The sequence below is a fragment of the Chanos chanos genome, chromosome 5 (genome assembly GCF_902362185.1).
Source record: "Chanos chanos chromosome 5, fChaCha1.1, whole genome shotgun sequence".
Lineage (NCBI taxonomy): Eukaryota > Metazoa > Chordata > Actinopteri > Gonorynchiformes > Chanidae > Chanos > Chanos chanos.
The window spans coordinates 45,518,432-45,662,610 of NC_044499.1; the positions used below are offsets into that span (position 1 = coordinate 45,518,432).

The window sequence follows — 144,179 nt, forward strand, 5'->3', positions numbered from 1 at the left end:
CAGTTCAGTTCTACTCAGACATGCCAACAGTCCAACATCAATATATAATGTCCTATGTATTTGACAGGTTTACAGTAAGAGGCAGGCGCAGCGCCATATTTTTTGAACAGAAATGATGTCTCACTCATGTCAGTTTAATGACTGTGTATACGGTCATGGTGGCAACGTTTTTTTTTTCTTCTGCTAAGCAGGGAAGGTCAAACTATGGTCATACATCTCGGGAATATTGCGAACACATTGGCCAGCTGTGTGTGGGGGGCAAATGAAAATGTGTCCTCATGCAGAAGAGGTCATTCCCTGGGCTTGCTCTTGGCAAGAACCTTTGATCCTCTATCCATCATCAAGGTCTCCTGTAATGATGTATGAAGCCCCTGCATCTATCCATATGCAGCATACAACAAGCTGTCTACAAGCTGTCAGGGACAAGCCCTAGAGCTGAGGAGCATTTGGAAGATGAGTTTTTTGAGCCATTAAAATGTACATTTTTTTTTGGTCTCAAAATACATTTTTTTTTACCATTAAAAATGAATGGAGGACAAACTAAATGTTCTTCATGGAGCACATCCACATACAATTCGTAGCTTTTGGTAATATAACAGCTGTGATGGGCTATGAAAGTAATCGTTGTAAAATGCTAACACTACAAATAGGGCTTCAGTGGAAGTCAGAATTCGAGGATGCTATCTTCAGTATGTATTACAAATATTTTTATTTTGGAATCCACTACATATTGTTGATATTTTTAGTGTGTGTGTGTGTGCATGCGTGCGTGTGTGTGTGTGTGTGTGAGAGAGAGAGAGAGAGGGATGTACTATCTTCCATGCGGTAAATGAATGATTTAACATTCTGCTCGTCATACCTTTGCTGTTGCTGAAGAGGGGGAGGAAGAAGAAGAAAAGGAGGGAAAAAAAGAAGAGGACGGAGAGAAAGATAAGGTTTAAGGTTAACATGCCTTTTCAATTTTTTCCTCCAGCCTTTGGAAAAGTCCCTATGCAGTTACCAGAATATGTGCACTTCTTAGCAGCTGTGACCCAGTTAATCCATTCATCCTAGTAAAGACGTCAGGAGTGAGGAAAACAGTGGCAGCTGTAGGAGTATTCCTGAGGGAGGTTTAGACATGATTCACATTAGCCTGTCACATTCAAACTCTTTATGGTATACAGTCTTTTTGAGTAACTTCACTTTCTACATATAATATGACAGGGATCATCAAGTTTACTGGTGAAATGAATGGGTTTTAATTCAGTTGGAAGGCTGTGAATTGCTGTCTGATCTAAAAATGCAAACAGTGTGTAGGTTTCACTGGGTGAGAAAAGCACTCCCATCCTCGGAAATTTAAAACTGGAAATTTGGCTTATAGCACTAACTTGGTAAGAGAGAAATGTGCTCAAGTTTCATTCAAATGCTTTTTCCCATCTGGTGTCTTACTGTGATAAATACTATAGATCAATTAGTACTACTTCTTGCAACTGTTCAAATCTTTTTATCGAGTAATTTGAATATAAATAATATTTTTAGGACAGCAATTAACCCAAGATGCTCATTTACGCTAGCATGTTGTAGAAGCAAATATTATCTTACTTGTACACAGTTGAGATTGAGTTGCCTTGACAACACCTTTGACTGAGGGAGAACTTGCTTGATTCCTTGGGAAAGGTGAGAATGTCTTCACAGTGTTACGTCCAGTCAGTGAATGTGTAGAACATGCCGACATTGTGCGTTTCTGTTCTCAAACTGCAGATGTGTGGATGAAGAACAGTTTGTTTCTATTTGTGAATTCACTGTGTGCCGTTATTCATCATTTAAAATCCCCTCGTGTTCAGAAACCTGTAAAACACAGCACAAGCCAATTCATATCCAAAACATGTTTTATTTATGTGTGTTCTTCTCTCAGACCCAGACACAGCACAAGCATTTGTAACTGATGCCACGTCTCTCATGATCACAACTTGGTTCTTGTTGTTCTCTGCGTGGTTTAGGGAGATTTAATTGAGATTACAGGGATCTACCCCATATTGAAGGTATCAGATATGATGACGTAATCTCAGTAGTGCTAGATACACTGTATTGAAATGGGTAGAGCGTCCCTATCAGACACTTTTGCAAGATGAAAAGATTCCTCTGATCTGAAATACTGCACTTTATGGAGCCTGGGATACAAATATTTCTAGTTTATGTCTTACAATGAATCTCAACACGTGCAAAGTTCATCATGACAGAAAAAAAGTAGCTGAGAATAACATATATTAGCATAATGATGTAAAAAGAGAAATAACCAGCTAGACATGGTTTGTAAATTTTCCCCTATAACCCTATGAAAAGAGGTGTGTTTATTTGAAACAAATTACAATGATTTTCCACTGAGTCATTATACAGGGTCGTCAAATCAATTCCTCGATCTATGAACCTGCTCAGCTAGTAGTACTTTCCTGCTGGTTTTAAGAAGAGAGGGCTAGTATGACTCCATAAAGGAGTGTTTGCTTGGAGGGATAGAACAGTTTTGTAGAATTAATGCAATAAACAGCTGTACACTGTGGGGCACTTAGGCATGGTTTAAATCAACATCAGCTTCCAGTACAAACTAAAATTCGATCATCTTCTTCAAGCCTGGATGCACCTCAAGCCTTCAAAAGAAAAAAAAAGGATGCCTTCTCTTGCCTAAGGGGATTTTATAAATTGTTCAACATTTCCTTCGATTTAGATATCAAGGATGTTTGATGCATGCAAATACATTCAAGGTCAAATGATTCTTAACATGACAGTGCTAGATGACTCTGTAACTCACACTATTCCACAATCAATAAACCTAGTCTTTCTAATCTGAGTGCAGAATTTAGAATTCAGAATGTGTTTGGTGGGGCAGACAAGCTATAACTTGTATTCCTTGCTTTTTCCCTATTCCCCATGAAAACAAGTGTTTGAAAATTCTTGACTAAGTTTTATCCTCACACAGACTCAGCATACACACTGAAACACAAGGGAACTCTTCACTCTAAATCTTGTTTCACCACAGGCTGTTGTTGTGATTTGGACGCATAGTTTTTGAATGTGATGTCTGATGTATTACTCCCTGCAGAGGAAGTACATATAGACAAATGCTATAGAAATGGTCTCAGAAAAAGACTTGTTTCATTGCTTTGTAACATACAGTGAAAACTGAATATTATATTTTAAAAAAGAAAAGGTTCTGCAACCTGACTGTGGTTCTTTTTACCACTGCTTGTAAGCAGTGTGAAATGTTTGATCCCTTGGATATTGCTCAAACTGAAGTTGTCTTTCTAATGATAAACAGTGAGTTGTTGACATCTGAAATCAGGAGATAAGCAGGCCGTCACAAATGTGAAGCCTGAGAAGGTACTAAAGAATGACTACCATTCATGTTATGTGTTTTAATAATATGTTACATGTTTATTCAACTCTCCGGAATACATGAAAAGGTTAAGAAGGAAGTGTTCATTTTCATTGTAAAAATAAATAGAGGACTGTATTATGCAATATGCCGCAATTATATGTTATGATATTATTTTGGAAGAATATGTACAAATTCATTGTCTTAAGCTCCTGCTTGTTAAACATTTGCATAACTGGAAGGCCAAATATTTATGAACAAGTTTTTGATGATTCTCCTAATGTTCTCCCCTGTGAGGATATTGAAAACAAATTTAACTTTACCCCTCTTTTAATTCTCGATATTATGACTGATAATGTGGTGAGACTGATTACTTTATGAAAAAATACCACTTGATGTCTCTAGAAGAGATCTCACCAAAGCTTTGAAGACTTTGTGAACTTACAAAGAGTGTCTTTTTTTCTTTTTTTTTAATGATCTCTTTTTAAAGACCTCCTGGTGTAGCAGAAGCCCTTTACTGTTTTCCTTGATTTTTCTCATCTGTTCACATGCCTCTAGACAAGCAAATACACATGCACCTTACACCTGGAGGAGTGCTCTAGCCATAAAATCTTTACTTCCAAGCTACTTTTGTACACCAGTATGCAAGCATGTCTAAAAAGTTTCCCTGCATAACATGGAATGCATGCTTTAGAATGCTAAGACCACCTTGCCACTTCTGAAGTACATACTGTATATGTCAGTGGGAGGCTTCACTGACATATATTTATATGTGCTCAGGACATGCTTCAACTGGGTTTTTTTTGTTTTGTTTTGTTTTTATCTGTTTTCCCCATGCATTAATTTTAGCATGAAGTAGGTTTTTCAAGTGTCATACACAGTATTTATAATGTAACTGTGGTCTGCTTTGAAAGTATGCATTTCTCAGAACCAAATATATCTTTTAAAGTCCAGGGGGAAACTTCACAAGAAGCATTTAAATATTTCATTACAACAAGTATGGATGGCATCGTAAAAGTGGTAACTTAGCAACAGCTTCCAGGCTTTATAATCGGAGGATTGTGTAGGCAGTTAATTCAAAGATGCACATGATTTCATGCACAAAAATATACCAGTGGACTTTCATTTTTCTTCTCTATCTTTTTTTTCTTGTAATTGAACCCAAGCAAGAATGTTTTTGTGAATTTGTGATCTATTTCTGTTGTGAACATGTTAATGTTGTAAACTGTTGTCTGTTGTGAACATACCTCTTTTTCAGTACTTTTAAGCAGCTTGCATGTTGTCTTTTTAAATTATTATTATTATGGAAAGTTCATGGGAGAGACAGCATATTTCTTAAGTTCTAATGTCAAATTCAGTCAAATTCAAGAGCATTCTCATTTACCTAATGTCAAAGCCAGTTCTGAAAATGTTAAATAAAGAAATACTAATAATAACAATAATTGTAATAAGTAATAATCATCAGCACCTTTCCACTGCAGAACAGTTACAGTTTTCATTTTCGTCGCATCTGTGTTAAGACTTCTTTTAATTCATCATCATGCTTTAGAATCTTGTACGATTAAGAATAAGCAATTCAGAGATAATGAACGATGTTTTATGCCATGTCCAATAACTGGCTAGTACACGCGACGTTATAAGATTAATCGCGTTCGTGAATGAATTCCTGGCTGATAGACTCCACTGAGAAAACTGTGGAGCTAGTGAGACCGGGTTGGTGACAGAATTCCTCCACCCTGCGGGCTATCTTTTCTGTCACCACAAGCAGTGCTTTTAACTCAGGGGTGGATTCAGGCAACCTGTCATACGTGCTGTAAAGTGAATAGCTCAGACGGTAAATACCTTTCTGGTCGTGCTAAAAGTGCTCAAAAATCCATGCAACGGGATAAGAGATAGACATAAACGAATTATTTTAACATGCATTTTTCTGTCGTTGCCATTCATATACTAAATTTTGTGTTCAAAATTATTTTGTTTCTTGAAATGAAGTAACGTTTTACAAGCCGATGTCTGTCGAACTACTCATCTATTTATTTGGTTCAGGGCTCGTCTATTAGAAAACGACCACAAGAAACAATGCTGGACCAGCCTTGCCTTCTTCTGATAAGGGTTAGTTTGACTGGCGTTGGACAGGAACAACGCGCACTTTACTGCCCAGAATAAAATGTATTCAAGTGCTACCTGAAAGAGCTGTGACGCCAGCGCTAATAATGAAGGAGAGAGCGATGGGAGGCGGACCATAGAGAGACGGTTTCTGAATAAGATTCTCAAATCAGTCTACTTTCCAAACGCCGGAGCTCTGCACGGAAAACACATTCAAACGGTGTGGTGAGTGTTTCTTTTTTATTGTTCAACACATATTCCGATTAAATGGTGCTGGTTTTTACAGAAAAGTGTCATTTTACAAATGACTATACAATTACATTACAGCTTCTAATCAATGTGGATCATGTGCGCTCGAGCAGAAGTGTCGCGTTCTGCAACAAGATGAGAATAGGATAAGAGACATAACGCTGTTTTTCCAATTTTACTTCAGTCTTTTCCCGTCACGATTGATAGTTGTTATGGGACACAACTATGTAATTTATTTTCCACGTGCTTTAATTCATTTGCCAATAGACATGGATGTGTGCTGTGGAATGTTTAAGTTGGTGATTTATCATTTTGCAAAAGTATCGATGATAACAGCATATACTAAATGAAATATTCTTTGTGCATTTATACGGGATACATACCACCCGTTCAACTAAGAATTCATGTGTCAGACACTGAGTCCTCCATCTGCAGCGCTGGCTGAGTGACGGTAGACTGATCTTTACGTTTTTTCTTTACCCTCTTCCAGCATAAATGCCTTTGAAGTCGAATATAAAATCCCTTAGTCAAGAGCTCCTTTTAAGGACGGACATTTGAAATTTCAGTCTTGGACAGAGACGTCCAGTGAATGAGCTGAATTGGAAGAAATAGGCGATGTCGTCTTGTACGTCTAAGACCATCCCCAGCAGTGCATTTAGAAGTCTTTTTCTACACTGACCGACAACTCACTCTGTCAAGTAAAACGTGATGGGTGTAAAATCTTAATTACATGAATGGCGCCTCCAGTACATTCAGATGTATTCTATGTGAAGATATTTTCTGGGATGTATGGCAAGGCAACAATAACGAACTTCACGACTGCGGCGAGTCTGTAGGATCGAGACAATTTGAACCTACCCGTCACAAGAGAGCCAGTATTGTAGAAGGCAGGGTTTGTAACGGAGGAAGTGAATAATAAGTGAGCCAAGACATGGGTATACAACACTTTCTACTTCTTCTGATTTATTTGGATCCACTGAGCGTGTTATGTACTGCGACTGGGAAACGGGTCAGAACTGAACCTAAAAGACCTCAGAAGGTGAAGGAAAAGAATAGCACGGTGTCACCTCCTGCGTCCACACAGAGGATAACGCAGGTTCAGCCTCCTGCAGCGGGCAATCATGAAACCTGCCTGGGCTACTACGACGTGAGCGGACAGTTTGATAAGGAGTTCGAGTGCAACAACACTGATCACCGCTACTGCTGTGGCTCGTGTTATTTGCGCTTTTGTTGTCAGTTCGAAGGCAACCGACTAGACCAGAGAAGGTGCAAGAATTATCATAAGCCCCCCTGGGACCCTCCTGTCCCCCCATCTCCCACTCCAACAGGTGACACTTACGATCCAAGTATGGATCAAACGAACACCGCAGTCTACATTACTTGTGGGGTAATAGCTTTCATCATTGTCCTTGGGGTTTCGACAAAAGTTGCTTATGACAAAGCAACCCAGCCTCCTCAGGAAATGAATATTCACAGGTAAGGCGGGAGCTGTACCTACACTTTTGTCATCCATCACATGAATAATTCATATGCTCATGTTTGGCTTCCCCCTTTCTATTAGCTGTAGGCTATTTGTTTAAGGTTGACATCGACACTTTGTGCAAAACACCTTTTCTGTTAAGGAATGTGCACTGGTATTAATGAAAGGTCAAAACTGAATTTATACTCTATAACAGTTTAATTGGAATGGTATGTGAAGCTTCGGCTGGCATTGAAAACCCAGTGATACTGTGATCAGTGGTACAATGATAATTTCTCTCATTACGAAATATGGCAATTTATGACATAAGGGTCTTGTACTCATTACGTGAAACATCTCATCCTTGTACTGGTGTTTTCAAGGAGATCATCATGAAAGATGGCGGTAAAATTTACTTACGTGTTAGAAGTGCGTCTTCCCGCCCCCTTTCTGGGGACACGATCTTTACGTTAGCTCCACTGCAAGAGAATGTACAATGTGCCAGGAGTGAGTCGTGATGAAATTCTCGTGCAGAGCCTTGGAATTGGCCAGTGGCATGACTTTGGAGCTCAGGATAGACTCCCTCTGTGTTTGTGTTTGGTGGGAAATCTTAACAATTTATTTACGCATGCCTAAATCATACTCACTATTTGAACATCACAATTAGAGAAGCTTTTCTAACATAACCCCCTGGGCTGGACATTAGCTAAAAAGCCACTCAGATAATTTGTGGAAGGATAGATGGGGATTTTCCTCGTTGCCCCTATGCTATTCGGTAGATGATCCCTGCGAGGCAATCCTCTGCGTTGAATGATAAACAAATTACAGCAATACTGAGAGACTCCAGGGCATTGTCAGCCCACTGCTTTCCCTTCAAGTCATGTTGTCATGACTGTGTAGTGCAGTAGTTAAGCCCAGAACAGTAAAATTAAACTTATGTCAACATTACCCTCCATATTACTGTGACTTAATGCCTAATTCAAATATTACTACACTGCCAGCTAGTGTTTATTTTAATTACACGTTCTCCATCAGTCCCGTGAGCTTACCCCTCATCCCTCTGTATGCTTGTATTGTGAATGCATTTGGAAGTCATCTAAATGCATGCGATAGAGATTCCATTTTTAGATATATCAAGGTTGTCAGTCTCTCCAGGATGTCTTGATTGTCAGCATAGTTAGCCTCTGTTATGTCATTTCATTTTGTGCATATATACTGTGACATGTTTTCAGAAATATGTTGAATATGTATTTGCTTCGTTTGTTTGGAAATTGGCATAATAAGTAGCATTGTGCCAAAAAAAAAAAAAAAGCCAACCAACCAAACAAACAAAAAAACCCCTCATCCTTTAACTGTCCCAGCTGTGCCTCTGTGAATGACTCAAGCTTTGAAAAACAATTTACTATTTTTTCTTTGTCAGAGGAAAATAGGGACAGACATAAACAAACAAACTGAAAACAGATATAATGTAAACTCATTCTTTTGGTGACTTTGCCCTGCAAAAGCTACACAGAGCAAAAGTAATTCAATTGCTTCCCATAAAAGCAAACACATGTGTTACAAGCAGCTACTCTAGTCTTTCAAAAATGATGCCCCCCCCCCCCCCCCCCCCTACCCTGCATCACATGTACACATCAAGAAAGGAGTTATTCACGGATAACTCGTTATGTATGTAATCAAATCTTAAGTCCTGGTTTTGAAAATTCCTTAAATGTGTTTAAGTTTGCACGTCAGAGTCTGTTATTGGTGAAATTCTTATGTATTTGCTTTCCTTCACAGAGCTCTAGCAGACATTCTGAGACAACAAGGACCCATTCCATTATCTCAGTATGACTGTGAGAACTTTGCGGCAATGAACAGCTCACCCAAAGACAACACTCCGGTTCGAACGGGTTCCAAAAACCATTATACTCCAGTCCACACATCCAAATCAAATCACGGTAGGAGCAATGACGTTATTTTGTCTGGCGTTTCATATCCTGTTTCTCCGATAACTTTCAAAAATATGTACATTTTAAATGTCTTTTACCTTTTACAGAATGCTGATGTCCCTGTTTTTTTTTTTTTCTTTTGAACATTTTCATAAGGAGAAAAGAACTGTATATTTGATTAGGACAGATTATGGTATTTTTAATATCTTTAGAAGTACCTCATTACTCTTACTTTAGACTGCTTCAGGTCTGTAGATGATAGTTGCAATCTTCACATGTCTTAATGCACAAATTTAATAAAAGTGTACTGTAGAGAGAGTAGTATAGCATAGAAAAACATTTTTAGTGCTATTTACATCTTAAAATGTTTAAGATTTACTCAACGTATATAGAATATTTCATATATCCATTAGTTGTAGTTCTGGGAGAAAATATTTTGAGAATATATTTGTAATATGAGTCATATTGCATTGTATTTATTTCACGGTAAATAAATTAGGTAAAATATGTTATTTTTTAATCATATCATGTGTGTACCACATTTGCACAGAACGGTCTCGTAAGTGCAGATATATTGATATATGAAAAGGATGTAATACAATGCAGAAAAAAAATACAATTCATCAACATCTATATAACTGCACAGCATTTCCTACCTACACAAAAGTACAGAAACTGGGTACTGGTTGGTCAAAGAGAGCTGCTTTTAATTCATATTTGCTAGTTATTGCTACGTTGTCTAGACCAGTGTAGCTATACATACATGGGTTTGAAGACCTGTCTTTTCTGAAATGTCACATTACCATCACCTGCGCAGTTATGATAAAACTGCAGTTCATATGTTCCGTACAGGGATGTGATATCCCAGTGACAGAGTGAGGTAACGGCTGACTGTGCTATGCTGACCTGTGACCACGCAACGGCCGGCTAGTCAGACTATCAAGTTACACCACACTCCTTTTTGCTCTGGAGAAAGCTCTTCACGTCCGCCTCTCTGAGCGATTTTTGTCCGCAGCTGTTTTTTTGTGGTACAGTTGGGGGTTTAGTTTGATTCTGTTGCGTTAATGTGAGAGTCAATGGTCCGAGCGAGGGAGTTTGGTTTTTTTTTTTTTTTTTTTTTTTTTTTTTGCTGTGAGCCAGCTCTGCGCTCTGTTGTTTGGCGTGACCTTGTGTTGTCATCTCCAGCTGAGGTCAGCCATCACAGAGACTCACTACATATCAGTTCCAGAGACGCTGGCCAATATTTCCACCGAGACCCCCAAGTCCTGTCTGAGTGGATGTGAAAAACAGTGACAGGCGCTATAGAAGCGTGTGTAATTTGTATATAAATTGGACTTCTATGCACCGAACAGAATCTGCAGTGCCAGCTCAGACAGAAAATGCATATCCATGTGGCCTTTGGTTGTTATCTTAGATGCTGTCTCATGCACTATCACTAGCATTTTTTAAGATTCTGATCCATTCTAATAATCCGCAGTCAAAAGGCATTGAGAGGTTATTATGGAAATGTGTGTCATAGAACAAGAAAAACAGTGATACATTTTTATAGATTAGTATGGGGGGCAGATTTACGGAGAATTACACTGGCTTGTGTTGTGCTTATAGTTATTATTGTTACATTATTACAGTGCTTACCAATGTTAGACAAATCGTCGGGATTGCACTGTAATATTTGCTCTTAGGCTTTATGATTTATTGTTTTTGTCAGAACTGCATGAAAACAGCCAGCTGATGCACACATCAAAGATTTTTGTAATTCAAAAGATGCAAAACTGTCATTGGTGGAGAACAAATTGATCAATTAATAAATTAATTGATGCGCTAGGAATTGTTATGTATTAATGCAAGTTAAAACAATTCATTTCAAACCACTATGTGTTTAGCTTAAGGACATATTTGAGTACATTAATGTGTGTGTGTGTGTGTGTGTGTGTGTGTGTGAATGTTGCTTCGAGAGATCAACTCTGCATGCATAAATTTTTTCCTGGGTTATTAAACTATGATTTAATTAGTTTAATTAAGATGTAGTATGCCTATGGGCAATTTCATAATGATATGAAATCCACACAATTTTTACATCGTGGCCTTTACATTTTTTTCTCCTCACCAATTAATAGTAAAAATTTCCCAGGCTAAAACATTTCAGTAATGACGATGATTCTTCCCCACTGGGCTAAAGCAACCATCACCCACATCCAAGCGTGAGGACATTGGTGCTGACTGCATCAGAATGATTCTCCTCCTAGCTCACACTTGTGTCAAAGCTCAGCAGCTTGGAGCGTCTTGCTAATGGTCTCTGGCTCCATTGTTGTTAGTGTTTAAACCTCACTGAAAATGCTTTCCCTCATGGCAAGGCTAAAAGTTGAACTCACTTGAGAGAGCACTCTGTAAGCCCAGTATAACAGCCTGTTAAATTTAAACCACAACTCAAGAAATGGACCAGTGCAAGAAAATGCTCAGTTTGTCTGCTTACCTGTCTTTGAAGTCCTGTCAACTACTGCTTGAGGTGCAGGGAAAGTGAAGGAAATTTCTGATTTGGTCTGTTTTCCCATTGTTTACCCTCTGACACGCACTCATTTATTTTTCCCCCAGAAACTCTGTCACAGACTGGGTTTTTTTTCTTCTTTTTACCAGTGAATTGCATCAGCCGCACTTACAACAGGGTTCCTTAAATTTGGTTGTGATGGTCCAGAGTCCTGCTGGTTTTGCCCTAACCTCACAATAAGGGGCTGTGTTTTTTTTCCTCCAGGGAAACAGGTGTGTGTATCCTTAACCAATCAGACACCCCAATGTTTGGTACTTGTGAAAACCAGCATGACTCTGAACCTCGAGGCAGGATTTGAAAAGCCCTGATTTATTGACACCGTTTTGGGGTTTTGGAGTCTAGACGATCTTTACCAGCAGTCAATATCAGACATTTTGTTGTTCTAGTTTATCTTTGTCTTCATCATCATCATCTTCATCTTCTTCTTCTTCTTCCTCTTCTTTTTGTATGTTTAGGATGACTTTTAACTTAACTTTAAATCAGCTGCAACAGTGCAATTTAGAATCACGTATGTGTTCATGTGCAGAATTTTGCTGCTTATCCTTGTTTGCCCTTGAGAGGTACGCAGTTTGGTGGTGTGCTGACTGACTCTTGTTTGCAGCATGTGTTTGATGTTGTACTGGCCATTTTCAGGTGGACACTACTCAAAGGACAGTATTCGAGGAGGTGGAGGGGGAGGAGGACATGACCTTCACAACTTCATCTCCTCGGGCTTTGTGACTCTAGGACGAGGCCATGTGAAAGGTATAGTGCATTTTTATGTTGCCTCATACAAAACTGAATCCAAAGATACTTGTGTTTCACTTTTCACCCTTACTCCCCATGGGTTCACACAAGTGAGTGGGGCACGCCATCACAACCTAATGAAAAAGGAATTTGAACTCTCTGACTAAGGGTGCACATACACAAACCCAGCTCTTGGTTTAAGAGCGCTTGGTTTTAAACTGTTACCTCACACCATCGAGTTCATATTAGTTTTGTTTACAAACCCCTTGTTGTACTCTTTGATAATCCTACAACTGTTCAGTTAATACAACATTTGAGCACTTAAGCCATCCCCTGGTTTCCAAAGTTTTGTCTTCCTCTTCCAGGCTGTATCTTGGAATAGGAATAGGGTTTAAAGGGTTATGGGTTTGAATCCAAAGCTTGATGGTTCCAGTGTACTTCTGAGCAATGGAATCAACCTCATCGGGTGCAGCAGAGGTTTGTAACCTCCGGCATAGAAGTTAATAATTGTATTTGTCTCTGGATAATAGTGCCAAGTAAATATTTCTTTGATAAGAACAGTTTGTTTCAAGTGAGAAATGAGATTTAAGGTTTGTAACACAGATCATCTACATAAAACACAACTGCTCCTTCATCTGATAGCGGGGGGTAGTATACTCACCCACATACACAGGATTATTGCTATGTGTGAATTCCCACTGATGACGCACTGATCATTATGTATGTTGTCTGTGCTCTGTATGCCATACTTTTAAAACTCTTCTTTGAAAAAAAAAAAACCCCACATCTTTTTATGTTGCCTGTATACTCTGTGCAGAATGAACACTTGCAGGTATAAATGCTTGAAAAGAAGGAGACGTGAGAGAAGAACAAGCTAAAAAGAGACAGCTGAAGCTACATTAAATGGGTAGCCAGACAGATGGCATGCTCTCAGTACTTTAAGATAGCATTTAATTACTCTAAGTGATAAACATGCCATCAGTAAATGTTTGTTTTTCAAGAACCTGAAACTTGGGCTTTGCCAGATGTCCGTCATTTCTCCATAAAGCATTTTTGTATGGCCGAGGTCGTCTCTGGACGTGACATAACTGTATAAATCAAGAGATTCATCCCTTAATAAAGGGCCATGGATCATGTGTCCAGCTGGATCGGAGACAGAGAGTAGCATGAAAGATGTGAGTGGCCTTTCAGACAATTTCCATTATGAACTCTCTTTCCATTTTAAATTTCATTTCTTCAAGTACACCGCATTGACCTAAAATCCATTTATTTTCATGTGTCCGTCAAACACCACCCTATTCAAGTCGCTGGGTTTTTGTTTTTGTCTCCGTGGTCCCCTTTTCACCATAGCGGATTCATTCATGTGCAGCCATGGTGGAAGGGTTAGCTATTTTTGTCACTTGTACAATGAAATATGAGTGTTGTAACTCTGTTTTTCAGGACACTTTCTCTGTCTCTGTGGACAAAAAAACATCCTTCTGTTTTACAAACTTCTCTCAATGAAAAATCATTAGTCAAATGGCATCGCAGCTTATGACATAAATGATGAATGGAAATGAATATTCATTTACCCTCTCAAAAGGTCAAAAGCTCTTCCTTTCTTAGTCACTGACTGGCAGTTATTTCATCCGAAGATTTGGCATTGATCATTTTCATCAAACTGGGGCCTGAACTCAACAATACAGCTGAAGTTGTATAACAAAATGTGGTCCTTAATGCTTTGTGATGAAACGCAGCTTTGAAAGGTCAGGAGATAAATACATTTGAGTGCATTCATACCACCAGAGAAGTGTGTTGGGCTCCACAGAAAATCAGGCTGTCAGTGTTTGTGGCCATTGGCACGACTGTCATTATGGTAGTGCTATGCCCACTGTCATTACTGCGATCTGCTTGCAGCAAGGCGCCAACTGGACCTGTTGGTAGTAAATCACTCCAATCAATCGCAAGCTGCTCACTTGCCTCTTGCCATGCTTTATGCAATTAACACAATATTATCACTACATTACAAGCTTAATTTAAAAACCTAAATAGCCTATGACACTAAACAGTCAATCTTGGGAAAGGAGAATTACCAATTAATATACCTGTCATTCATTTTAGTCAAGCCATGTTCAAAATACAGACAACAGAAACTAATTTTCTTAAACACTCATTTTTATCACTGTTGTACGTTAATATTTATCGGTATTTCTAAGCTAAACAGCGGGCAGGGAAACTGAAATAAGGAAATGTGATTTGAGGATGGGCCATTCACAGGATGTAGTTGTTTACAGTATGAATTAAATGACTGTCAAGCATTGTTTTTGCTGGAAGAATACCCTGCGACTAATGTGATTCTGTAATGGCTTATTTCCCTGACATTACTTCAAAAGACAGAAACAATGCCACACTGACAGAATCTCTCTCTCTCTCTCTCTCTCTCTCTCTTATCTCTCACTCATTCTATATAATTTCTCTTCTCTTTCTCTTCTCTCTTATTCACTCTCATGCTGTCTCTTCTTTAATTCACCATAAGCAATGTCCTGTCAGTATGTTTCTGCCTGTCGTACCTCTGATGATCTTTACCTCCATCCTCCAAGCCTTAGCCAGACACGATCAAAAACCGTGCACCCGCCAGCGACGTGAATTTGTGCAGGTTATGTTTGAAATGGTTTGCTTATATTATTCACTTCACTGTATATCCATCTGATGTAACTACCTACACAAAGATGCAATGCAAAGCTCACTCTTGCAAGTCCATTATCTTGTCTGTTGTTCTCCACACTGAGGGCATGAGATAATGAAAAAGCACTAAAAAAAAAAAAAAAAAAGAAAGAAGAGTTTTAGGCAGTTTGTCTTTTGCATCAAGATGTGATTTTTAATTTGGCTGTTAAATAACCTCTGGTGCCTAATTACGATGAGATTTTATTGTTAGTTTGTAGAATAATGGAGAGGAAGCTGGGGTGAGGTCACAGTAAACTCTGAAGGAGGTGTAAACTTCAGAGATAGCACATTTCCCCCAGCCAGGAAGAAGTTCACTCATACCTCTTTTTAATAACCTCTAAGAAAACTGATGTAGGGATACAATTTGACTATTTAGTACCTTGCGTATACAAGTTAACACATATAGTGTATGAACTGTTCAGAGGACATTAATTTTCTTTCTTTCTGTCTTTCTTTTTTTGTGGCATTGGAGTTTTAGGGCAAAACTCCCATGGTCTGACCAGGAGGACACCATATATATTGAGCTGAGAATTCAGATGTGATCTTTTGAGCATCAGGTTATTTCTCTGCTCTTAAAGGGTTAAGTTTATAAGATTAGTTTGTACTACTGTAGAGTTTTGACCTTTATCTTGTCTCTTGTGTGAATATAGAGCTGCTCCCTGAAGAAAGTCGGTGTCTTTTCACTTTGCCTTATTAGTATTCCACTGATCACATCGCTTCAACAGAGCCTTTTGTAAAAACGAACAAACAAACAACAACACAACAACAACAACAACAAAAACAACTGCCTCACTCAGATCCCATTTAGAGATGTGAATTCAGTCCCATCAGACTGTCGATTTTGTGATGTCTGTGTAGTCCTGTTGGTTCTTTAGAATCTTAATCTTAAATTACACTAAGCTTCGTGTAGATTTCAGGATTCAGTCTACATGTGATCTGACTTTACTTATTGCACTAAAAAGAAATCCCTTAAGCTGTGCACAGACTGATAAAATTTAATGGTGAGTGGCCATCTGTTATTTGTGATCTTTTATGGTCTTGGATGTTGCCTGAATAAGTTTCCCCATTTCAGATGCATATGTGAGTAATAGCTTTAGCTACTCAACTTTGCCTGAACTTCCATCCAAATCTGTTGTAATATTCTGAAAATATCTGAAAGTTGTCTTGTTGTCCTGTTTCATGAAACACACTCTTTCAAAGTTCTAAGAGTAGATGACTTGCCATTGGCCTGACAGGATGTTTTGTGAGTGTGTTTTGTGAAACAGCTGCCCTGTTATTTCCATTAACTGAATGACCAGCCTTATCCGTAGACTGAGAGTGAGCATACGTGTCTGATAAAGATATTAAAATGTAACACACTCAGTCATAACTTGATTGCTTGGGTACATTTTCATTCTCTGCTACTTACCTGTTTTATTTATGAAAAATTCACCCCGTGCTACTGATTTAGAGAAGAGATAATTGCTTCTAACATAGCTTCACTTCTGACAAAGCCAGCAGACAATCTCCTCACCATTGGAATTGATTTAATTTCAGTTGCGATGGATTCGAGTTGGTTTTCAGCAAAGATGATTATATTGGAAATACATGTTTTACTATGATTGACAGGACTCTCAGTATAGCTGGTTGGAAGAGAAATTGGAATTTAAGTGATTTAGCATGGTTGAGAAGTCATTAACACTTACTGACTGGCATACATACACAGAACAAGATGGAAACCTCATTGATGCTTGATTGCAGTTCATTATCTTATGGAAATATAGTGTGCTACTCCATTTTGGAGCCCAACTGTGCTATAATTCATTTGAACCCCATTGCGATATGGCGCCTTTTAACATAAATGTTTTCTTTTAGAGGGGCAGATTTGCAGTGGATTATCTGTCATTGTTTGGATACTGATGGGTTTTTGTAGGGCCAACAGCATACCAAGATGTAAATGACTATAGCCGAAAAGAGCGTAAGTGAAATAAACGAATGAATAAATAAATAAATAAATAAATAAATAAACCTTGGAGATAATGATAACTCCCATTTAAAACAATAAACTCGAGAGCTGGATATGTGATTATGAATGTAAGAATATACAAGTATTTATATACAGTTAAATAGCTTCTCCAAGGGGCAAACAAAATATGTAACCCCTCCCCCCCCCCGAAAAACCCAAACAAAAATAAACAAACAAAAAAAAAACCCACCAGCAACAACAACAACAACAACAACAAAAAACACCCCAACATTTCTTTCTGGTTTAAAGGGTATGAGGATGACGCCGGTGACCAGAGACTCTTCCTGCTGTTGACAGATGTGTCTTTGGGATTTGCATGATATGCGAGATAATGATTAAGATCTGTGGGCAGGTGACTTGGCCGGCCTGTCAGTGTTTTTACCGTCTAATTCATTAGTGTGGCAACAAACAGGAAATGCCTCCTACTGCGTCCACAAACAGCAAACTCTGTAAATGTCAGCCCAGGCAGGCTCCTGCTCCGCTGGCCCAGCTGTCTAACTCAATACTCCTGGCATGCTGAGGCCCTGTCTCTTAGCTGCAGGCGCCAAGCAACTGATAGCACTTTGACTCTACTCTACTCTTCTCCGCGCTCTCCTCCATTTGTGACATACTGTTATATTCTTATGCCCCCCCCCCCCCCCCCCCCCCACCCCCTCAAAAAAAAAAAAAGAAAAGGAAAGAAAACCTCGTTTGATTATGCATGATTCTACATGGGCTGTTTATAATGGATGAGATTGTGGCGAAGCAATACAATTAGCATCAGGGAATTTCATGTGCTTGTAAGATTGAAAACACAGTTTAATTTAGGACAGGAAGATATTCATTCTTCTGTGAAGCGAATTGAAAGAATTTTTTTTTTTTGTGTGTGTGCTCATTTTAAGACAAAAATAGTAATTTTTGCTGCAGGTGTGAACAAATAAATAAATAAATTAATAAATAAAAACAGATGAGGAACACAGTGCCTTTTTCTGTCTTAAAAAAGAGAGTACTGTGGAATCCTTAGTGCAGTTACCATTATTTTAATTAATCTGACACTTTTCATTTTGTGCAAAAGCTGAGTGCTAGAGTACAATTTAGAGCAGCAGAAAACAACAGCTAGTTTGTCTAAAGTAACCCAATCAGAGTGCCCACCACGCTTGATCTAACTGTCCCATCTTCAGTTACCAGGTTAGAGCTGAGACTTGTTCATGATTGTTAAATAAAGAGACATTACTGTCTGTTCAATGAATAAATTTGAAATGAAACCAGTTCATGGATGCATCTGTGCCAGTCTTTAGCTGTTAACACCACAGAGGAACAATAATTCTTCAACAAAATCCTTCCACATGAACAGCCTACTGTCAGGGTGACAGATGTCCGGACACTTGAGTTTCAGGAGGAGAACTTTACCCACTTATAGATGTAGGCTACAATGTACTGATGGTGGTGATGCAGAGATTTTCATACTGAGTATGTTTCTTCTCCTGAGCTCTAAAATATTATTCCCTCATGCACATTTGTCAAACGTAGCCAGTCACTTAAAATCGCTTCAAAGATCATTTACAAGAGATTCTTCCTAATTATGTTGTATTTAGTCTCTTGAAGTTTAGATCCTGAGGGAAATCATCATGCCTCTGGGTTCCTTCTTAAATCCCATTCAGCTGCTGAAATTTGCTCACCTGTGTGTGAAAGACACTTTAAAAATCTCATAATTCAATATTAACATGGCCCTCGAAGCAGAAGAAACTAACTGCTCATTTAATGTCAGTCTCTTAAGTTTAACTGATTGAATTCTTACACCAAAGTAGCGTTACGTTAGATGTTTCTGTATGCAATTCAGAACAGGGTGTAGAGGCAGAGAAGAACTGGTCGCCACATAGCAATAAATTACTTGACTCAGTTATCTTTTTGGACGGGCTCTTGAGTGTATTGAAAGAACTGAATGTGAGTCTCCTTTTATCGACCACTTATTACCTTGGGATGCAGAGGGCCTTTCCAAGGCCAAATAAGGAATGACCACGGTGTGAACGAAATGTCAGACAGTCTTCTTCAAGGCCCTTTGCAGAAATCTTTACATCTACTTTGCAGGCTCCCCATTCTCTTCAACTAATGGAAATTGATCGTTAAGTCTGTGAATCTTCTCCGCTTGTTTATTTCAAGAAATCATTGTCATATATTGAACCATCAAAGCAATAATGCGTTTATGCATACTTTTTAATGAACATCATTAACAGTTTGTCCACTTCATTCCTGATAAATTTCTGTGACATACTGTCAAAACATTTGTATTATATTTTAATTGTGTCACCCAATTATGTTGTTCACTTATTCATTCAGTTCACGTTTTTTTTTTTTTTTTTTTACAGATATTAAAGAAAAAAGAATGAATAAATTTGATATTATCACTCTACATAATGTAGATGAGGGCTGCCAAGGACAAAATGACCGCTGAGCAGGTGGGCAGTGTGGGTAGATTTCATCCAGAGTAGTCTGTAATGGTCTCTTAGAAACAATTGAGATTGCTAGAGCTCTTTGTCTTGCAACAAGTTGTGCCACACAGGAAAAACAACAAGGTTTTGTTTTTTTGTTTTTTTTTTCCCAGCAAGTTTGAATAGAGGACAAAGAAGAGCAAATACTTTGATGTTTAGTTGGCTAGGCCACTCGCTAATGTGTAGCATCAATCAGAGTGCTCTCTCATTGCGGGGAAGCACTTTTTTTCTTTCTTTCTTTCTTTTTTTTTTTTTTCAAATCAGTGCTCATTACAGTAAGTGCAGATATTTTATGCATCATTTGAAATGCAAGAAGTTTGTCATGCTAATTTTCTTCTCTTAGATTTGTTATTTATTATCTTTGAAGAATCTCAGGATCATGTAAAGAAGAGGCTAGTTCCATGAATCTTCATCTCAGCATTAAAAGCCTGACACATTAAACGTATAACTGTAATTGTGCCAGATAACCCTCACTTTTACCTCAGTAAATTTTGCACCCACTTAGAGATTAATATACCATTCTGGATTATTGCCACATTTCTATTCAACGAGAATATTAATATCAGGATAAATGCCTTTCATTATTCTGCTGTATGTTGCCCATTATTAAAGTAGCTGAACGTGTAGTTGATATTTTTTTAATGCAGAATTATTGTTCCCTGCTTGCTTGAGTAATAATGCTTTGTGCAGTCACCATTTAAATATCACTATATTATCTTCTAAAGAACAAATTACATTGTAATAGGCTTTTCCCTTGGTCATTTGGATAATACTGACCTAATGTGGTCTTAAAATTCAGACTGAAGTTATGCCATGCATACAAATTATTTTTGTTGTTGTTACTCTGTTTTGTTTTTTTTTATTATTATTATTATTATTATTTCTGATATCTGTCAGGTGGATGTTTTATTTTTACTTGTGTGCAGGGGGACCACACACAGACAGGTTACCAAAAATATTATTATCCCTCATATTTTGGAGGGGGGGCAAAATTCATATTTATTTTTTTTTCCAAGCCTGTTTATTTTGTGAAACGTTGTTTATTCCGTGTCTTGGCTTGAACGCGGATGAGGAGTCAGAATCTAGCACAAACTGTGCTGTATCACATCTTGTCATCACCCATCACACCTCGGTGGTGAGGAATCCTGCTCAACATCACTCTCTTTCCTATCTCAATGACCTCACCCCTCTTACTCTGAGTCAGGGCCTGATATGATTACCCAATATGCCACATTCTGTGAAATGAACTAGTGAACTCTCTACAAACATCATTCCCAGATTTGTACTCCCCACTGAATACATTAGGAGATGAAAGACAATTCATACAGCCTGAATTTTGTTCAGTTTCCAAATGTGTGTGTGTCTGTGTGTGTGTCTGTGTGTGTGAGTGTGTGATTATGTGCATGTACACACATGGTTGTGGGTGTATGTGTTTGTGTATTTTTAATGCGTTGTGCATACATTCAGCCGAGACAAAATAGATGTCTGTCTGCAGGCTGAAAAAAGTGTTCTTGATATGTTTTAAAATGCTTATTGTCTCCATTGTTGAGTCAGTACCAACAGAATGTGGTGACTAACACATTGTTGGTTTAAACTGCGGTCGATCATATTGAACTCAGCGACGGTAAAAAGCTGCCGAATTCCGTCTTAGTTTTTATTTTGGGATCCATGATGAGGCATGGCAACTGTAAGAGTTAAATGACTTTTTGAAGAATACAATATGAATAATAATGAACTATTCTCAAGGGTGCTGTCTTGACCTTACATGCATTATGCTTGCCACCTGCAAGGCAAACTCTAGTTTTCATTTCTAATCTATTATTCATATGGAAGCGGCAGGAACGAAGACTGTGGCAGGCTCTCCCTCATTTCCTTACCTCATCTCAATCCCATTTTCAGGCACTTTTGTAAGTGCGTACAAATGGAATGATTGCCTTTTGTTGTGTGAGAAATTCGCTATTCTGTCTGGAATTGAAACCAGACTCGTCATTCTGTGCACACATGCCCAAAGCCACCCATGGTTTTATGTAAGTAATGATGCATGGGAATCGAATTAGAATTGAACAGCTTCAGGTATGATTCATCCTGAAAATCTATTCCCCGAAGATTAAAAATGGAAGGAGCTGAGTTATATGAGAATTTTTTTTTTTTTTTTTTTTTTTGCTCCTTCGTCTATTATTCATTTTATAATTTGCCAGGGCATCGTGTCATTTTCGAGGGTGGATGAATTGGAGTCCTAGGTGCTTAGCCACAACAGTAATGCAGCCTCACCTGCGTACAGTCATTAACTAAGGTTAAATTTTTAATCACATCATTTAAAATGGTTTTTTCCCCCATCAAGAAATCAAGCCCAGTAGTTATCGGGTTTATCCAGCTAATGGATAATGTTAACATTTTGTGGACAAACATTTGCAGCCTTCTCACAGTTTTTGTTCCCTAAACTGGAGGGATGTATTGGTCTTAGAGGAGCTCATTTTGTCCGTTAGCCTTTACTGTGACTCACTGACTCAGTCTGTGGATAATTGCCTCATTACAGCTCTCATTGGTACCCATTTTGAAATTGCATGGAAAGTGTGAAAGACCAGGAAAGGACATTGTGCTCTCAGAAAACCACGAACAATGCCTCTTCTTTTCTCTTCTCTTCTCTTCTCTTCTCTTCTCTTCTCTTCTCTTCTCTTCTCTTCTCTTCTCTTCTCTTCTCTTCTCTTCCCTTCCCTTCCCTTCTCAGTAGTTTTCCAGTGACTCATTTTTTTTTTTAGTTCAGCATCCGTATTTGAATGAACAACACGATGCAAGTTAAAACATTTCGGTTAATGCATTTCAGGCACGCACTGTACTTGTTAGAATAATTTCCTAAATACTGACTGACATCTGCTAGAGCTAGAGGTGCATCATTTCCTGGATATCATCAATTGAATGTGAATGTAGCATTATTGATAGTCCTGCTCAGTGGTAATAAACACTGACTTCTCCCAGGAGAGCATTAGTCACAGTACAGAGGCAGCATGTGCTGTATATCCACTCAGTCAGCTGCCTAGCCCCCTACTGTGGATCATTGTGTGGATATATATGCTATAGGTTAATGGATGGGAGACCTTTATTTCGTTCTGTTGCATTCAACGTGAAGCCGTTGAATTGGTCAGAAGAATAATTCGCAGTATCAAATGCAAATGTAACCGACTTGGGCTAGAACACTCAGAGTTGTACGTATTTGGTGTTGTCAGTAGATTTATCTCACATGGTGGTTGTGGTGGCTGTGGTGGTTGCCAAGGGTAATTACGGGTAAAGAGTGAGCAAAATATCTAGCAGTTAGTCATGAAGTCACAAAAAAAGTGAATATTTAAACGAGGAATGGGACCAAAGCTTTGATAGAGGCATGTAAATATGTATCATTTACAAACTAATAAAATCCTGTTTATCAAGGGTGCCTGTCTTTTTTGAAGCCTCCTTGTGCAGTCCCTGTCTGCCTATCTGGTATTTTCATTTGAACTGAATATTTTAACAATATACATGGCTTAAGAGAAGTACAAGTTAACATAAAAGCTTCCAGCCAGTATGTCTAAGATGACAGTTGTTTCTGTGGGGGTGGAGGGGGTTGAGAGGAGGTGTGTGTGTGTGTGTGGGGGGGGGGGGGGGTAAACTCTCTAGAGGGTTTATAATGGAAGATGAAATTCCTGTGGGAGTGGCCCCACCAGCCAACAGAACATGGTTGGAAGAGCCATATGTCAAAATTACACTTCAGCTTCATTCCAAAGGCAGCATTTTACAGAACTCCAATGTCTACAGAGAGATCGCATCTGGGAAATGATTGGCTGTCACTGACTTGAATTTTGTCAACAAGACATGTCCAATGTGACATCAGAAGCCATCTGCCTTTTTGAGGTCTTGGAGAGGTAATCCTTGCTGTAGCTGTATGTAGTGTCACGTTTTCTGAACTGGGTTTACAGGAATCTGTGCTCATTGTCTCTGTAGTATGTTAAGGACTTCAGTGCAACAAAGACACAAAGAGTGGGAAGCTTAATTTACTTGTGTGTCTTCAACAATAAAAACCTGTGCAAATAATCTCAGTCATAAACCGACAGTGCACTGCTCTCATATTGCCTTAGTCAACCCCATTTTCCAGTTGTTTTGAGCCAATATTGAATTGTACAGATAAGAGCACTGATATTACCCAAGGGGTATAATTGATTTAGATCTGATTCCTCACTGAAATGCAATGACATTTTCTTGCTGTGTTTACAGCATATTATGGAAAATGACTCTTAACCCAAAGGCCATGATATCTGTATGGAAGCGGAGTGCACATTTTGAAATGTTATGAAATCGTATATTGCTTATTGGGGCTATATTTTGGGAACTTGTGGGCAGCAATCTTTTGACGAAGTATAAAATGTTTTGACAGTTTTCTTCAAAGACCAGGAACGTTTTGCTGTGTGATGGTGATCCAGTGTCAAGTTGCAAGCCAGTGGGGTTTGATTCCCTTGAGTGCTGAATTGCACTCCCAAAAGCAATGTCCTTTTGGGGCAAGTTCTATGGAGAAATGGTGGAAAGGATCTTCTCTGTCACATTGCCACTTTCATTTCAGTGTGTTCCATCTCCACAGTAATCGTTGCTGATCTCTGCATTCCAGTTTACCAAGGATCAGTATGTATACTGTATAAAGTATAGAAAAACACATTGATAAGGATAACAGAATTCAATAATTCAGCCAGACAAATTTTGATCCGAGTTAATGAATAGACCTTCTTTATGCTGCTTTTTCACAATGATGAATTATATGTCAAATGCAAAAGTGGTTTCTTATAAAAATAAATGAGGCCCACTGATTTGATATTTTAAGCGCCATAAGACCTTCATGTGGCTACTGAGCTTTCTCAGTCTTTGCAGTGTGCTATTTGGACAATATTTTTTGATGTATTAGATCTCAAAGGCGTAATATTGATTTGTCCCTAGAAGAAGCATCGCTGGCCTCACACTATTGATATCATGTCTGGTTCATTTCAATGAATTCATAACCAGAAACACATTCTATCAGTAAGATACTGTGGCATCTACAATGTGTTTCTTTTTTTTTCTGTCGTATCTTGTTTGTTTATTTAGATTCATCCTAATTTACCTAATGTGGAGAGAATACTTAAAAAGTGTTAACAGCTCTAACATTCAGTTTTATTATGCTGAAGGATAAAATGTCAAAGATCAACAGGGTTTTTAATTATGTCATCAGAACCGACCGAGTGCCGTATAAATGTCTCTTTAGCACTGTTTTTGTTTATTCTCATTTAGGTTACAAAAAAAAAGAGATAAGAAAACCAAAGCCATCAAAAGTAAGTTCATATTTGTATGAGTAGTAGATGTGAAAGAATAGCTTGCAGTTTTCTGAAAGACATGTCTTCAAGACAGAATATTACAGATGTAATTAAACTGCTTTGTCAGCCTTCGAGAAAGAAACCCTGTCTGTTGCACTGGAGGTTTCTTCAAGCCAGATTGCTACGGATACGACAGTCTAGGGAGGCATAAAAATATTTAATTAAACTTAGGCGTGTCAGTCATGCATCAGCTGCTAGGTGTCCTGGGGATTTCAAAGAGAGAAAAAAAAAGTATTGCAGTAGATGATCACCAAAGATTTTTGTACACTTCATCATCCTGTTTTCTTCATGGAAAGGTTGTCACCCTCCAGCTTAGATTCCTGCTATGGTAAGGGCTCTTTTATCCTGACCTACCTTCTTATACCATGACTTCAAAACTGTTTTACACATTAGTAATACTTGCAGATTTGCAATACTTTGGCCCCATGAATAGAGATAAAATCTAAGTAGACATCCCTGATGAACAAAATATGCAGCACGTGTTCTATGTAATACATGTATTATTACATATACTAGTTTAGACAAATTGTGGCTAGGTGCAGCATTCAAGTGCACATTGACCGTGTGCAACTTGAAGATGTTCGTCTTTTATTGATAAAAGTAAAGTTTCTGTTTATTCACGTTCTACTAATATCTGCTCTAAAATGCGTCAGCGAGTCGAGGAGTTAATGATCTTCTGAATAGCACTTAAGTGTGCTGGAGTTGGATTGTTGGATTATAGCTCTGTAACATTGCCTAAACATACTTTGTGCCATCTGTCAAATACTATAGCAAGAACCTAGAATAGCTAAGCTCATTTAAATGGTCATTTCAATTGTTTCCTTTGCCTCCCTCTTTGTCCTTGTAATTGAAATGTGTATATATGCATATATGTACACATACACATGTATGTGTATCTAAATAGAAAAGGTGTTGTTTTCCATTGATTAAGATCTTAAAGACAGAATATAAGTACACTGTTATACAACTGTTCTTTGAAGTGGCATTCACCCATTAATTTAATAGGGCATAACTAATGTAGTCTAATTCATTCTAATTGAATTTGACCATGCAGTTTAACTAAGGCAGATAAGATAATCACAGCTTAGTCTTTATGTGGGTGAATTTTAGCAAAAATCTGGGCCTGAAATAACTGTAGACCTAATCTGAAACTGACCTCCTTGAACAATGATTCTAGATGTTGGGCATCTAAGAACGGTGTCCTGATGTGATCTGAAAACCAGTTTGAACTTTACCCCGATATTAAGACATCCGTTTCCAGTAAAAAACTAAATGAGCCCATCAGTACTCTGATATGATAAGTGTTGTTTGAGTCATTTTAGCTTTTGTTGCTAGTTTTTTTGGCTGTCTGGTTTTGACTGCGGTGCAAAATGGCATCATTAGCATCTATTACTAATGCTGAAAATGTGATGTAAAGGAAAATAATGACATTAAGGACAGTGGTGTAAGAGAAGAGTAGACGCACAGTTGTTAAGGATTGACTGCTCAGAATTTGTTTGGGGAAAGCATGTGACTGACACCAGTGTAAGAGTTTATTTGGAATGATCTGAATATAAAGCATAAAACTACTTTATTACATTCTTTTTTTACCTGTAGAGCTCCAGTATGTGTGCATTTATTCAAACACAAAAGCAATTCAGTATTTATCACCTGTATCAGACAGTGTTGGAGTTGCACAGTAAATGACTCCACACCACAGTTAATTTAATGTAATGTGAAGCCTCTTCTGTCAACACTTGAGCAGCATTAATCATTATAGTTGAAAGCATTGTTTAGCATCACACTCGGAGGGCTGTCATTTATATTCTACTGTACATCAGTCAATATTGATTAATTTCCCTCAAACTGTGGTCCTTTTCCCTGCTCACAAGCTCACAGAAATACAAACACCTGTCAAAGTAACCACCAAGCCGTCTGAGTAACAGCCTTGAAAGTAATTACTGAAGAAATGCATCACTGTCGTAAAACCCACACTCATCAACACGGCCTCTTTACTCAACACATCAAATTTGTGAAATATGTAAAGTACTTATTCCGGCATAAAATGGATACAGCCTCAGAATGACTCCTATAGATGCGGATATAGTCAGTGTTAAACCACTGTATGTCATTGAGTTGACAGGCATACTGTGTTGGTAGATTATATGGTCTAATAAATCTAAAGTGTTAGGGGATGTTTAGTGGGAATAAGCTTTTTCAGCATGGTTCAACTTGATCTGTTTGACTGCATAAAATTCTTGTCACCTGATCCTGTCTGCAGCAGGAGTGGACAGGTATGCATAAAGAAATATGCAAAGCTGAGTTGCTTATGCAAAACCCTGACAGAACTCAGTTAAACATAAAAACAAAACTCCGCTCACCGATTTCACATTCTGATATTCAGTAAGGGCAAGCAGAATCTTGGAGGGCCAAAAAAAAAATGCACCAAATGACTTTTAAAGACTTTTCTGTGCCTCAGGGGCTTAGGTATCATTTTCATTTGAAAACTCATTTCGCACCTCCGTAAGACAGAGGCTTTTTTTTTTTTTTTGTCCTCATGAATAATAAGCTTCTTGTTGTTACCACCAGAAAGCCAAAACATAGCACGCAAAAGGCCATATTCACTTTCATAACTAATAAACCAACATCTATATCATTTAAAACAAAAGTTCAACTTTGTTGTTTGCTCTGTCTTTGTTTTGTAATATCAGAAACAGAAACGATTTGTTTCTTTATCTGGTAATTGATGGTTTAGGAGAAATATATTCTTTCTTTCTTTCCTGAAATGACAAGGCTCTTCTTTTCTTCCCCTCGGTAAGAGCCCAGAAGGATGGCAGGCTTTTGAGAATTTTCTCTTTTTTTCTTTCCTCCGGCTCTCTTTACCTATTCATCAGCCCTTTCAAACATGTTATCATGTCATGTGTGTACAACATCAGAGTGTTACCTATCTCTTCTAGTCCAGTAAATTAGTCATCTTTTTTATTTCAAAACAAAATTACCTTTGACCTCCTGGAAATTATACATCTCCCCTTTTCATAGCCAATTATCTTCTGTACCTTGATTTTTTTTAAAAATTTGTTTATTTATTTATTTTGCCATATTGCCATTCGGTGGAAATATGATAGTGACAGCTTTTTCGACATCATGTGGTCTGTTCATTAACCTAACACCAGCACTAACCTGGGTGCCCCTAATAGTGACTCACTTGTGTGACATTGGTTACCATGGTGCTTTTATGGATTCTTACTGGGAATATATTGATTGACATGGCCACTTTCCTGACCAGGCATAGACAGATGATGGCAGTCAGATAACTGTAATAGGAGAACTGATCAATATCTGGTATTGGTCCTTAAAATACATATGCCCACATTTTTCAGCATGGACACAACATGTTACAGTAGGAACATTATGTCATGTGTCATTGATTAGCTCATTATCAGTTAGTTAGCAGCTCAAGTCTCTACATCCCTCTATATTCCAGCTGCCTCTGCTGTCACTCTCACGAGCACGTAATTCCTTCATTCCCGACTGACAGATCCGAGTTAGCCCTTTTGCCTCGACTGATACCCAGCCTTGATGTTTAGACGTCCCTTCGGCTAAATGCACAGTGCAATTTGAGTGATCCATGTCTCTCTGTGCATAGGGGGAAAAAAAAAAAGAGTATTTTGAAATTCTGTAAAGTAACTTAGTCCCCTGTGGTGGTTCATTTATCTTTCATGTCCATTGTCACATACTCATTAATATGAGAATGGCAACGAACGCCACCAGTGGTTCTGTACTGTCTGGGACATTCTGAACCGCATTTTTAAGCAATGAGGAATCCGACGATGGCTTAAAACATGGCTCGTCAGGTTGACGACGTGGTTCACAGATGATTTCACTGATATGTGTTTTTATTTGCTATCTGTTTTGTTGCGTCCAGAAGTAAATGCCATAAGGGCCAATTGGATGTATGCTTGTCAATTAGGATTTTCTTGCTCCTTAAAGAAGCTTTAAACGTGATTCATGAATTCATGGAGATTCTATTTTCTTGTCCTCTGTCTCTCTTTATTGTTTTCATTATCTGAAATGATGACTTTGACATATCTTTCATTTGCTTTCTATTTCGTTTGTAATGATTGCCTCAGTGCAGGCCATAATTTGAAAAATCTCCTCAAGCACTTCGGGAATCTCATAGTTTAACGATTTTCTCTGACTTTGGCTGAATGGAATGGCCATTGCTCGTGTCATTACTCCCAGTCCTTATCAAATGCTCAGTGCAAAATGTGCTCATTTTTGTGTGTGTGTGTGTGTTTGTCTGTGTGTCTGTTCGTGTGTGTGTGCGTGTGCGTGTGTGTGTGTTTGTGTGTGTATCTGTGCGTGTGTGTGTGTGCGCGTGTGTGTGCGTGTGTGTGTGTGTGTGTGTTTGTGTGTGTGTTTGTGTGTGTGTGTGTGTGTGTGCATGTGTGTGTGTGTGTGTGTGTGTGTTTGTCTGTGTGTCTGTGTGTGTGCATGTGCAATGGCGCGTGTGTGCATATTTGTGTGCCTTTATGTGTATTTGCGGCTGTGCATGCATGCCTGCACACAGGTGTTAGAGAGAGAGAACACAGAGAGAAGAGAGGAAAAGAAGAGAGAAGAAAAGGATAGAACAAAGGGTACATTTGGGACTGTGTGTGAGTGTGTTTCTCCCCTGTGGTTCTTCTTAGCCCTTTGTCCTCAGTCCTAGAGCCCTCCAAAAAAAAAAAGAAAAAGAAAGAAAGAAAAAAAGAAAAGGAAAAAAAAAGAGAAAAGAAAACACAGGGAGAGCTGTTTTGAGACCGAGTACCTTTCTGCTTTTAGGGTATGAACATAAGAATAATCATACCTTCTCAGTGAAAACCATCAGATTGCAAATAAGAGACTGTTGACTGAAACAAATTGATTTAAAGGCACAATCAGGCCCTTGAATAAGAAGTTGATTTTCTCTATTAATATCACAACAATTTTCCATTTCTGTCCATTTCTACTGGTAGGCCATCTTCACTCAAAAACAACCCTGAATTCTTTAAGTATGTCAGAGCATAAAATCACATACATATGTACGATTACAGAATATGCTGTTTCTCAGAGTCCATATGTGTGCTGTAATATAGTAGAATTTGTATGATGTTGATAATGTTTCTTCACCTTATGGAATCACACATTCTTGAGAGACTTCTCCAACTGAATGAATATATATCACTTAACCCTTATCTGCCTGCCAAAATACCTTAATTAGTTACTGTTGGTCATCTGTTCAAATCTTCAAAAGCAGCTCTAAAGAGATACAGCCCACCTTTGGTGAGCCAAGCTCCCAATCAATGTCAAAGCACTAAACATTCAGATAAAATGATCCACTACACCTTGATACAAAAATGGGAGTTAATACAATAAATTCTGAGAAAAAGACAAGCCTAAGATTGTCGGAGGGTTATTTCCAATTCTATAAATCATAAAAAAAGATTGGGCATCCTGAAGCAAAAGCTACTTAGGGAAAATGTTCAACTAGCTCTTTTGTTTGGCTTCCTTTGTTCATCCCAAAGCCATCTTAGATTGAAAAATTTTTATCTCTCAAAGACTGAGTCAAGATTTTAATTTGATGTTCGCTTCTTTTGTGTGAACAAATAGTTATTCATGATCCTAGTCCTCTCAAAGCATGACATTGCATGCTTATTTTGCTTGTGTAAGCCCAGGGAAAAAGAGAATGAAACTTTGTCTACGGCTTAATGTGGTCCTCCAGAATCTCATTTTTTATTTTATGTCAGGCCACCCACTCTCATTTGTCTCTTTGTGTTATGGTGCTTCATGCCGATCATGGCGCATCCATACTAAAAACACTGAATTAATTGAACACTGTGGCACGGTGACGCCGAACAGGGGTTCGGGTGGCCCAAAGCACACCAAAAATAAACAAAAAGAATGGCTCCGCCGCAAATAGCACGTAAGTGTACGGTGTTTTATTTACAGTGCAACAACAAAAATCCAGTCCCAAGTGAAGAAAAGTGAAAAAAAAAATGTCCAAAACGGCAAATATTTACAGGAAGAAAAAATGGATATATATTTACAAGAAAAAAACAAACAAACAGGAATAGCAGCTCCTACCAGGCTTGTTTACAGAACCGCATATGAACGCTGCGTCTAAGCAAAACTAATGGGTTAAATGCTGCTTGTGCATTCACTGAAGTGTGAAAACATTTGATTATGTCAAAACATTTCTTTTTTTTTTATCTTTTATATATGTGCTCATTATATATATATATATATATATATATATATATATATATATATATATATATATATATATATATATATAAATGGTTAAATAAACAAGACCCATTTAACCCATTTTAACTCTTCCGGCACACCAGTAGACAGATAAAACAAATCAGTTCAGTATCTCACCAACTCCAAGGAAGAGTTCGAGCATCGACACAAGTCACTTAGTCAAAATGCATGTGTAGGATTGCCTTTAATCATCTGTGCTCTCATTCATAGCTGCCTCCCACTGCACTATTTCTCAGTAATGAGCTTGTCGACCACAGATGAGCTATGATTCCTGGAATGAAAACGGCATTTTTCACTTTGATCATGCAACTCCGTGAGAGGCGCTGAAATCATATCTACCATCTCACATTATGCCCGATCTTTTTCTTTTTCTTTCTTTTTTTTTTTGCTCTCCTCCTCCTTTCTATCTTTCTCCTTCTCTCTCTCTCTCTCTCTCTCTCCCCCCCACCATCAGTTTTCCTGAGAGCTTAATTCAAAACAAATAAATGGGGTTGTCCACCATTATACTCATGAAGCTGTTTGTAACCTGTTCTTCCTGATGTTGCATTAACAGTTCCCAGCTTGAAGCCGTTGATTTATCATATCTAGGTCAGTCTTCAAAACAATGCAAACATTTGCACATGCCTCTCACTTCTACGATATTGTTAAATGAAAATTCTGAGAACTTCTGAATATTTTTAGAAACGTTTCAAATACAATTCATTTCAGAAATCCTGTATAACCACTAAACAAGCAACCATACAACAAACACACACAACGACAAAAGCGCAAAGAAAGGTAGTATCCTCTGTATTACCGCCGAATCATCGAGATTCGAGAGGCTTTTGAAATTTCGAAGCGTCCGCCACGTGGAGGGCAGGTTTGTTGAATGTTGTTCGTTTAGCTCACAGTCGCTGTGTTCCTGTTTGGCCAAAGTTACTTAGAGGTACATCCTGCTGACATACACCTGCATGTGTGTGGAGGCCAGTGGATGACATTTAAAACGCCATCAGTGGCTCCCCTGTCTCACGTGGACGTTCGGCTCTGATTATGCTGACATTCTGGGTGTGCAGACAAATAGCAGCAGAACGCTCTCGGTGGGGTAGCACACAGCTCACACGTACATCACGCCAGTTTCTGCACCGCAGGTACCGCGAGACAGCGATTCTAATGCCAGTTGATTTCTTAATATGTTAATGGCATTGAGCCTTAGCGTCTTGGAACAAAAGGCCCCTTCAAAGCATGCCGTCGTTCAGGATGTTTAATTAATGTGAGTTATTACTGCTCTCAAGTGCTTATCGCAGCAAGTGTTGATTTTAGATACTTATAACGATGAAGGCAAAGAAGAAGGCAGCTAATAAATGACAGTCGGAGAGTTCTCAAAATTGTCTGTGTGTCCTTACCTAGACCCCTAACCAGCAGCACAGTTGGAAGTTGATGTAATAAGGACCCATATTATACTGTGTGTACTATGAGTAGAACTACATATAGGCCTTTTGTCTTTCATGCATGTAGCCAGGATGCTAATATTTGAAAAAAAAGAAAAAAAGCATATTAATGAGCTGTGTTAAAGGAGTGCTCATGCATCTCTCCATGTGTTGATGCGGTCTGAAATGCCTTCGTTGAAATAATATGATTATTACTGATGTTAAAAGCTGTCACTGACATTAGCAGTTGTCACTGAGCTGACAAAACATTTCAAAATATTTTCAGCATTTTTTTTCTCCAGAAGGTATCCCCTTAAAAAAAATGTTTGTACTCAGCAAAGTTCAGTTTTTATTTTTGTAGCAGTTCTTACAATAGACATTGTCGCAAAGCAGGATCTCAGTTCCTTGTGCAGTCACAAAAGAACCTAACTCAAACAACCTACCCACATAAAGAGAGAGAACATTGTGTTGTGTTTCAGTAAACATTTCTAGGTGACCTTAAGACAAGCATCACAGATGTTTCACCCACTATGAACATAGTCAAGGTTGTGGGTTGACAGCTCTTGATTTACTAAACCACTCTCAGCAAACAGGGAGGAAAAAAAAAACTGAAATGAAAATCATGTCATTGTTATTATACAGTAGAACACTAACCTGTCTAATCTGTAGCCCCCACAGATTAACTAAAAAAATATTTTCCATTGAGATTTACTCCGCTTCATTGATTTCAAGGAAGATGCACTGGTCAGGTGAAGCTGGCCCATATAAAAATCCATGAACATGCTGGAGCTCTTGTTGGACTATTTACTCCCTACCACTATCTAAATGAAAATCTCAGCAAACATTGACTGCCTTTAAAAGAAGATGAGTGTGCCATGCAATTGGAGCGAGGTCTTTTCTGTAAGCAGCTCCTGACATCTTGGTGGAGCCTTGCCTCACTGAAGATGCCCTGGAGTCTTCAGTGAGTCCTTAAGGGTCCAGACAAAGCACCATCTTTTCAGCTGCCTTCTCTTTCTCGCCCTCACTGGCTGTGCGAAACGAGATTTTTGGCTTTGCAAACACTTTCTGGGCCACTTATTTTAGGTCCTCTGTCCACGCAAGGATCACCATTTTGTGGGAGCTATGATATAGGCATAAAATTTAGTCATTAAAATCAGTTTTTAGGTACCTCTAATCAAGACATTTAATAAATACCACAATAATTACAGTGATTTGGGATTCAAATAATCATTTTCTCCCCCTGTCTCTTTAGGAACTATTATGCTCAAGCACCGGGGGTATGTGGCCGATTTCCTTGATTACTCTTATTTTTTCTGATTAGCCCGCCTTTGACAAGCACTGTTTTTCTTGTAAGCTACATGTTTTAAATGGGTGTGTCAAGTGTTATTTTGCACCTTGCTCATGACTTAAAATCATCTCATATGCAGTATTAAGTTAGGCATCTTTTTAGGCATCTCAGTCATGCAAGTTTTTAGGCGTCTATTGGTATTATTATAAATATTCTGCAAAAATGTCGAGAATATGTTATTCATGAAGTAATGTGTCCATGCTGCTTGGATTCTAGCCATTCTTTCATTCTAATATGTGATATAGACCGATGACCTGTCAGAGAATCATGAGGTCAAATTCAGTGGGCTGTTAGACTATATTGTAACTTACTAAAGAACAGAGCCTCTGCATGGTCTCAGAAGGCGAATGGAGAAGCTGATGTTTAATCAATAGTGATGGATCAAAGTGATGCACCTCGGCTAGCCTGTGGTAATAGCGCGTTAGTGTTTGCCACTTCAGAGCACTCTCTCATCTTCTCACAAGATTCTTTCATACCTCAGCAAAATGTGCACACATGCTTTGGGTGTTTCTTGTCATTTCCTCTCTCTGTCTTTTTACTCCCTCTCTCTCTTTTTTTTTTTTAATTAGTCAAGGGGACAGCTTTTGTTGAAGCTCTGACAGAAATGTATGTCGGATCTTTTTTTTTTTTTCTAATAGCCATTTACATTTCATCTACTCCAGCCAATTTGGGTACATGCAGATCTGTATATCAGATATCTTAGAACTATAAGAGAAGGGAATTCATTACGCATTTTGCTGTTTCTTCAGTTTTTATTTGTCTTAGAGTGAATACTGATGTCAACTATTATCTTGTCAAACCTAAAAGCAGATTGCACCCCTCTTAGGGCGCTGACATCTATTCTGTCTAACAGTTTGAAAGGTGTTAGTCATAGATACTCTACAAGAAGAAATTGAACAAATGCTGTCCAATATATTGGCACAAATCTGTCTTTCACACTCACAAAAACCCTTTTCAGACAGATGAAGTGAGCTTGTATTCATCACTCTTCACGGTGAAGACAATTCTCTCTCCATCTTTTTGAGGTTGTTAAATGTCAGAATAGACAATATTTGTACGAATCTTCTCTGTGTATTGCACAGATGTGCATCCAGAATGTTTCCAGAACATTCTGCCATTGTCTTATTTCTTCTATGTTTAAATTATGATTTTTGTGTGTGTGTGTGTGTGTGTTTTAAGAGGTTGATAAATGTTTCTGAATGACTCATAATTTATGCCTCTTGGTGCAGAATTTTGCATTAAGTAGCAGTTGGCTGTACGGGTGGGAGAGATAAGCAATGTAAATTTCAGACTGAATACCCTTCAGGTGGTCTGTGCTCTAAGTCAGAATAAAAATGTTGTTTCAACAACGTTTCCCCCAATAACTGAGTTTTCTAATTGCTCAGTGTGATTAAATATTTGATTCTTGACAGTATGTTTATGCTTGTTATCATAGCCTGTGCCTACACCCACTCACCTGCTTGCTCTGCCTCATTCTGTTTTCTAGGGGAAAAACATTGGCCGGTGCGGTCGCAGAGTCACCATGGTAGGAATGGCAATTCTGTGTAGTTGAGCGTTTCCTCTTGGCCTCTGCTTTCTGTCTGTGTTTGTGGTGAATCTGTAAGTCTGTGTATTCTTCGCTGTTTTCCATGTAGATCTGTGGTAATGGTTGATTAGAGTTTTTTTTTGTTGTTGTTGTTTTTGTTTTGGTTTTTTTTTGTTTTGTTTTTTTTGGGTTTGTTTCTTTCTCTCATTTAAAACCAAGCAATCCTCTCCTGCCAAACTTTCTCCCTCATAATGTATCTTTGTCCCTGGTGTCTCTCTGTGTCTGGTCTCGGCTGTCAAGAGGATTCATGCTTATGCAAGGATAAAGGCAGCTTTGAATGATGTTACTTCTTATTACTGAAAGGAGACATCAGTTAAAACTGTGCTTATCCTTGTTAGCAACTTGATGATGCTCCAAACAAGGAATGATCTTCTGCCCCGAATCCACAAGGGAGACCTGGTATGTGTAAATGCAGCTTAGAAGAAGAAAGGGAAGAAAGGGTGCCCTCATTCATTTCACTGTGATATTCCAGCATGAAAACAATTAATATGTAATGATGGTGCTTCTTCAAATTTTTATTTCCTTTGAATAGGAAGCTTTGTATGTATGAATGTATGAAGAATCACAATTTAGATAAACCTGCTGAAGCTTGAGATCAGACAAGTAGCTGCATGGTCAACCTACCAGTGTACATTTATCAGTGTAGGTCATTTTATATATATATATATATATATATGTGTGTGTGTGTGTGTGTGTGTGTGTGTATATATACATAGTTATTTTGCTTTTATTGCCTTTGGGGTGACTGTTCTTCAGCTCATGAGTGAGCTCATGAACCGCATTTTGGAACATATTCTCCCCAAAATATATCTGATTTCACCAACCAACACATTGTGGAGTTATCAAGGTTTTTATCATGCCCAAAATGTCATGTCTAGGTGTATCAGACCAGAGCCTGAACAAAAACCCTCCAGGAGGGATATGGTCTCACATTTGTTTAAACTATAAAGCTGGTTCTCACACTATCCAGTATTAACAATTATCAATTTATTTATCTATGAACCTTTGGCATTTGTCTCTTGTTACATAGTATTCCAGAAACATGGAAGCATGAAAATGATGTCATTCTCATGTTATGGGCATAATAACAAGGTGAGACGTGAGAAATATTGCCTTTTGGGATAGACCAAATGTTTATTTACGGCAAAAAAAAAATTTTTTAGCTATGATGGCATTTAACAGTTAGCAATTAAATGTTAACACTCTCTGTCAGTTGTTAAATGCCAACCTCCGGTGGCTTCTTAGCCTCTCTTTCTCCATCAGAGTTGGAGGATAAGGGCAAGGTGGACCGCTTTCTGGCTGTCAACATGCCCACTGGGGCAGGCACTGCGCTGACAGCTAGCCAGCCTCCCTCACTCCCTCTCCATACATCACACATGGCTTTTGTAATTAAATGGCACAGACATTTATTTTTCATAGTGTTGGGTGGAGTGGGAGGGAGGTTTGCAGAATGGTAAAGGTTGAGTCTGTGAAAGGATCTGTGAGGACCCCAGTCCCTACCGCTCATGGCATCCGAACAGTCGATTATGGACTCTCCCGCCAGACCTCTTATGGGTTTCTGCACCGTCACCTAGGCCGAACAGACAGACCTGTGTTTGCCCTGCCGGCCTGTCAACAATATTTTATTTCTGAGCATCTCATACAATTCTGCGCAGAATCAAAGATCCTCTTTAATCCCTTAAAATCCTGATGTATTTAAAAAGTTATTTGAGAACTATCTCGAGATTCTTCTGATGTAAAGAGTATTTGATTCATCGCACATTTACTTTAGACTTTGAATGATATTTTTCTAATAAGTTTTTTTTTTTTTTTGCATCGATTTTTTGACTCGCTGTGTGTTTAGAATTTGAGTGCTTCCTTGACTTTAGATTTTGGGATACTACTGAGGAAGCAGTTTGTGTGTTGCAGTTTATTCCTGACAAACCCCCAGGTGCCCTGGGGGTGCTGTCAGGGAACACAACACTGGAGGCTGCACAGCTGCTCATACAAGTGCTCACTGATGACCTTGTTTATTTGCATCTTACATTTTGCAAGGGATTTCGGCAATTAGCGTTCAAAGAAAGTGTAACTTTTTAATCTCGCAGCTCTGTCAAATCAGACATCATTGTGAGACAACGTCATGATTTTGCCTCAGCGCATGATTCAGTAGAACTGCCTAGAGCAACAAAACTGTGATTCACATATGACTGATCAAACCACCTTTTGGATTTTGCCATGTATTTATTCATCCATCAAGTGATTACAATATACAAGACATGTACACAGATGTAAAAATTGCATGTAATCCACAATTTATATCCTCTGCTGTATGATCTCAGGAAGGTATTTAAATGTAAAGATTACAAGTTGAAACAGTTTGTTTCAGTTGTGAATATTCAATAGAAATGTCAGAATACTGAATCACTGGTGCACCATCTGGATATTATTATGCGTACTGGCATGAGTGTTGTTGTCAGGATGAATTAGGTGTGAAATAATGCTATGTGCAATCTGTGGATTCATTTTTCATTGGTGCCAAGCTCAGCCATCAAAACTCCCTACACTGTTTCAAAAAAGGTCAGGTCCATCAATAACTTTTTTTTTTTTTCAGCAAATGATTCACAACAAAATATATAAAGAAAAAAAAGAGTAGGTATGTGGAGTGAAGAGGCAACATTGCCATCAGCAAAAAAAAAAAAAAAAAAAGTGTACCACACTGGTTTTGCTGTTTCCATGAAACAAAAAGCTCAAGGCAACAGTACAACTCCAGAAGTCTCCAGATTTACCAGCTGTGCTTGTGCTCATATTTTGTCCAAACTTATGTTGTTTTGTCTCAGCATAGTACAAGCAGCGTAAAAGGAGGATTTTATGCACTTGCCTTTGCAACTGACTAAATGTTTGAAATGTGTAAATAGGAAGAGAGGCGTATGAGGTCTTAAAATGTGCGCTTATGTTCACTTAGCACATGCTTTTATCCAGACCAACGTACAAGAAGTGCATTTGAATTGATTAGAGGAGAACTAAGAATATGCCACCAAGAAGCATAAAGACTTACCATGAAAAATGGGAACATAATGTAACATCTTGGCTCAAACAACCACAAAAAAAAAAAAAAAGATAATACTGAACCCCCGAAGGAAATATAAAACCATAAATATTATTTTTTTTCCCTTGTTTTAGTGCTTAACAACCAGAGAGGCAACACATGGTAATTGGCAGGCAGTCTTGGAGCTATTTAAGTTCATCATTAACCTCCCACCTCACCACCACGTCAGAAACATTCTGCTTCGGCCCCCTCTTGTTGACCAAATGACTTCAGAGGCTCCCAGTCTGAAGGAGCACAATTTGCAGAGTTAGCCTGTAGAGTATGACAGAAAGCCCAAGCTTTGACAGGCTGGGAAAACTAGACCTCTGGCTGTAGAGGGGATTCAGTTAACTGTCTTTTCAAAAGCGGCTAATTGGTCCCTAGATTAAAGCAAGATCATTGAACTGGACAAAGCTTTTTATTAATTAGAACTCAAGGCTGAGTTTGAATTGAACTTTTTCAGTCAGGCTCTCTCTTCTTTAGTTGGGGTGCACATGCTATACGCTTTAAAACTTTTTTTTTTTGTTAGTGTGATGGGCTCAGCTGTGCTGTTTCTTTTTTTTTATGTTTGTCTGATATAATAGTACTGAATGGAATTACAAATTTTTTGGTGATTGATACTTGTCTTTTGTTTTCTCATTTGTTTGACTGGTAGACTCTACCCTCGTTACAGCAGATATAATGTGATATACACTGTAATGTATTATAAAATCAGTGTGTGTTTTTTTTCTGATGTCATGAAGTAGTTTTTTTCTCATTTCTTGTACATGTTTTTCTTTGAGAAATGTGGACTTGATATGAGTCAGAAAGATAGGGGGGAAAATAAATAAATAAATAAAGCTCAACTCAACCAAAAGCCACATTCCTGGAGGAAAGCACTGATCATCCCCTCTGAATAAGGGCAAATATTGACTCAGGCCTATTGTAACAGGGATCTTCACTCCCCCGAACTGCAAGACAGATGTAAATGGCTTTTAAACTAGTCAGTCTAATGCATTTTTAAACAGGCACAATAGCAGATACCCCAATGAGCGTGCCACTGCGCTTGCTCCTAAAGTCATCCATTTATCACAGCCTCTTCATGATGCCATCAGTGCCAGCTCAGAATAGATGCCATTCATCATCCTTTGCCACACACTGGACTTCATATTGAAGCCCCCTGTAGTCTGTCACAAACATCTCAAAAGCCAGGCGCTGCCAGACCGCCAGCCGCTTTGTTTTTCGTTGTTGTTTTTTTTTTTTCATTGCAAACCAATGTACTTCTAACTGCACTCGCCTCCTGCAGTTTACATGTGGTTTAATAGATTAAACTTTCACACCCACCCTGCCCTATGACAGGGCCCAAACGTGGTCTCCTCAATCACGGATTTAAAAGATGGTGTCGCCTCTAATGTCTCTGAACATGTTTTTTTTTTTTTTTTTTACCCATGCCTATCAAGATCCAAAGTCGCTCAAAATTGAATCACAGAGCTAAACATTTATTGTTTTCATTTCTAAACACAACATGTTTATGGTCTTTGTTGTTAGATTTTGGCCACTGATGCACTGTTGATTCATACTGTGCCTTGCCAATTCTAACCACTCATACTTAATTTGACTGATTTTTCTCCCACTCAGGAACGTGATTTGCTTTTGGCATGCTTGTGACTTTGATGTTTTTCTTTTGTGTTGGTGCATTGAAAAATCATAATAATTATTGTTTGTTTCATTATAAATATATATATATATATATTTATATATAAAAAAAAAAACTGTCATTGCCTCCTCTTTAGGAGCCCATCAGCACAACTACAGCCACATGGCCGCCTCTAGTCCCACACGAACGCCTAAAGATGGTAAGGACAACATACATGCTAATATGTGTGGTAAAAGGCAATGCGGTCGTTTTGTATCGGCTTCACGTAAAACAAAAGAAAACATTCCCTTACACGTTACCATGCGTCCCTCTCCTCTCATTTCCTGACAGATTTGTCATTTTGTCAAAACAAACAGTTAAGCCGATGACTCCAAACATGGATCAGTAACATTGTTTGTCTTCACCTCCATCATCACAGCAAAAAAAGGGGGGGGGGGGGTGGCTTGAATTAATTTAAAGTACTTTTGAAAACATGGTTTTATCCCATCGCTGTGAGTTGGAAAGCGACAATGAATTCAGTTATCCGACGCACCACTCTGATGTCTAATTCATAACTGGTCTCCTGTGACATTCTGTCTGCGAAAATGATTTTAGGGGTTCTGCCAATCATGTCCCTCGTTTTATGTCAAATTCCGTTTGGGGGCGATCGCTGATGCCAGGATGGTGTCTCATCCACAGGCCAGCTGTCTGAGACTTTGGGCATTGCTTTGTACTGTTTGATGGGAGTTATCTTCTATTACAGTTGGACAGTACTTTCTGCTTCACCTATTACATTTGTCTGTGTCTGAGTTATATCTTATCTCTCTAAACAGTTTTTATCGCTTGTCACTGGAGTAAACAAAGAGCACATGATGTGAAAATTCAATGTCACGCCTTTTTTTTTTTTTGGTATTGACAACAATCGCGATATTCATTTTTTTGTCGATGGAAGATAAATCAACTTCTGTTCGCTTTGCTTGTTTTTGTATTTTGACCCTGTAAACAGACACCCCGTAAAACATCAAGAGTTAGTTTTGCGCCAGTTAACCAATGCTTAAAATGAAAACCACGGACCTAAATTCTGAACAAATAAACCAAAACTTGTGTGAGGGAAGCATCTTGAATTTATCTGATGCATTTTTAATTCATGAACTTGATCAAAGGATGAAAAGCCCGGCTTATATTCCCAGTGTTTTATGCGTGACTTAGATAAGGCTCTCGAGTGCTGTGGATGTTATACTATGTGAGAGAGAGAAATCACACAAGTAAGTGCTTTTCTTGTTGGCAAAATGATTAAATCACTGCCTTTGGTGAACCACTTCATTTTGACTGGAGAGAGCCAAAAAAATGCATAGCAGCCCCCCCGACAAGCACTGAAAGTTTGTCTCAGGATTGTTGGTTATATGACAAAGCAATGTGGTTTCTCAGATTTGGTATGGCATTTTGCTTCAGTAGTACCATAATCTATTACATTGTTTGCATTGTGCATCAACACTGTTTTTTTAACAATTCCGTATGTGCTTTAACCTCTAAATCTCACGTAATGTACAACAAAAAATGGCATATCAGTTCTATAACTGAACCTTATACAGGTTAACACGGTTAAATCTGAAACGTTGTAACGATTGATTTCAGCTGCACTTCATTTCGGTTTATAACATCATTAAAATACATATTTTTCATTTTGGGTTTATCAGCTCACCGATCATTAAGACGTGGTAAGTTCTGTACCCAAATTTGATTACCCCACTCCCTCTAAACTTGTCCCTCCTCACTGTATAGTTATATTTTTCTTTTCATAATTAAGGAGCACGCATGATGTCTATGCAGCATGGTGTGATGTAAAATGGGTTTATCTGGTGTAGTGTAAACACACTGTTTTGATCCCTGTTTGTCATAAGCATCTCCTCCCTTCACTGCTCTCTTAGCACTCTGGTGTGTGTGTCCTAACCCTTTTCTGCTGCAGTAGTCACTGGCCTATTTTTAAAACAGGGGCCTGAGCTATGCCCGCCCTGCCCACAGCTTCTCACCCTGCCCGGTGCAGGCTGGCATGACGGGCAAACAGCCCACAGGGACAAAAGGGCAGAGGCAGCAGCCCAGCATCCCTCACTGACATCACATCACATCACTCATTTGACCAAGGGTCCTGTATTCAATGCCTAGGAGATGGAAGACAATGCACTGGTATTAAGGGCTTGACAGAGGCACTTCTCTCATGTGAAATATTGTGTTGAGCTGAAAATGATTTCCTTTGTTAGTCGACAAACCAGGATGCACAGTGACTCCACAGACATCCTGTTAACCGTAACTCTACATTTGAAGTGACGCCAGACTTCTTGAAAGTATTTTAAGGAACTAAATTGTTAAACGAACACAAATAGTTTATTAATTTTAACATTTTGATGGTACTCACCTAAGCCCTTCAGAGGACGCTTTAGAAGCACCATGTGCACATTTTGTAAGTGTTTATATCAGTTCATTTTAAGTGAACGTATGAGTACAAAGTGAGAAATTAATGCCATGTTTCAACACAGATTACAACATACTCCCAAGCCCATGCTTGGCTTCTGATGTCAGACTTATTTAAAGCAATGTAAAAACAAATGCAGAATGCTGTTTTTCAAAATGTTCTTTTTAAGCACTTATGAAGTTAAAAGCCGTTAGATAAGAACATTCCAAGAAACAGCCACTACTTACGCATGCATACTTGATTATCGCACATTTCCAAACTTCCTGGCACAAAAGACCCCTAAAAATATCTGGTACGGTATCTCATTTACATACAACTTTAAGTGGGAGATTTTGACTTTCCCCTGATGGGGGACTGAGATGTTTTTTTTTTTCCGTCTTTTGTTCTCTCATTCTTTCTGCAGAGAACACTCGAATGAACAGTATCCTGACATCCCAGACGGAACCCTACGATCTGTCCTTCTCTCGCTCTTTCCAGAGTCTCTCTCATCTGCCCCCTTCCTACGAGTCAGCCGTCAAAGCAGACTTGAACAAATACTCCTCTCTCAAGAGGCTAAGTAAGTTGTTGTCTTGGTCAGTTACACACTCAAGTTGTTTTGAGTGCTCTTTTCGTAAGCGTATTTGAAAGAAGATTTAACCAATCGGGTCGTGCATTTATTAAACTGACGGCTCTGGAAGGGATTCTATTTCAGCAGAGCAGATATTAACTCATAAACCACAAATGGTTCATCCATTACTACATTACTAACCCCAAAAGAGATTAGGCTTTTGGTATTCCATGCCACGGTATGCTTAGCGATTAAAAGCTACCAGTATATGATTTTGCTCAGATCACTGAATTAAGCTTTCTCTTGGCCTTGCTCTGCTGTTTTATTGATTTAGCTAGTGGTAGAATTTGCTGTGTAATAGCTTCTCAGCTTGTAATATTCCCTCAGTGAAGAGTAAATAGTCTTTAAGGGCTGTGCAATTGCATAAGGATCACCCCAGCACACTGCTGGCCCTGGATTCAAGCGAAGGGTCTGAAATTGACAGCCCCTCTCATCAGCAATTTTATTTTACTCACCACTCTGACTAGCCAAACATGCGTACAGTCACAACAGTGAACTATTTTAGGCACCAGATTCTCCCCAAACTTGTCCTCTGGCAGTATCTCAGATATGCTTCTAAAGCAAATTATTTGTAGTAGAAAATAGCCAAAAGGCATAGCTGTGTCTTTTGGAGCTCCAGTGATATTTTGCATTGATGGGTCTTGTAGGATATAGCCGACAGCAAATAGATTCACAGTGCAGCAATTTTTGTCTCTGTGATGAAATGCTCTGCTTTTATTTATGTTTGTAGGAGAAGGACGCGTCCTTGTGTTTTGATTGCATTGATACTTAGCGTACTAATGTATTTCAAAATCAAATGATTTCCTAAGTATCCTGAAGACTTTAATTTCTTTAAAATGCTTTAACCATTAAACAGATTATATGTATGCACTGAAAAAGGCTGCTTTGATGATGAAAAGTTTTTTTTTTTAAATCTGTAATCTCCATAAACAGATTATATGTCATTAATCAAAAGAACCCGAATAAGCTTGGCTAATATTATTTTTCTCTCTTTTATCTTATAACAAGGCTGATCTAATCATATGAGTGTAACTAATACCACTCAAATGTGACTGGCATTACCTTTGGCTCTCATATGCGTAAATCTGTCACGTGGACGTCTTATTTGTTTGACTGTGTATTTGGATGAGCCCTCAAGAGTAATGCATGTCTCAAGGTCACTGGCTCCTCTAGATCAGATTCATATCTCTGTGGAGTTAATCTTTTAATTATTTTGTTCTCTAATCAGTTCAGTTACAGTTATAGTACAGTAACTCACAGACGTGTGTGTGTATGTGTGTGTGTGTATGTGTGTGTGTGTGAGTGAGTGATCTTATTGAACTGGGCTTCATGTTCATTTCACAGATAAACCATGAAAGTGCTTCAGCTTCTTGTTTAACATATATAACTGTGTAACTGTGGTGCATGTTTTACGAAGTTTTTTTTTTTTTTTTTTTTCCAAAAAATGCAACTTTATTGTCAGAGGAGTCGGCAATACTTGAACAACAATCACCATACATGCTCCAAGGTCCAGTAGTCATTGTCACTAAAGCAGCCTCTCTACCCCTATAGCAGATAAGGATGTGGATGACTACTACAGTCGGAAGAGGCACCTTCCAGACCTGGCTGCTCGTGGCACGCTGCCCTTACACGTGATGAAAATGAGCCAGGAGTCGCAGGCTAGCCAACAGGCCCAGCAGCAGCAGCAACAACAACAGCAGCACCAACAACAGCAGTCTCAGCGCCAGCGTCCTCGCCGTGTCCAGAGGGCCATGTCTCAGGACCGCGTGCTTTCCCCGGAAAGAAGCCACGCACACGACTACGCCATGTCTGCCTACGGCATGTCCTCTTACGGGGGACGCATCCTCTCCGACGAGCAGCTCCTTTCAGCCGAACGCCTGCGTTCCCAAGAACGCCTCATTTCTCAAGATCGCCTGCACTCCCAAGACCGCCACTACTCCCAGGACCGCATCCATTCGCAAGACCGCCTCCTGTCCCAGGAACGCCTTCACTCCCAGGATCGCCTTTACTCACAGGACCGTTTACAGTCCCAGGATCCTCTGCTGTCGCCGGAGAAGATGATGTCGATCAAACGCTCCGGTTTCCGCAGCGACAAATCCATGTCCAGAGCCATATCCCACACGGACGTGTTTGTCCCTACCACACCGGTCATGGACCGCTACAAGATGACAAAAATGCACTCCCATCCCAGTGCCTCAAACAACACGACTCATAACACTTTAACCATGAACCAGACAGCCTCCAAGCGGCAGGCCTTTGCCTCACGCCGCACCCAAACTGTGGAACAACTTCATTACATACCAGGACATCATCACCACTACCGCACAGGTAGCAAGACCGAAGTAACTGTTTAACTATAAGGAACACAACCCCAGACCGAGTCTCGTGAAGAGCCAGCAGGTCTCAGAATTATCCCAGCAAAGTCCAGTCTAGATTCAGTTGGACATTTTTGGCTAAAGTAATGTGTAAACCAACATTTAAACGAATTGGTCCCAGCACCAGCTCTGATATATTCAATATCGGGACCCTTGACTGTGTATATTTATTCATTTATACGAGCAGATCTTGGACAAAGAAGAAAACCAGAGGGTGTCGTATTAAGACCTTTCCTTCAAATTCCATAGTTCATAAGGGCTTTGCCTAGTGATTCATGAGGACTGAGTGAGACGCAGAGGAAAAACAAACAAACGTCGGAAAGAAAACGATAAGGAACAGAACTGTATAACTTTATAAATATATAAATACAGATATTGTTTGTAATTCCAGTCCTAGTCATAGCTTTAGAAGTTCTTAAATAAAACAATTGTCAGCACTTCTAATGGTGCCTCTAAGAATTGTTCCATTTCGACAATGAAGTGGTTTTGTGGGTTAAAAAGCACAATCAATTAAGAGTTGTATCTCATTCTATTTTGTACTTTTTTTTTTCTTTTTTTTTGGTTGGTGATGGCTGGCACGTATCAGTTTGTTCTTAAAGCTATGACAGTTCCTTTGCATAGATGATTGTAAATAAGCTATTTTAGCCACAGTAAATGGGCAAGTCTGTTCTGGTTGGCATTTGTATTACTGTAGTTTGTTGCTAGAGATTTGAGAATTCAAAGTTATAAACAACCCACTAACCTAGTACTGGACTGTTTAAATTGATAAAAAATGATGTGTGTGTGTGTAGTTTCAAATGTGTTTGTAGAATGAGAAATTGGATGAATGTTGTTGGAGAAAAACAATAATGACATACATATAGATCTCTATATAAATATATAAATATATATACCACTGTTGATCTGGCTGTAGACTGTGTTACAGTGACTCACAAGACAGCTGAATATATATTATGCTTGTTGTAGTAGCTTCAAATAAACCATCCTTATTTTTCTAAACCTTATATTCACCTTCAATGAATATATTTGTGCCAGACCACACAAATTTTCAAGTAGCTGTAGTGTCAAAAAGAGATATTTTGGTCCATTATAAGTTTTTTTTCCAGAGATTTCACATGAACACTAACCCAAATAATAAAGCACTTTGGAATGTTTATTAAATGATATGCAATAGAATTACCTTAACATAGGTTCATGTTTATTTCATATATCAGCGAATGCACTGATTCATATATATATATATATATATATATATATATATATATATATATTTTTTTTTTTCTAAGCATTTTTTACAGCTTAACTGCACTTGTTCACTAGTACACACATACATATGGTGTCTATAGGACACATACTGAGACCAATCTCCAACATACTTCTCTTAAAAATTTGTACCTTAGAAATAATCCACTTAGTGTTAGGAAGTAAAGAATGAATGAGCATATATGATATGTGAAATAACGTGTCTCAAAATAATTAATACCTCCTGCCTAGTGTTCCGGTGAACACAATCTGCAACCTTCTTTAAATTCATTGAACTCCCGGGGTGCAAATGCAGTTCTGACACAAAACAAAGATTTTTGCATTTACATTCCTTCATATCCAAAGGCTGGTTTAAGGATTGAGGAAATACACCTAGACTTGCAATTTACACCAGTTTCTTTCCCATCAGCATTTAGATGAAAATGTGACACTTAAAAGAAATGACATTCATGTGGCAGACCTGCTAAAGCATTTTGTTCTCCGACCAGGAGAAAAGGCTGTACGTGAGCTTTCACTTTGTGAAAAAGGGTGCTGAGTAAGACAAAGGTTCCATATAAAATAATGAAAAGCTTTCAGTGTAAGTACATCAGAAGCGGTGTCTTTCTCAACTACAATATCTCTGAGTAAAACTTTAATGGTGCCAAGGTTGAGGTTCAACACACTTTCTGTTAAAGAATTTTGAGCATTTGTGCGTCTATCTCGGAGCGTGTGGCTGCATGGCTAAAAGGTTTTCGGCTGTAAATCCGTTTAAAAGCCCTATTTAAAAGGTACCATTAGACACATACAGGTTCTCATGTTAAATTTAAAATAATCTAGAAAACAAATCGATTAAAACTGTAATGAGATAAACCATACAAACGTAATGTTATTAGTTATATAATAATAATTACGATTAATATACTATTAATTTATAGCACTTCTCTTATCACAACTTATATGAAGTGGTGTATGAAATGCACTACATATCGCTATGCTATAATCTGAGTTTATAAAGGTAACAAAATGCAATGTACGCATCATAAAGCAATTCATTGCAGGTTATACTTTTTCTCTCAGTTTTCTTCTCATTAACACCGCTTGCATATTCCACCATTAAATGTAAAATTCTTTATAAAAAACTGTATTTTTTCCTTTGTCATTACATTTTTATTTAAAGCATACATACTGTTACAAGTATTTAACATATGTATTCTTTCAGTTTGGTTCTTTGAACTGGAGGTTTCATGGGCCCTTTTACATGTGGGAAAATTATGAACAGGTTAAAATGCACAACAGTGCTGAGAAGAAACTGGGTCCATATACAGTCCTGAGGTAAGATCATGTGCTGTCACTGAGAAACCTTGCCAGTTACTAAGAGTATCCGTAAATCGATGCAAATCTAAAATAATTTTAAGATTCATCTACTTAGGAGAATCAGAGTTTTACTGAGTATTTGTAATTGGTACTTTTATTCATACTGATTTTCTCAGTCTGCTGTATTCATGATACACTATATGCAGCACAATATACAGTTACAGACAATTTTTACTACAGTGTTCCATGTACAGTCTTACAATATATGGTAGAAGACAGTGGACAATAACAATCTAATACACGAGGTAACATGCAGTTGCAGTTGGTCATATGCTGGTAATCAATATGAAGATGACAGTTATGCAAACTACAGGTGTATGAATAGTCTGTAAGTGTTTGTTAAGTTGTCCAACAATCTAGCTAGCTTTAGCAAGGCAACTAACCAAACTGTGTGCTATTTCAAAATTCTAGACAAGTAGGTAATGATAGTTGATTGGCCCATAAATGTCTGATAATGGTACGTAATCATTTTTGAGGCCTTCTCAAGGCAACGATCCTTCAGTTAATTGGTTGTTGCTAACAGGACACAGATGAGTTGTCTTGAGACATGAGCCTTCTGTCCCATTGTGGCTGCTGCTTCTAACAGTGGTTTGCACATCAACTTGGACCTTCAAGTCCTTCAATCACTGAATACATTAGCTCAAGGAAGGATTACTACTAGATTTATTTTGCTGTCATTTCCTCTCAGTCCACACCATGGCAAAATTTCACTGAGGCATCATTGTGTTGCACCAGCTTTCACTATTGGTATTTTGCAAGTGCCCATTGGAGGGCCTTCTGTTTTCAGAGTGGAACAGTCTAAGCATTAAAATGTAAAATTCTCTTTGTTCAAGAACATGTAGTACGTGTTAGGTTTTCTCTGTGATACTGGGGAAGCTTAGTAAATGAAATATATATGGACTGTAGCACACTGTTGTAGAGGTGAATGTTTCATTGCAGTGATGTGCTTGTGGTCGGCTAGTATCAAGTATACTATGAAGTCTTGTTTCAAGTATGTCAAGTTGTTTCTGATAAGTATAATAATAATAATGACATTGGCTGAGAGTGCCCTGAAACATGGAAACATGATGAAATGTGGCAGGACACCTTTGCTATATCATATGGAGGGACATTTTTGCCATGGAGAAGTGCTCAGAAATAGATTTTTTTTAATGAATAATATAACACCAGACCTTCAGGAAAGCAAGTGTGCAGTGGGAGGCCTAGATAGTACATAGAATCAGGCTGAGAATTTCAATAAACCAAATTTTTCTGCTTTCGTGAACTCATAACTTTGTGGTAATCGATTGCAATACACTTATGGCGAGCACGAAATTTTTTTTGTCATGAAAAAGATGGTGAAATGACTGTTGCTTCTTCCGATCCTTTGGAGCAGGTGAGAGGTGGCTCCAAATTAGGCCGGCACAGTTTGCAACAATTATATAGAAATGACCAATGTACATGCTTTAATATTACATATTCTGCACCAGCTCCAGTTCTCACATTAGTGATGTCTCAGGACTGACCTGTAACCTAGCAACCATCGTTTCCCATAGAAAATGATTAAAGCTACCTTCTTTACCATTCAAAGCATGAGCCTCTGATAGATTTCTCCCCAAGCCTGGCACTTTCCCCACAGCATGCACCCAGCAGTGCAAACATCTACTATGCAATATGAAATATGAATTGTCATTCTGCATTATCCTTTTTTGGAGTTATGGACGTTAAAAAAAAAAAAAAAAAAAAAAAAAAAGAAGATTGGCTTAAAAGAAAAGACATATGTACAAGGTTCCATGAAATAGATTCTAATCTTAGTGCTTTTGTTACAGATGGTCCATACATTACTGTATTCCTGAAGGTTTTTACTGTGCAAATTTCTGTTTCTTTACTCCCTATATGAGACAGGGCAGATGATTCTGACGCAGTCTCCAATGAGTGTATCTCTAATGACTGACCGTAACGGATTTTCTTTCTCCTCTGCCTCTTCATTTCACTGCTTCGTCTCCCTCCTTATAAAGTCTTCTCTTTTCTTCCCGTGGAAAAAAAATGCTCTGAACTTTAAAATAAGTTCAGACGAATAACCAAATACCTCTTCATCCTTGTTTATGAAGAAGGTTTAACATCATTGCTATGTATCTTGGGCTAGTTTTGTGATTTGTTTTTATCATTTTAATAATCAGCAAAAGGTCAAAAGATCATGATATTAAATGAGAATTCTGACATGTAAACATGACAAAAAATTACTGTAACAAACAATGATTAAGTATGTCAGGAGTGACCTGATTAACCAACCTCATTGGCCCTCCAATCATTGATTTATAGGCAGCCAATCAGTACTGAAGAGGTTTGTATCAGATCCTTATGTTGAGTGAAGCACTTCTGAATTTTCTTGATCTGTGTTTGCAGTCACATCAAAGCCATTTACCAACTGACTTAAAATTTTAAATGAATACATCAATTTAGGTGGAGATTCACAGACTAAATGCTGAATTTTGGACACTCTGGACGTGTTAAAAATGAATGAAGTCTGATCAGAGACCACACTTTAATACTAAGGGTGAGCAGGGCTTCTGACGTCATGACACTCTCAAAATAAATTTTTGTTCCCAAAGAGCGATGGACCAGTTTGACAACAGAGACTTAGAAAAAAAAGTTCATACGCATTAAAAGCGAGTGTGGCCTGGCATTCAAATATATTTCCTAAGGGAATGTCATTTCTCTTGAACTCTCTTATCACTAAGTTCTCAACACAGGAAAAACCCTGAATGTCACATAAAGCATTGCTAGGTCTTCATAATTGGATTCTACCGTTATTTATTGTTTCCTTCCCTGTGTTCTCCATCCCCTAAGATTCTCCAATTCGCCTCCCTGTCTCTTGTTACGTTTTCTCAACAACCAGGCATAAGGCACCCAGAGGGACAATTACTAGTGTGGTCTCCTCTAAAAAATACAACTCAAGTCTTGCAATTTCATCTTAAGCACACCTTACAGTTTCTCTGGACATGGTTGGAAAGTGCACTTTTTTTGAAAACTGATCTGCAGATTTGTGGGAGAGATGATGGACAGAATGAGGATCCAATCAATGTCAGGCAGCTGACAAAATGTACCAAAAATGCATTCTTTATTTATAATGTTTACTAATATCTTACATGAAGCCTTACAAAGGTAACATGAAAACTGCCTCTGTATGGGTACTATAGGTAACGTATGGTGAGGCCCTCTTCATCCCAACTATTTATATTTTTTGCATATGCTGCAGTGTCTACTCTTATATCTACTCATCAGCGTGTCAAAAAGTTGTGTATTAATATTGATTAAACAGTTCAATTGGATACGCATGAAAAATGTGCTCTATATTTGGAGGAGGAGGGCCACACCTGCAAGGGTCCATTTAGATGGGTTTTCTTTGGTTTTCAGGCTAAACGTCCATACATACGTGGGTCCTCGTTGCCTGGTCTTATAAACAGGGCATTGGTAGACATTACGCGTTTCCTGTTTGTCCACTGGGATAGCCTTTATAAAGATCACAGGGACTGCTGGCGAAAGCTCTTTCAGTCGGGCATCCACAATAATGCCTGCCTATAAAAGACAAAACACAGACACGGGACCATTACATCTGCCAAAATGATCTGAATTCAGTCTTGCAACTGTCATCATTTTTAAAGATATCTGGACAATTATAAATACGTTAATGGGTCTAAACCTTTGAACTAAGACGCGCACACAATATTAACATACATGCACAGTCATATCACTTTCCTGCCACTCTTGCCATGACGATTTCTTTTGTAGCCATTTTCATCTTTGGTCTGTTAAGCCACTTAAAATTCCATAAGAAGTTTTCCTTCTTTCTTTTTGAAAACATTTTTTTTTTGCGGTAATGCCACAGTCTCCTTGAAGAAGCGAAAGTTAATGCATTTGAAATTGAAATCGGCTTGTCTCTCGCATTCTACAGACATTCTGCAAAGGATGGCTCCTTATGGATAGCTCATTAATCCCCCAACCCCCCCCACCCCCCCACCCCCCCCCACCCCCTGCAGATGACAGACAGAAGTTAGACATCTCAAAGTATTAAGGGAGGCGTACAAACTGCAGTGACTTTGCAGCTCTCCTCAGAGGACGTTGTTTATGATTTCCCCTTGAATTACAGTCCTAATTACACTGCGGCGGCAGTAAAACTTTATTGTGCTCTTCGATACTGATAGTTTTACATCTGTTTGAATAAATGCAAATTATAAAACGCTAAGCTGTTAAACTGCGCTACATTTAGCATAAAAGTGTTGCTGCGTTTTACCTTTGATCAACTAAAATCAAATTGTCCATTGTGGGTTGTTCAAAGCTTCATTTTCTAAATATATATATATATATATATATATATATATGTGTGTGTGTGTGTGTGTGTGTGTGTATATATATATATATATATATATATATATATATATATATATATATATATTTATTTTGTTATCCAGGTCACTATTAAGAAATGGCGAGTGATAATGTAAACCAGTTCTAAGTTCACTTGAGGTGGGATATGCGGAATGGATTGTACTATAAATTTAAGAATAACTTTATACTTAAAAAAAGAAAGCATTTTAAAAAGCAACTGTGATGATTGTGCAGTCATAAAAGCCACAATCGTCATCAAAATGTCATTTTGTCATTATCTGCAAGTCATTATTATGTACGTGGGCCACAGATTTGACCCTCTTTGATGTACTTTGAATAAGAGGGGAAGAAATCTTGTTCATACGAATAAGAATCTTATCTTAAATCTTGGACTCATACAGCTGTGACATGCTGTTCCTGAAATATTTGTGCTTATATACACTTTCACAGTTGGATAAACTGCAGAATAGCTTTTTCCCAAAGGGCACAGAGACCGATCTAAATCCCTGTCAGAGTCCATCTAAAATAAAGGAAAAAAACAGCCGAGCTGGAGTAGTAATTAAAATCTGTCTATGCAAAGTCCTCACATTCTGTAATTAAAACCGGTCTTTAGAGAATTTCTTGGAGAGCGACTTGCATATACACGGAGTTTCTTTAAAATCTTATGGATCTGAGGGGCTTACGTTTGGGTGTGAAGTTTCAGTCGGGACTGTATAAAACTAAAGTTAGGGTTTTATCATGTGTTTGCTTCCAGTTAAACCACTACTTTGTGAAATGAAGGTTCAGTCGAGTAATGTCTGCTGTAACTGTTTGGGGGCTAATTAACATGGAGCAGCTTGGAGGAGACAGCTATCCCTCATGATAGTCAAACTCTTGTAGGATTTTGTTCTAGCCTTAATCTATCACACCTGGTCCTACTATCAAGGGGCACCACCAGATTTTGATTAGCTGAATCAGGTGTGTTTCCACGGAGCTGGAGCAAAAAATTTGCATATACCATGACTCTTGAGATGGAGAGTTGCCTGTCTCTGTCGTACAGCGACAGGGGTATGGAAAAAAAACATTCCACGTCTGCATTAAGTTAATTGCCTAACGAATCTAATGATGTCAATTCATATCCAGCTGACATTGATGAAGATTTTAAAAGGCCACTTAAAACAGTTTGACTTAAATATTTACCGAACCCTCTGGATTTGGGGCAGGGATGGCTGGGGGGGGGGGATTTGTTTGTGTGTGTGTGTGTGTGTGTGTGTGTGTGTGTGTGTGTGTGAGATGTGAGACCTACCTGCGTGTCCCAGCGTGCTCCCTCCATGAATAGGCCGTGCACGTAGGCGCCCTCCCGTGGCGGCGAGCTGAAGTCTTCGCGGTTCTTCTTGGTGACATCACACTGCAGACACATCTTGTCGAGCGGCCACTCGTTACGTCGTGCCATAGACTGCATGATGGCCGTCAGAAAGGACTGGGGGTTGAAGAAACCAGCCAGCCATACCACAGAGGGCAGGACGAAGTCAGACGTCCATGTCTCCAGCTCTCTGATGCGGTTCAGGAGGTCCGTGAACCACAGGGCCAGACCTGACATAGAAGGGTAAGCACGTCTGGTCCATGAGTCGGGTACTTGGTCGAGGTATATGGCATTTTGCAGGTTCTCCATTTCGCTGGTCATAGTCAGTTCACCCTGAAACCAAAGTGACATGCGAGAAAGTAAGTGACACCACCCATGCTTCAATTTGACAGCGCATGTTTTAAATATCATAAAAGAAAAGGTTTCTTTCCAAATCTGCAATTCAGTTTCATGGCATTTCCTAGATTGATCGGTCTACAATGTCAATAGAGAGGCATATTTTCTTTCTGAAAGTAATTTCATAATCCCTTGGATTGAATTAAAGATACAACAGGATGTTGTGTTTTCTACTAATATCTTGTCGAGAGCAGGATGAATCAGTCTTAATAATAATAACAACAATAAAAAAATAAAGAAACCTGCAAGAGAAAGGCACACACAATGACAAAATTTTATGACCTCTGCAATGAAAACATGGCTCGGTTGCCCCTGTATCATATGAAAATGAATAAATGCTATGGCTTTTTTTTTATGGGAATGCCAACCCGCATGAGCAATAAACAGATGAGCGGTTTTAGAGTTTAGGTTCTAAAACTGTCCTTCACCGTAATAACATATTGTAATGGATACATATAAATCCACATCTATTCATCACAACATTTTTTTTTTTTTTTCCCACAAGGCACAGCTGAGTAGGTTGCTCATACTCGTCTAAAGCATTGGCATAGCCATGAACCTTCTGCTTGAGCCTCTCATTCTTAGAAATCATCTTTTAAGTTGCAATCAATACTGAGTGCAACTGTCCAGTGTCAAGGCCAGAATTCTACTGCTCACAATTTCCCCTCAAGACGTGGTATAAATGTGGTCATGGATAAAATATGCACATTTAAGGTCTCTCTGTGCGGAGGAAACGACAGACCGCGTTCTGGTGATCAAATTTGCTCGGTCGTGAATGATCTATAACGTCATGCTCTCGTTTTAAGTGTCAAGTTACTGGAAGACCAGTGGAAAGGTGACAAATCTACACGGTAGATTCAAATAAGAAAATCTGATGAACAAGCTATGAAAGGAATTCGATTTTTCATGGTGTTACCCTAATGTCTTGCTGTAGCTGAGTGGAGGGTGAGTAGTATAAATAGAGCTTTGTCCCAAACAAGAGCAATGGTGACATTGAAAAGATGATCCCTCCAAACAACAGGAGAAAATCCTGTCCTCTAAATACAGAATGTAAAGGACAGCTAATGATTGGGTGTCGTGTTGACATTTGTGTGTGTGTGTGTGTGTGTGTGTGTGTGTGTGTGTGTGTGTGTGTAACTGTTTTACTATATGCATGGAGTGGACGCTCACCTTCAGGCCTAGGCTTAACTCTTTAAGTGAGCGCTTGATCTCCTGTGTAAGGATATTCATGCGCTCACACTCCTGGAATGCCACCACTACATAGGGGCTCCGTTCCTCCACCTTCCCCATCAGTTCCACCATATTGAACTCTTCTGGAAGCTTCTCTGTGATTTCCTCTAGGACTGCTCTAACCTGAGAGAAACAGAGAGAAATAGTAGAGGGTTTTGCCAACATGAGAAAATGTCAATGGGCTCTGCATCTTTTCCTCAGATAAAATTTAATACAAGACAGATCAGATGTCTAACTTTTTCTTATCTTTTTTTTTTCCTTATTTAATTCTAATCTGAGATCAGTGCCAGCCTTAGTCCAGAGTGCTCTCTCTCTCTCTCTCTCTATGAATGTATCTCTGTATCTATATATCTCTACACACACGAGCACACACACACACACACACACACACACACACTTTTACAGTGATGAAAAATGATGTAATCAGCATGTTTCTGGAAAATAATGATATCTATTTGCCTTTGCAGGGCCACTTTAATTCAAAGCAGTTTGCTTACACATCCTAGTCTCTTAACTGAAAAAGGTCAGCTGTCATAGCACATTCAGGCTCACTTACACAGCTTCCATATCCTTAAATGTCAGAGCCACCAAAAAACCTGCCGCCCCGCTGAGGAATTAGCTCAATTTAACCTCTTCAGACACAAGTGGGCCTTGAGATCCTGTCACAGTGCATGACTGTGTGATTACACTGACCCTTTTCACTTAGATCAATAGCCCTAGACTAATTGAAATTCAAAGAAATTTGGCCCATTAAAGAGACGCGAATGGGGCTAATCACTTAATACACGGTAATGATACATAATGTTGGTTTACTGATCGTAGATTCCCTCGTTTCAATGCGTATCGTACAAACACTCCAAGAACCGCAAAAAGTGGTGGAGAATCAAAACTGTGCCTATGAAAAACCAAAAAGACAATTGGAGTCATTCAAGTGTATGTTTTCCTCAGTGTGTTTCTGAACAGTCAGCCACCTTTTCATCTCGAGTGGTCCCGCTGCCCTCCCCCGAGCCCCCATCTCGAGGCTGCATCTCCAGCACGGTACGGAAGAGCTTCTCTGATGTCTGGGTCAAGAAACCAATCTCTGCATTGGGGTGGAGCCCGTACAGATACGGAGACTCAGCAGGGAGCGCTTCATCTATGTACTGCAGACAAAAGCAAAGGCAAAGCCGAAAAAAAAAAAGGATTAGTGGGTATCTGTACTTTATGTTTGAGACAATGTTTATTTTGCCCATGTGGATAAAAGGCAGCTTCTAAGATGATATGTGAAAATTGTTTGAAAGGGAATAAAATGATAAATACACCATGATTGTGTCTAAAAATAAAAAGAATGAGAACTAAGAGTGGAAATGTCCTCAGTGTTCAAAAGAGACTGTATCTGTGAGTCCACTCGCAACAATACAACACTTTTTCTGTTCTGATAGAGAAAAAAACTGTGAGATCAAAGGACTGAACCTTGGACCTGAGTAATATGAACATAAATCCATTTTACATTTTCATATAATCACATTTCAAATAGTGATAACTGTATCAGCAGTGTTAACTTCATCTTCATGGCACACTATTGGTTAATATGTATCAGTAAATGCATTCCTGTTTTAAGAAGTACTTTTCAAATTTTTAAAAAAAAAGTATTCTTCCAAGCTGCTCTGTGTCTCAAATGACGACCCAAATGTGCATACAAGACAGAATTTGCACAGCCTCTAAACAAACATCAGTTTATCTTTTGCAAATGTCTGAGGCTTGTTTTCTACGAGGAGCCAGGCCCTGACTGTGGGGTGATTGTACTGCTCTGGCAATGCAGACAACGGGGCTGTGCCTGTCTATTTTTTTAGCTGCAGATGGCAGAGTCAAAGAGACAGAGCCTGCCTTGCCCTCTGCCTCCGGAGAACTGTGGACACTTTTACCGGCACCAAAACCACCATCCTGACATCAAACATGGGCTGCTGGTGTCTGTGTCATTGCCCACAAACCAAATGAGCAGCCCTTGGTCTGAAAATAATGCACTAAGCCCCATTCTCCAAGGAGTCAGGAATCTGGACACCCGGAGAACTGACAGAAATGTAGCTAATTAACTATCAGATGTTCAAGTTTTGGCTCTTGTCAAATGAGCAAATGAACAGAGGCAAAGTCCTCAAGCTGTTACACCGTACCCAGTATAGATTTTTGAATGTATTCCTGTATGGCAGTCTTAGACTTTCATGCGATTTGTTTAGTTAGGCACTGATTTTGCTCAAGCTGGAGTTAACTTGGACAGAAATGTTTCTAGAAGGCCTCATGACAAACTGCCGTGGTGATGGACCAAGGAAAGATCATTTATTTAATTCAGGTGTGTTCAAAGAATGGCAAACGTGTTTTCTCACATGAAACTATGTAGAGTTTTTATTGCGTTTCAGTGGTCATAGTCTTGCCAGATTTCACTCATGCTTGAGAGACCCCTGTCAGATTTCACTCGCGCATGAGAGATCCGTGCCAACTGAAATGAGCGGGTTGTACCATTATAAAAATGCAGTGACCTAATTTAGTTGATGAAACATTTTGTCGGTGGTTTCAGCTAGTTTTTTTTTTTGCAGGACTTGAGTTAAGGTCTCACAGATGCTAGTGTATTAACATTCCATTAGGTTCCTGCCAGTTTCAACAAAGTCAGTTCATGGCATTGAACTGTTCTGTTACTCAAAGTTTTGACTCTTAAATTATAAATGGTTCGAAACATTTTTAAAGTTAACATTTTTTTTTTTTTTTTGCATCACCGTCTTTTCTCTGTGTGTTATGTCTAAGGACAGTTTTCAGTTCAAACTTTTCACTGTGTGTGACTCACATTTCTCTGCCCGTCGGTCAGTGTGCTACATCCATCTACTGAATGTTTTTCTTTGTGAATACCGTATTATTGTCTGCTGTACTCTGCTGGTAAGACTCTGTGAAGACACTGAGAGGTACCTGATGGTAGCTGTTGTAATCCATGTTCCCAGGGAGGAGAAAGCCTGGGGCCAAATACAGTTCTCCCTCCATCATCTCCGGTTTGATGAACTCTTCCAGATAAGTGCGACACAGCCTGCGGTCCCAGTCATCAGTGATGTGACCTCCATACATGATCTCACCGAAAAGATAACGCAGATCGTCATATGGCACCTGTGACGAACAACAAAACTTGGCTTTAGGTGATGAAACAATGGAGATGGTTCAACATATTGTGAAAATATATATTCAAAACATTGCCCAAATACAGGAATACAGGCAGACATGGAAATAGAATAACAGAGAACGAGTGGTTTGCTAAGCTATTATGGTTGCATTAAACAGATGAACGTAACAGTTGGGCAAGTGCTACGCTAGTGATCTAGTCAAACTATAATTTTCATGCAGGGCAATGGCAAACTTCAGAAAAATTATGAAGTTACATGAAGCATAGACTTCCCAATAGCACTTTCCCTGTCAGATACACGATTAGAGAACTACTAATGGCATCTACCAGAGCAATGACAGTATTTCTATGCTGGCATAGGTCCAACCTAATATAAAGTCATTCACCCTTTAAAATGTACCATGTCTTAAAATGCCTGATTGCTCAGTCCTCCTACTATTAAAAAGCTGTTTAATTCACTGCAGCTCCGCTGTGGCTGAAGGTAATGGAATTAAGTTGAAGAGGTGGAGTGAGGGGTTGACACGATATTGCCAGATTAAGCCATACCCCAGTAAAAAAAAAAAAAGAAAGAAGAAGAAGAAGAAGAAAAAAAACACCTTTCTTTTTGCGAGTCCTGCTGATGGAATATGGACGGCAAATTCGCTGAATCTATTTGAATATCTGAACTAAATCATAGACAAGCGTAATTACTTCCTCAGTAAGAGACCTGTTGTTGTTTGTATTCTATAAATCCACGCAAATCAGGTGACTCTTGAATGCGACACAACAGTTCTACCCTGTATTGTGGGTGCTTATTATGTGTGTAAAAAGCGATGGTTCCCTTTTCAGATTATTATTCAATAGAACTAATGCATGGAAGGCAAACGCGGTGATTTTTGTATGTTGGGAGAAAGAGGGTCAAACATGCATTGTTTGAATATGTGCTGCAAATTGCTTTAGAGTTTAATGGTTTTGTTTAATACAGGGTGAGTGTAGTCAGTTCTGAGCAGGCTGTTGTGTGGGTGGAAAGGGTAATTACATGAGCACTGGCTCCAGCATCCCTCGCCTTTCTGCAACCGTAGCATGTCTCCGCTCCCGGTTCACTCCTTCACTCCCTCTTTTTCTCTGTATTCTTCCTCTTTTTTCCAACATATCTCTTGCTCTGTCTCTGTATCTCTCTTTCTCTTCAAGTCTCTGTCTGACTGACTCTCTGTCTCTCACGCTTCTCTTTCCTTCACGTCTGTCCTTCAAAGCGCAATAACCGCAAAACAGGGCTCTCTCACCTTCGTGTTGGCCTCCAGATAGTTGTAGAGAACATTGACAGAGATGGTAAGGTCACCAGTGTTGAAGGGATAACTTCTGTTCCAGCCCTGTGGCCCAAACTTGCGTCGCTCTGCCACAACGGCATGGAAGTAGCACAGGGCAAAGAGAATGCTTTTGAACTCATTCTCCCGGGCACACATCTCCAGAGTATCCTGACAGAAGAGACACTTTCATACACACTCTGCCAACATGTCCCGTTTAACATAAAGCGGAAATGTTGAAAGTAAAAACCTTTGGCATTTTCTTTGTATTTCGCTCTCGCTCGCAGGGCTCCCAATGGATACGGGCGTTTGGACAGACAAAAGAATGACTAGATTCCAATAACGTCTACGTTTAGATTCTGTTTTAATTGTCACCACTTGTCAGAGCTTTCAACATCTGCTATCCTGAGGCTCATTATTTCAGATCAAATAAAAGGGAGGGGGGGGGACACAAATGGCAAATGAAGCGCTCAGGAGAAGACCCTTAAACAACTACACCAATAACCCTGTTAAATTGTGAGTATAAATTCCCTGTCCTTATAAGCACGTCAGAATCTATAGGATCACTGGCAGATTACTCTTCTTTACACATACGATCTGAATTCTAAAGCTCCATGAAAAGACAAGAGTTGGTTGAGCTCTGATTCAGTCATAAGCCATTAATATTCCACACACAGCGCGGTGCTGAGTACAGCTAAGAGCAAAGCATACCTTCGCTATTCAAAGGCTGCAAACCGAGAATCAACCAAGAGCTAAAACTGAAGATATTTCAGAGACGAGACGCCCAGGAACCAAATATTCTAGTGTTTCTATGATTAAAAGAGTTTGTGTCTTGTGTGTGGGATGTTTACTGATGTGCAAATCACAAAAGCATAAAAAATAAATCCAAGTCATTTCTAATTTTAGATTCTGTCGCTGTTGTAGTCACTAGCAAACAACTCATTAACAGAAAGACCTAATTTGTTTAGTGTTAAATGCTGGACCGGTAACTACTAAAGGAAAAAGAAAAAAAAAAAAGGATTTTGCCTGCTTCTGTTTAAATTGCGGTTTCAAATTTTTTTGTATACCATTGATTTGCTTTCAAGTTATATACAGGACAAGAATGTTATCAATCTACCCGAGGAAATTCCTGTGAAGGTGCAGCATGTCTCTGTCGCTACAGCACTTATCAGACAGATAGCCATCAGCATTCTTAGCACAAAAAGCTCCCTGAGCAAACAGTAAGGTAATGGACCAGACTGGGCTTCAACGATAAGACATCTCATTTATTTTAATGATCATTAAGAGTGGCACATTTCCAAATAATTGTAATTACAAAGATTTTCACGATAAAACACGTCAGACCCAAAACGATTTTGTGAAACGACCGTTTGTTTTTCTGTCTGAGCCCTTCCGCACAACATATAAGCACGCATGTTATAAGGTTCGGCCGCGTATCATCAACGACCACAGACTTGCGCAATTTGGCCCTTAATGCGGAAGAGCCACTCATGCTCCCTTCATAAATATTGATTACTAATGCATGTGTGGGTGGGTTTGCCGTACCTGGTTGAAATTGTCTAGAGCCTTATGCAGGTTGGCGTGCATGCCCATAGGAGGTTCGTTGGTGATTTTGATGGAGTTCTCCAGGATGCCCTGGGGGATAATATGACCCTCTGGGGAAGACGATGGCTCTGCACTGATGAAAACGCGGAAGTTTTGATGGCTTCCTTCTCCATGCTGCTCCAACTTCTTTTCCAGTGTGCTTAACCATTTGGCTACTAAGTGTATATTCTAATCCAGAGAGAGAGAGAGAGAGAAAAAACAACTTGGTATCTACCATTACGAGTTCTGAAAACAAAACTGCAAATGAATATATTAAATGAGCCCGTTTTCTTTGGCAAACAACTTTGTTAAGGAAAGGAACATTTTTAAAAGTAAAGCTTTGTAAGTATAAAGTTAATAACATCATTATATTACATTGATTAAATTGCCAAACCGTAACAAGCAATATAATCAAACGACAATATTCATCTCATAAATTATGATTCTATTAAAATGACTGTTGCAGTTTAGCAACATTCAAATTGAAATTTGGGCAGTTACACTATGCCAAAAACTGCTGCCAGAGATAACATGCTGGGTTCATTTGACTTTCCACGGTGTTCACAGCCTGACAGGGTGCAACTGCCTCCAGTGGGTTTGATGGATGTTCCCTGTGTGTATTCAGGTTAACAAAACTTCTGAAAACTAGGGAACATTGTGTACATTTTAATTTTCCTTTGTATGGCACCTTTTCTCTAACATTTGCCCCAAGGGGCTGTTCACAGTTTCAAACACTGCGTTAGAATGTCAGTACAAGACAAGGTGAAGATGCTAAGGTAGCAAATAGCAGTTACAGCTGTTTCCACTGCATGAATCAATGATACAATTATTAGATTCATCCTTAAGCATAAACATTGCTTTGACTTATGTTTGGTATCAACAATTATGTCCTTATAACAATAACAAACCAGAATGCAATTTCCAAAAATGTAGTGTGAGGTGAGGTATAATTTTGCAGATATTCAATAACAGTGCTTGGATGCTATGACACACCGCAGGTTGATAAGTTTGTTACTAACAGAAAGTCCTCAGATGTGTCACCTTATTCATTCTGAGTATTTGCTCTTCACCACGCTTTGCCTGCCTTTAAGAGAGCATTTCTGCAGGGAGGGAGATCTGGGCAGTTTTGCCCACTTGATTCCCAGGACTGTGGATTTTCTCCTCCAATCTCAGCAATTGATTGCCTCTCTACAGCGAGTGGATTTCTGCATTTCTGTTGGCCGGGGCCCCGTGTGCTGCAATATAATTAACCTTCACTGGAGGGGAACTTTCCATTGACCCGTCGATCTCTCCGGCAAAGGCTGAATTCATAAGTGTGCTAGCAGAGACAGACTCAGGGTCCGGCTCAGCACAGACAGTGCGGGTGGGCTGACTCAACCGGATGATAAAAGAAAGAAAAAAGGCAGAGGCCCAGAGAGGGTGGAAGGTGGATTTCTGGGAGTATCGATTCAAATTCTTATGCAAAGGTAATTAAACAACTACTCTGCCTCTGTTGGTTTGGTTCCCCACGGCACTGGGGGGTTGGGGGGTTGGGGGTTGGGGGGGTCCACTTTTGACTGACCGTGTGATTTTAAATTAAAAAATGTTCCTGTTGTGCTCAGTACCGCTATTCTCGTCTGTCAATAAAAAGCCATTAGGATTCTATAAGGGTGCCGGTTTCAGATGCAAATTACAACCCCGTCCAGCACAGACAAGCTTGCAAATTACAGCTTGTCGCAAAACAGGGAACAAATTTAAGGGATTTCAAACCTAGTTTGAGATGGTGGTCCAGTCCGAAAAGCACTGAAATTGATTTCTGTTTGCCTAACCTATTGATTATCGATTAATTTGGGGCAGAACTATACACATTTTGCCAATTTACACTCTTCAGTAGCCTTTGGAGACAACATACACCAGTACATGTAATGAACAGTTGTGGATGGAGCAAAGTGTATGTTTGCTGTGACATTTGGATCGAGTGTAACCAATCTAATGGCACTCATTAGGAGAATGTGGATCTCTCCCTGGACCAGGTGATTGGACTGCCTGGGAGCCAGGACACATTCCTCTCCCTTGCTCCCAGTAGGATCCAACAGGTCATTAATCACAATAGGGAGTAGACTTGGCCACTTTGAAAGGGACACAAGCTCAACCGAGACACCGGCTGATGGATTTGCAATTGCATTCCCCACAAAAGTTCATTAAGCACTAAATGGAGAAGCTGCGTTTCCTACTTCAACTCACTTAAACCCTTCCAAAGTGAAGGTGGTTTCTGTGTCCATAGACTCACAACGTCTGGACAATCAGATGATGCCGCCGGGGATGGGCGTGTACAGTACGCAAAGTTTGCTGGCCCCAGTCCAGTCTTACCTGCAGTATGACCCAATGACCCTCCTGTGCTGCCAGGTCCAGAGCCTGCTCAGCAACCACTTCCTGTCCCTGGCCGAGTGACACGTTGTGGAAGTTTCTGTTATCGAACGTGTATCCAAGTTTCCTCCCTGGGGGTGCATCACATCATTAGAGGAGAGGACCAGATTACCCATGCATAGAAACATTTTGAAAATAAACTATATTAAATGTTGATATTAAGGAGGGAATCTAAATGTTGTTGTATGCAATCACCTTCTGAGAGGGAATTTCTTCACAGTCCAGCTCTTACTAATGGATTACGTGGTTTGGTTGTGATTTTATTAGTCACACGCTCGCAGGCATAAATGATCGATCTCCGCACTCCCTCAGGAGCCTTTTGAAAGCTGCTCTTTCAAATCACATGATGCATGGACAGTATGTAAGGGCCTGCTCATTAAAAATGTCTGGCTTTGAAGCAACGCTGGATAATTTATAAACCAGACATCCACCAGACGTTCAGTGAGGCTGCAGAGTGGACCTCAATTATAGAGTTAACCCTTGGAGTTCTGTTACGTTTTCCATTTAAGTAACTGTTAGCGGAGAGGTCACAGACTGAAATCAATATGCTAAGTTAGCACCTGAATCCAGAACTGAATTTTACCTGTGGTGCTGTACCTCGTGTCTCCGGGAGTTTCAGCATTTATGAAACGCTGGTTCTCTTTGACATTTACTTTACCTATCTTGGTGCACAGAATCTTATAATATGTTCTCTAACACCTTTGATGGACTGTCAGTGTCTAAGACTGGCTGAACTTTATGCGTACTGCGTCATCTCTTAAAAAAAAAATGTGTTGTTAAGTGTTGGTAAAAAGAAAAAAACGACACCAAAGTAACATTACCGTGTTTTTCCACATCCTTCAGAGGGTCGACGCCAGGGGACAGGATGAAGAACATTGGAGTGGCAGCCCCAGATTCTTCGAAAGACACGGCAAAATCCACAGAGCGACCCATCACATATTTACTGCCCAGCTTCTCTTCCACAAAATCTCTGCAGGAAATGAATCTTATTCAAGCTTATTCCCCTTCCTAATACAATGTGCTTGAGTCCAAACAAAATATTACTTTGTACAACAGTATTATCAACATTAAAGAATAACACTAGGAATATACTGTTCATAACATGACATGAACAACAAAATACTAACAAATCACTTTTCATGTTCCCTGGATTCATCAGGTGAACCATGGTTTCAACCTTCAGATTATAATCTAGTCATATAAGGTACCAGTACGGAACCATTTCAATGAAGAAAAAAAAATAAGATTAAGATCTGGAGAAGTTTACAGAACGCATTTAAATGATTCAGGGGTAATGAAAGGTCATGAGGTGGAAAAGCTCATTGTCTGGTCTCTCACCTCACAGCGTAGGTCATTCTGTCTGGTCGCAGCGCCCTCATCATGCACAGCCTCTGTAAAGCTGACTTATTCTTCCACTCTTGAGGGAACTTCTCCTTCTCTGGACACTCTGATTCCACAAACTTTTTCCAGCGCTTCGCTGATCCCTCTATATCCCGGTCTAGGTTATGAAACTCCTCCATAACACACAGTGCCTAGAAGAAGAAGTACCAAAAAAAAAAAAAAAACAACCATGAAAAAAGGAATGCAATTTGTTTGAAAGTGATTGTTATATTACGCAATGAGTTCATGCACAAATACATTTTGATTAAGACAAGACTGTTTTTTTTAGACATTAAAATGTACCGTCATAACATACCATGAGACACACATGCAAATATGTGCTTAAAAAGCATGGCTCACCTAAAATTATGGTGAATAATGCATGAATGCCTCATTTTGTATGCTTTAGTTTGCATGCATGAGTGGATGGTATTTGCTGAGTGGGCTCTGTCAGAGTTCATCAAAGATACTCAAAAAAAAAGTTGTGCGGATTGCCACAAAATAAATAAATAAATAAATAAATAAATAGAACAAAACAAACGAAAAAAAAATATTTGTAGACAACATGATTGTGGGTGTCAGAGTGCTAATCTAATCCACTAGGCAAGTAAATTGTTTTTATGCTTCTGAATCGCTGAGTAAACATTAGTGAGTTTCCTCATATCAGAGTTCCAAAGTGCTTAGGCAGCAAAAGGAAGGCTTTCTTATTGCAAAGCTATATTTATCCCTTCTCGGGAAGAGCAATGCAGTGACATGTGCTGGTCGCTTCATTTGGATCGGCCAGCGGAACCCAAAGGTACTGAAAAAAGCAGGAGAACCATGACTCATAATCCTCAGTAAGGCTGTCTTATGGAAAATATACATCACCATTACACCATATTATCTCTTTTAACACATAAATAAATATTGTTGTCTTTGTGTATGTGTGTGTGTGTGTGGTGTGAGGGGGCTGATTACGGCTGTGTTTATTGCAACTATTTTTTTTTCTTAAAAATGAGGACAGATCCTTTTGTTCCAGAAAGAATTGAAACATTAGAGTAAATGCACTGTGGACTAATGTTTTGTAATATTAAATCACTGACATCTCATTCACTCGTGTATCTTAATGGATGTATTTAGATGTTAATACAACTTTAATTTTATGTTCTAGTCATCCGTAATTGTTTTTAAATTGCACAAATTATCTCTGCAGTAAGCTTATATGAATGCTATTCAAAGTCACCACAACAAAACGCTGATGAAGAATCTCAAGGCTTCAATTCATTCACTCGATTTTAATAAGACAGTGGATCAAAACTTCATAAACATTCCAGTGATAGACAGAATGCAGTTGACTCACACACACGCGCACACACACACACACACACACACACACACACACACACACACCAACTGGCAACTGAGAAACATTTACCGCATTATTTAAAGACAAATTACTCAAAACTTCAAAAAGAAATTTTTTTCCATCACTTTTAAAGTGACTGATGTATGTTTGAAGAGTAGTTCTATTTAAAATATTTATTGATTTGAAAGCTTGAGAGAGAACTTTTCCATTGTGGTTTAACTTGAAACTAAAACGACCTGGCATGAGTGCAAACTTAGGTGATGTGACGTCCTGAAAGTGATCTAAATTTAATGCTAAACTTTTGACACTGCGTACACTGTGCTCCATAAACAATTAAGTGCTCAAAAAGTCCAGTATAAATGTGTTATGAGGTCACAGAAACATGTGGTCATTTTTGATATACTATAATTCTCTGTGAAGTGTATTGATATTTAACCTTGTGGGTCAAACAAGATTTACGAAAAACTCACCTTAATGCCACCCCAAGAATGGTGGGATAGGAAATCCACAGGCGAGGAAACCCCAGGCTGGACTGGATACCTCAACAGGAAGTCCAGCTCAACTGGATTGATCTCTTTATTCATTAGCAAAATCTACATTTAAATGAAGAGAATGCAAATGTTATACTACTGCATGTGTTCAAAAGGCTTAGGCAGATGAAAACAGGATAAATGGCTAACCTGGAAGGCAAGCTGGGCAGTGTATGTGAGTTTGTCACACTCGAAAAGCCCGCGAGTGGTGTACTGGAAGACAGAGGATGTGATGTTGTCTATCAGGTTTACGACTCTTTGTTTAAGGGTCTCATCTGGAGGTGCCTTTAGAACAGCATTTTGGAAGACCACATTGAAGGCCTGAGGAAACATAAACACAGGCAGACACACACACACACACACACGTCATGCTTCCTTTTCCAAATGAAGGCATTTTAGAGACTGCATTCCAATTAAGAAACAGAAAACTATCCTCATTTCCTAATTAGAAATTTGCACAAAAGAAAGAGCCAATTAAATTTTTTTTTGATAACTGTACTCTAAGATTGCGCCTTGTTACAGCACATGCATTTGCTTGAAAATATGAGCAGGCTATGAATAGTCAGAATAATCCACTTTATTATTCATCTCTAATTAATTTCCTGCTAATATGCACAAAGCTTTGTTATGAAAAGTCCAACATTCACCATACAGCGTATCACCGTACTTATTGTATTGTGGTAAAGGTGGCGAATACCTGCAGAGTCTGACAGTACATTGTATTAAATGTCATACCTCACAAGGGCACGCCGTCAGGTGAAGGAGTGGAAGAAATAAGAGTAATAACAGAAAAATAATGAAATACATGAGAGAATAAAGGGTATAAAAGTAACAGGAGAGAGACGAAACAGTACAGTGTGACAAGAGAACAAAACAAATCAAGCAGTAAGCAAAAAAAAAAAAGAAAAAATGGCTGAGTGAAACAAAAGCAAAGTGAGACATTGAAAGGGCATATCTTCAGCATGGGGTCAACGTAGAGGGGCTACCTTTAGAGAGAACTGGTACATAGGGTGGATTTTATTGAGGTCGTTCATGATGAAGTAAAGCAGTGAAGCCCTGGCTGCCGCCGGTCTGTAGTGTTCCCTGGCCTCATTGATTTTAGCTTCTGTCACCTTGGCTTCCTTCACCTACAGCCAAGCACAACGCAGAGACTGGCAGCTAAGAGATGAGTTGTCTTCATTAACATGGAAATGACTTTCGTATTATATGGTTACATGCTCCAGGGACCGAAGTGGAAGAGCTTTATCAGATGATTTGAACTGAATAAAAAAATTATCAATAGACCTTTGGTTTTGGTGAGATTCTATGTGATAGAGTGTATCCACTCACAATAAAAGAGGCGACAGTGCAGTAAGAATGTACCATTTCAACACATAAAAAATAAGATGATTTTTATTAATGTTTTTACACAGACTTAACGCGTGGACTTATAAAGAGAAAGATAAAGTTATACTTCACCTTCTCTTCAATTTCTGCAGCTGTTCTTTTGGTTGTCTCAAGGTTTTCAACCAGTTCTGTATCTCCAAGGAAATTTCCAGAAGCAGAGGACAGCCGTGAGAGCAGGTTATCCTCCAGAGTTTTCAAAGTGATTTTAAAGCCGTTCTGCTGCTTTGTGAGGTTTGACTAAAGAACACAGAGAGGACAGACAAGCAGGGATAGACTGGAGTTGTAAAGTTATTAATGACTTAGACAGAAAGCCACTGGGCACCATGCATGGTGGTATAAACATTAGAGGGCAACTCAAAGGACAGCTGCAATCAATATGTTACGCATCTGGAAACTGGAAACATGAAGGCAAGCTGTGAATGGATTACCAAACTTCCCTCTAGCACATAACATCAAACACAAACCATCCTCTATCAACCAGCCAGTTTAGATAGGACTCCCAGTATTGATGAATTTACATATTATGATTACAAAGTAAACAAATGCATGAACACATGCATGCTTACACACGTACGCATGCACACACAAACGTGCAGGTGCATACAAACACACACACACACACACACACACACACGCTCACACACAGTATGTTAGTGAACTTACTCAAATCTGACCCTCTAAGCTGACGAATTTATTCTCTGAAAACTGTATGCTTTTATCCACACTCAACTCACACCATCATCTCAACAGATTTCCACAGCGTTATTTAAAATGATTAACATCTCAAACTGTTCAATAATTTAAGGCCTAACATCTTGCTTATGACACAATGTAGGCAAGAAGGCTGAGAGCACAGTCTTGTCAGTTAAAGTACTATGAGTGGTATCTCACAGCACAAAAGAACCACAGGACATTTTGTTCAGTCATAACAAAGTTACCAGGAAAACTGTAAGACCTCTATGTTAATTTTATATTCTTACAACCAGTGATCCATACCAAAATATGAAATCATAATCATTCAGTTGCTAATAATTTGGGCTGTGTTGGCATGGTACATATCCAATTATCCCGGAAAACAAACAATTAAGCAGTCAGCAGAATGCCTAACTGGGATTAAAATAAGATATTATGTCAATAAATCTGGGCAAATAATTGGGAAACACATGGGAGCAGCTGGCAAAGTTCATTTTAGGAGAGTGACATTCTCCCCCTCATTAAGCAAGGCTGATGCCTCATGATGTAACAGGTCTACACAGTTCAAGGTGAGACTTCTCCCATCCGAAAACACAGTTGTACTTGTCAGATCATTAACTCAAAAATGCTTATTAGGCACATATTACACTGACCATCTATCTCATAAGATTTTTAAAAAATTTTGAATTGCAATTCAATAGGTAAGCACACAAAAGCATGCAATAAATCAATAACTCTTGGATTTAATATGATAAATTTGTAAATAGCAGAGTTATCACAATGCTATGTTGAAAGAGGTACTAGGATTACCATTTTTGAACAATTTTCAATGTTAACCATGTTAAGATTTCAGCATCACTTTTTTCATCTCAGCGAATTAAACAAGCCTCGTTAAGACACTTTTCAATTTTCAAGCGAATTTAACTGAGGAGACAAGATGCTCAACTGCAGGTTTTCCAAGTGATTAAGAATGCTGATTTGTCAACAGAAGAAAGCCTTCAAGTTTGCGTTAAACACAATCCTCAGAAGACAAAAAAAAATCAAATAAGAAACAATAAAAATGCAAATACAGTTGCTACTCTATCTCATTAACCTGGTAACAAGAGCGCTCCAAATCATACTTTTCAAGCTCAAAAAACGAGGTTGTCAGCAATTTGCATCTGTGTTCAGTCAGAGTTTTGATTTTTATGAGGGGAGCAGATGAAAGCTGTGTAAGAGAGCCTAGTTTCTAATTGGATGGTGCTAGGAAAGGTCCACTCCAGAACCCTGGCACAAACGCCTCCCTAAGCAGGCAGCTTCATTAGTCGAGGAGGTTTTCATTAAGTCAATTTCTCATAATTACATCCATTCACATGCTGCATGCATTTCTCACACTCTAAGACTAAATTCTCAACAGTCATTACTTAAACAGCCAAGCACATGCATGCTGCCCAAAAGACATACGTTGGTCTGAAATTTTTCAAGTGGAATGGTCATTAACCTCAAAGTGACCAGGGGTCGTGACATAAAACAAATGTATGAGCATGTGGTGAACTACTGAATTGTGTCTCAAGAGTTAGGTATGAAACGTATAACTTAAAGCAGGTCGTCTGTTATTCTAATTTTAATTAAACCTACTTTTTGAGTTTGCAATTCTACAATTGATGAATTCAATTAATATTTAAAACCTTTTCAAAGTCCTTTCCAATTAGACTTCATCCGCTTAACTCTTCTTTATACAAAGGGAGAAAAGTACGGTCTCATAACAAAAAATCACGGGTGCCCTGCCCCTAATGAAAGTCTCGGTATTGTTTGATTAACTAAAAACGTTTTCAGGTATCGGGCAGTGTATTGTTCAAGTACTATTAAGGATTTGTGATTTGGGGGTATTTGGAGTGAAGACTCCAGCATTTACCTTCAGTTCTTCCAGATCAGGCCGCTCCATACTGACCACAGCAGCCAGGAGTTGATCTTCCAGGCCATCCCGGGTCACGGTAAAGTTTATCAGTGTGCACTGGGCTTGCAGCTCAGGCTGATAGTGTGGGTTTGCGAGCTTGGTATGCAGAATGAGACGGAAAGCGGGGTTGTACTCACACTCCTTGTCTCCTATTTTGATGTAGCTAGGGCGAAACGAGCCGAATGTCAAAACCGATAAAAACATACATAAAGAAAGTAAATTTTAAAAAAAGTGGGGGGGGATCAGATGAAGAACAGGACATTACCGTCCTTTCTTGATTGTCTCTCGACCAAGCAAGGGTCCAAGCACGGGATCCACCGTCTCCTCCAAGTTCTCAATCAAGACAACGTCGCCCGAAGACAACGCCCTCTCAATGGAGTCTAAGTAACTGTAACAGGACAGAGAAAGATGCCAATAGAAATTACACAACAATGTATAAAACAACAGCATTTTGCTTTTGTTAGCAGCCAGAGATGTGGTACCCTCTTTGACCAATCCTGATGACACGAAGATCATCTCCGTATTTGGTTTTGATCCATTTGATTCCCTGAAGCTGAGGGTCCACCATTAACGGCCACCGCTCACAACTGGTGAGAATTGTGGCATTCTCTGTGGACATCCTGTCTGCAGGCAACCCCTCGTTTTGCCAGGCCGCTATGTCTGCATCATCCATTAACATAGTCAACGGATCCAAGTCCGGAGTTACTGGGATCGGAACCTGTTAAGAATCATGTCGTTTATTCTGACACACTGCCATTCACTTCTGATTTGTTATGACCACTGTCAGTCAAACCTGTAACCTATTCTTAGCAAATCAAGCAGTCAGATCTGGAGTGAATGCTAAAGAGATCCCCTTCATTTAAGAGCTTTCTCTGTGCTGTGAATATACATGCTAGCTGGATTGTGGGCTTCAGTGATTAAGTGATAGAGCAGATATGTTCAGAGCACCAAGTGCTGTGATTCAGCGTTCTCTCCACGTAACTAACGCTGACCTTAAGCTGGCTAAGATATGGCCTCCATGTGTTGTCCATCAGTTCGTGACGATATCGCTTTGTAAAGTAGCCGAGATAAGACACGAACGCTGTGATCAGCAGCACATCTCCACATAGTGTTCTCTCCTGGTTCCTGAAGTTATCTACAGCCTCAGCCCAGCGGACGTTCTCCGACACAAGTCCCCCGACCTGAGAGGGGAGAGTGACAAATCCATGATAAACACACACATGAGAAAGCATGCGGGAGCAGGAGATCTAGCTGATTCACTTTCAACCAAAAGGCTAATGTATAATCCTGAAATGAAGGCACTACTGACCAGAATACTAATGTAGCTATTAACAAAAGGAAATGTGGGTGTTCGATCTTTATGGATAATTATGCTCAATATTTCTGCTTGTGTGTTTTATTATTCTTACAGGTAATAAAGGCATTAAGACATTAGCAGTAACAACCTGTTTTGACTCAGGCCATTTCGACCTTGGTGGAGTTAAACATATTTCGATAGGAAGATCGAACAATAGATGCTGCAGGAAGGGAGGAGGTGGAGACTCACTAGGCGGTTGGCGAGAGAGATGGTGCGTGCCGTGGACTCGGCCTCCTGTTGGCACTTCAGCTTGTCTGCTGTGGCTTTCTCAAACTTAGCCGTCAGCTTCGCCAAGTTCTCATTAAGGTGCTGTCAGGGAGTGAAGAGAAATTGAGGTTATTAAAAGAGGGAGAGTGAAAGAGAGAGAGAAAGAGATGGACAGAGAGCAGAGAGAGAAAAAGAGAGAGAGAGAGAGAGAGAGAGAGAGAACTTTCTAACAGTCACTATAAAGGGAACAACAAACAACAAACAAGTTTATTTCTACTGAAACTAACCAAAGTTCCGAAAGTTAAAGTAAAGATATCAGTCTAAATATTGAAATTTTACTCTGCATGCTGACAATTACCATAGGAATAAACACAATTACTCAGTAGAGACACATAGATTCTGATTAGTCTGAATCCACCGCTGTTTCATTTAACTCAGTGTCTGATCTCAGTTCATTACAATGACAGCAACTTTTTAAGCATGCAAATGTAATATGAACTGCTGCATCACATCCAAAGAGGTCAAGATCCTTTCACACTGCTTACAGCTACAGTATTAAAATCGTGTAATTGTACTTCACCCAAGGGTATAAACTTAGAGGCATGGAAACTTATTCACCGCTGTCAGAACAGACAGTGTTGTTGACTCACATTGATTTTAGTCTTAATAGCCGTGAGCTTCTCCTGAGCAGAAGCTAGCTCTGCATTAGCCTTGTTTAATGCCTGTCTCTTAGGCTCCACCTCACAGAACACCTGGTAGAACTTAACAATATTGATGACCCAAGAGCAGAGTCCGGCAGCAGCGTTGGACTTGGCAGCCACTAGCTCAGGTTTAAATTCAGGGTCCTGAAGGTAGGGTTGGATGGCTTTGAGACAGTTCTCATGAATATTCTCCTTGTTGAAATTAATTAGCGAGTCCAGAAACGCATCCACCTTAGCCATCATCACTTTGGCTGCTTTCCAGCTGCGGTCTTTTGGGACTCGACCACCGGGGGCCATGAGTACCATAACAGCAGCGGTCACGTTGGTGATCGCAACCACCGGTGAACCAAAAGTTTTAAGCTCCGTCAAATTATTCTGAGGGAAAGACAACGAAACAGAACGTACATTAAAAAAACAAATAGCATCTTCTTTCAGTGATATCAAACTTGACCGGAATCATTTTGCTTTTTTCTTCAGGGTAAACAATGCATGAATATCGGACCTTGTTGAGGGTGTTGAGGGCCTCCTGAGCTGCTATAAGAGCAGGCTCAGCCTTGGCAAGATCCTCCTCACAGTCTTGCTGCTTCTTGCTCACCACCACAGCGATGGAGGCCACCTTTTGCTCCTCCTCGTCTGCTACCGCTTTTTCCCGGCTAACTTTCTCCGTCTCCACCCCCACCACCTGGATTAGCTTATCCGCGTCCTCGTTTTTCTGCTTGAGGTCCACCTCCTGCGCGGCCAGTTTGGCCTTCAGGTCATCCACCTGTCAAATGATCCAGATGGACAAGGGCAAAAGGTAAACTCTTTAACTGAGTGTTTTGACAAAAGCATTGATTGAATGGATAAAAGTCATCATGACCACACATGGGTGAAGAAAGAAAAGAAGAAAAAAAAAAATTGGAGCAGGTAATGGGGGAAGAGAGGGTGGTTTGACGAGTGTATAAAAGTCAGAATACTGTACTCACAGTACTGTGGGCAGTATCTCCTAAGTGCATTAGATGTGTACAATAGAACTAATGGATTTGCTATTATCATATAATTGCATCTCCTGTGTTTCTGAGAGACAGATCATTTTGTTTTTGTTTTGAAAGTCATTGTTGAATCATATTTATGATCTTATCTGATAATGAACACACACCATTTTAATTGTTAAATAAAAAAAACATCTTCTTTCTTTGCCAAAAACAAAAGCAAGAGCGTTTGTTTTGTTAGATATGATTGAAAAGAAAATTTTAATAGACCTGACTTTTCTAATCACTTGTCCTCAGAAATTCACTGTGTTTTTGCTGTAGCTGTTTCCAAGCAAACATCATAAGAGAGTGAAAAGCCATTCACACGTGAAAATTGGAAAGTAAGGAACACACCAAAACAAGATTCAAGCAACATCACACAGTGACATGATGGACAAACCAAACTTCTTTTTTTTTTTTTTCATAAAAAGCTGGAACAAAAAAAAGTTCCACTGCAAACTCAACTCTTTTCAAGGTTGCACATGAGAAATCAAAAACATTTTTTTTGCCACCGAATGAGCTGATTAGCCATTAGAAAATGAGACTTCAGGGACAAACTGCCTTCGGGGTAGGATGGCAAAACACACACAAAATCAAGTTGCTATCATGCGGGCAATTAAACTGATGAATAGGAGGTTGAAATGATGGAGTACTAATTGCTCTGGAAGGAAAGTCAAAAAGTGCACTTAAACCTCTCTTCATCTCTCCCTCTCTGCACTCCAAACAGAATGAAACAGCTATAATGATCTCCCTTCAACCAGCGAGAACATACCCTAAGAGCTACATGCAGTGACGGCATAGGAACTCAAGAGTTTAGACAACAAAGTTTTAACCAAAGAACATTTAGTGTTTATACATATGTGTGTGTGTGTGTGTGTGTATATTTACACACACACACACACACACAGAAGACTGTACAAAACAATAAATGACAACAACTGATCAAAGATGTGTGAATCAGAGTACAAGAAAGAGAAATGTCATGGTGTCACAGAACAACCAGTCCTTAACAACTAGTGCACTTGGAAGACTTGTCTGTCTTTGTTACTTTTAAACTAAAAATTTCAAAAGCCAGGAGCTATAAACAAAGTGATGACGCTACTCGTTGCACATACTCTCAGAACACTGCAGTACTGATTACAAAAAAAAAAAAAAAAACGTTTCAACAATGGGCAAATATCCAAGCTTTCAGGCTAAGCAAAAGAACCGCTTTGCATCAGTATCTACTAATCTTATGCTACAGCAGGCCAGTTTCAATAAAGCTGTTATTTATTGGAGTAATACCAACAAACTTTTTTTCCATCATTAACACATACTTTTAAGTTTGACTTCAAGCCAAACTCAAAGACCCCAGCCGATGATCTGTCATCTTCTTTATCTAAGCAGGGTACTCATCCGAGCCTCATTTCTCTCTGCACAATATGGTGTCTGATAGCATCTGTGAAATTTTGTCAACTTCCATGTCTTTTTTTTTTCCCTTCTCAAGCACAATCTATATGCGCAAATGAGCTTCCTGATAGCTTTCACATTTAAAGCGTGGGGCCGAAGATGCATCCCCAAAGCCATTTGCCGAGGGTGAAAAGAGTATTTCTGCAGGTCTGTGCCGTCGGGATTCACGCCCACCCATGCCGGGGCTGGATCAACCTGAGAAACCAGACTTCAGCACCGAACACATGCCACGTTACCACACACCAATAAGTCTTTAATCATTAAAAAGTCCTTCAGTTTATCGGCATAACGGCAACTACAACAACAACAACAAAAAAAAATCTCATTTATGAAAGTCATAACCACAGGCGGTGACACCTACGACAGCGAGATGCTTAGTAATGATCGGTAATGAGAGAAACGTTTACAGTAGGCAAGTCCTCAAAATCGTTTGCGGGTTCGTTTTATATTAGGAGCACAGTCCGGTCCCCCTTTTTTTTTATTGCTTATTTCAGTCATTAATTTATGCAATCTTAATGAATTCTGACCACTGTTAAAAACAAACAGCACAAACAAGGCACACAGCAGAGATTAAAATCAAATGAGTCATGCTGCTCCCTGGGAGCAGAGTATGTTAATGATTGGAAGAGAAAATCAGGAATGCGCGGAGGGTAAGAAACCAAGTAAAATACGCTCTCTCTCTTTTTTTTTTTTTATTTAAGATGGATCTATGGGGATGATGAAATGAAATAAAGTGGTAACTGAAAGTAAGAAGTTGAAGATGCTGAAAATTCCACCGCTCTGAATGAATGCACGTACAGTATAACTGAGCGGAGGAACAGAGTGGAGAACATTTAGACGATCAGTATAATTGGAAGCAATATGTCATGCAATAGGGAGGTACAGAAGGAGTGAAAAATATATGAGTATATAAAACTGATTCATTCTGGACGTCAAAATGAATCCTCCTGGCTTCTTGGGGTAAGTGTACCACGTCATCACGAAGCGGTGAACCCATTACAAATTATACCTCCGTGACTTTGCATTTTTCTCTCAAGATATGTTATCGTACCAAGTTACCATTTCACTCTTCTCCTCATCTAGTGTGATTGGGGTAATGTCAGAATTCAATTAAAATTATTTCTGTTCCCAGTGGAGGGAAATGTGGACAAAGTCAGCATCACGGCTAGCGAAAAAAAGACAGAACAAAATGAATAAAAACGGTCTACTTCTTAAGAAATCTATCTGGTCCATCCAGTATTAGTGACCTGGTGAGACGAGGTCTGTTCAAGACGAATCATTCGAAGAGCAATGCGAGTTTAAAAGTGAAACATTTTTGAACAGACACCTGAGCTGATGTGCTGTTGAGCTTTTGCAGGCCGTTCTCCAGACGCTCCATCTTACTGGTGAGGTCCTGTCTCTTCAGAGCCAGCAGGTTTCTATAGAGTTTGATCTGCTCCAGGAAGGACTTTGGCGTTGTGTAATTGTAACGTCGCTCATTGGCCAGGTAGTCCTTAGAGGTCTTGTTTACACTTACATGGACATAAGCCATGAACTTACTAACTGAATCCTTCACTTCTGGCTGGAGAAACAGAAAAACAGACAATTTATATTGCCTACATAGGACTTGTATATTTTAAAATACAACCGTTTTATATACATAATAATACATCATACATGATATGTGTTATGTTTCCAAACTCATATCTCAGAAAGCAGAAACTGTCAGCAACTCTGTTGTATCTAATTATTTAATCTGTGAGTTCAGAACCTCTGAGTTGTGAAAAAAACACATTTGTAATTAAAATATATTTGCACCTGAATCATGACAAGACTTCATGTTCTTTTTCACCTCTGCAAGTGATGCAAAAAAAAAAAAGAAAAAGAAAAAAAGAAAAAACTGGGCCAATTTCCATAACACAAGCCGTTCGCTGCTATGGCACACTGGCTAGGATTCAGTGGATGACAAACTAGAACAAAAAAGCAAATGCCCAGGGAACCAGCTTTTAAATGTACTCCCTCATTACTGACAGAACCATATATTATTCATCCCTGGCTGAACGTCACGTCACTGTCAGTGGTGACAAGCTAAACCGCAGCGTGGGCAGGAATGACAGCCTTGCGATACATTACAATCAGAAATGACTGACACTTTCAAAGTGTGCATTTGTGTCTGTGTCCAGTAGACTCAGGTGAATAGTGTAGTTGGCTCAGAGATTAACTGCATTCACAGGGTGGACGACTTGCCCCGTACTCTCACCTCGATGTGATCCACTTCCTGTAGAAAACGAAGGCTGACTGACTCCAGAGCTTCTTGGGGCCATTCGTGGAACCAGTCGATGGCTGTGCAGTTGACCACTGCGGGGAACTTCCTACTACGCACTCTGAGTTTACTGCCCACTGGGGAAAAGCAGAGGGCAACCTGCAAAAACAACGGCTTTCAAAGTAAAAGCCTACTACTTCTAAGCTCGGACCCATGGGAGCTTAACATTCATTATTATGGTCCGAAGACAAAGGATGGTTTTCTCGACTCCCCTTCACCTCTCCAAATGTGAATAACATCTACAACCAACCCTTGCCTGCTTTCCCATGAGAAATGAATCCACTTTAAATTGTGTTTATATTGTTACATTGAAAGAAGACGTGAAAACTCAATGTTTGTAGCTCTCCATAGTATATACAGATAGAGTCCAGTGCTTAATCTTTCTGAGAGGTTTCAGTGGCTCATAGGTTTTTTCAGTACGGGGAGCAAATGAATCATTTTTATTCACACACCTTGAGTTGCCTGCGGACGCGGTCGATGAAAAACTTCCAGCAGTTGTCCCTTGTGTCCAGCAAGCCCTGGCCCCGCACCTCATTCCTAACTCCGCCGATGATGTTCTCCACCTCATCATCAGGGAACAAATCAGGGATCTCACCTAGGGAAGGGGGAGAAAAATGCTGATGTGGGGGCAGCCGGATGGGGTGTTGACAGATAAGGAACAAAGTGTTTGACTGAAATAACAGTTAAGAACATACTTTCAGACTTCATCTGTGTATTCACTCTAGAGACTCTGCAGTGCAAGTCTTAAATATTGTTGCTATTCCTTTTCATAAAAAAAATCGATCAAAAACCAAAAAAAAAAGACAAAACACAGAATCAAAATTCATTTAAAGAGGCATCTGACTGAGAAAAAGTCTGAATCGTAGTGCAAGAATTACATCAGCAATAGTATATTAGAGGGGGAAAAAAACCTGACACCCTCTATTGTTGGCAGAGAAACAAAACATTTTTTGATGTCAGTTGGCATTAACGGGTAGTCCTTACCAGATGCCAAAAGGTCATTCACCAACACGAGAAACTTCTCATCTGCTACCTGGGCATCTGTCATCAGGAACACTGTGCCAACATTCTTGACACCGGCTTTGATGTACAGCGTTCCCAAATCACTCTGAAACACACACACACACACACACACACACACACACACACACAAATATTAGACTGCTACACATCCTGCCTTTAACAGTGTCTCTGTGGAACATTTTAGATAAAATATACTGTGTACATAAAAGTTGATGAGCTACAGTGCTGTACAATATCACATTGTATTAAAGAGCTCCTCTGTGTACTTGTTAATTATTGAAATACTATTGACTTTCCGAGAACACATCCAGTGTGCTCCACCATAAAGGATTTACAAACCTTCAAGGATCTTTAAAGTAATAATGCAAAAGACAGTGAGTGCTTGCACTACAATAAAATCTTATATTATCATATCCACATGCAATTTTGGGGGATGGGGGGATGGGGGTGGGGGGGCTGTACTGAATGTGTAATAGGATATGCATCCAGCGCAAGACTAGAATGTAAAACACTAAGTTTGTTGTAAAGGGACTCCACCTTCAGATCAGGGATACTGTAGCCTTTCTTCAGCGTGATCTGAAAGACCTCCAGGGAGCTGATGAATGCTGCCAGTCTTGTCAGGCTTTGTTTCCCACTGCCGCCTACCCCTACCAGGAGTGCATTCCCTCTGGGAGACTCCAAAATCCGGTTTATACGACAACTAAACCAAAGAAGAAAAGAAGAGGAAAATAAGGTTGAGTGAAGGATGTGAATATGTTTTTTTTTTAATTTAAAAATACAGACAGAGAAAGCAAGATAGCAAAGCCATCATCTGCATAGTCATCAGTATAATCTTTATGATCTGTATAATCTTCTTTATCCTCACAAACCTCATCATCATCCCAAACATCATCATTCTTATCATCACTATCACCATCAATATCATCATCATCATCATCATCAAATGCTTATTTTGATGGTGCCGAATCAAGAATATTATCTTATATTATAAATTCCTATGTATATAGGATTTGTTCCTGGGTTTTACATCTGGACTGTGCAGATAATGAAGGTCATTTCAAAGACTGCCACCACAATCACTGATGACAAAAAAGAAAACGAACAAACAAAGAAAAGAAAAGAAAAGCTGGTTTCACTCTTACATATGTGACATCGCATCCTCGAAGAGAACTAAGTTGAGGTTGGCGTTGACTTCATTGTAGCTGTCAAGTGCCTCTAGTAGAGTTTTGTTCAGGCTCCCCCATGACTGCACTGGCATGTATTTGGGCTCTCCGACGCCCAGGGCAAAGTGGCAGTACATATTCATCACCTTGGTTTCCTCCAGGGCTTCTTCCATGTCCTGATGGAAGCACAAAACTTAGCTCAGCACAGCATTAATAATTAATATGTGAAGACCTATAGCATGGGCACCAAGGGAGGGAACCTTTTAACCCCCATTACTACTTGTTTTAACCTGAGTATTTGAACTCGCTGGTGTGACACTATCAACTCTGAACTTTTCTTTTCTCTCAAGTTGTTAGCTCAAATCTCCCCTGCCAACGTAAACTCAACATTTCTTCTTTTGGCCAGCTTGTTATTCACCTGAGCACAGCAGGCAAGCCTCACTAGGTGGAATGGAAGGTTCTGTGATGTGAGAAAGTAGCCTTACAGGAGTATATCTGCTAGAGAAGACAGGAGGGATATCTGTCTTTTTACTGTAGCATGACCACACTGTGATAAACTCCAGGAACCAGGGGGGCAGTGGAAGGAAAGAGAAAAACATTAAATTTTTTTCCCCCTCAATTTGCTGGACTGATGTTGTTACTGGCTGTCAGGGCCTGCCTTGATTAGCATTGCCTCCCTAGGCTACACTGGGCACTGGCGTCTGGCTTCACTACATGGCAACCATAGCTTAATGATGCCGGCCGCCGTGTAAAACTCTGAGAACCCTCTCACCTCATAAAACTTCTTCACCAGATCTGACTGCAGCTTGTCAAAAACCGCAAAGTCTTTGTCTTCCACCATCTTGTCTCGGTAAACCCGGTTGGACTCGTGTATGTAAATCTTCACCAGATCCTGAGGAGTCTTCAGACATTCGCTTTTGCAAAAAAGGATGCCCTGAAAAGTCAGAAATAAATTGTTTCACCAATGAGCAAGTTCATCCCATTTAAAGCCATGGGTCATACTATGAAATTCAAGAGGAGTTATGGGAAGAAGACAAAATATTACCAGTAATTACCAGTAAAAACTTAGCTGTTTATTTGACAATTATTTTTCATGAAGTGTTATATTTTTCCTACAAATTGACGTAAATGAATATCAAAGCTGATAGTCCCAGTCAGCTGAGACAGCTGAAAAGCAGTATCTTCAGTATCTACTGGATGAACTATGAACTTTGAGAAGTAACAGGAATGTACTTAATCAGATAGACAGAGACCCCAAGTGTGAAAGAACAAATGAATCTCAGTCATCAGAACTAAGTAGGATCAAGAATCGATGGCTTCATTGTCTCAAATTTGGAACGCTCAATTCCAAAATAAGAGGGTGTAAACAATCTCTCCATTGTCACTGTTGATCCTCAGTAACCACCTAACCTGCAAGACTTGCTTAACAACTTAAAACCCATTAGCTATGAATACGTTCCCACTTTATGTGAGTTCGTTTCTGACTTTTCTGTCTTAGCTTTGATCTTCTCAAGTTCCGTTGAACTCCTTGCTTTTGAGGGCATGACCTTCATTTTAGCTTGAGCTCGTGTGTTGAGCTCCATTAACTTCAACTGTTTTCGCACTGAGTGAACCTAATGACTACAAACTTCAAAAACAATTTGAGTATGTCTAAAGAATTTATATTTTTAATTCAGCTAGCATGTAAAAGGTAAAAGTAAGAACCTGTTTTGCATGAAACAATGAATAATGTGTTTCTGAACCAGCTTAACTCAGAGTCTAGATTAAGCAGCGGTTGATTGATGATGGATTGGAATGGACAAACCCATGCATTAGTTGTTTCATTCCAAGAAAGGGAAAACAACCACTGGTATGGTTAAGTTGAACGGGAAACCAATGGAAGTGACAGGAATGGGTTTGTTTTTAACAAGATTGATAATGGGTCACATGCGCTGAACGCTGTTGGCAAACATGATAAAGACTATGTAATGCTCAGTCTCCTCCAATCAGTATTCCATTCATCACTGAGAGGACTGTACAATATCTTCGCAACTGATGTGTCTCAACATTTGACGCTAGAAACTATTTTTCATGTACAATTTTATGCTGATTCCAAGGAAACTGTTTACAGTCATGGAACATGAAAAAAAAAGAGCCTCGTTACTAAATAGTTTGAAATTCACTTTCAGACAGCAAAAACTGCAAAAATGAAGTAGCTCAAAACATATTTAGACATTTCAGTCACTACCCAGATATTTTCTAAAATGTACTCTTTGTGGAAGCTGCAGACAAACCCAGAATTTTTCTTTTTTTCCCCCTTCAGGTGCTTTTTGGAGTACTTGAAGGTAGTGAGCAATTTCAAACAATGCCTTCCTCAAAAACAAATAAATCAAATTGATTGCGCATCGTGCCCCGGCAAGATAGAGTTGTGTTTTTCCTCTTGGTCATGCCAACACCTCACCTCAGGAAGTCGGTTAAGATGACTTACAGCAGGCTGGAGCCTACTCTGCCCCACAGCTACGGCACACACAACAGATGACTTTAGGCTGTCAGCATACAGTCGCCTGGCACAATGCAGACTTCCTCATTACTTCCTCAATGGGGACTAATTATTTTAGCGGACTCAAAACTCAAAGGTTTTTAATTAACTACAATATTTCTGTCTGTGGATATGAAATAAGCATGATGCCTCGTGGCAGAATTTGGATGAAAGTGGAAAAAAATATTTCAACAAATGCTCTCCAGAATGTTGTTTAAAAGTTTCCGACTCTTTTCTCACACAATTTTGCTAAAACAAAGATCAAGCCTTCGGCTAAAGCTATGCATAACAACAACAAAAAAAAACACCCATGTACCATAAATCATAATAACTTAATAAACTACTTTTAAAATCCTTGCCGTCAAATAACTTAGAGAGTTCGTTAATTAAAATGAAAAATGCAAGACCGTTCCCTGTTTATGAACTTTTGTGTACTTTTGGCTGGCAGTCCACTTTAAAATTCTCAGGACGAGTTTCACAAAATGGAATGGACTGTGAGGTTGCTCTAAGGCAGCACTCTGCAGCCTTGCTTTCCTTAGGCGGCTCAGCAGAAAGCTGAATTAGTGAGGTAGTTCTCAGGCCACACTTCAAATGTTTCTCTTGACTGTGTCTCATCTGCTCTGCTCTTTCTCATTTTGCTTCATTACTCTGACTGCAGAGAACACAATGAGGAGAGGTTCATAGGGGCATCCTCTCTTTTTGCGTTTCATCTTCTCGACATCGGGCGGAGGGCCGCGAATTTTGCGCGAATAAAAGGATTTTCAAAATGCGGAAGTCAACTTCGGTTTCTTTAAGCGACAGCCGTAACAAGGAATAAAAAGTCTGATATCACACCTGGTGTGGTAGCAGCGCTAAATTGTTTCCATATGAGGATCCTATTAGATATGTTGACTTTCAAGTATCTCTTCATTAGAAGGCTGAAATGAAAATTGGAGATCATCATCTTAGAGTCAAACAGATAATCAAAGAGAATTTGTTGGGGACAGAAACAGACAATCAAAGAGAATTTGTCTGAGAGTACATGCAATTTTGGAGTATTAAAAAAATCTGTCTTATGAGTTTGATAAATGTAAAGTTTTCTTTTTCACAGGTTTCTGTCACAGTTTAAACCGATTTCTGTTAGATAATGCAGATGAAAAATCCCGCGTGGTTCAGATAATTATACATTTCATATCACGGCAAAAAAAAAAATGGTCCTTTAAACTGCAAGAGAGGATTTTTATGACAGATTGTTCAAAGAGTTCACCTAAAGACAGGCTGAGAACTGAATTGCTATGATCATTTAAATATATTAAAACATAATACCCATAAAACCTGATCTATTCCCTTTTCTTTCAGAATAATCTCAGGGCTCTTTCAAACTATTAGCTTTGGTTTTCAAAATCAATAGTCATTTAAGAGAGAAATTACTTACAGTGTATTCACATTTCACACTTTAGAGGCAAAGGCTTACGAAAGCAAAATTTAAAATGAGGCATAATATAGACTATCAAACTCTAAAAGCCCCGTGAATAAAACTCTGTTATCAAAGAACTTTCTGGGCAGTTGAAATTAGAAGTTTGCTGGCTAAAATTTAATAATTTATGTTTTTTTAAGGAGTTGAGAGTGGCTGGAGTACCTGGAATATGCTGGAGAGGTCACGAAGGTTGAAAATGTAGTGGAACTTGATGGCTGTGGGTAGGAAGGTGGCGGTCACGCGCTGGTGGAATGCCAGCGCTAGTTGGACCAACTGTGGACAGCTTTTCTGGAGAGCAAGCCCAAAGCCCTCGCCCCTGAGATGTTGACTCAAAATACTGCAGTAGATTGTACTCAGGGCTTCCGTTCCAGGGAAGGAGAGGGCAAACACTGAGAAATGCCGCTTAAAAAGAACATTTTTCAAGTTACAGAGATAAGACAGATTAATCAGCAATTTAAACACTGAGGCAGATTTTATGTATCTTGTAAAACAATGTTTATTCAACATTGTCAATGGTCTATGCGTTGCTTTGACTGTGAGAGTGTCTCAGTTAACCTCAGTAACCATGCATTCACTGCTGTTGTAAATTTACTGAAATATTAACAGAAAGAAATGCTTTAAAAATACATTAAGAGATATAGCAGATACCACCCTGTATTTATGTATTGTAAGGCATTTTCAATCAGGATATATACTATTCACAATATGCAAAAGATAAAATTCAAAAAGGATAAAAAAGGATATTTAAAGTATATTTCTTTCTCATTTAAAATCTGATCTGTTTCACATGTGCTCTGTTTATACGTGTGGCAGAGTTAAGAGGTTATTCGCAATAAAATTGATTTTTCGAAAAAGAGTCGATGGGTAGAATTTTACAGGATATTCCTAAATGTGATTCAAACCTTTTTGAATCTGAAGGATTGTATAGTGGGACGTGGTGAGGTGGGCATTAGTTACCTGCAGCCTTGGGTTGATGGTGAAGCTGCCTGATGTGGGATTCATGCAGGACACGTACTGCACATTGTGGATCTCCTTCAGCTGCAGCTTGCTCCTGTCGTACCTGAGAAGACACAGTGCACCACCCATCACAGCAATGCGGGGCAAAGAGAACGCTCTGATGCTCAAATACACTTGCGCACACACACAAACACACACACACACACACACACACACACACACACCTGAGCACGCACACACACGCGTGCGCGCGCACACACACACACACACACACACACGTGAGCACAAACGCACGCGCGCGCACACACACACACACACACACAAACACACACATACACAATCACTCAGTGCTTTCTCTATCTTGCATTCACAGCATATTTTAATTCCAAAGCTAGTACAATTCAGAGACATTCCCTGACTGCCTCATTTTACTCTTTATTTTTTAACTATTACATTTTAATCATGTCAGAAATGCTACACAATTTAAACACAATTACAGCAGCTATTTAAGTCACTATGCTACGGAGGAACTTTCAGGAATGCCATTTCTAACATGACATATCTCCTATCCTCTTAGTTCGGCAATATATTTACAGCTTACAATAATAGTAAAACCTGTCATCTGAAATCTATTGAGATTAAATAGATTTAAGTAAGTATAGATTGACATGAATACTACAGTCAGGAGAAGTGTTACATCATTTTGTGTTTACCAGTGGTTGTAATCCATGTGCTGACGAATCAGAGTGTGGGGCTGCACTGTGCCATAGGCATCTACCTCAGGCATGTTCATGTCATCTATGAAGTATATAAGCCTCTTACTTCCCGGTGGGCCATAGTTTCTTCCTGCTTTTTTCTCCAAGGGCTTCTCTAAAATGGCTGAAGAAAAGTACATACAGACGAGGAACTAGTGCACTTTTTCTGTTAAAGTTTTAGGATTTTTGTTTTTTTTTTTGCCACTGGTATAGTAAAATAAAAGCTGTTTTGTGTCAAAAAAACCCAATGAGAAATAAGAAAAAAAAGAAGAAAGAAAATATGGATAAACAATCTGTTCAGTAACACACAAGGAGCTCGACAGCTGTCAAAAAGAATGAACAATAGCAATCCAAACATGCTGTCATCAGCAGAAAAAAAAAAAATTCACAAAAATCTGTCAGTTTAGAGACTATTTCTTTCTCAAAGACAAAATATCAGATTACATGTCCTTGCGTATAACAGTATACCTTGCAGCATGGCAGAGGTGGTGTAGTAGTTGAAGGGGACATTTTTGATCATGTATTTGTCCGGGTCCAAGGAACCAAGCTTATCTCCGACGAGGACTGACTTTCCCGTCCCGGCGTTCCCCACGAGCATAACTGGACGCCTCCTCTCCAGTAGACGGTCCACGAAGTATCGGACGCGGATCGTCTCTGTGGTGTGCACCAAGCAAGCCTAAACAGTCCGCAAATCCATATGTGTGTTGTTTTTCTTTTAATTATTTCTGGATGGCAAATGACATAGCAGGAGATCTCGCTTCGGCAGGTGAGTGTGAAGTAAGTACAGTCTACACACCTGGAGAGGAATGTCCGGATCCATTTCAAACTTGGGTACCATTTTGGACCAGGGCTCAAATTTCTTTGTGTCAGGGTCAATGTAATAATCAAACACTGTGCCCTGAGAGGGAAACTTGATGGTTTTAAATTCAGTCACCCACCATTTACTGAACTCCACTCTGTAATCCACCAGCTGCAAATAAAATCATGCAAATGAAGATAAGCAATGCTTTAATAAGTATTCTTCATTCATTCCAAGTCATCAAGGGTGTTAAATAAGTATTTAAAGGGAAGCATTGCATAACCTCAGTGAAGCTGCGAATAGTTCTAACTTAGTACTTAAAGCGTTTTACCCAAGCCACATACTGAAATCACAAACCCAATGTCTTTTGTTGGGAGTTACGTTTGAAGAAGTGAGCATTTTGAGGTATTTGAGATTAGAAATCCTCTTGTAGTATTTTATCATGTTTCTAAAAACGTGTCAGGGTGCATGACAATGAGAACAACATAATGGCTTAGTTGAAATTATTTTCCTGCCTGGTCCTGGAACATGGCCCCTCCAAAGGCCCAGATGGCAGCAAAGACGAAGTAGAGTTCGTAGAGCTCTTTAGGACAGTCTGGAGGCGTATGTTCGGGGGTCAGTAGACACTCCAGGAGGTGGCAAAGCATCTGGACCATGCTCTGTTCAGGGACCGGAATAATCTTCTTAAATCTGCATTAGGCAAAGAGAAAGAGCAGGTATCTCTGTAAACACACCCCTCAACTCAGTAATAAAATAAACATTTTTTCTCCATAAATGCATGAATCTGAATCAATTGTTATTCGTTGTTACTCTGTTTGCCATTTTTATTTGTTTGTGCTATTTCACACTTGGTATTCCATATGCAATGAGGAGATGTTTTATGACAGACAGCTGGAAGAGAAACATTCTAGAACTGTCTGTGATACGATAGGGATTCTGTGTGACATCTGGAATATTACACAGTTAAAGCTCAATGTGGTGTGCAAACATTAGAGTGAAGTGTGATTGTCAAATGCTAGATAAACAGCTCACTCCAAGCTTACCTTGATCTGAGGGTATCGAGGCAAGGCGGAAGATACTTGTCAAACAAAATAGTTAAATTGGCCTTCTCTGATTGGATTTCTCTCTTGTCAATCCAACTAGACACAGGGGGGTTCCAACCCAAATCAGCAGGGTTAATGTATAAAATGCCTGTATGGATACATCAAGCAGGTCCACTGTTTGATTTCACATTACATCTCCCTTGTAATATCTTTAGAGAGCCATAGTGACAATTCAAAAAATAATTAAGTCGTATATCAAGGGCTGTTAATAAAGTGTGCATGACACCAAGGAGTAACTGACCAGCTCTGGACACAGTGGCAGGTGTAGCAGTTCGGAGATGACTAATCTCAAATACGAGTCTCATGGTGGGGTTCAGTGGAATCCTCTCGTTACTGGCCAGAGTCAGTACCTAATTAAAAATGATAAAAAGTTATATCCACTATCAGTAATATCTACTACCATTTAGAAGCACACTCTTCAGTAAAGAGGAATGTTATTGTATGGTCATGTTAGAAATCTGAAAATGGAACACTGTTAGTTAAGTATTAAAGTCAGTGCACCCTTGTGTAAACACACAGAATTCAAACTCAAAATGCATTCTATATGAATTACCTTGTTGTCATCCATTACTGTGTTCAAAGACTCAATCCACATTGGATCAATATCACCATCCAGCACAATCCACTTTGGGCCACTGTGACTGATGTTAGCCAACTCACGCATGATATTAGAGAACAGTCCTGAAAAACAGACGGGTACCTAGTGAGTTTGAGCTACACACTCACAACAAAGAGGAAAAATGAGCCTTCCACAAGCAATGAAGGTGCCAGGCATTTCTCTGAGGGAATATTCATCCATTTTTACATACGGGCCCAATTTGACACAATTTCTGACATATTTTATTAGTAGACCATATTTACCAGTGCTTACAGTATGTGATTTTTATGGGCCAATCAAGAGAAAATAGTTTTAGATCTTGTTTTAAAAATGAGCAAAAACCAGTAGTGAAATCTGCCATGTCTCCCTGCCTCTTATGAGAACAGTGTCAACATAATTACATGCACCACAAAAAGGCCCAACATCTTCATTTTTTTGTTTTTTTTCCCCAATTTCATGTTTTAGAACCCATTTATTTTGAAAATAAGTAATGACCTAAAACTCATTCCAAACCACATTGATTCATGGTCCTATTAATGATGGTGGTTCTGTTGAACACTGAACGTTTTTGATGAAAAATACGAGAGAAAAAAAGCCCCTAAAAATCCACACGATCAAAAAACCATCAGTTGCTGAGGCAAAGGTTATTATGATGCCACAGGACAAAAAGAGTAAACTTGCCCTTTTAAAGTGAAAGGGGGAAGACCGTTTTAGCTCACCATCTTTCCATTCACGTGTGGCTGGGTTTATGATACCAAAGAGCTCGTCGTTGGTGACAGCTTTGGGGTTCAGGTCGGCCCAAACGGGCCTACGCTTCATGTTCTGATAGGTCTTGTTGAGAGACTTCATCACCTGAGATTTGCCTGTACCTGCGTTGCCCACTACAAACACCGAATGACGAACAGCAAGGAGCTCCTCCAGCTGGACGACCTGACAGGAATACAAAATGAACATTCAGACATTTATTCTCCATGTGTACAAACACCATACCCCTTAAATTTCTTTTTCCAGAATTCATACTTTTTTTTTTCTTTTGCTCTTCTCGGAATAGCGCGTTCAATGCAAAAAAAAAAAAATAAATCTTGGATTGCTACTCATTCAGAGGCAAAGAAGGAGCCAAATATATATTTTTTTCTGGGCCACAGCAATGTCCTCGACACACAGTATTCTTCCACAGGGATCTATCTTCTCCTCATCCAACAGACTTTTCACCATTATTGTGGTAAAACTGAGGCATGCAGTTCATTACGCTGTCATTGCTAAAACCCATCTACTAATTAAAGAAATGAGTTCGTTTCTTGCCGTTAAGTAGTAACACAACGACTGCAGCTGGAGCTCTTAATGAGGCATATTGCATAAAACATGTCTGCAAATTGCAACTGTAATTTTAAATCGTCATCATCACTGGTCCCAGAATTATTGGAAGGGTTAATGGATGCATTTTTTTTTTTTTTTAGACACGCCAGTGAATGGAAGCTGGTAGGCTTTGCCTGTTAACTGACGGTTGTGTACAGGCACAGTTTCTCAGTGAATAATCCCTGTGAACACATTCAGACCCGGGTCCATTGTACAAAAAAAAAACACAATCAGAATTTAACATTTATGCAAAACTACTAGAATGATAGTAAAGTGTAAAAAGCGACAGCTTGTCCTCCCCCCCTTGAGAATGAGAGATTTTCTCCTTCATGCTGATGGCATGTTCAATCAATGGTATTGACGCAGCTCCCCGTTGGGCTCTTCAGAGCAGCTTTGGCATCTCAAAGGCCTGGCTGATTGCAGCTTTGATGTGATGTCTATCAGAGCTGGCAGCTAATGGTAGACAAGCACTTAGCCATGCGCCTCTCCCCTCTCGACACTGCCTTCCAGTCACAAATCAAAAGAGGAGATGCGACTCCGAAAGTTCAGGCCATCGCCGAGGACGTGTTCGCATTGACCTCCTCGTTCGCCTTCCGATATCTCTATGTTCCGCGTGTACGTCCATCGCTCTCGTGTCATGGCAGGGGTTAAATGGCTCTCGCGAAGCTGGGTTCTCATTGATGGAGTGCTGTTATGTTGTTTCCGTGGCTCTTTGACCCGCTGGAGATTGCACTTATTTCCCCTGGCTCTACAGAGCTGCGTGTCTGATATCTAAACCTCACCCTAATGGTTGAAATTAGAACTTGGGTCTGGCACCTGAGGCACTATTACACTGTAATTTCAGCATTGTTATATTTGCCCAATACATCCAGTTCCAGACTTCTTTGACACTAATGTGCCTCACACACAACAGCAGGTTTATGGCTTTTAAAGAAAGGTAATGTACAACAAAAGAAGAGCGGCTATTGAGAGGGGACCAAAAAAACCCCTGATTGCAACATCCATCAAGAAGGTGGCTGTGACTCTGATGGTTACCTCAGTAACACTGGGAGCCTCCCTGTACAGTGCAGTGGGTGGTCTATTGTACCTATCAATCTTTCATTGACCAGTGAGAGTCAGAGGTAAAACTGACTTCTCCAGAGGAGTGTTCAGCTCTTGGGTCTGGTTGTCTGCACGAGGATATCTAAAATTTATTAACATACATTGCTCAAACTTAACACAGTATTGCACATACATTTTCAGTATTGAAAGTATCTGCATCAGTTTACGGATGTAATAACTATTATTTTCCGTAAACAAATGATCGTGTAATATCAAATTGCAGAACGGAGTATGGAACACTCCATGAAAGAATCTTCTGATCAATATGAAGCTTTAGTAGAGAACAGCATCTCTTGCATACGGACATTTAAATCATATGCATGCATTTTAATAAGGAAGAAGGAAGGAAGTCAGATGAGGAATTCAGCTAAAAGAGATTTGTTCCTTCAGCATGCATTTCTTCGAAAAGATTATATTCTAGAGATTACTGAATTTGCATTCACCTCCTTAGCTGCTTAGTGTAGGAGTGCTTATCTGATTTGCTGTTGTGTCTCAGGCAAATATTGGAAGATTTAGCCCAAAACCTGTGTTTTAACAATCCAGCTCCAGTTCTTAGTGTCAGGCTCTTACAAATGGAATAAGTACCCACGTATGCCCTACAATTCAATAGCTTCTGAAAAATGAAGGAAAAATTTTCTGTGAAACTCACCTTTAGCACAAAGTTATCTTCTGCCTGTAATTTGAGGTCTAGCACAGACTGCTTGACAAACTTCTCAAACTCAGGATCCCTCTTGCGTGGAACATCCAGAGCTGGGAATAGGTCCCCAATAAGTCCCATAAAGACAGGCATGTCATCGGTCACTATCTTCGGCACATTGAAATCTCGTAGGGCCCTCATCAGCACCTGGTCTTCGGCTCGCTCTGGATCACCTCTCTTTAGAGATCCTGCTACCACCAGCACAGACTTAATGGCACGCAGTCCCCAGTCATAGTGGTCCTGAAACAGGAGGCGAGAACAGAGTGAAACTGTGAGAGTTATGTAACACACCCAGATCAGTGCAGTCTTCTTTGTTTGGTTGAGCATAGCACACCTGCTTAGATAGAAGTTCCTTGCAGAGTTGATAAAGTGTGATAAATTTCCTGGCCAATAGTCTGGCCTCTATGAAACCTTCAGCCACCAACATGATTTCACAGATGAGCTCAAAGTCTGGCACCACCATCGCACATGGCCTGAGGAAGCGAGAATGAGTTATATGTTTCAGTACAATGATCCTTAGGCAGAGAATACTTTTTCAAGAGGATACTAGATCAGAAACTGGGTTATTAAAAACATGTATGAATAACTGAGAGCATAGTAAACATATATATATATATATATATATATTTGCATGTGTGTGCATGTGCGTGCATGCGTGCGTACGTGTGTATGTGTGTGTGTGTGTGTGTGTGTGTGTATATACATATATATGTGAACTGGAAAAGACCAATAAACAAGAGAGGGCTCATTTTTCTTGGTTAATGAGACAGAGCAAAATAAGCCTTTAATGGGCTGTAAATAAAAAATACAATTTTCAAAGAAAATTTGTCAGCTTGGTGCGTATTTTAGACCATATTGGATTAATCAAATCATTAAACAACATTTATTATCGACTTAAAAAAAAAGTTTCCTTGCTCACAACAGATCAAACAGATCAAAGTGTTTTCTGTAGCACAGTTGCAGACTACTTTTGACGTTTCCAAACCTTTTCTTTTAATAGACTCGTCTGCTTACCGAAAAAGGGCTTTGAGGTTTTCAGGAAGCTCAGTCCTGCCAGCGTAGCCTGGGTTCATAGTAATAAAGATGCCCACAGATGGAAACAGGTTGATGTCCTCCCCCATGAAATTGAAGTGTTTTTTCTTATCTCTAATGGCATCTTGGATACTTTTGACCTAAGAGGTAAATAGGTTCAGTGAAGAAATGGACTTGCATTACGATACTTAAAAAAAAAAACTTATGACGTAAAATATAATACAAAAATTGAATTTGCCTTTCAAATAACTTTCGTACTTGATCATAACTGAATATTTGAATTCTTGAAATGATTTCATTTAAGTTTTAATGACATCTACAATAAGAACAGAAATCTGCAAGGTGAAAAAGAATCAAGTGTAAAGCTCAAGTTTAATCTGAGGGAATAAAACTGACTGCTAATTAATTAGCTGTTAGGTGCAAAGCCAGGAAAGCAGATGCAACACCTATGAGCAACCAAACTGCCTAACACTTTACCACTTATCTTTAGGAAGAATGGAAAAGTATTACAAGAATGAGGAAATAAATTCTAAACTTTGAAATAACTTTCATCTAATGAAAAGCAACTGTCTCGGTATACTGAAAGAAGTATAGTGCTGGCTTGACACAAAGAACTGTGGATAACTGGCCCCTAACAGCACAGAGAATACACTCAGATTACTCTAGAGCCAGAGGAAAAAGGACGACTAACATTAGGTATGCGTCACATGTTGCTCGGAGCTGATGGAATAAGATATGAGACTTAACTTTGCCATATCCTTGCGTGAACTCAAAATCCCAGACTGCATGCTGACTGAATGAATTTTACATATTTTTCTCATGGCACAGCAATAACACATAGGCTGTGTCCCAAGGTCCATACGAACAGCAACAGAGCAGTGAACCAGACACACACCAAAGGATTGAGCACAAATTCACTTTAAGATACCCACCATCAAGTTCAAAAAAAAAAAAAGGAAAAGAAAAGAAAAGAAAAAAAATGAGCGAAAACAAAAAGACAAAGGATATTCAGTTAAATTTAGGAGAATGTTGAGAAGCATGAGTTAAAAACAAAACAGTTTTAGGGGCCCATTAGTACTTTCATCCAGCCCTCCCATTTAAGGGACTGTAGACCATGTTTTGGTGAAAGGCAGAGCTTAGCTAATTTGTCTCAATATTGATATGTCTGGAGCCCCTTCTGTTTACTTTTGCTTAACCTAATGGAAAATTGATTCTACCTGTGTTAGCAAAAGCACACTTCAGTGGAGTGTATCCTCCCATTGTATCTGCTCTTCATCTTAAATAAAATGGATTATCAAACAGTTTTCTTTAGACATATGACATTACAGGCTGAGGACAGACAATTGGGTCTGAGAAACGCTCCTCCAGAGGAAAAAAAAATTAAAGTCCTCACTTTTTATGTGAATTGTTCTTTGTGAGGGCTGCTTTCCAAGTATGCTACAAAGGGAAACTATTTATTATTCATCACAGAGCAGAAACCCCATTCACTGTTCTGACATTTCAGAATTCACTGAGAGCAATTTTTGACGGTTTAAAAAGAGTCCTGTCGCTTTCATGTATAGCTCTGAGTCACCATCCTGAAGGATGAAGCATTAACCCTGCTGTATTTTAGTAGTTCACTTTGTATGTCTTAATACAGATGATGGTAAAAGACAAGGGAGGAATAATATTAAATGTTTTAATAGGGTGAAGGGCCACCACAAGTCTTGAAAGCAGGTCTCGGCATAGATTCTGCAAGTGTTTGCAGCTCTGAGAGATTCATCAGCATTTTCCCACAAGAAATTCCATACTTTGTCATTTCATGCTTGTGGAAATGCTCCAGAGTCTCCCGTAAGAGTTCGATTGTGTTGGGATTTGGTGATTGAGACAGCCATGGAACATGGTTTATATCGATTTCATGCTTATCACACCATTCAGTGACCACTTGTGTCCTGTTCACTGGAGCATCATCGTCCTGGAGGGAACCACTCACATTAGGATAAAAGTGCTCATCATAGGATGAAGGTGGTTACTCAGAATAGGGTCTTGTATTTATTGGCATTTACCTTGTCCTCTAAACCATCCTAGGAACACCAGCCAATAATAGACCTGCCAGGACCCTTGACCATGGGACACAAGCACTCAGACCTCTGAGTTACTTTTGGCATGCACCACACATACACACATACCTCTGAGAACAGGATGAGGGATGAATCGTCTGAGCTTTTGACATTTTTGAACTCTGTAGAGCATAAACACAAATCTGTACTGAGATATGTGCATCTTTGTGCATGATGAGGGGTTTCTGCATTGCAGCCCATCCATAGTAAAACAGCATGGTGAAACGGTTTGCTCACACCCTAGATTGTCACACACAGTCATATAAGTTAGAGCTGCTTGTCTTGTTGTATCAGAGGTGTGTTTGTTCCTTGTATTCCAAACCAGTGCAAGGACGTAACAGTCAAGGAGCATACGCTTTCAAACACAATTGATTTTAGCTGATAATGTGTTTTCCCCAGACTTCCATGCTAATATGACCTTAGCTACTGCGACATGTGAATCGTCAGCAAGTTGAGCAGTGTTCATCACTGAGGCTACTGCCAAAAATTTCCCAAAAATCACTAACATTTCCAGTTCACTGAGATCTCTTCCCCTAACTGTGCCAATTTTACACACGACCCTAAGCATGATGGGATGCGTGTTGCTCAGGAGCAATCTATGCAGAAGCATTTGCTTTTAATATAATTTGTATCCCTCATTTACTCAAGTTTTTCCACTTATCTTGGCACTTATCTGCACAAACACACTGTAATAAGCAAAGCTTTTTTTTTTTTTCATTATCACAGACACAACCACCCTTATGCAATGTACAAAGTTATTCATAAAGCTTTTTATAATCAAGAATACCGTGTCATCGTAGGCATTTTACCAATGCAAATGCGATATTACAGATGACAACAACAACAACAACAACAACAACAACAGGAGGAGGAGGAAAAGCACTCTGTAGCGCTCAGTTCAGTTTCAAGGTCCCCCTACTGTGTCTAATTTACTGTGAAAGGCAGAGTATAAATGAAAATCCAATTGGTCATAGTATATTCATAACTATGTCAGCAGCGTTTTCATGGTGCTGCTTTGAGGTGAAAAGGCTGACAGCTGGCTCACCTGCACAGCAACCACAGACAGCACCTCCACAGATATCCTGTTAAACTCGTCAAAGCAGCCCCAGGCTCCCGTTTGGGCCAGGCCTTTGTAGATGTTGCCGCAGGACTTCCAGAGACAAGGGAGAAAAGAGATATAGGAAGAAGAGAAGGTGAGCACAAATACCAGGGAGAACAATTCACACAAGTGAGTTTTCAATGCTCTGTTAAAATGAATAAGTCAAAGAGGTTTCGAAGTAAATTCTGCATGAAAGGCTAAAAGAATAAAAGCCCACTGCATTTGTAAACATCATTCAACTTCTTAAAAAGAGCTCAAAGTTAACTAATGTAAAGCAGCTGTTTCTTACTCTTATGTCTAAAGCTCTTGGATACATTCTCAGTATTTTGGACAGGCTATTTTCTAACCTTGCAAAGAAGTGATGTCATTAACAATTCAGCTTTTCTGGTTTTCAGACTGCACTGCAGGCAAAATGGTCAATTTCTCATCCACATTCTCAGTGGCCAACTTAAAAAGCCTCTTTAGGTAGACTGGAGGCACTGAGACTGGCATGGAATAATAGAAGAGAGGAGAAAGTTCTCTATGACACAGATGAGTACTGACTAAAGGATTGATTTTGGGTGTCTGCGAGCCTAAAGCCAGTGTGGCTTTTGCTAACTCTCTCTCTCTCTCTCTCTCTCTCTCTCTCTCTCTCCTCCCCCCTCTCTCTCTCTCTCTCTCTCCTCCCCCCCTCTCTCTCTCTCTCTCTCTCTCTCTCTTTCTCTCTCTCTCTCTCTCTCTCTCTCTCTCCTCCCCCCCCCCCCTCTCTCTCTCTCTCTCTCTTTCTCTCTCTCTCTCTCTCTCTCTCTCTCTGTCTCTCTCTCTCTGACACCCTGCTGCAGTGAAGCACCGTAATGATGTCGCCGCCGCAGTAGGCAGGTACAAGCTGGATGAGGAGATTAGCGGCGTGTCTCTATTGACCGCCATATTATATGGGTTTTTTTCCAACAACAGCAGACAAATAACCTGGGAGGCAGAGATGAGGATGGAATACAGAGGGGAAGGTTGACATGGCTTAGGAGGTAAATAAGCAGAATCATCAGAGCCTTACTAATCTGCCTGCCCCCTACGTTGAGAGTGCCTATCCCAGCTCAGTGGAATATACAGCTTATGAGATGATGAACAGAATCAAACAATGAAAAGGATTTAATGAACAGAAATGGATGAATCATACTTTCCAATAGAAAGACAGGGGTTTTCCTTGGTATGCAGTGACATTTTGCCATGTAGTAAATCTTTAGAGATGTAATATTCTAATATGTGTGGTTATGTCTTCTGGAAATCTGTTTAAATCTTTATTTATAATAAAAGAACATCTAAACTGGGCAGAATATAAAAACTAGATACAACATATTTTTCCATTTGTGTTAATACATCTCTGCTCAACCATAAACTGCATCTCAGTATATTCATGGTATGCTAATGATATTATTCAGTAAATTAATTTCCATCTGAAATGTGGTAGTATCATTAATATTGATCGACGTGACTATAATTTGACTTCATATCAGATTGGTTTTTAAAACAAAGACATAAAAAAAGTTTTAAACATAAAGGAAAAATAACTAATGATGTGACGAATCATTCTGTCATAAGACGTCATAAAATGAAACCTCATGAAACCTCATGTACATGTCTGTGTATTTTACCTTGTAGTCCATCTGCTCTGAGCAGTTAAATACATAGACCATGATGCCAAGAGCTCTGCCTAGGTCCTTAGTGGTCTCGGTTTTCCCTGTTCCAGCCGGACCAGCTGGGGCCCCGCTCATTGTGAGGTGCAAAGACTGGGTCAGAGTGATGTAGCATCTGCGTTTGTGTACACAAACACACATGGACACACACACACACACACACACACAGTTTAATAATAAGCCTTTGTCATTTTTTAAAAAATATTTACCTTGAAATAAAGCGTGAAGTTTTTAGCACTCTGTGACCGGTGATTTGCTCAACCAGACAAAAGGCCTCAGTTTAAGCAAATATTAAAACTCTTGAGGCAGTCTGTAACTCATCAGAGTTTTTTCACTTCTTTTCTTTGCCTCTTTCACATTAAAAACACTGCAATGAAACGAACCGAAATTCCAAATCGCCGCTGATGTATTACAATGTCTCGTAACTATATTGTTCACATTTTGTTTGCAGCAGAACCACCACAACATTAGTAAATGAGTGAAAATTTACTGTCGCAAGAAAAAATAAATAAGGACTAAAGCCAAAAACATTAAACAACTTTTGGAGAGCACGAGGGCCAATATGTAATAGTGCCATCTGTACAAGTGGCATTCCTCTGTAGCTTCTAATTTCTGTGTGGAAAAAAGCCAAAGTGCTGACATGGCCACTAGTGCACTGCAGAGCAATGAGACTCACCATATGTTCGGCAAGTCGCAAAGTCATTGATTTAGTCATCAAGGAAGATCGCTTTTTGCTTTGTTATCATTTCAAAGAAGAAGGCACCACGATGTTGATGGACATTTGTGTAAATAGTTTGCGATGTTACCTCGGCATCTGCAGATTGCTTTTAGCATGCAAGCATTTTAATGGGACGCTCCTTTTTTTTTTTTTTAATAGGTTCCTGTTATTAAGTTATAGAGAGATGTTTTTCAGAAGTGAATGACATCCCTTTTCCCTCGAGATGTGATTTAACCAAACTGCTCTGTGGCCAGTTCTCACCTGTCCGTCAGAGGCGTGATCACTAATCGTGGCGTGTTACCGAGGTACTCGTAGGAATAGAGGAACTGGGCGTCGCAGATGTTAGCGAAGCAGTGCTTCTCTTTGTCGTCCCAACGGTGTCTCAGCTGAGACAGCCACACAAAAGCCTGAGAGTTCTCCACCTGCCACAGAGAGAGAGAGAGAGAGAGGATAGAGAATAACATCCTAATACATCCTGTCCTCCTCACACACACTGCATACAAAGAGCTGATTATTCCAGATTGCCAGGAGAGATTCTCAGTGCTGAGCTCTTGTCCAAGTCATGTTCACTTCCAAATTACTCTCCCAACATAACTTTTCTCTACAACATAACAATGTTTCATAGAAGTCGTAAACACCTCCTTGATAACCGTAACCTTAACAAGGAGTGTGGTGTGTGTCTCTCTGTGCAAAAGAAGTTTGTTATATTTCCATCAGGGAAAAGAAACTTTACTTCTGTTGGTCTGGGTAAGTTTTCTAACATTCATTGTAAATGGAGGCTGAAAACATAGTTAAAGGTTAATACCCTCTGAGCTATCATCTTGGCTACCACATCTCTGGCATGGACGTCTATGGTACAGATGGTCATGACCTTCTGTCTGTCTCCAGGACTGAGCTGGCCAATCAGCATATTAATGAGAGTGTTGAGCTGGTTGACTTGTTTCTTATAGTATTCCTTCATAGCATTCTCATAGCCCTCCTCAAGTCGTGCAAATGCCATCCCCACATCCGACGTCCACCAGATCTGGGTGCAGGTGAGAGCCACCTAACAAAATACATAATCATAGACAGGTTTACACACCACAGCTGAACAGAACTGAATTCATTAGAGCACAAAGAAACTGTGAAAGGTCCATAATGTCTGTTAAACATTCAACGTTATCATGAATAATGTTCAGTTTTAGTTGCTCAGCTTTCCTTATCCTGAATATTCATAAATGTGTTCTCACTCACTGACGAATCTGCTGTAGGATATTTACATTAGTGTTTGATTCTTGGTATTTGAATTTCTAACTCTGATAAGCAGTGTTAAATACCTGAGCAGGATAATCAAACAGCCACTGTTCCCTAGGCTTGTCCTCGTAAGCTAGAACAGCCTCTGTCATCTCATGACGCACTGTTGCACGCATGGTGTCCAGAACTCGATTCAGCCACACCTCGACCTATGGATTACCATACAAAGTCCAGTCAAAAGACAGAGTGAAATTGGAATACTTAATCATGAAGGTAAGCCAACTAATATCGGCGGATCTCTGTACATGAGAGTTCGCCAGGCATTTTCTTCACAACATTGTGATGAGGGACAGAGCATTCTCACAAATTCAACACAAATCAAGTGCTTGTCGGTGGCCTGGGTGCTTTGCATTTATAATGTGAATGTCTATCAAGACAGCACGGTCTTCATATTCGTTCATTTGATATACTAGGTCATCAGAAATGAAATGTTGCTTGGTTATAATGCACTAAATCATGTGGGGAGCGCTGAGGCTACCCAGAGTACCTGTCCACTGCAGTCACAGGATTCGCTGAATGGAACATATTCCTCTTCTTTACTGAACATGCCCAGACCAGTTTTAGTGGGATTACCAGCACTGTCTGTGTCAAATTTCATCTTTGCCATGTTGTCAAACAACTTCGACAGATGCCTCTGAACCTGAGGATAAAGGAGGGCAACACATTACTGTGTTTTTCCACAAAATTTTCACAATGTGACATTGAGCTGTCTAACTGGTATATTCTGACAAACAGTGATCAATACTGCCACCTAGTGCATTACTGAGGAGACCAGACGGAAAAAGAGGAAAAAACTCTCTAAATGTAACAATACCGTTAATTTTCAAAAATCCATGAGCTTTTTTATTTTAAAGCAACACAACTATTCTACTAACATATTAACAATAAATACTATCATCTAAATATTCTATTAACTATTATTCAGTATATACTGTCCAGACTAAAGTACCCTATGGTAACTTTCTCTAAGTGATGTGTTTGATAGGTGAAGGAGCACAAGGCTTGTGTGTAATATACCTGCTGCGGATCAGTACCATTGGACAGGATATCCAATAGATCAGTGGAGGAGATGAAGTAGAACCTGGGGAAGGCCAGCCGTTTGGTGTCCAGATACTCCGCTAAAGCTTTCTCACAAAGAGCAAGTCTGTAGGAAGACACACACTGACCATCATCCACCAGTTCTTATTACTGACTCAGACCAAAACTGTGCGTGCGCGCACACGTGTGTATGTCTGCGTGTGTGTGTGTGTGTGTGTGTGCGTGTATGCGCATGTGTGTGTGTGTGTGCGTGTGCGCATGTGTGTGTGTGTGTGTGCACGCTCTTACGGAACAGACAGGAAGACAAAGCTTGTGTTACTGTGTTCCAGGGATGAAAACCATCAGTTTCCATCCAGTGATCTATTACCAGAACATTTGTAAATTAAGATCATGATTTTATCTGATTTGAACTGATTTTATCAGTGGTCCCGTATCTCCCATATTACATGAACACTATGAAACTGTGGAGAGCTGCAGAAAAGTTCAGATTAAAAAAAAAGAATGAAATGAAATGAAAATGCAATGAAAGGAACAATACAAATGAAAACAAGTTCCAAACCTGCTTTGAGTATCTTCTAGTTTGCTGTAGAGCCCGGGTTTGTTGGTGGCCTCTACAACATTGGGTGTTTTATTAGCATCATAAGCCAGGTCTTTGAAATCTGTGTCGATGCCTTCAAAGCGCTTAGAATCCTGTGGAGATATTCATGAGGGAATGACTTGGGTGAATTTTATTTCCCCAAAGGAAGAAAAAAAAGAAAAGAAACAGACATTATTAACAAACATCTGTGTTTACGCCCATTTGAGCACAATGTTAATTATCAAGACTTACTCAGCCAGAAGCATGATGATATTAACTGTTTCACAATTTATGAATGTATGGATAGTGGGTAGAGCAAGATGCTTGTCAATCCGCACAGACTTTTTTTCACCCAAAAAAGAAATCTTTATTGAAAAAGCGTGAGCTAAAAGCTATTGCCAGAGTTTTTAATGCCTAAATTCCCTAAGTGTTGTATAGCTCTGACTTTTAAAACTTTAACAGAGTGATGCAACCAGTTGGAAATCAGTGCCTGGTACTGGTGGACATTCTTAAGACATCTTAATATAAATAATATAAGGGTAATGGAAAGGTGAAGACAATAACTGTTTGTTTGGCTTGACCTCAGGCAGTTGAGAGCGAATATCCTCTGAACCAATGAAGATGCTTTCTAGGTGAGACCAGGTCCTCTGCACCTCAAACCAGATGGAGATGACGGAATCAGCCACAGACAGCCTCCGCTGCCACAATGACACATCCTCCAAGAAGTAGGCGATGTGTTTAGATGACATGAGGTTCTGCAGCTGCACTTGGTTGTCTTCCAGTGTCTCGATGAGATCCTCATCCGACTTGAGCAACGGTACACCAGTACGTGGGTGAGTCTCATAGCCAAATTCCATGCCCGTCCACGTAGTGTTGAGTTCCATCAGTACTTTCTCCATGCCCATTTCCTTCACTGCCCGATCAACGATGGCACGAACCTCATCCTCGAAGCAGTGCAAGTTGAGACGCAGCAGGTCAGCTAGAGTTGTGTCCTGGTCCATCGTAAAGTGTACACCCGTGGCAGCCATCAACTGCTGCCAGTGTCGTGGGCGGATGGCTGGGTTTTGGAGCTCAGCCACAGCACGCAGAGAGGTCAGGGTGTTTTTAACGGTTCCGTCCAACCCGACGAATGCATCCCACGCTCTGGCCTCTTTATCCAAAGCTCGAAGGTCCTTGGAGAAGCGTTTGCACTCAAGTTCCATGTCATCCACACTGATGTCTCTCCAGCAGGTGGTTTGCCAGGCGTTCAGGCTGGAGTGGACCGCCATGATCAAATCCCACAACTCTTTAAGAAGAGAGACCTCCCGTCGGCACTGCCTAAGCTGTTTGTAGTCCGAAATGTTCACCTCAAACAGGTTAGCAGACTCAATGAGCCCGGCCATGATGGCTTCCATCTCTTGAATCTGCTTATGTGCTGTGTCCAGCATCTGATAAGGGTTTTCACTGTCAAATCTGGCCAAAGAAAAGAAAACCAGAAAAATAAGACCCAGACGAATCAAGTGCAGAACACAATATGACTGACTGATAATAGCGAAAAATTCCTCTGCAGTTCAAATTCAGACTGACATACGCGGATTTGGTAAAATACCGCTGGACATAAAACCTAATGTCAAACAATAATAGCAAATGACCCTGTAGAGTTAAAAAGCTCTTTTCTGGTCTTTTGTACCTAAAGGGTGCCTTTTTGCGAAACTCCTCCCTGAAGGCATGCTGCTCCACGTCAAAAGAAGTGCACTTCCTGCGTAGACTGGCAACCTCACTCGCCTGTAGGGGTGCCACATGCTGCTTGACCACCATAGCGTGCTTCTTCATGTTTGTCCACTTCTCTGGCAGCTCCTGCACAGCAAAACGCCACAAACAGGGAGAAAAATTTGCCATGTCAGAAAGAACTGCGACACAGCAGGGTCACGCTCGTTGTCTAACATGAGCGTTAGGTTTGCTGGTTTCGGTCTAAAGATTTGAGATGTTTGGTAAAAAATTGTGTTAAATGCACTATGTCACAGCTACTCTTAATTACTACCATATCTGATACTATGTGTGTGAAAGGTCATATCACTAGTTTCTGTGACTGAACTCTATAAGTGACTTTTGTTGCTGAAAAGTTCAGCTATTAGATGCTGTAGTATAACAAAAAATGATTGAACCACTGAGACCAGAACACTCTGAGAAACTGAGTTTAAGACAATTTATAAGGGTACTTGCCTCTAGCTGTTTATACACTACTTCTGGGAGTTCCTGCTCATATGTCTTGAGCAGATCGATGGTGTGCTGCAGTGGCTCAAACATCTCATCGGTCGTGCTCTGTCTCTCTTTCACCGCCATCAAATGACCCATGACCTCCACTAAGCCAGCATAGTCACCTTCTTCCACCCTCTTTCCCAAACCAGCCTCAGTTACTCTGATGAACTCCTCCAGATCTGACAGACTGGAATAAGAAACAGAGAGAGAGGAGGATCATCAAGTCTTCCCAACAACATCTATTGTGGTTTTCTATGGTCACATTCATTATTTTATTTATTTTAATTTTTTACCTGTTTGTTACATGGTCAATGAGATGTTGTTTAAACATAAAGCTCCATTTTTTGATGATGTTGAGCAATGCACTTTTAAAGGCCCTTCCATCTACCCTCATCCAGCCCTCAAACACATGGATGGGATCCAGCTTTTGCACCTCTTCATAGACGCTCTCATACAAATCCACTTGTTCCCGAAAGCGCTCTAGTGTCGGTGGGTTCTCTGGGACACCATCCTCAGCATGCGCTTCGATCTCCTCGCTAGTGAGGACATGGCCATAGAGCAGGAACTGGCGCATGAACTCTCGCCTGTCGTCCACGTAGAGATAAGCGTAACGGTCAAAAGAGTTTCTGTACTCACAGCATTGAAGCATGACTCTCTGCACACGCTCCATCAAGAGCTGACGCATGTCAGCTAAATCTGCCATGTCCTCCATGTCTGCCTGTGGGAAAACAAAACAAAAAACACAACACTGACCAAAAAGAAAAAAAACCCAAACGCACCCTCAGTGAATGATTACTTTAACCAAATAGATCTTAGAACAGGCATGTTTGCTACCTGACTGTGTTTTTGGTGGAGCAGATGTGTCACAACCCACAACCCATGGCTCTTTATTAGTATTCCATTAGTATATATGGAAAATCTCATCTTCTATGGAGTAAACAGTACCTGGTAGTGTGGAAAGCTGCTGTGTTCAGCTAAACGTGGAACCAAGGAGGAAATCCTGTAGACATCGTTGATTAGACTCTCTACAAGATCATAGAAGCCATCTGAAGCACCAAACTCCAGTGAGGGGTGGAAAACCATGTCGGGTACTTGAAGATCTAACTGGGCTTCAAAGAAGGGTGCCAACCCAGCCCTGTGGTCTACTCAAGGACAAGAGAAGGACACATTTAAAGTGCAGTTGATTACTATTTCTAACAGTGAAATGAATGTGCAAGCAGACATACCTGTGTTATCTAAAAAGAACTTGAGGGAGCACTCAATGCTGTTGAAGAAGCCATCTATGAGCATTTCATCGATGTAATCCACATACGACCTCCACTCAACTGATGAGGGGTCAACCTTGAAAAGTGCCAAGTTCTCCTAGAGCCAGATGATTACATTAGAGCAAAGAAAAAGTCGTTGACTTACCCAGAAAAGACAAGTCTCCAGTTCACGAAAGAAATTAACTACTTGGTCAATATCATTTTTCTGTCTTTTTGAACCAATTTAAAATTCTTTTTTTAAGGAAAGAAAGAATGAGGCATAGATCCTTAAGACTCTATTCAACCAGACCATGGTCTTTGGAGACATAAATATATTGAATATAAGGAAATGACTTTATATTTCATCATAATTACACATTACGGCTTAATGAAATTTGAAATCGGTGGGGCTACTGAATATAGTGTACCTTCACTAAGTGGTGGATCTTTGTCCCTGAGGCTTTTATCTGGGTGTAGGTTCTCTCTAGACGCTCGGCTTTGTCCTCCAAGTTCAGGAGGGTGTCTTTCTTCTCCTCCCTCCTCTCAAAAATTGGGGAGGCCCAGGATTTCATGAGGCTCTGGATCTCCTCAACATTGTCTTTGGCTCTCTGCAAGCGCTCCTCCAGTCCACGAACAGTCTCCCGCACTCTTTGGATGTACTCCCAGATCCCTATCGTTGTTAGGAGAAAGAAAAGGAATGAGATCAGAGACCACAATTAATGAACAGCTACTAAGATGGAAGAAATTTCAATCATTCAAAATTTAATTTCGCAAAACTCCTTGAACTATTTCAAAAGCCTAATTTTTGTATTTTATATCAGCGACAAAAAAGCACCAAGATGGATTATCAGAAGATTAACTGTCCGCATTAAGAAACAATTTTAATAAGCCACAATATCTGTAATTACACAATTCATATTTATTTCATTCAATTTAGCGCTCTAGTCAAACTGCAATAATGATGAATAATTTTACATATCTGACACAAACAACATTCTAAAAGGTTAAAACATTAAGCAGCTATATACTGTTGGTCTATTCTGTGTAGTTTCCCACTGCCTCCTGAAGCAGCAGGAAAGCTTTGAATGGATGAGAAAACTTGCTGTGTTTTGGTTTAAGGATTTGTGCAACAAAATGCCCAATGCACAAAACTTCCTTATAGAGTATACAGCTCCTTTCCCAGACAGTGTGACAATGTCTGGCCTCGTTCAGTAGGAGCCTTTTCAATGGTATACGAAAAGTGCTGTGAACCCTCAATACATCACTTACACTTAATATGAGTAAAAGCAATAACTGAACTGCTCTCTGGCATAATACAGCCTTTGGCTGTATCTGTCCTGTCTATTGTCAATCTATAAATGAATGTACTCACTGTGAGGCATGAAGCACACATCTGTCCATGTTAGGTTAGAAAGAAAATAAAAAAAAGAATGAGAAAGTTTTATCAAGCTGAGATGGTTTTCTAAATCCTCTTAACTTCTAACCTTGGCTGGTCCAGTTGATGGTTTCCTCTGCTTCTTTGAGCTGAGTGTCTATGTACTTCAGCTCACCCTGGATCAATGGGAACTCCACTTCCAGGACTGTGGTTATCACCTTATTGTACCAGGAAGCCGTCAGCTCTAAGTTGGCAACGTACTGCCACAGGAGCTCCTTGTTTGAATAGATGTCCGAAGCCATATCTGGAATTTCTTCCCTTTGTCTTGCCTCTAAGTATTTCACTTCTCGGAGGACTGACACTAACTGTAGGGTGAGACCAAAATACCATCAGTGTCTTTTCAACTCCATATTTCATGACATTTGAGCAAATAATCCTTCTCCTGAGGAGCTGCGGTCCTACTGGAGTTTGGTTTTTTTTGTTTTTTTTTTTTGTACCAACCCTAATGTAACAACTATCTAACATTCACAGGCTGAATCTAATATTCAAGGGCTTCAAAGGACTCTGATTAGCAAAAGCCTGCACACCCCCTCTGGCTCAATAGGAGGAATTTCGTCTGCTGTTGCAAGACACTGAGGAAATGAAACCCTTTAGACTTCACTTGCAAAGAACCACACAAGTCTCCAAGATTAAAATGCATGTTTGATCATAAGCAATATACTGCCATTCTTATCTGTATTGGCCAATTGCACACTGATAAAAAATAATCAGTATTGTTCATTAAACAGATCAACTGATTTACCTGAGGGTTAAAATTGACAGATATGTGTCTTGTTCCTGGGTCTCTTAAGATGAGTGGTTGACAAAGATTATATTGGGACTTCTCACCAACAGATTCAGTCCACTTGTCATATAACTTAGATGAGTATCTGTGTGGGGGAGAGAGGAGATAGCAATACTGATGATTGGCTTGTTGTCTCATAGAAAAATATAAAATGATAATGGCTTTATTAAGCATAATATTGCGAAATGCGTTTAAGTATTATTCAAAATACCGAGGAATGCATTTCAGCACATTCAGTGCTTTGTCATTTCAAAAGAATGGCAGAAATAAGGGGTAAAAAGCTATTCAATTACATTATGATCCCAAAGAAAACAAGTGTGCTCTGTTGATGCAGTTTTACATTAAAGTCCGTTGCTAAATGTGGTCATTTTTCAGCCAACTGTCATTAACTTTTTAATAATTACAATTGTGCATATCATGTCTTTGAAATTGGACTTTAACCTTTAATTTATGTTATCAGTACCTTATCTCTGTGGGAAAAAAAATCTTATTTGGGAATGCTAACAGCGCTGGATAACGCACAAAAAGAAAGAGATTTTAACAACAATAAAAACATTCATCCATTATGGCTGATGGAAGTAATATGACAAGATCCCTGTGTTCTTAGACCTATTTGTTCCAAAGCCGCTTTTGGGACCTTGTGTGCTATGGTCTTTATTGGATTTTTACTCATCTGGATATAGGGTTAATTGCCTCAGTGTGACTCCAGAGCACAGGCCCATGTAATCAAATGGCTCCACCGTACACATAAATCATAGACCTCTGTGTCATAACGTAATGAGTAGAGATGCCCATAATTGCCTAGACTGGATTGCTTGTGCAGTAAAAGTGATTACCAGGATCTAACGAGAGGGCTTAATTTTTGACTGGAGAGAATTCAGCTAAATCTCTGGGTTATTCATCAATTCTTTTTCATGAGCACAGAGATGATGAGTAATGTGTAGTTGCACACAAATATAAGCTAGCGTGCAGACACACACCCACCCACACGCACACACACACACACACACACACTCATCTACTCCACCCACACACACACGAATACACAGAGACAGAGACATGAAGAAGCATGCAACCAGGCTTACAAAAGCACACACTTCAGTCTGATGGTCCCAAAAATCAGTCCTATAGATTTATGCGTTAGATGTTTTTTTTATAGACTTATTGTAGTGTATGCACACATGCACTGAATGATTGCAGAGAAAATGAGACTCTGGTGTAATAATCTACAGACACTGGCTTTTTTAAATGAGCAAATAAATCATGTAAGGGCCTGGAAGTCTCCAGTCTGCATCTCAATGTTTCCTCATTACATATATAGTCATTCTCAAGGCTTATTAGAACCCAGACGCTTACACTCTAATAAATTTTAGCTTGGTCCAGTTTATCAAGATGCTATGTCAAAGGTATAATACTGTATGTCAAAAGTATAAAATAGTACTAAGATATTAACTACACCACTACAACAGCAAATCCAACTTTACTGGTGATGTTAAAAAACAAAACAGTTTTGGGATCAAAGCAACAAAATCTTTAGATAAGTGGTATCGAGGGCACTATGTTCACAAACCGTTTGAGTAACTGCAGTATTTCTTCATATTTCTGGACCATCCTCTCTCCATCCACAGACTCCAAGCATCTGTTCAGGCATAGCAGTGGATTTTGAGTATATAGCACAAACACAGACACATATATAACTTTGATAACTTACGTCAAATAAAAAAACACGTGTCTGTGGCTTTTGTACCAAATACAGAGACAAAAAAGTACAGAGAGTGAAGAAACTCACGGATAAGAAATATATCTAAAGTTAGAGAACGGGATTTGAATGCGCTCTTGCAACTGCTGAGTCCATTTTAAACCACCTGCCACAGGAGGCAAGTTCTTGTTGACAGGAGTGTAGGCTGTTCAAACAACAATTAAGTTAATGAAGAATAATTAACACCCTTAAGAATCAACTCATTATGAATAAATTAAAAAAAAAAAGAAAGAAAAAAGAAAAAAGAAAAAGCTCACAAGCAAAACTGCATCAAAGGTTATTACTAGGATGGCAAACGCCACCGGTATGTTTCATATTCCTGAATTAATGCAGATCATTTTAAATCATCTCACCTAGCTCCTCTTCTGCCTGAATGTGTTTTTTAAAAAGAGTTTGGCAGTTGTCCAGCTCCCTGTCAAACAGTCTGATAAGTACAGGGTATCTCTCCTTAGCATCTGCAGCTATCAGAGGGCGCTCCAAAAGGCTACCAAACATGTCCAAAACCTGGGGGAAAAAAAAGAGAAAGAGAGAGAGAGAGAGAGAGAGAGAGAGAGAGAGAGAGAGAGAGAGAGAGAGAGAGAAGAAACAAAAACTTGATATCTGGAGTTAAAAAACACAATTTCTTAATAAGCCAAATTGTATCCTAAGTTTCTTGGGTTATTTAACGTGGTTTTCCGACATCAGACTATTTTAAGAATCTGTTTAGCATAACACTGTGTTTCAAGAAGCAGAGACACCTTTTGTCTAAACAGACTTTTTTTTTTAAATATAGTCATGTTTACTGATAAATATGCTGCATGTTTTTTTTTTTTTTAAATGAGCAAACCTTACACACAAATGACCACAAACAAGTAACCCATTTTGACAAAGCATGGCTATAAGACTCTACCACTCTCTTACTCAGACTATTACACATTAAATGTGTTTTTTCTACAAGGAACGTTTAATGTGAATAGGTCTTCATTCCTCATGGGGAATTTGCAGCTACTGGAAAATCATTATAGACGAAAAAAGGCAGAAACCATCTACGTGTCATGTCTAAATCCATTCTTTCTTTAGGATAAAGACCAGGATATCATATTTCTTAAGCTCAAAACAGGATAAAGTTTTATAAGCACTTGTCTGTTTTCTTAGTAACACTGACTACTACTGTGATGACTGTCGCCCACCTTGAAGGCATGCTCTAAACCCGAGGCATCATCAAAAGCCTGGCAAAAGATTGCCCCGAGGCGACGATCAGTATCCTCCACCTTATGCTGGAATGTGTTATAATCAGCCTCAAACTCCTGGAGAAATACATTCACTGTTAGTGAAAAAAAAATATTCTCTGGGCAGTAGTTCATTAAAATGAGAGTACATCAAAGTTTTGCACATACCAAATTACAGATGTCTAGGCAGTCATACGGTCTCTCTGTGAAAACTTTGAATCTTTCTAAGAACTCCTCATACAGACCAAAGACCTGCTGACTGAGTCTTTTTCCTCGAATGCCCCCAAACTCCATCTTCTCCAGTTTCATCATATCACCAGCTGTAAGCAGCAAATTCTGGGGTAGGACAGTCAAAGCAGAAAATTGTGCATTCAAATCCAGTTCCAAGCATCTTGTCTATCAACTACCAAAGGTGGATCAGATCCAACTCCACAGTCTTTAAGACTAAGTGAGTGATTAGCTTTCCATGTAAAATGATTAAGACCTTTAAAGATGTATATGTGATGTACATGGAAATGAAGTAGCACATATGTTGAACTCTTTAGATGTTTGCTACCCCCTTCTGGCAGACAGTGAGAAAATACAATGATTCTTTCATAAGCTTAACATGTAAATAAAACAGATTGTCAAACATATCAGTTACTTTCAGATGAAAGGTCAAGATTCCAAGACATACTACAAGTCACATTTAGGAGATGATTAGGAACTGACATATTTCCTTTACACAAAATTCACTTGCCTCAATAGTTCTTAGTCGGTTCATGAAGCGATCCAGTCCAGCGAACACCATGGTGGGAGAAAAGTCCCAGGGTCTGATCTCTGTCCCATTTTTCTGATACTGGTGAAGGCTGTTCCTCCTCTCCCTGTATGTGTTTTTGAAGTGGTGAAGCACATCAAGGGTAATTTGAACTCTTGTCAAGCTTTCTACTGAATCACCTTTCAGTATGTCCTCTGGGTTCAAATAGGTTTGAGCCTGGAAAAAGACAATTTAAAATATACCGTTAAAGGCCAGCTTATGCAGCCAACTCCTAATTTCTAACTCCTATGCAGTACAAAACTTCTCAGTTCTGTTCAACTATCGTCTGGAAACAAGGCCTGAGGTTACTCAACCCCTCCAGTTTTTCAACTAAGACAGGCCTGCTGTGTGTTCAAGATATGACAAGAGACAAAAGGTGATTTGTATTTTGCATTCAGACTGTACCAATTGGATGAGGAGGTTACAGATCTCCTGTAGCAGCACTATGATTCTGGCTGGGGTGTTGTAGTATTTGGAGTTGGCCCACACCAGACAAACTGTGTGCATTAATGGTGCAATCTTTCCTTTGATGTCAGTGAATTCCACATTCTCCAAGTCCTCAGTTAATCGCTGAATGGGCTTCAGGTAGATATTGATGTCTCTTGCCTCTTCCAGTGCTTCCCAGAAACAATACAACAGTTCTGTTAGTAACTCCTCTGTTTTCAGTTCAAAAAGTGAGGAAAAAAAAAATGAAAACACACAGATGAATGTGGATTTGCTTACCTCTCACGACATCCTGGAGCATGCTAGAAAAAGCAGGATAGTAACTACTCTCCATTGCCTCCAAAAGTACAGCCATTTTAGATACTTTAGGTGCCTTAAACTGGCTGTGTATGCACTCAAGATCAGCATATCTGAGGTAAAAAAAAAAAAAAGTCAAGAAAATTCGAGAATACATGTTCAAAATGTTTCTGAGGTTTGATCTGCAAACATCTTTGGTTAAACAAATGCAGACCAAGTTTTAAGGCACAAACATCACAGTATATTTACCTACCTGTTTTTCCAAAAGTTAAGCTCTACATCTGGAGTGGGGTTTTTGCCCTCAAGCAGTGGCTCAGATGAGTCCCTCTTTAGGACCTCCCGAATCTGATGACTCCACTCAACCACAACCGACTCAATAGAGTGGATGATGCTTTTGTCCACAATGTCACCTCTGAACCATGAAGGAGGAAACATTATTTTTAATGCGTATAAGTTTGCCACTCGAAAATGTAATTATACATTAATGAAGAATATCAATCTCTCTGGAAGTGCTCCTTATCCTGAGCGTAATCAACTGATTTTTAATAGACTTTGCAAATGGTGAGCTAGAACAAATAGTACTAATGCACAATATATCAAAAGAAATGTCATTACTTTCAGTTATTAAGAACAAAATGTTAACAGGCAATGAACAGTTTGGTCCACACTATCAACCCTGTCTTACCTTTTATCTCTTTCAAAGGCAGCTTGTTCAACTCTTTCTGATCCTGGAGGAAGAGGAAGAAGAGTTTTGCCTTTGACTTGACCAGACAACACAAAGACATTGGTCTTCAGAGTGTGGACGTGTCGCATTATGTCCTGGGATACAACATGAGGCCAGTGGCAATGGTTTCTGTTATTGGACAGAACAGGGACCACAACCTAAGAGGAAGCACAGTGATGAAAATATTAGTTTGAACAGCAAAAGTAAATTATGGCTTAAATTTCTCCAATTACAGCTTCAATGGCAGCCTTGAGCTCTTTTAATATAATTAAAGAAACAGAAATTTGGCACAATTAAATATAAATTTATAAGTGTTTTCACAAAAGCATTCTCTAAGGAAAACCTATATGCAAATTAAGATACCATAATGAGGAAAAGTTTAAAGTATGACACAAACACAATTTAAATATTAAACAAAAGAATTTGCCGGGGAGGCGCTAAAACTTCTGAATAACAGTGCCACCAGAAGGAATAATATATTTAATTAGGAAATGTGTATGTCAGTGATTCTTCGTTTCCGTGAAATGCATACTAGCCTAAATGCTACGCCAAATGAGGTTAAACTAGGTCTCAGTCAATGATACAGGTTAATTGTGAATGAGGAAAAGCGTTGAACAGCGCGATCCCTTGTGGATATGCTGGTTTCTATCTACACCTTACTTGAGACTTCATTTTAACAGCATGTGAACTTCTTAACACATTGTGCGGCTGTAACCATGGAGCCAATGAACTTTCATTCGTGCAGTTTTTCGACCATGTCACTCACCAAGGAATTCTGGCTGGGTTTAGAAAACTTTGGTGACCGACTGAAATGCGGTAATAACTGACTATCATGAGAATAAAATGATCCAGCTCACTCTTTGGGACCTAGGGAAACTAAATACGCAGGTAGCGGTGGTAGCCACTATGCTATGCGTTGAGTAAGCCCAACCCGAGGAGAAACTTACCTCCTCCACAAGTGCGGAGAACTGCTCGAGCGGGGAATAGGACATGTCCCCATAAATTAAAATACTCTTCATTAACTCCGGAGTAAGTGTAGTTTTGCATAGTTTGAAGAAATAAACGCCTTTGTTCTTCGCAGTTCCTGAAAATCCAAAAGAGGGAATTAACTGTCCTGCAGCGTTTAAGGACACAACAAGAGTAGTTTGATCAGATTTATCCAAAAAGTCTTGAATCACTTGTTTCTGCTCTTCCATGGCAATGCATTTTTGCCACCTGTCAGATTTCAGTTTCATTGTCTTTAACACGTATTCTTCTATGAATTCGAATCTTTTATCAACTGCGGGTGAGTCCTCGTCCATTTTCTCGGTCTTAGTGGTCGCAGTGATCATTGACCGGCGTTGGGTTTGTGTTAACCGGTTGGCCCCTTGCCTCCATAGTAACCCTCTGTTTGCATTAATGACTCTGCTGTTGCGATGGGACGAAATCGACTCACAGACGCTAAACCAGTTCTTTTCACAGGTGAATGGATCGATGATTGCATGGTAACTGTTCTGGGCTTCTGTTCGCCTTGAATACCTCTGGATTTCAAACTTAATTCGACTTCAAACATAACCTCGCTATGGTGATTTTCCCTCCGTTCAGACCACTTTGCCTCATGGGAAACTGTTATACTTTTCTCCATTTCCCTGAGTGTTTACCTAAGTACAATATTAGCAATGTTTTAGATCAATTTTATTCAAACATCTTAGTTGTTAAGTTATTATGTTTATTAGTTACTCACACACGCGTCGTGTGCAATACCATGGCGTACCATTGGATGGCACTGAAAGAGTGTCCATTAGAAGGGCAGTTTCTCCCAAGTGAAGCACAGGAGATAAGATAAAGGTTCCAAAGCGAATATAGCAAACTGGCTGGGGGAGAATGGGGGATCTGAAAGCAAATAACATTATCTCTGTATATATGAATGCAGGGGTCATAAGTTGGCCTTTTCTTCTGGTGAAGCTTTAAAATATGTTATCATTTCACCAGACAGATTTTGCTTTCCTGCTTTATATAAACATAAAAATCAATGCATCTCCCTGAACAAAAAACATAACATACTTGGCAAAAGAAATTAGAAATCATTTGTTTATATATTGTTATGGTAATGACCTTAAACTAAATTATCAGAACAATGATACAAAAGTGTTTTCCTTGTATTCTTTTGTTCCAGTTCAAAGACAAAAGTGACCTCTGGCTATGACCATGGTGGGCCACAATGCATGAGTATCCCGTGAACCCAACAAACCATGGGGGTTCAGGCCACCTCTTTGAAGATTAGGATGACAGACCAAAGCTCGTCATTGAAGTTGGCCTTTCCATTTAAGAATCAAAGACGCTTCTCTGTAGTGATAGGAGTGTGCTGTTCTTAAATGCTTGCAGGGTGGTTTTCTGGGTAGTTATGTCTGACACCAATGTCTGAGTCAGTGAGTCAGTGTGGGATATGACTGTAAATTACTGAATTCATAAGGAACTGAGGAGGGTATTAGTCACCCTATGAGAGATGAGAGATATGTAGCTGAAACTCAATTTCTATTGCATAGTACATAGAGACTGCTGACAGGTATATGCTGGATTGCATTGACATGCCAACATCAGACGTACAGTGAACTAAGACAACACTTTTAGAGCAGAGTTTTATCCTCAAAAGAAATGGTAAAGAAATGTTTTGATAATACAGCATAGTGTTTTTCAAACCTACCAGTTTAATATAGAAATGAAATGTAATTTTAGATAAGATACTCGTGTCAACATTACCTGACGAATTGGCAAAGAACTGCACAGACCACACAGCTATCAAAACAACTGCCACATACCAAATGAATAAGTCCGTCTTAAACTTCCATCTCTACGTTTCAGAAGGCAGCTGTAGCCCTAAAACCATGGCATAGGTTCCAAACATCTGCTTCTCTGTTTTGCTTTGTAGCTGGAATCCATATTTTCAATGGAAATTAGCAGAAGGATGGGGCAACAACACATTAGCATTGGAATTATTGTGAACAAAAATAAATACAACTTGAAATTAGCCAGTAACCCGCATGTCTGTGTAAACTGATCAAGCGGTAGCGTCCGGTTGTCTTAAGCAAAGAAATATATTTGAAGTATGGCCTTTTGTTATTTCCATTTCATCCAACATGTTCAGATGCACAGTGATTCTTAAAAGGGGAAAATGCATTAGTTGTACTCTGTTGTTATCACATCATTGTAAACTAATTTGTTCATGAGTAAGAGGAAACCTTTTAATGTGACAAAGATTACCAATTAAATGACTTGCCTCCAATTTACATGACACTGTACCATTTACAAACACTAGAGGGGGCTGTAACAACAACTGCATAATACACTAGGCGAGAAAGTGGTGCAATGGATCCTCAGGGAAACTTAGAAACGCACACAGAATCTACTTATACTTAATGACTTATTTGCTTAACAATAGTAAGGTAATGAGAGCGCATGCTGAAGGAATTCAACTGTTTTGTATGCCGGCGCTTCAGTTTTTTCAATGTGTAGAGCTCATTTCACCAAATCAGCAACCAAAGCTCAGAAATGACTGACATCCTTACTACATAACCTCCTGCAAAGTTAAAACAATAAAGATCCTGCTGCTCTCTGTGGAGAGCTCAAATATCATTAGAAATTTTTTTTGTTAGCAGTAATTAAATACCCCAAACCAAACTTTTAGTTCATTATGGAGCTTGTTTATACTCTAAAATAACACAAAGTGAAACCTGCCACCTAATTTCTTAATTCTGCTCACATTCTCACTCTATGAAATAGGTATTTTGTCCTCTGTGTTGATACTATTCCAGCTGCAGTCTGCTTTAGCAGTATTTGGGTTAAAGGATTGGTGTATTGTCAGAATGTGTGGCTAGGGGCTCTCCCAAAGCTGAGGACTTCTTAAGCCCCTGACTGAGAAGTAGAAAGGCAATCCCACTGAGTGAGACCTGCTCTAATGGCTTTTGTTTCCACGTCCGCTACGATACATGTCAGAGCTATTTCTGGCCTCTGTGTACTCCATAGGGGCTTGACACGTCTAGTAGTGTAAGGGGGAGGTTTGGGGCCTGTGAGTATGAGAAAGGCTGATAAAATGCCTGGAGGAAGTAAACGTTGTTTATCTATGCCCTGGCATAGCTATAATGACTATTGTGGTCACTGAAATATGTAGCATGGGCCAATAGCCACAAATAGTTGTAGTTGTGCAGCACACTATCTTAGTAAGTTTCATTTAAACACATGTGCAGGGCTCTGGAACATTGGTGGTTTCAAGTGCTTCAGGCCATGACTGGACAATTTTCATACTTTCACGCTTTGGTGAATGGCCAAGACCAACAGGCTAGAGCGAGACTCACTCTGAAACAGGATATTGGGTTAGTAATGGCTGTCTGGGGACCTTCACTATGACATAAATAACAAGTTTATTTTACACATTCAGTGATGGAAGCCCTTCCAAATTTCGCACATAAAACCTTTGGCTTATTAAGACTCCTTGTGATCTCTGAGTAAAATTTGATTTTTTTTTTTTTTTTTTTTTTTTAAGGGGGTAGGGGTTATGTATTTCAAATTGATGTACTGAAAAGTAGCTTAGTACTGAACATGAAGAACATTAATAAATTGCTGTCATTCAGCATTAGGAGGCAAAAAGAAAAGGACGGTGCCTATTCAGTAAAATGTACTACAGTTATAAATATGACATGAATTTAACCAACGGGGAGAGTAAGTACGTATATTTACTCTCGGTGATCTAAGCAGTGAAGTCATTTCACCACCTGGGTCAGTTGTGTCAGAGACACTGCCTCCCAATAACTTAGTTTGACTTGAGACATGATGTAACTCACAATGATAACAGAAAAACTGCTGACCTCCGGGGCCCAGCTGAATGTGCAGAGCAAGTGGCATTAACATCACAGCTATAGAGGTCAGAGCTGAAAGTTCAGGAATTACAGAAATGGAGTCCTGTTTCAAATTCTCTCAGCGTTATGTCAATGAAAATGCAGTGAAAGTGCTTTATTTGATTTTAAACAAGGGCCAGCCTTGTGTGAACAGATGCCCAACATGCTCTAACTGGCTCTAAGGAAATGTTTTACAACATGTTGGCACTTAGATGAAGCAGTTTTCTTGGCCAAGAAAGACCCCCATTCCACCTCAAGTCCACACACATCTCCAACTTTTTAATGAATCACATTTTTTTCAAAGCATGATGGATATGTGCACCTTTCATCAATAGTGTCCACTGTAGACTCTCCAATGCCCATAGACACACATGCACATACCACACAGAACATCTACACTGTAACACATAAAGATGTATCACAAACACTCAAAGCCCTCGATGGACGCCAATATACGCAGACAAACATAATCTGCAATCTGACCAATAAATCATCATTTTTTCCCCTAAAAAGAAATCAAGACATGCAGAAATGTGTTTCTTTCTTTTTCTTTCACTAATATATTTAGACAGAACATTAAAATAAATATTATAAATATGCTCATTACCATTTGAAAAATGAGTAAACATAGTTTCTGAAAGAAAATTGGAAATGTGATGCAAAATGCCACCAAAAACAATAAAAAGAAAACTGGTTAATATCAAATTTGAAAAAAAAAGTCTTGATTGGTGTCAGGGAGCAGTGAGAATGTTGAATATCATAAACGAGGACCATTCGCTCTGACGTTCAACACATTCCAGTTTGCTCTGACAGAGAATCCAGTGGGCTTTAAGCTAAGCTGACGCCTTACCTGTAATACATTAGAGCAACTGACGTCTGCATTACCTAACCCATGGGAGGACCTTGCGACTTTTTTTTTCTTTTTTTTTTGTCTCTGAACTCTGCGTAATAGCCATGTAATCAGGCCCAATTAGAGCACAATTAAAGTGAGGAATTTGTTCATGAGGTCAGTATGGAGAATGTTCCTGGAACGGGACCAGTTTACGATTTTATAAATCAATTCTGGATCTATAACAAAGATTTTTCCCTTGGACTGGACACAAGGCTCAGAAGCACTAAGCAAACCACCAGAGGTAAAAAATGAAGGCTGGTTTGAGGTGAAACAGAAGAGCACATGTTGCAGTCCTCTTGCAAACCCTACTGGGACAGACGTTCAGGCCCAGAGATGTAATTTTTCAGTGTTATCCAAGTGACAAAACACGACCCTTCCTTAATTATCTGATGCTAAAACAACAACGTTTACATGTCTGCGACACTATGATGAATGTTATGCCAGGATTCAGAGTTAACTCGTAAATAGGTACCTTCACTGTGCAATTTTAAAGATTTATTGCTTTGATTTTTGCAAATTTCTGGAGTAATAGCTAGTTATAAAATCCCTCAGACATGATCATCCTATGTTATGCAGCAGATTACATAAACCATCATACCATTTCTGCTGCAGACGAACCATCAACCGCATAAAGCGATCAACCGCATAAAGCAATAAGATAAATCAGAGATGAAGGCCCTGTGGTCTGATGGACTGATGAAGGACTGTTGTATACTTAAGAAGAGAAGATCTGCAAACATAATGTTTGCTGTGAAGTGACTAGACTGTTCCCAAAGCACATTTCTACCCACTGTAATTTTGATCCAGAGATTGTATACAAATCATTTCAAACATTTCAAAGTTTCTGCTAGTATGCGGACTAGATATTTGACACATCATTAAAAGTATTACTATGCCTTGAGAAATGCCCATCTAAATGTTTTTGAACAAAAGAATATAAACATGATCAGAAATTCCTGATAAACATTTTATGAACAGGATTAGGACTGTTTATTCTGATGTTTGTGTTTGTTGTATTATGTCATTCTTCATACTGCTGTGTGCACAGTTTGTAAAATATCACACATATTTCTATTGTACTGCTAAGAAGTTATTCATAAAAAATATCTTTTGGGAAAATCTAAATGAATGTCCAGAGAAGATTTATTACTGTTTTTTGTTTATCAAAGGCAAATAATCTAAAGAAAGTAATAAATGCAACATTTGAACTGAAACCCAAACCGCACCACAAACGACATTCAGTGGAAGACACCAAATATTATAAGCTGGCTCGGGCTGTCTACCCTCCAGTATCCCAGTGACATGGCTAAAGTAAATGTAGAGTGTGTGTGTATATGCCTGCAGAAGTATACTGTTTATTTAAACTTCTCTGGTTGTGAGTTATGACTCTTAATGATTACTCAAATGCCCTGTCGCAGGACTATTGTAGGACCGGTGCCTCCAAACAGGGCCGTTCTTGTTTATTTGAATTTTCCATTTTATATTGCCATGTGTCATTTGCATGTTTACAGTTTATCCACTTTGATTGATCGTTTCCCTCACCCTGTCTCCTTCCGAGGGCACACGGAGTGGAGACTCACTCATTGTGGGTGTTGCTGTGAATAGCTGACAGGGTGACGTTAAAAGCATCAGTGAAGAGCTCCTTCATCTTACACTTCTGTTCATTTTGTCTAAAAATGAGGGAGGTTTTCTTCTCGTTCATTCAGCTGGGAAAATGAATAAGAATTTTATTTCTGCAAAAAAATGTGAATGATCAAAGACTCCTAGAACATTTAGCAGTGTAGATTGTATGTATAAAGCAAATATGAACACAGGGAGAAAGATTCTGCCCTGCATTGCTAAGAGAAAATGCATGTTTGGTTGCAAACACTGTGCGCAATTGGTGTTTGGGATTTTTTTAGTAAGTTTTCAATAATAAATCATTTGGGGTCTGTTGCCTTTTTTTCTTTTTTTTTTTGGATGAGTGATACAATAAATTATAACATAAATCTTGTGATGCTCTTTCATAACAGTGGGCATATTCTCAGCCGAGTTTTGACTATTAATTTATTTTTACTCTACAGTGCAACCAGTCTTATATCGGTGTAGTTCTGACCTATTAATGTTTCTATCATATATAACATTCTCATATCACATTTTACAGAGAAACATTCAAAGTGTACCCACTAATATATTAATTGGAATGTTATTTTGATGATATTTGACAACAGTTTGTTGACACAAGTACCATATGAAATCATTCACAAGCACACTCTGGAGGAAGGAGTGAATGTTCCTACACAGATAAAGAGGAAAAGGATATTCTGCTCTTCAAGTTTTGCAGTTACATGATCACTAAGGAGACACGTCTCATTAAATTTGCGATGCGCTGGTGTTAGACAGCATGGGTAGTTGTGAAAGTGGTGGGTTTAAATAGAAGTTGAAAAATGTAAACACCTGCTGCTTTCCAACCATGAAAAAAAAAAAAAAAACTCCTGAAAGTGACTTGGCTTGATGAGACTACGTTTTAGTATTGTTCTGTATTGTCTGTTTTGATATTAAACTTTAATGGCTAAGATTCCAGAGTAGTCTAAAGACAAGTCACAAATCTATTCCTCTGTAAGCTCTATGACCTTAGGCTGTGTAAAGATGTCCCTCTAGATTTAGAACAACAGAACAGTGTTTATGTTGGCGCGCTGGGAATTTACGTTGTATTCTGTTGACATATTGAAATCACTGCTACATGATGTTTAGACATTCAGAGGAAAGCAGAAAGAAAAATTTCTATTTTATTTGTCACTGTTTGTCATGGGCCTTAAAATACATGTACACACAGAACAAAAGTTATGTCTGTAAATTCAATCAGTCAAAGGCTCTAAAGTTTAACAGATTTTATTTCAATGTTAGGAAAAACTGATAACTAAAAATAAACTTGTCCACATTTTCAACATAGTTCCACACAAAGTTCTGATTTTATATTACCTCACGGACGAATGAAAACCATCAAATTTCACAGGTGCTAAATGTGCAATATTCTATTTTTAACAATATTGCTCTTTCCTGAATAGACTAATTTGTAACTTTTAGTAAACTGCATTACTTTATCCAGAGACTATTCAAATGCATAACAAGAATATTATATAAAAACATAGTTTAACACTGAAATTCTCTCTTCTTAATTAATACCCTTGTGATTATTTTGTAATTAGTTTCTAGCTGATTACTGGAGAGATCGGGGTATGTGACATTCTTTCTAACTGAGTGCTGAATTGATTCTTTCAGGTTATAGAGGCTTGAGGATTACATGACCCTCTAGAATGAAAGCAGTAGCTTAAATCAAAGGCACAAAGAAAACCATCATTTCACTGACTCCTGTGGATTTCTTGAATGACTTATCTTAGCTTAGATGAATTAGTATAGAATGTTGACTAATCTTATCGTTTATCTATGTTTTTCTGAAGTAGAACTTAAAGACACAGACAAAGACTGTGATATGTTGGCAGTGTCAGAAGAAAACCTTATGCGTATTATGGTGGAAGAAAATGGCTTCTGTGCTCCAGGATCATTGGAAAGTCAAATGACTGTTAAAAATGCTCATCTAAGACTGATAAGGCACACACCTCGCTCCAGAATCTCTGGACCATTTTATTAGATGAATTGACTCTCCAACCTCCACGTTTTGTTTTCTCTGCATGACATATATTTGCCATTATAATACACTAGAACACATTACTATGACATGGGAATATCATTAAGAACCTTCAACGCTGTTTCAGCATATTGTTACAGAATGAGGTAGTTTTTTAAGGGGAAATTTAATAAAGCAGTAATGTGATTTGAACAATTGGGCCTAACAAAGCATGTGGAACCTTCGTGCCTTAAGGGGGTGAGCAAGCTAAATTGTATTGGATTCAAAGTCAGACACACATTGAAAACAGACAACACAAACAAAGCACACATAATTCTGTCCATAGATGTTCTTCACCGCAGCATTTTTGATATTTATCACGAAGATGCTGAGAGGCCCACACTCATGAAAACTGCTCCAGTGACACTTAAATAGAAATAAAGGTCAGTTTGACTGGAAACAATGCAGACACCCTTATAGTATCTATGTATGGCAGATGGATCTCTTTGCTTCAAGAGAGAATTCTGTGAAGACTTTGATCTGAGCTTCCTCCTAGTGAAGGATACTCTCATAAAATATTTAACAAGGATTTTCCATTGTGGACAAACTGCATCCCACCTAGAACCGCAGCCTTTTGCTAAGGACAACAACATATTGTTCACATACACCGTACCAGTACAGAGAGTGCGAGAGAGCAGAAGATTGAACATTACACATACACTTGAACATATTGCACATATGAACTGAACATGTTTATTCCTTTATTATATATATATATAAGCGGCAGTCTGCAAATCACTTTTAGCGTAAAAAGTCATCAATTAATCTTTCTGTAATATATTATCATACCCAGAGGGTGATTTGTTATTTTTTAACAGGGGGGGTGGCCCAATGGGGGAGATGGCCCAATGGTCACTGACACTACTCTATAGAGTACATGGGGGGATGGCAGGTTAACAAGAGGGATACATTTTGGTCAGTTTGCTAACAAGGGGGATGGCACCCCCCTCCCCTCCCTGGCCCCCCATCCCCCTACAAATCGCCTACTGATCATACCCATATTCTACAACCACATTATAATGAACGGCATGTGCCCTGACATAGAGTCTGAATCATTCTGAAAGCACTATGAGGAAATACAGAGGCCTGGTCTCTGTTACCACCTAGCATGATGGATATTAATGGCAATATGTTTTCAGTTTGCTAGAGTGTAATTTAACTGGAAAGGGAAAAGTCCTGATTATTTTGCCATTACACTTCATATAACATCGCAGCACTTTCTGTTAGTATTGGATAACATCTTACACTGGGCTCAGTGGTCTGTCAAAATGGCAAAAAAAGGACGTTATGGCTGTTTTTGGAAACAAATATAGCCAATGATTATACCACATGAGCATTTGAGTTCTTACTAAATTTAGATATTGACGTCATAATTAAGATGTTTTACAACTTTTATTGGCTTTTCCTTTTCGTCATGCGTTATGAAAGGAATTGATTAAATTGTACTCAAAATGTCAGTTAAATATGCGCTTGACTTATGAAGAAAAAGGAGGTTCACAAATTGTTTCTATTGCGCTGAATCTCTGTGTGTGCCTATACCTCACAACCCCATAGCTCACATCTTTCATTACATATACACTCTAAAATTTGCGCTCAAACAGGGCAGCAGCCATAACCCCGACTTCCTGCGAATACCAGACGAGCCTGAAAATACTCTTTTGAAAACACAGCATCAAACTGGCTCCTCTGAATGATTCTCGTAGGGATAGTTATGCCAAACAATCTGTCACAATTGCTTTATTCAAGCTTAATACACCAATATTTCATATGAGACTCTTTATAACTGTAGAATTGCTTGTGATTAGCCCTATAATTATTAAACATTTGAATCTGGGTTCAAACACCCATTTTCTGACTGTTATTAAATGACTCTATTTTGTTATTACCAGTTTGGCCAAACTGGCCTCTCTAGGAAAGCAAGCATAAGGCTTAGCAAATCAGTCCCTTTCACAGTAGATGCTTTCTGAGCCCTTGTTTTTCACTTTATTAGCCTATTATCACCCTGTCATTCTGCTCCCAGGCTCTCTCAGCTTAAGCTAAGTCATGAATAAGTTTTCAGAAACAGTTATAACAGATACATTATTCTCATATTTTGTGTTAGTTAATATTTTTGTGAGCTCTTTTTGACATCTGATTTTGAGGACATTTTCTGTTAATCTTAAAGTGGTTGATCTTTAAAAATTGAAAGAAAGAAGCATGCACTCTGTATCCTCAGGCTACCCCACAGATCAATAGATTAAAAAAACTAAGATATGATCTGCCCACACAATTCCCTTTGGGTAGGGAAGCAGTGACAGTGAATCATCTACTGCACTTCACCGGTTGGGAGGAGAGAACTCTGTGGTCTCTAAAGCCTTAGTTCATGTGCACAGCAGGAAACAGAGTCCAGTCCAGAGTGCTTCCACTCACCAGCTCTCCTATGAAGACATGCAGTGAGTACCTCTCTGTCCTTGACTTTAAACTTTAAACCTCTTGGTTTACACTGCGGGCTAATGTTAAAAAACATGCTTTCAACAGGCTAGTTCTGTGTTAATGTTGAAAAGAGACTTAATATTTTTCAGGTCCACATCCTAAATCACCAGGCCTGCTTTGATAAGTCTTTTAGCAGTTACCTAATATGTTCCTGATAGCTGAACAGAAGTGGAAACACAGAGTGAATTTATGACAGTTGGACGCGTGCATTATTGTGGATATCCTGATAACTTTTGAACAGAATTCAGCCGTTTTGGCTCTGGTGGGGACATTTGATTTGAAGTGATAGAGATGAGATGAAGTTGGAGCAAGTGACAAGGTTGTATTCATATGAGCAATTTTAATTTAATCTCATTTGTTTATTTTTGTAGCTCAAGATGTTCTGAAAGGAGAGAGATTGAGTGGGGCTGTATGTTTTCATATAATAATCATTCTGTTGAACATGGATATATGACAGACAGTACAGGGAGAGAGGGAACCAAGGGCAAGAGATATAAAGGGGGCTAGTAAGACAGAGGGAGGTTTAAAAGAAGAAAGAAAAAAGAAAGAAAATAAAAATAACCATGACCACAAGGGAATATTTGAACGAGGCTGGTAGAGAGTACACTCATGTTAAAGCTTTACACACACCGTTGCAAAACACTGATCTACTGATATTTCAGTCTGAGGTTATGCTCTGAGTGCACTCACAGTGACACATGGTGTTTAGATGTCTCCTGGCGCTCCATAGACTGTAGGGATTTTTGCTGTGTGATGTAAATGAATATTCAAAATAAGATTATCAGTCAAAAGTAGAACGCAGGGAACGTGCAGACGTCTTGGCATGGCTCCGCGGGCCGTTGCCTGAGAGCCGTCAGCTCAGTAACGAGAGGACCGGTTGTTTATAGAAGTTGAGATGTTCAGAAGTAACGTATCTACGGAGCTGATCCCGGGAGCCAGAGCTAATTAGAACCAAATGGATGAAATTCACTTCAATAGCTCCACGGATCTTTCTTTTATGTTACTTGGCAAATTGCTCGCCTGTGTCAGCTGCGGGCAGTGGCTCATCCCTTCACTATCACTCTCTGCCAGATTGTGTGTATGTATGTGTTTCATTGACACAGAGGAGTCTTCCCTCCTGTCGCAACTGAGGCATGCCTTTGCAAACATGCTAAAAATGCATTTGTCAGATCCAATCTGCTTTTGATTATCCTCTCTTTCATGTGTCTGGTGCTTGTCCCATTGCCTTCAAGAAATATTACATCATAGAAGGGCCAGTCATGCAGGAGGAACAAAAGGAATATATCATCTTACTGTTCTCTTTTTTTTAGTGTGTCTGCTTAAGATGCATGCCTTGAGATCAGAATTGTATGATTTAGGATACACAGGATATACAAAACACACTTGAATCACAACTGGCAGACTCTCACCTTATGAAATGATCATCCTGTCACTCAAGGTAATTCTCAGCAATTTGAATGCCTTTGCTTTTCAGGATTTCCTTTCATTTAAACTTTGGTTTGATTTTACTCAGGTAATATTATTGGAGGGTATGATGGGGTTTCATGTCAATATTTATCATATGAATTAGACTAAATAGTCGGGTGAGAACTTAATTACTGTGCTGTTTCACCAAAAAGGTGCAGCAGGTGTAATGAGATAGTGTTTCTACCTAAATAATTGCCACCTTTTACTACCCAAGTCAGTTGGAAATAAGAGTCCATCAAAAAAATCATACCATACCAATATTAATCAAAATGGAGAAAATGGATCCTGTTAAGTGATGAAGTAATGCTTTGCTGAAGTACTAAACTAAGGTCAAACAAACAATGATAAAGAGAGGAAGAGAGAGGGGGGGGGGGCGCGTTCCTGACAGATATTTTGGACAAAGCAGTCCATTAAGTAATATTTAAAGACCGATGTAAGTTTGGAAATGTGTACAAAAATGTCAAAATGTCATCAATCAAATTATGGTGCCACTAAACTAGTTAAAAAATAACTCCTCCAGGTTCAACTTTGTGTGTCATGGAAGAAAGTCATTTTTCATTACAGACAAATGGTGACATCTTCACCCTGTACGTATATGCATAAGGAGATGAAACACCACTATTTCACTGGCTTTGCTGTCTGGACACCTGGGCTTTAATTCATTGTGGACAGGCTGTAAGCCACTGTGTCACTAAAGCTGATGAAGTCCCTCGTGGGCAAGCAGCCAAACTTAGACACTACTGTTCTTTAGCTGAGAGATGTCCCGAACATTGGGTTTGTAATGCAAACTTTTCTAAAAAGTAGAACTTACTCATTTTCCCCCTCGCTCACTTATTTTGAGTAATAAATTCACGGTGTGAATTCGCGTAGCTAATACGTTTTTGGTGAACTTCTCGTGAACTGAGGATAATTCAGATTATGTGATGATGCAGTGATTTGGTGATGTAGGATGAACGTCACTGCTACGCTAAGACGGAGATGTAAACCTGCCCTTTACAGCTGACCTCTCATTAGACTTAAGTTAGTCTGTGACATACAACTGATCACCTCTCTTAGCATATTTATCAGATGTCAGCCTAGTCTATAACGCAAAGATATTACATCTAAAAGTAGGGATATTTATTTCATGTTTAAGTTCAGGACATCATTTGATTAGTTACTGGCAAAGATTAGTCACAATTCAAGTTACAATGTTCAGGAGATCATCTGTGATTAGATGATTCAAACACACAGATATTTCTTGAAACTATTTACAGGTGATGAATCAGACATGAGCAATATGATTTATTTTTGCTCCTTCTCTTTTTAAAGACAATAAAAACACAAAACACATTCTCAGCTTGCATGCTCACCATCGGGGAGTGCAGAAGATGTGTCCAACAGAAACACCAAACAGAAATAGACCTTCTATTTTGGTGAGCTTCATAAGCTATTTTTAGGAGAAAAAAAAGCTACATGTACTGTGTTAAATTACAATATGCTAACGTCACTCCATGCGTGTCTCTCCCTTCGTATTTTTGCTCCAAGAAGTGGTTCACCAAAGTATGTGATGACGTTAGCCATGTTATTTGTTCCGAACATGACATGTCAAGCACTTTATACTTAGCTCATTCACCAGATGCAATCAAGAAACTAATTCACTAACAAATATTGATATCTATCTTTTGGGCATGTCAAGGGTAAAAAATTATTTTGAGTACACGTTTGACTTGTACTGGCTTGAGCCCACTGACTCATTAAGTAATGTAAAATCCCAAAAGATTTCAGCAATTAGACTAAATCTTTCTACAGACAATGTTTGTAGCAATTGGGAGTAGAGCACTCCACTGGAAGTTGACATGAGACCACATGAGACCCTCTTAGCATGTCGAGGGCTGGCTCTGTTTATTTGTTTGGTTATTTATTTACTTGTCACTGCCGCAGATTACACAATATACAATTAAACTCTCACTCTCTCTCTTTCCCTCTTTCTCTCTCAGACACACACACACTCAAACCAATTCTAAAGCAAATGAGAGAAGATAAAGAAAAAGAAGAAAACTCTGGGTTACATCGTCAATAAGCCATTTTCATGATTAAACTGATCAGATCAATCATTTATGTAAAATATTAACAGCTGTCAACACATAGATACACTGAGAGAAATGCTTCTTATTTACTTGAAAGTATTGGCAATAAACACTGTAAAAAGACAGCATTCTCACGCGTTTGAGTTTGATTAATTGCTGTTGCTATATTAATCAGCTGAAAATTACGATAACGCTTGGTGAGTTGAAACTACGACGTGACTCACAGTGCAAACTGCTATAAACTGAACACTTGCAACATGCTAGCGATTAGCTGCTCTTGCAGTGTAGCTTGAAGTAAAATCGATTCTGTTCGACCATTTCCGTGGTGAGCAACCGCCGGTCATTTGACAGTTATCTTCCCAGTCCGAAGACTTCATAAAGGTGTGTAGTGGGTTCTGTTCAGTTTCAGACTTCAAACTTTAAAACGCGAAGAGCTTCGTAAACTGTTTACCCAGTCCTGCACCGGACATTGACTGTGCTTTCTTTTACCCAATTCAGGCTTTATTCAGATACGGAATGCAGAAAGTTCAACTATGTGTTTGCTGAATTAATCTCTCCGCAATAATTAGGAGTAAATGGAGTAATGTGAATTCACCCGTTGAATCATTCATTTTGAGGAAGAGCACTGAAATTGATCAAGTATCTCGTAAAATATCATGTCCATCGACGCTTGCTGCTGAATCTGCAAAGTGCAGTAAAGGTTCCAGGAAGTGGTGCAGTGCAGATGCGTTCAGCGTCCAGTAGCTTATTGGAACAGATGGGGTGATACCTGAGGGAGGCTGCATTTTAAATGCAGTTTAATAGTACAAATGTTTTGGTCCTGTCGAATTGGACATCATTGTTTTTAGAATTGAAGGAACGTGGAGACCACTGCCAATGTTTGCCAATATAATTCTATAGGGACAGTTTTTGTCTGCATTACTAGGTAAAGTAGCATGATATTTGAATGTGATGTGTGACATTTGGATGCTGAAAGTTCGAGGTGTAGCAGTCAGAGCAATGTATTTGCATGTCTAATACTTTTAAAAATAATAATTGGTCAACTCACCAAAAAGTCATATTTCTTATGAGCTGGTAAACACAGTGGGTACTTATATAACTTCTGTACTAATGTTCTGAACTTTTGCAGTCACACAAATAGGATTTCTCTCTGTGATGATAAATGTTTGCTGTAAGTCACACCTACATTTGTGGAGGGTGAACGTAGTGAAGAGTTTTTTTGGAGTAAATAGAAAGTCCTTCCAGTGGATGTTATCAGATGAGCTTAATCTAGAGAATTAAAAAAAAAAAAAAGTGTTCTCGTCTCTTAAAATGGTTGACTTAGAGTGTTATCATCTGTCAACACATTCAACCTTTTCATTCATTTAATTACAATACAGGAAACTGAACATAAATTGGGGCCATTATCATGTTCAGACCTATACTGTGAAACAGGACCACAGTAGAGTATTAAATTAAAACAACTGAATTCAATTACTACTTATCAAAAGCAGCTGCTTCATCTACAAGTGCAAAACACAGACTCCAGATGGCAAATCGGGGAGGCCCTTCTTGTGTGTCCCTCTATGTGTATGAACCATGTAGCATCTAGCCTACATGTGTGTGCTTTGCCCTCTATAATGACGAACAAGAGCTTGTGTGATATTTATTATTTCAGGGGTGAAAAACAAGGTTTCTGTTTACATGCAGGGTCATTTTGCCACATATAGCTCTGTGTTTTCACGTATAGTTATTATGAATTCATGCAGTTGTCAAAGGTATGTACCGCCTAAGAGTTAGAAATGATCCTACTTTACTCTAATCTCCACCAAGCTCCTCTGATCCATTGTTTATTTATGCACCCAGAATTATTTCATCTGTGCTATCGCTAACGGTCGTTTGCACTGGATAAACAAGCGATTTTAAACATTTGGATTCAATTATCAAGGGTATATAATATCCCAACAAACACAGGTCTGATGTTAATAAACATGACTACTTCATATGATGTGAACCAAACTAACAGTTGTTTTTTATTTATTTATTTTTTTAATGCTAGATATTCAGCATTGTTACTGTTATGGACAAATATCATTTGGAATTATGACACACATTACAGTAGTTTTGGTTCTGTTCTGTCACTTATCAGCAGTCTGTCTGGAGAACAAGTGATTTGTTATCATTCACAGAACAATACGCTACATTCTTCTAGAGTCTACATGGTCTCAGGAAACAGACATCATGTGGACAAATGGCGGTTGACTTTGGGAAAATGTTTACATTTAAAGTGGTTGCAATTCTGGACTCCATCCATTAGGGGCCTCTACTTGTTCCTTCTTCCCCTTACTACAGCTGCCATGATCTCGTTGATATTATTTCATTTCAAAATGCGACAAGTGTCTATGGATGGAAAGGTTACCGGTGGTTAAGGTTATGGTTTCAGTTAGACGTAGATATAGTAACCACGTAACTTTACGCGTGACCATTTGAGTGACAGTCTGTACAGTTATGAATCTAACGTGCCATGACTCATACATCAAGTATGAACATTTCCAAATCTAAATATTTTATGTCTTTTTGAAAAGACTCGGTTGTTAGAGTACTCTGAGAACATTTATTGGATTAAGTCAAAGCATGAGTTGTTTTCCTCTGTGACATGCTGTGACTCATGGTAACAGAGTGAAATCTTTTTTAAAGTTTGGAGAACAAGATATCTGTCCATTAATCTTTCGCTGCTGGACAGGACAATCAAATTGAGTTACATAAGCCATGCAAACTCAAGTCAGTAATGGCTAAAGTAAGACTGCACACATGAAACTACATCAGAATCAGAAATGTTATTGTGTTCTGTGTTTTCCATCTTTTGGAAGTCAAAACTGGGCAGGCTTTGCACTGAATGAAATGTAGCTAAGAAACATATTACTATGCTCAGGACTTGCCAGGTTGTGAAGACTGATACACTACAATGGTATCACGATGGTATCACAAGTTCATTCTCAGAGTCTTGTAGTTGGTCAGTTTGAAATAATTCATTCAGTAGAATAAAATATATTTGAGGGGTTTGGAGGACAAAGATGTGTTATCGTAACATGGGTAAGGGATCCGGGTATGAAATAGAATTCAGTACAGGAATAGGGAATAGATATGCAGGGTCAAGGATAACAAACATAGGCCTATATGCATTTGGGAAATGAGTGAGTCATATTTAAGATTTAGTCTGTGCAAAAGCTAAATATAACTGTGACCCCTTCAATTCTAAGTGTGTGAAACAACGTGCTGAAGGAATGTGGCTGTCACTTAAACTCTGACCAAAGGAGTAGGCGGGTGCTTTGTCTGTGATGCATGGAGTGTGTTTGTTTGTTGCCTTGTCCCTTCCATGGAATCTCCAGTGGCCTCGCAGATCCTCTAGGGGTTTGTCTTTTTGAACAACTGCCCTTAAATTCCTGTGAGCTGAAGTAACATTATTGTTTTGTCTCATGTTTCTCTGAAATACTGCGCTAGGCTCTGAAAGACGTGTTTTAAGATGAATATTGCTAAAAGTAAAGCTGTTAGAATGAAGACAGGTTTTATACTGGACATGTTTGGGACAAGGATTTTACTTAAATGGATTGTTCTGTGAATTTGATAAAAGGAGCTTGGACTGAGACATGATAGAAAGAACTTTTATAAGGCGACAATTCATGTAAACAGAGCTGATGTGTAACTGCAGTCTCCAACTGAGTGCTTTCTTTCCATTTCCATTCAGACTACCTTATTCTTATAGTATTTCCCTTTTACTCCCCAGCAAAACATATGCTTTGTGTGTGCGTGTGTGTGTGTGTGTGTGCGCGCGTGTGTGTATTTGTTTATGTCTAACTGAGCATAGGCATCATTATAACATTTGATATAGTGAGAAATAACTGTCCTGTTTATCCCTCAACCTGACTTACATCCTACGCTAACATGTCAAGCAAAAATACCCTGTCAGTGTGGTTCAAACGTGAGTTACTTACCGTTATCTATTGATCCATTTAGGGCTACGGTACCAACAGTGGTAAATCAGCAATGCATGTTTGTGGAATCACATCTGAATAATTTAATAATTCAGTATTGCCTCTGGATGTTGTGTGATGACATATTGCTCTCTCTTAAGTCCTGAATAAACACTAAGATAAACATCAAGTATATGCTTCAAATATGCAGATGCGGCAGCAGTTCAAAACATCTGTTTCCTCATTTTGAACTGAATCCATATCGTGTGAGGGATGTCAGTTTAATTCTTTTTTCTTTTTTTTTTTAAATTCTACATAGAGTATTACTGTTTGCATAATTCACACATTTCCTGCATTCGTGTAGTTTGTGTACTACTGTCGGGGTGCAGATCTTGCTTGTGACCCCTCTGAATTTACAATGTATTAAATATGAATCATTCTACGTTTGGATACTTAGGCCTATTCAGTTAATGAAGGTGATGGGGTTAACATATATTTAGTGGTGTCGTGGATTTACTCGGTGAAAGTTATGACAGCATTTGAGCAGTTAATCAGTAAAGGACTAGTCTTAATCTATGTCTGGCAAACCAGCCTAATATCTGTTTCTCCATTGACTGTTATATTTCCACAGCCAGAGAAGAAAAGACCTACATCTGTGAGAGACCTTCTGCAGGGTGATAACTGATCCTTAATGACATGACTGTTGTCGATCCAACTGTAACTCTGACATTAGGTAAGCAAAACGGTTTATGGAGAATTGAAAGACCCAGCAAGTTGAAGCAGAGTTGGAGCGGTCGGTCCAAAAGTTCAAGGGCTGACCTGGACTCATGACAGAACACTGAGTGAATGAGGATCTTTAGCAGTCCCATATCAAGACCTCCTGCTAAGAAGGAAAACCTCCCTCAGATTGTGTGAGTTCCCACTCCTCCCCTTCAGAAATGGCTTCCATGAACACGAACACAGTCTCCTGATCCTCCTCAGGTACCCCGACATTCATCACGCTATTCACAAAAAAAAAAAAAAAAAAAGTTATTTCTTTTTCACTGTGAAGAGTTTCGAAGAAATGACTTTGAAGTCTTTGAGGGTGACTTTACTTCATGAGATCAATCCAGACAAACAGTTAGCAAATTTTGGATGATAAATATGTTATGAGTTTGTTAAATTAATGACAAAATAGTTTTTTTTGTGAAGAAATAGCTGGAATTTAACATCCAAGACCAGAAAGGGAAGAAAAAAGATGCTGCTAGCTCATGAGATAACCCCTTCCAGGCCTTTCATCATGTCTTACACTTAATGTTTCATTTGTCCTCATGGACCTGTCTAAGAAAATATAGTTCCGTGACAAAGATTGAACAGGATTTAGTTTTTCATCAAATAATTCACATTTGTAATGAAGCTCTTTAGAGATTTTTGTGTCTCGCGTTGTTTCTTATCATATTTTCACATTCCAAATTGAATCAGTTTAGAATTTAGATGCAGTATTGACTAATGGGCAAAAGATCATGAATATTTGCCTCATTGTTTTTTGGCTGAAATAGGCTGAAAAGCCTCCAGCCCAGTGATATGTTCAAGGTGTTGCCTTGTGAAGGAGTCTGTTCAGCACAGCAACATGCTTATGCGTTTTTCTCTGTATAGTTTGTGCTACATGCTCTTGAAGTTTCAGCTTACAGAACATATGAATATTCAGAGTCTCTGAATGAAAGCTCTTGCCAGTAACGGTAGCTCTGTGTCAGATAGCAGGCTTTATTGCTTCTATCATACTCATTAAAGCAAGAAAGGTCAAACAAAGGAGGGCTTCCATAAAGTTAAGCTATAGTAATCTAAGAAAGGGCAGCTGGACAACAAGGGCGCATTCCCGAAAGCCTCACAACTCCACTTCTGTGGGAGTTTTCCACCCATTCCTGAAATATTGTGGAAAATTTTATACATGATTAAGAACCAGTTTTTGAATGCAACTACAAACCGTCGTAAACTCAAAACAGCAAATGAATCAAACATAGAGGGAACCTCCTGACTTTTTGAGTAAACGAAGTATAAAGAGTTATGAGATGAACCGTGGATAAGCATGAATTCACAAAAAACAGAGCATAGAAACAGTGTGATTAACATGTTTTACATTCCCATAAGCCTCATCACATAAATTAATACTCATCTTGGCGGCAACAGAAGCTAATTCCAGGACTTGCTGTGGTTTATGAAATAGGGAAATTAAAGAGAGAAATGAAATGAGAACTTATTCTCTGTTAAGCTCCTCATCTGTATATCTCAGTAGCTCATGTAATGTTTATGCATTCACAGAGTTTACTTCAGGATATCATAGGGGTTTTTTTGTTGTTGTTTTTTGTTTTTTTGTTTTTTATTTAGAAAAGTTTCACTTTCTCTTTCTCTTGATTTTTCTTTCTTTTTTTTTCTTTGAACTTTTTGTACATAACTTTTTACCTCATGATTTTTTTTTTTTTTTTGCAGATTAATGACAAAGCAGTGCTTTGTAAATGGTCTAGTATCTACTAAGTATCTACTAGGAAGTGACCATCAGATTTTCACAGATTTTGTAACCATCACCTCTCCAGACATTCTATCTTTTCAAAATTTCCAGAAAATGCAAGTTATTAAATGAATTTTGCAACGTTGGAAATAAGATTCAGTGTCTTATACGTGCGTGTAAAATAATGAAATCGCTGGAAATATGAAGTTTGGTTTTATGTGGCAAATGAAGCCCGGCCTTGTGGTTTGAAATCATTGGTCACAGCATGCACATCTGCTTGAAGTCAAAAGGACAACTTTGCTACCTTCAGAAATGCTGTAAATATTTTGGTACAAAGAGGCTCTAAAGACAACATCATCCTGTGTTTACTTGTGATTAGTATGTTTACATGACGATAAGGAATGCAAAATGAGGTAACGTGTGTGAACAGTTTTATACAGTCTTGATTTTTCTTAAATGCACAGCTCAGGCCTGGAAAACAGCACATGTTATTCATTTTAAATAACATGCTATTATCATACATGGACATCGATAGGACATAATGTTGTTGTTTTTTTTTTTCCAGCTAGTTCATCAGAAATATTATAAAAGGTTTCATTTGACTTGCAAGCCTTAGGCCTTTTGAATACCCAGATGGTCTCAATCAGTTTTTGTTTACATGAAAGACATTAGTTTACTAATTAAATTAGCATAAACATTTCACATGTTCTCATTAACAATGCATGTTTTCATAATTGTTCCAGAAGAGCAAACATGTGTATTGATTTTGGAGTATTTCCTTAGCGTATTTATAAAATTAGTCGCCCTTAAGCAGAAAGGAAAACAAACAGGCAGTCATGCAATAGAAAGACCTGTCAGTTTTTTGACTCTCATTTACTTGATGTTTGAATGTAGCCTAAAATGGGTGATGTCACAAGATATGTTGCAACTGACCACAGTGTTTTGTACATAGATACTATGTCTTTGGATTAAAGCACTAAGGTCATTTTTAAGGGAATATAGGCTTGTTTTACAAAAGTTACTGGATTCAAATGAATTTGTCATTAGAAAATGTCTTGCACCTCCCAGCTGGTCTAAGACCACCCGTCATTTTTTCCTAATTAGGTTGTAGATCTCCAATTTCTCTGAACATGACACCAGTATAAACTAAGAGTAATTATTAAAAACTCTTAAGGCAGTCATCCACTCATTTAGAGAAGGAATACTTATATTGTGAGTAACGCAAAGACAGATAGGGGAACAAAATAAATGCCAAAATAAATAGGGAAATCTTGAAATGTTGAGAAAAATATATATTGAACAAGCTCCCACTCCGTGCAGCTTTAGTCAGATTAGAGAACTTTTTACAACTGACATACCCATAAATTGTAAGGTCCAAGTTTACATTTGAGTTCAAGTCACAAGCCTGTCAAGAGGGTGTCACAGTCTGAGTCATAGATATTCTGTTTCAAGTTGGACTTCAGTCTGGGTTCTGTATTTCAGTACTGCAGTGACCATTTGTATGATGATATGTGTGTGACAATGATGGACTGAAAACCAAAACTGAAAACCACATACTCTTTTAAAAAATAAAACCTCTGTCTTTAGTCTGTCATTTCCTGGAATCCCTCTACGAAAGCACTTCTCCGTTGTATTGTTGTTTATAAGCTTGTGCTTTTGGTCCATATCTCAAACAGTTTGACATAGAAATAAAAACAGTAACCAGCACACAGCCAACAGTGATGACAGCATTAGATGATAGCAGTAGAGGTCATTTCAAGACACCGTCTCTCCTAAATAGACTTAAGGGGGAAAAAAATGTTCTTATGAACAAATTTCAGATTTCTTTAGTTTTAAAGAACACTGAAATGTGCAATATTGAAAGAGTCTGATTAGACTTTAATCGATCATTGGTGTTATTTTATTGTAATTCTTGTCTTCAGAGTAAAAGAAAGTACACATTATCTTTTACTGGATTAGGGGCCTGCAATGGTCTGGTGACCTGTCCAGGGTGTTTCCCCACCTTTTGCCTAATGAGCACTGGGATAGGCTCCAGCACCACCCGCAACCCTAATTAGGATAAGCGGCTTAGAGAATGAATGAATGAATGAATGGATCACAGGTGATTTTCAGCACCTCTTCACCTTTGTACTGGATTGACCAGTTGTCACTGATATGACATTACTTTGACATTGCAGCATGTTTTAGTAGTAGTTTGTATGGGGTATTCATTGAAATGTGCCGCATAACGCAGTCTAGGCTCTGTGTGACACGGGTCGTCTTGTTTGCAAAGAGAAGAAAGAGCCAAGCAGAGTTGGAGTGTGTTCAGTTTCACGTCTGTCTGTGCTCAACTTCCACTTTATCAGGAGCTAAGATTAATGAGCCATGTCTCACTATGGTTTTGTAATGTCAGGTTGAAGACATGTATCAGTTTCATGGTGTGTACTGATCAAATCAGAGAACTACATGATCTTTCCTGAAGATTTGAAAATATATTATGAGGTAACACCTCTACTTTTTTCCCCTTTGCTAAAGTTTTGATGGTGGTTTGTAATGAATTAATAAATCAATACTGAATGAAAGCTTTAACATATGTTCTGAAAGGAGTGAACATGCTACAAAATGCTTTCCTCGTGTTCTTTTTTTAGTTCATTTAAATGTTTGTTTTTAGTTCCAGAATTTCATGCTCATTAAATCCTGGATAATATTTTTCTGTCTCAGTCATTTTAAGTAGATGACTATTTGTTAAGCTAACTTTTAAAAAGGAGTGAAGAGTCTTTCATGGGTTCATTCATCATCAGAATTGTAAGTCAGTTAACATACACATTACTCAGAGCAGCATCTACTTTATGTCTAGTCCACATTAGATAGTTCAAATACTGGACAGGGCTAAGAGGACCTATGCAAATCTTGTAAATATTTCTGTTACAAGACTCATTTAATTGCTCTTATCGCCAGTGCCTTGTGGTTCATGACTCCTTTTACCCCTTGAATTTCTGACAGTACTCAGAGCTTACATACAATGGCCATTTACTGACTGCTCAGATTAATAACTGTTTTGGCAACAAATGACTGCACGGTTCGCTAGCTTAGATGATATTTCCTGTTGAATGCTACCTGGTTCCTTTGTGGTTAGAGTTGAGGCTGAATGATTCATTAGTGCTGATGGCTAGAATAGAACATTGGTTATGTGACACTGGTCACTAACTACATCTCGTTTTAATGCCATGATAATGTAATGAAATGTGAGCAAAACATAGCAATATTAATCTCCATCCAAAACATGTCAGAAACATTGAACAAGCATGTCCATGTCCAATAGAGATTACTGAGCCTTATATGCATTAATAAGTGGAACAATCTTCATTCCTAAGCCTACATTTCATAGCAAAATGATAACAAATATTGTTGCTCTTTGTTCATTTACATCCATGCAGATTCAGATAAAATGGGTCAAAATTCACTAAAGAATGAAAGGCTTCAAACAGAGTTGATGAATCACTGCTGTGGGGTTTTGGTGGGTTTGCTCCACAACCAACTTGTTAGTTAGAGGAAAAAATAATTCTGTGGTGTTCCCTTAGAAATCTAGCACATACAAGGTGATTTGTTACTGGTGATATGTTGCATATATTTGCCTTTTTTTAAGATTTGTGCCCTAATTGGTTGCATCTGTTTTGCTATTGTAAGCCAAGATTTGCATTATTTAGTATTCTTCCATAGTAGAAGATGGACAGGCATTTTTATCTTTTGAAAATATATCTGTTATGAAATAATATGAAAGTTGTTTTTGTTGTTGTTGGCTGATGTACTAATGTAAACAGATGCTGTTATCAGAGAGTAGTTGAGAAAAAATGTCACTGCACCACTTTTACAGCGATTTCCCAGTAAACTGCCTCAAGGAGCGCTTATCACATGGGAACAAGCGTGTTTATCAAATGACATCAGTCTTATCAAAGGCAGCAGCTTAATTTCCAAGATATTTTGTCACATAACATGAATCTAGTTCACTAAAGCCTTTTGCACTTGCTGAAGTTTTTTAACTTTTGGCAAGTGGAAACCAAGGTAACCGCAGGTAAGTTTGTTGGCGAAACAAACAAACAAACGTACTCGCAATTTGACCAAACAATTGCCTCGCATCAACGAATTGCCGCAACGCTGTTTAGACGTATTGCCATATCAAATTTGATGCAAATGATTGTGGTATCTTGTGAAATGGCTCAGTAAGTATGATGTAAAAGACTTGCATAGAAGAACAAGGGAAAGCAGCCCATGTGATTGCTTGTAAGGCCTATTTTTACTTCCTTTTTTGCACAAAGAACACAAGCTGTCCTAGTGACTGCTATCTCTTGTTACACAGGAGACTGATTAAACAATATGGGTAATGAGAGTATATTATATCAGGTTTATATCGGGTGATAGAAATGCTGGAGAAGTGCCATGTGAATTTGGTCAGATTGAACGGCTAGTTGAACACACAAATTTTGAGACAAAGAAGATCGACTCAGATGTCAAACTACACACATTACATATCTTTTTTTTTTGTTTTTGTTTTTGTTTTTTTTCTTTCAAGAGCCTTGATTTCTTCTTCACAAGGATTTCTGTATTCAAGGGGCCTTGTGACTTGTAATCATGCCGTGTGTGATCTGCGGGCCTGATTAGCATCTGCCTAACGGGAAAACATGTCTGCAAGTATCCCCATTCGACTAACAGTAATCATGTGAACGTTTCATCATTAATTGTGTGAACATTCTTTTCATACTCTATTTATTAGTTTGTTTACTGTTGTGGTTAATTTACTGGGATTTACTTATTTAACCATAATGGAAAGTTTATTTAGCCATACCTACAACCGGATTTAGATCAACAAGTGTGATTGGTCAGAGGCAACTGGGCAAGGGACAGAACTGCCTTGCTTGGTCAGAGACTGTGTTTTCCCACTGGACAGTAGGCAGTCCATAAAGAGGCATGACTGATGGCTGAGGCAAGAGGCAAGTCACAAAAAGCATATGACTGGCTCAAACTGGCAATGTTCTATGTACCATTACCATGGTGGCACCACATAACATTTGGATGAAAAGACCAAATTTGGTTACTTAAGCAGTATCCTATGGTATCATTGAACCCAAATCAAATATTTGGATTGACAAAATCCTGGTTGTTTTTCATTCTGTGCTCTCTGATTTTCTTAAAAAGTATATACCAGTAATCCAATCCATAATCCCAATTCCCTGTTCTATAACCTTTTGAGGCCTTACGCAAGTATACCACTGATTCCAAAGGTACACCAGGTTACTGAATTTCACTTAAGACATTCACATTTCATTATAAAAAGGATATCAGTACCATTTGTCCTGTTAAAAGTAGCCAGTATGTAAAGCCACTATCCAAGTAAGACTTAACTGATAACAGTTGCTCTGAAAGTGGTCTCCATGGATCAAAACATAATTGGGAACATGTTGGTTCTTTACCCTCAGATTTGCTCATCGCCAGTGATGATTTTAGGTCATACTTATTTCAGAGGTGCCATATCCATTGTGTACAGTAGTTATCAGATTGTTTGCAAATCATCAGACTAGCTACTTGGACAATGTTGTGATTTTCCTTCCATTAATGGGTCTGAACTAGCATTTCTGCCAACATTCAAGTTCATTTACAATATTGCTGGACTGTAACAGCCACAAAAGTTCTTTTTATTAAAGTGATGCAGGTTAAATTTCTTGTTCTAGGCACACTGGCACTGTCAGACTTGGCCCTGAATCTTACAGCCTATCTGAAACCAGTTGTTCTTTCTGGGCTGTCACTGACCACTTTACAGCTTCTCTAATCAGTGTCCGTTTGGAGGAACAGTCTGACCTGGACAAGGTTCAGATGGTGGCATCATTTTATTTTTTTTTAACTGATCCCTGACCTGTGTCCTGTGACCAGTTTGTCCTGAAGTACTTTATAGCTCTTCTTTTTGTTCATGCTAAACTTTAACAGTTATTTTATTGTCTTTTATGATGCCAGACAGTGCTCAGGCTTTAAATTGGTGTGTGTAAAACAGAACAGCCCATTTCACATTGTGTTATTTTTGGGGCTCATTGAAAACAGAACCCTGTGGGTGTGGTTTATATCTCTGATTGTCCCATGTGTCTTTTTGAGTGTTAGGATGCAATATTTACATTGCTGGTTATAACCATTATAACAGTCCCACCTTATAAATATAACTCATTATATTTTGTGTTCAAACACAAAATATAACTGATACTTACATTAACTTTAGCTGATCTGACAAAAATTCTTAGTTGTTCAACAACTAAAAAATGTCTTTTTTAATTACAAATTTTGTACACAGAAATCACTGTACGTCTTTGCATTGGACTTTTAAAGGCTGTTATAGATCAGTTGTAAAGTTTGTTTTCAGGCAAGCTGCCTCTGTAATTCCCTGTGACAGTGTAACATACACAGTGATCTTCACGTTGCCCAGATTTATGTCGAGTTCTCAGATCACAGAGAGGGGCAGTTGACCTTAGCTGTGTCTCAGCTCAAACAGCGGTTTTGTTTTCAAGCTACATGGCGTCAAGAGACCCATAACACAGAGTGAAATCCAGTAAAACATCCTTCTGGTTTTTGTATGTCTGTTTATGTTTTCATTTTTCAGATTCAGCGTTCTGTACGCCATTAGAATTAACATCAGTCAAAGAATGCACAGGAAACTGAGCCACTGATCATGAACTAAAGCCTGTAGTTGACTGCTGAGAACACTGGTGTGTGTACACGGATAGCTATTAAGAAAAGAACACGTGAAAGCCATTTTTCATTGTCTTTACCTAAGCCTATTGTTGTTCTCTATTTGAATATCATTTTATTTATGGATCATCTTAAGTTAACAGTGTTACATTACGTGAATCGTCACGTTGCCTGAAAACCTGAATGTTCTTAGAGCAAATGTAGAGACTTTAACATTAAAGTAGCGCTTATAGTAAACACAGACTACAGGTTTGACTTGTGTTTTCAGGAACGTGAGTCTTTGCAGACTGCTTAGCATATTTATACGGTGCACAATCTAGCTCTGTTGTCCTTAGATGACATGGTTTCTTTAAAATAGTTGATATTAAGGTTATCAAACAGAATAAATGGGTGGAACATTTCTCTTTGTTTGCTAAGGACAAAGTGTTTGGGAGTTTTTCAAGTAAAACCTAAGCTGTTTCTTTGATTTATAGCTTTTGAGCTCTTGGATGCAGATTTGAACTTTTTTTTTTCTTTCAGGAAAAGATTAATAGCAGAGGTGTCAATTCCAGTCAAGCAGCAATGCATTCCCTCACCAGTACGTTTGATCCCTCCTTCCTCCCCCCACGTCAGTGTTGGTGAAGCCAGACTCATCATAATAACATCTAATGAAAAATGGTATTATCAGTATGGCAAATATAAAGGTAATGACCCATGTCAGCCATGTGCTGCCATTAAGTTTTTGAAAACTGTGGTTTGTTTTATTGTCTAATGGTACAACACAGAACGCTATCAAAACAAGATGCAGGTGTTGATGAAAAGGAGTTCTCTGGGGAGTCATGCACTTTGGGTGGCAGGAGAAACTTTAGCAGTAGTTCAGTTCCATGGGAAAGAGCCTGACTGGAGGAAAAAGATACAGAATGTACTGTACTATAGCATCAAATGTTGGATGGACTGAGCTGGTCATAAATCCTCATGTACTCTTCTTACCTTGTAATATAAAACTGATTTTTTTTTTTTAAGTTGGAGGGGGGGGGGGATACTCTAGTTAGATGCTAAAAGCTTGCTCTTAAACTGTTATGTTTTTTGTAATGCATGGTTGCATGTGCATTATCACATCTATGCAAATACATAGTTTTGTATTACTTTTTATTTGATAAATGATCAGAAAGCCCATGAGACAAGCAACTGTGCTTGTTTACAGAGGATACTTTATTATATATCCATGGCCCTACAGAATTACGTAAAAGCCTGAGTGTATTAGGCGAGAACTGGGCAGCCACAAAGGTTGTTCACTGTAATTTCTGTTAATGTTAAGTTGTCAGAGACCTTCTGATATTATGTGTAGAAGGAGTTTGGAACATGTTGAACTTGAAAGGTTTTTCTCTCAGGCGTGTTTTATTAGTAGTTTTGTCTTATCACATCTTATGTGACTCTGTGTGTTCATTTTTCAGTTTTGATCTTCCCTTTTAAAGACATAAATACAGGACCCAGCAGCACACAGTTTAAAGCGCTATGTAGCCATTAAAGATATATCAAACAAAATTTGGCATAAAATCTGTCAATTTCTCAAATTTATCTAGTCTTCCTTTGGAAAGCCTTTATGTATCTGGGTGAGATTTGCCCACCCATGTTGCCTTGGGGGCCGTGACAATCTAGGACTCTTGTCTCTCCAGCATATCTTGAGCTACCTCAAAAGTAAATAGACTCCCTTTCTGGAGGAGCATGGAAACTTATTATTACTCCAGATGACTTAGCCATTCACTTCTTAAACTCACAAATTTAGATTCCAAAAGCCCGGCACAACAATGAGTTATTGGCCAACAATGAACCAGCTCTACAATGGAAAAAGAGAATCACGTCCAACTGATACATCCCCATCCTGAAATAGTGTTTTGCCTGGAAGTACACAAGAAGGTGTACTGATATACACTCATCAGATTCAGTAGTGACTGATACTGTATCATCCTAACATGAAGACTCTCTCTCTCTCTCTCTTTCTCTCTCTCTCTCTCTCTCTCTGTCTCACTGTGCCACACCAAACTCACACACACACACACACACACACACACACACAGGCCCACATACTCACTCTCTTTCTGTTGACGGTTCGGTTGTAGCATTTACATTTTCTCTTTAGATGTCCTGTAGCATTTTGCTGGTAGTTTGTGTTGTTAAATGGTTCTTTGGTCTTGTTCATTATCTTTCCTTGCTTGTTCCTCTAAGGTCTGTTCACTTTAAGCTATAGCTTTGTGTACCGTTTGCACAGCATGTGTGACATTATTGACATAGTGTCCCTGAATCCACATAACTGCACGGAGTGCTATAGCTGCTGTTGATGTGGACAAAATAGATGTTTTTGAATATTTGGAAATTTTTCATCTATTAAATCTATACAGACAGCACGAAAAGGTTCCCATGACGGAGTCATTCCAGCCGTCTGGGCGTGTCTTGCCAGCCCTTTATTTTAAACCCTAAGCTCATGGGAAAGCTATTTCAGGATTTGTTCCTCCAACTTAGAAAACAGTGCCAGTTGTTTATTAACAGGTGCAAAGTCACAATGAAACAAAAATAGTTTATTAAGTAAATACATATCAAAATAGAATTTGGGAGGGAAAAGAAAATTACTGAAAGGTTGATACTGAACCTTTTTTTGAGTTTCAGTGGCTAATTTTTTTGACCTCATGTGGCTTTTCCAGACTTTAACTACTACTCATACTAATAAAGCCGCATTTATTTGCTCAACAATGTTTTGTCAACAGTGGCTTTCACCCGTAAGAATGGCCATAAAGTAACCAAATGTTGACATCCATTTTATTACTGGATTTGGATAAAGAATCACCCAGACTTAGCCCTCATCCTTGGGCACTCTCTGACCCAAGTGAAACATGGTGTGAGCAGACTATAGGGCAGACTGACCCCAAATGTGTTCAGAGGTCTTGAGAGGACAGACGGAGAGAGTTCTAGTACTGGAATTGTAAACAGAGTGGCTGAGAGACAAGACAAATCCCAGTCTGTCACTGGCAGGATGTTTTCTATGATTTCCCACACTATATATAAAATAATCTACCTAATATCTGTGCTGTGAGGTTGTATTTCTGTACACAAACATGCATATTTTTAACAAATGTTGGTATGCTTATTTGTAAATACACTAGTATACATAGAGAAAGTGTGCGCGAGAGAGAGAGAGAGACAGAGAGAGAGAGAGAGAGAGAGAAAGAGAAAGAGAGAGGGTGGGTGAGTGGGTAGAGCCTCTGGGAGTTGAGCGACCCATGTGACTTTCTCTGCCCCTTTTTGTTTTTCCCACACAGACTGACATGACATGAGCTTAATCTCT

The 144,179-nt window shown here is 39.1% G+C and overlaps 2 protein-coding genes across 3 annotated transcripts; one reads left to right on the forward strand and one right to left on the reverse strand.

Annotated features, from left to right (window-relative positions):
• Window positions 1–6,632: 6,632 nt before the first annotated feature.
• Window positions 6,633–45,617, forward strand: LOC115813234 (shisa family member 6). Its single transcript, XM_030775849.1, has 8 exons — window positions 6,633–7,177; window positions 8,940–9,100; window positions 12,270–12,380; window positions 35,409–35,447; window positions 40,344–40,406; window positions 41,884–41,904; window positions 43,060–43,212; window positions 44,815–45,617. Exons 1-8 carry the CDS (start codon window positions 6,633–6,635, stop codon window positions 45,615–45,617), a joined length of 1,896 nt encoding a protein of 631 aa, XP_030631709.1.
• Window positions 45,618–51,584: 5,967 nt separating this feature from the next.
• Window positions 51,585–113,580, reverse strand: dnah9 (dynein, axonemal, heavy chain 9). 2 transcript variants are annotated; one of them, XM_030775719.1, is made up of 69 exons: window positions 113,227–113,580; window positions 112,241–112,437; window positions 111,809–111,967; window positions 111,538–111,668; window positions 111,220–111,431; window positions 110,758–110,991; window positions 110,187–110,354; window positions 109,980–110,096; window positions 109,164–109,314; window positions 108,841–108,955; window positions 108,622–108,690; window positions 107,010–107,136; window positions 106,317–106,572; window positions 105,261–105,502; window positions 104,815–104,950; window positions 104,534–104,730; window positions 103,882–104,306; window positions 103,553–103,775; window positions 103,020–103,186; window positions 101,932–102,802; window positions 101,333–101,463; window positions 100,753–100,879; window positions 100,223–100,375; window positions 99,759–99,884; window positions 99,248–99,487; window positions 98,704–98,864; window positions 97,683–97,839; window positions 96,001–96,105; window positions 92,839–92,996; window positions 92,159–92,297; window positions 91,777–92,064; window positions 89,390–89,600; window positions 88,626–88,753; window positions 88,314–88,422; window positions 88,013–88,160; window positions 87,485–87,659; window positions 86,967–87,140; window positions 86,639–86,846; window positions 86,129–86,294; window positions 85,416–85,518; window positions 84,621–84,860; window positions 81,257–81,418; window positions 80,464–80,660; window positions 79,859–80,021; window positions 79,283–79,406; window positions 78,751–78,893; window positions 78,236–78,397; window positions 77,324–77,557; window positions 74,040–74,300; window positions 73,487–73,912; window positions 72,819–72,938; window positions 72,265–72,453; window positions 71,755–71,990; window positions 71,538–71,660; window positions 71,231–71,435; window positions 68,716–68,880; window positions 68,244–68,384; window positions 67,408–67,578; window positions 67,198–67,320; window positions 65,341–65,534; window positions 64,824–64,972; window positions 63,946–64,073; window positions 61,558–61,785; window positions 59,992–60,183; window positions 58,525–58,716; window positions 56,562–56,732; window positions 55,531–55,713; window positions 53,908–54,297; window positions 51,585–51,812 (listed from the first exon to the last, which is right to left on the reverse strand). In XM_030775719.1, exons 1-69 carry the CDS (start codon window positions 113,578–113,580, stop codon window positions 51,585–51,587), a joined length of 13,398 nt encoding a protein of 4,465 aa, XP_030631579.1. The 2 variants fall into 2 exon arrangements, with proteins under 2 accessions (XP_030631579.1, XP_030631578.1); XM_030775718.1 differs by having other exon boundaries at window positions 104,534–104,733.
• Between the last annotated feature and the right edge of the window lie 30,599 nt (window positions 113,581–144,179).

Bases quoted from the DNA above. Each gene is read 5' to 3' on its own strand.
- LOC115813234 (XM_030775849.1), top strand. From the start codon at position 6,633: ATGGGTATACAACACTTTCTACTTCTTCTGATTTATTTGGATCCACTG. The intron at 12,381-35,408 runs GTATAGTGCATT...TCTGTTTTCTAG, and splicing joins AGGACGAGGCCATGTGAAAG to GGGAAAAACATTGGCCGGTG. The intron at 41,905-43,059 runs GTAAGTTCTGTA...TTCTTTCTGCAG, and splicing joins TCACCGATCATTAAGACGTG to AGAACACTCGAATGAACAGT.
- dnah9 (XM_030775718.1), bottom strand. From the start codon at position 113,580: ATGGACGAGGACTCACCCGCAGTTGATAAAAGATTCGAATTCATAGAA. The intron at 110,097-110,186 runs GTATGTGCAAAA...GTATTTCTCCAG, and splicing joins GCCTAGACATCTGTAATTTG to GAGTTTGAGGCTGATTATAA. The intron at 97,840-98,703 runs GTGAGAACTGGC...ACACAAACGCAG, and splicing joins ATCACGCCTCTGACGGACAG to ATGCTACATCACTCTGACCC.